This window comes from Gordionus sp. m RMFG-2023, chromosome 5 (genome assembly GCF_954871325.1).
Source record: "Gordionus sp. m RMFG-2023 chromosome 5, tfGorSpeb1-WG-v2, whole genome shotgun sequence".
NCBI classification, from domain to species: Eukaryota; Metazoa; Nematomorpha; class Gordioida; order Chordodea; family Parachordodidae; genus Gordionus; species Gordionus sp. m RMFG-2023.
Window position 1 is genome coordinate 13,645,373 of NC_088779.1, and position 144,179 is coordinate 13,789,551.

General features: G+C 26.9%; 3 protein-coding genes and 2 long non-coding RNA genes across 5 annotated transcripts; 4 read left to right on the top strand and 1 right to left on the bottom strand.

Annotated features, from left to right (window-relative positions):
• Positions 1-47,751: 47,751 nt before the first annotated feature.
• Positions 47,752-48,664, top strand: LOC135929360 (uncharacterized). The gene is made up of 3 exons (XR_010572571.1): positions 47,752-48,225; positions 48,369-48,525; positions 48,575-48,664. It is a non-coding gene; the product is annotated as an uncharacterized LOC135929360 (long non-coding RNA).
• Positions 48,665-53,654: 4,990 nt separating this feature from the next.
• Positions 53,655-76,502, bottom strand: LOC135930188 (uncharacterized). The gene is made up of 14 exons (XM_065466968.1): positions 76,401-76,502; positions 76,259-76,358; positions 75,936-76,203; positions 75,451-75,639; positions 74,777-74,881; positions 71,375-71,473; positions 71,233-71,287; positions 70,720-70,984; positions 70,527-70,664; positions 69,094-69,195; positions 68,476-68,551; positions 66,248-66,494; positions 65,375-65,795; positions 53,655-54,983 (listed from the first exon to the last, which is right to left on the bottom strand). The coding sequence occupies exons 1-14, from the start codon at positions 76,463-76,465 to the stop codon at positions 53,655-53,657; spliced, it is 3,459 nt and encodes a 1,152-aa protein (XP_065323040.1). The 5' UTR covers positions 76,466-76,502.
• A 699-nt stretch (positions 76,503-77,201) lies between these two features.
• On the top strand, positions 77,202-98,585 carry LOC135930189 (fibroblast growth factor receptor homolog 1-like). Its single transcript, XM_065466969.1, has 10 exons — positions 77,202-77,621; positions 92,272-92,445; positions 93,613-93,712; positions 95,976-96,092; positions 96,140-96,387; positions 96,517-96,651; positions 96,854-96,974; positions 97,023-97,119; positions 97,268-97,448; positions 98,434-98,585. The coding sequence occupies exons 2-10, from the start codon at positions 92,443-92,445 to the stop codon at positions 98,557-98,559; spliced, it is 1,128 nt and encodes a 375-aa protein (XP_065323041.1). The 5' UTR covers positions 77,202-77,621; positions 92,272-92,442; the 3' UTR covers positions 98,560-98,585.
• Positions 98,586-118,383: 19,798 nt separating this feature from the next.
• Positions 118,384-119,215, top strand: LOC135929732 (uncharacterized). Its single transcript, XR_010572635.1, has 3 exons — positions 118,384-118,543; positions 119,073-119,094; positions 119,137-119,215. It is a non-coding gene; the product is annotated as an uncharacterized LOC135929732 (long non-coding RNA).
• A 4,379-nt stretch (positions 119,216-123,594) lies between these two features.
• On the top strand, positions 123,595-132,326 carry LOC135930190 (beclin-1-like protein A). Its single transcript, XM_065466971.1, has 4 exons — positions 123,595-123,608; positions 125,211-128,193; positions 129,644-129,838; positions 132,094-132,326. Exons 2-4 carry the CDS (start codon positions 125,238-125,240, stop codon positions 132,324-132,326), a joined length of 3,384 nt encoding a protein of 1,127 aa, XP_065323043.1. The 5' UTR covers positions 123,595-123,608; positions 125,211-125,237.
• Positions 132,327-144,179: the final 11,853 nt, after the last annotated feature.

Consider the following 144,179-nt stretch of genomic DNA (forward strand, 5'->3'; position numbering starts at 1 on the left):
AGTGCTCTTATTTTGCCGACTATATTTTTAAAAAAATTTAAATTTCCATTTGATATGTATCCAAAAAAAGAGATAACGATTGGTAAAAAAACCATAATTTGTTAATTTTGAATATTTAATTTTTTTATATAGAATTGAGCGCCTTTTTATTTTTATTATATTATAGCTTATGACTGGAATATATATATTATGAATTATCAATGTCAATTAAAAGAAAATTTAAGTGGTTAAAAAAACTTGATAAGATAGTAATTTCTTCAAAATATTTTTCATATTTAATTTTTTATTAAAATTGTTTTCGTTCTTCTAGATTCTCAGTACTATCTTAAATTTTGATATGAATTTTAGTAATTTTCTTATTTTAAATAACTTTTTATATACAAGTTTACCAAATGGATTGAAGCTTAAACTGATATGCATATTATTTAAGCACTATACATATTGGCCAGAATTTGGTTTAAAAAATTCAAACTTCTTGCTTGGGACTGCGTCTTAGTATTATTAGTCATATTCATATCAAATTTTTGAAAATATCGATTCAAAATATTAAGATTTAAATATTTTACTTATATAACATAAGTGAGTAATAAAATATAAAATTCAAAGTGAGATGAGATGAGATGGAAGGGAGTGGGGGTATGTGTAGAAGTTCCTGTTTCTAATGTATATTTAAATTTTGTTTTTGTTTTGACGTATATAGTTTAGGATTGGATGCCAACAACTACCTTTTCAAAAAAATAGCTATTATTTTAAATGTAGCGTTGCTACTTAAGTACTACTTTAAAAAAATATTCATAAACGCTAATAAATAAAATATTGTAGCCCAAAATATATCTTTTTTTTAAATAATCGTAAATGAAATTTCAAGATAAGGAAATTTCATAATAAAATATTGGATATACAATTTAAATAAATCAATTTTAGCAAAGAACATCACCCCAAAAACTTTGCTAAACTATAGTCTCGCAACAGGAGAGCAAGATAGGATAGAGGCATTATATTTTATTGGAGGCATTAAAAGTGGTAACTCTTATGATGTCATTAATGATCTCAAAAAATGTATACACAGCTTATTAGCAATTTTTTATATGTTTGTTGATTGATTATAAATTTAAATTTGAATAGTTAATTTTAGTTTTATTTGAATATTGTTTATTTTTAAAATATATTAAAGTTGATTGTTTAATATGTTCAATTAACTTTTTATATATATATATACTATGTTTTTAGATATAAAGATAATAATAAAATTTGATTTAAAAAAAGAAGTAATTTAAATAGTTTCGTATATAAAAAACACTTTCTTTTATGGTGCCCCGGTTACGGTGGTACGTTTTTCGTTTTTCTTTCTCTTTTTTTAGAAAAAAAATAAAATAAAGTTAAATAATAAAAGTTTTAAAAAAATATATCCTTACCTTGAATTCTTTTGTAAAAAATAAAAAAAACGAATTACTTATCAAATTCGTCGTTCGATATGGGAGATGATAAAGGACAAATAAAATTTTTTGACTTTTCTTTTCGATAGTCAAAATTTTATCCAAATTTACAAAATTATAAAAAGGGTAAAGAAAATTTTCCCTATATTTTGTTATTAAATATAAATTTACGCAATGTTTAACCTATAGAATATCAATAAAATTTTTTTTTTAAAAAACTTAGTCACGAATTAGTATTAAATTTTTCACAGACAAATTATATTGAAACTTAGTGGATTAAATCCTCTTTACGAATTCGAATTAGAATTTTTATAGACAAACTATTAAACCATATTCTCTTGATTAAAATTAAAATTTTTAGACAACTTAAATTTGATTTTAATGAACTACAATGTTTTGCTTTTACGATTTTAAATATTGAAAGTTTACTTTACTCAAATAAAATTATATCATGGACGAAAAATTAACTCTTACACACACTCAATATGTTCCTAAATTTCCCAAGTTATCAGGAAAATTATCTGAGACTTATCTTAACTTAATAGAAACATACTTTGAAGGACATATTGAGTCAGACTCATCTAAAGTTAGGACACTAATATGTAGCTTACCAATTGAGATTGTAGACCAAGTTACATCGATATGTTCTAAAGCACAGTTAAAAGACTTTAATATTGTTTTTGGTAAATTGAAACTGTTAATTCCAAGTGAGGACATTAATGTAAATATAAAGAACTTTAATTTAGCGGTACAAGGTGCCGAGGAGTCCTTCCATACTTTTTATTTTAGAATTTCAAAACTTCATAAAAAATGCGATTTTGATAACGATACAAGAATGATTGAGAAATTAATAACTTGTTCTTTAAATGATAATATTAGAAGGAAGTTAAATAAACATAAGCACGAAGGTTTAGATAAGATGATGAAATTAGGAGTGGAGTTAGATGGCAGCAATATTAAACCAGACGTTAGCGATACAAATTATGTAGACAATGATAAAAAATTGGATAAAAATAAAAAGTTTTACAATTTAAACATGGATAAAATACCATGCAAAAGTACTTTTAGTAATAATGAGAATAATTCTAATGATTATAAACGTAATAATTTTAAAGAAAATAATTTTAATTATAATGGACGTAACACTCATAAGGAAAATTTTGATTTTAAGAAGAGGAATTATAATGATTTTAGGCCTAATTATAGTGCTAGCCGAAACTATCAAAACAATATTTTTCGAGACAGTGAGGGTAACTCTAGAAATTTTCGTAATAACCAATCTTCGAATAACAATTCAAACTATTACGGAAGAAACTCCATGTGGCATAACAATAATTATAATAGAAACAATGCCTGGCAATACAATAACAATTCAAACAATTATGGTAGAGGTACTTGGCAAAACAATAATTATAATGGGAGAAACAATTCCTGGTCTTACAACAATCAAAGAAATCAGAGTCAATATAATAATCGATATGGTTATCAATATCAATCCTATAATAACAACAATAATGGAGAAAATAATACGTGGAAAAATTATAATCAAAATATTAATCAAAGAAAACCATTACAATATAATGACATGAATCAAAGTAACATCAATTGTAACATGAACATTGAAGAGATTGTTGAAGAAAAATATAACCCTACACAAAATAATAATGGTAGTGATTTTAATATCAACAATTTAACTGAGTTTAAACTTAATGATAATGCGTTCATGACTACTTTAAAAGTAAATGATGCTGTTGTTACTATGCAGGTTGATACGGGATCCAAGTTTACAATTATACCTCATGATATGGCTAAACAAATAGGTATTAAAGATCTTAAAAAGTCCACTCTACAACTCACAGCTTATGATGGAAACTTAATCAAAATTATTGGCGTCACTCAAGTTAAAGTAACCTACGAAGGTATCACCAAACACTTGCAAGCCGTGATCGTTAAATCTAATAAAAATGCGTTATTGGGACGTATGTGGATTAATGCCTTTAGTAATATTTTGAACAAATTTATAGCAAACATTGATACCAACTATGAAGATGAAATAAAGAAATTAATAAAAGATTGCGAATCTAAACTGACTAAAAAACCGATCAATAAAGGGAATGTCAAGATATATCTACGTAACGACGCCAAACCGAAAATCATACCACCTAGACGGTTACCTTATTCAAAGATAGACGCTGTTACTAGAGAACTTATGAGATGGATAGGAGATGGAGTAATTGAGCCTGTAACAGATGTCCGATGGGCAAGTCCGATAACCGCTGTCTACAAGGATAATGGGAGCGTTAGGGTTTGCGCAGACTTCAAAGACACTGTCAACCCAGCCCTTGAGGACTTCAGATACCCACTTCCAAGAATAAATGTTCTTATCGCTAAGCTCAAGGAAGGGAAGTTCACCAAGATAGATTTCAAGGATGCGTTCCTACAAATTCCCATCGATGAAACCTGCAGAGACATATTAACTATATCTACACACAGGGGGTACTACCGGTTTACTAGACTTCCTTTTGGGTTAAAGACTTCATCTGCGATTTTTCAACAAATTATGGATCAAATTTTCAGTGACATGAAAGATGTCATATTTTATATTGATGATCTACTAATTACGGGAAGTAGTGACGAAGTTCATTTCAACAACATAAAGAAGGTTTTTGAAAGAATACTATCTCATGGTTTAGTGCCTAATTTTGCAAAAAGCTTATTTTTCAAAAAAAGTCTAAGGTTCTTAGGACACGACATCGACGCCAAGGGGATCCACGCCAACCATGACAAGATCGAGGCGATCGTTAAAATGCCGGAACCAAAATAAGCCGCGGAATTGTCAACGTTTCTAGGTATGGCCGGGTACTACAGAAAATTTTTGAACAACTTCGCTGAAATAGCTGATCCTTTATACAAGATTGTTAACAAAGAAAAATGGGAGTGGAATTTAGAACACTCCAAAAGTTTTGATGATCTAAAGACATTGATTAGTCTTCCTCCAGCTTTGACGTACTTTAATCCTGAACTACCTATCGGAATTGCGACTGATGCATCTAAAAGAGGATTAGGAACTGTTTTGTTTCACACTGAAAAAGATGGCAAAGAAAAACCGATAGCTTTTGCATCAAGAACTTTAGCAAAATCCGAAACAAACTATACCAATATTGAGCGTGAAGCTTTGGCCATTATGTTTGCTATCAAGAGATTTCAAGAATACTTGATAGGGACTAAGTTCACTATTATAACGGATCATAAGCCGCTAATCCATATTTTCACCAAAGGGCTCAAAGATAATAGCACCATGTCATTAAGGTTACAGAAGTGGAGTATAATTTTGGGGGGTTACGACTTTAACATCAGATATAAAGCTGGTAAATACAATGTTGTTCCCGATTGCCTCTCAAGACTACCACAAGTAATTGATGATGACGTTATTGATGATATCGCGATTATAAATGACTTTGGCGATATACCTCTTAGTTTTGACCGAATACGTGATGAAACATCCAAAGATTTTGAATTATCTCAAGTTATGTATGATATAAGAAATAATGTGCCTATCCAAAATAAAATTTATGAAAATATTGAACAAGAACTAAGTATCATTAAAGATTGTCTGTACAAAAGCGACAAAATAATAATTCCGTCAAGTCTGAGAAAGAACATACTGAAGGCGTTACACGAAGGTCATTTGGGAGCAGGTAAAATTAAATCCTTAGCCAAAGATCGTATGTGGTGGTCTGGTATGGTCAACGACATTGATTTGGAAGTCAAAAGTTGCGATGATTGTAATATTTATCATGACAATCCAAAGAAAATACAAAATCCATGGGTAGCAGCAACTAAACCATTTGAAAGGATACACATAGATTATGCGGGTCCGTTTTTTACAAAGAATTGGTTGATAATCGTTGATGCTTACAGTAAATTTCCGGTTATAGTTCCGGTAAAGAGTATTACGACTGAATTCACGTTAAAGGAAATTTATAAAACTATTTCACTATTTGGTATACCTGAAACCATTGTTACAGATAATGGTACCAATTTCACGAGCAAAGATTTTGAAAAATTTTGTAGCAATTATGGTATAAAACATGTACTAACGTCGGCCTATCATCAGCAATCTAATGGACAAGCTGAACGTATGGTGAGAACATTTAAAGCTCATATGAAAATAAACACAAAGATTGACTTAGAAACTGCGCTGGACAGATTTTTGTTCAACTATAGAAACACGCCGAATGACACTACGGGAGTTACACCGTCCAAAAGAATGTTTAACCGCGACATTAGAATAAAGTGGGATTTATTAAAACCTTTGGAGGATAAAGTTGGTGAAGTCTTCATGTCGTTACCACGAAATCGAACTTTTAATAGAGGAGACTATGTTTGGTATAAGAAACAGGGTGATGATACGTGGTGCAAAGGCAGCATCAAGCTTAAAGAGAGTAACACCATGTTTCAAGTTTATACTGATAAAGGGATAGTAAGTAGGCATCTTGATCAGTTAAGGAAAAGAGAATGTTACAACAGTTTAAAATATTATGAAATTGACCCTAAAAATTCCTCTAAGGGGGGAAGTGTGGACACAAAGAATGAGATTAAGATACCAATTACTAGACCAATAAGAATTAAAAATAAACCTGATTACTTAAAAGATTACGTGCTTAAAATTTAAATATAAAACGCAAAAAATATAAACGCTAAAAATATAAAACGCTAAAAATATAAAACGCTAAAAATATAAAACGCATAAAACGCTAAAAGTATAAAACGCTATGATTAACTTAACACCTAAAAAATAATATAATAATCATTATGATTTATCATTCCTTATTTTGGATTTTATTCCTTATTCCATAAATTATCATTCCTTATTACATATTGTTCCGAAATTCAAAATTTTATTCGTGCATATTATTCATATATTTGATTTGATCAACTATTCCAAATTACATATTCCGATTTATTCCAAATTCCAATATTCAACTGGATTAATGATAATAACAATTTTGAGAAATGTGAACAACATACGATAAGGATATCAAACCAACGATAACGTTCAACGATTTTATCAAACCTACGCGATTGATTCAAGCCTACTAAAAACGTACAAACTCACGCAACTCTAATAAACGATTTTATCAAACCTACGTGATAGAATCAAGCCTACGAGAACATTAGAGACTTATGCGCTAACCAAGATGAAACCGAGTACAATCGAAACAGGAAAAACTTCTAGGACAACAAGCTTTCGATTACTGCTGAGAAGAAGATTAGTTCTTTGTAGAAGAGGGGGAATGTTGATTGATTATAAATTTAAATTTGAATAGTTAATTTTAGTTTTATTTGAATATTGTTTATTTTTAAAATATATTAAAGTTGATTGTTTAATATGTTCAATTAACTTTTTATATATATATATACTATGTTTTTAGATATAAAGATAATAATAAAATTTGATTTAAAAAAAGAAGTAATTTAAATAGTTTCGTAAATAAAAAACACTTTCTTTTAATGTTATTTTCCGATTTCAAGTTCTGAATGAATGAATAAGAAAAAGATTAATATATTAACGCCATAGGTAGCGGGGGGCAAGGGGAAACCCACCTTCCATGATTGGCTGTTGTCGTAAATATCATTTTAAGTTAATAACAAATTCCCATATCCCCTTCCCCCCTCCAATCGCCTCTCCCCCAAAAATATATCATTATTATAAAGAAGAATTTGAAATAAAAATTAGTAAAAGTTAATAACTTTTTCAAAATTTTTAGAAAAAAATATTTTTACAAAAAAAAGTAAGTGAAAACATAAAATTATTTTTATAAAAATCTAATACAACCAGCCTTCAATAAGTGGACCTAAAGACCTCCAATATTATGAGGAAAGCCCGCCAATAGAATTAAACCTTTCTCGGTAGGTCGAATTACAGTGTCAATTTCTATATGTATTTTATTTTCTCATCTTTTGCAATATAATAATATATAATATAAATCTTTTTTTAAAAGATTTTATTCTAATAATATAATTGCTAATTTTTATTTTAAAATAAAGGTTCTAAACAAGCATAGAATAATTATTCTTCGATTTCTCCAAGTCTTATGATTTTTTTTTAGAAGTTTACTTGAAACTCCTGCTTTTTAAAATTAAAATAGCCTAGTATATATGGGAAATATTTTGGTATCTCCCTATTTGAGGCATCTATTATAAAGAAAATGGAATAATTTCCTTCAAATCCTCTAAAGGGTGTCTCCAAGTCGTAGGACCTATAATATTCAAAACTATTTTTGAGGCTTGTATTCTACATTTTATGTTCTTGGCTATTTCTGAATCAGGAAAGAGAATGGCTATAAGTTTGCAATGCAATATCACTTATAATATTGTAAATATTGTTTGATTTTTTGTGATTTTAAATTGGATATATGTTTTTATCTTGTTAAATACTTTTTAACTCATGGATAACTCCATGGTTGATATTAAATTTTATACTGTATATTTCACAAATTCAAGAATTATTTTGTTTACCTTCTCTAATCCCTTTTTAAATGTATAATTGAATAAAAAAAAAATGGAAATGTAAGTTACTGGTTAGACTAGCACTTTATATTTTAAAATTTTATAAAAAATCTCAAGAAAGCCTACATATAGGAAAAAAACATTTTAATAAGCCCGCATATTTTTGCATAAACAAGAGTAAAAAATCGAGATTCGAACAAACAAATTGAGTATCCTAAAAATTACAATAATTATAAGAAAATATTTGTAATTCCCAAATTAAGAATTAAGTTTTTCCTTTAGGAAAAGAAAATGTTCCCTCAGACTTTATTAATATTTTTGGCCTAATTGATTGATTCGAATTTTAGGTATTGGGGAACGGTAATCCTCAAAACACTCAAAATTAGAGGACTAAAAATGCAGGAACCTATAGATATGAAGTCAAGGTCAGAGTTAATTATAAGGGAATGAGATGAAGCAGGACACATCATAAACAACCCATTTATCGCCATGTCAGATGCTAAAGACATGCCACCAGGACCTTTACCATCAGTCTAATGGCTCAACTATCGTAGAAACCGGCTAAAAATTTGCCTATAAACCCATTATGATTATCATGATGCTGCAAAAAACGGCAGCTGATTCAGGAGGAACAGTGCCTACCAAATGGATCTACCTGCTTATTACAGGCAGCAGTGTCCACTGAAGAAATATGAGAATCTATCAAATGATCAATGATGATTTGGATCTTATGAAATTTTAGGGGGTATTTTAAATAAATATTTTCTGGTATTAAATCCATGTATTTTATAATTATTTGTTCATAAATATAAACCTGTGAACAAATCTGGCCAAAGACCAGAGAAAAGCGGCAAAAGGGGTATATAGGAAATAAACTAGAACCTTTTTGCACGCCGTTTTGAAATATTAATTTGATACTATTTTATAAAAGTAGCGTTGCTAACAACTGCAACTCAAAAAATCTATTATTTACAGTGTAGTGAAGGTCACGTCTGAACCGGATCTATATAAAGGGATTGGATAGAACCACGGTCCTCAGAAAAAGACCTATCCAGATGATGATCTCAAATAAAAAGACAGGTTCAAGACCGGTCTTGTTAAATTTTTATTTTTTAAAAATGCTTAGGTTATTACCTAATTTAATGCTTGTTTTATCATTTTAATAGTATTTTATGATAACAATATCAAATCAAATATGAAAAAAAAAATAATACAAATATTTAAAATAAATGAGAATATATTTGTTTGCAGGTACTGGAAGGAAATAGAAAAGGGGACTTTATAGTGGTCAATCTATTCCATTATGTCCCCTATAAACCATAATATTATTTGGCTCATATGTTCAGTTTGATATTTATCTAATAGCATCGAAGAAAATCCATTTATGCACTTAGATGAGATATTAGAATTAAAAGTAGATTAGATTTTTAAGGTATTTGCATCTATTTTATCATGAAAGATAAAAATTTGGGTTTAATCAGATATCTACTTATAACCTAGTAATTTTTATTTAGAATAGTAATAAATTACTGTGGCTAACGATCAGGAGGTCACTAGCCTTTACAATCTCAGGGGGCGTAAAAATTTTCAAAATTACTTTCTATTTTTTAGCTAACATTTTCAAAATTTCCTTCCTTTTTTTGGTATAAAAATCAAATTTTTGAGGGGGATCTTCAATTTTTTTAGGGGGCTCGAGCCCCTGCGCTACCCCCCCAATGCTATTTTTTAGCCAGAAAGATATTAACTAAGCCTCGAAATTTCGCTAACAGACGTCTCCTTTGTGCCATTTATGAGCAAAATCTTCAGATTTGAGTAATATTTTCCTGGTTAAAATATTGAGTTATCCTTTTTTCAAAATCGGCTCAATTGAGTTATTAATTACAAAATAGAAATGAACTAAAAAAAATCACAAAAACTAAAGTTACATAGAAAAGTAATATAAAATCAAATATATACAAAAATTATATGAATCAAATAGTAAAGCAAACTTAAATATTAATAAAACCCCTCCGGAAAATATTAAGACATCCGGTCCAGTTCTTGAAAAAAAGACCAGTCCATCAATCGTCCGATCTAAGACCGAATGGTTGGCCTACATTATTACAGCGGCTACTACAATAGCATTGATTATGATTATGAATGATTAGTGCTTTTTATTTGTTTAATATTTTCCCAAAATAAAATTTTATACCAAACCATAATTTAAAATATTTTTTAAATAAAATTCATAATGAATGCGAGTCTATAAAATTTTATTGTTAAAAAAAAATTGTTTGTTTATTTTTTTTATATAAAATATATTTTACGAAGAAAAATGATCAATTTTGGCTAGCAATTTTCGGCTAGACACATACACATTATTTTTTTTATTTTTGTGTATTATTTAACGCGGATAAAAATGCCAAATTTTAAATTATTATTTTTTTTTCGTATAATTTTTTGTAACAACTTCTTACTATTTGAGCGATTAGATTTATATTAAATTTATATAAAATTTTTTTAACGTTAATTATCACTAATTTATTCTAAAAATTATGCATTAAAAAATATCAACCTGAATATAGAAAATGGTAGTTGGAAGAAAGATGAACTAATTCTTATTCAAAAAATATGCAAAGGTAAAAATCAATGTTATGTATTGCATATGATTATATGCCTTTGGAAATTTGCTGTTGTCGCAAATAGCAGGTGCCCAGTTCGGCGCCCATTTTAAATTTTTGCACAAATTGCTCGGCCAATAGGTTAAAATTATACGTAAAGTTGGCCCCGGTCAGTTTAATTATTTTGTAAGATTTTGCCATTACATTTTTAAGGCAATTTTTTCTCATATCTATATATGGCGATCTATTTCTTTCTACAATAACCGTTTTATAAATTAATTGTATTTGATATTTTAATAATATATAACTGGTTTAATTTTTTGTGAATTTACTATATAAAAAAAGTGAAATACCAAAATGAATCCTTAAAAAATGCAACAGCATAGACCTGCAAATATGTGGACATAAAAACATTCAATAATACTCATGGGGAAAAACTGACTTAATAGTGCTCCCCTAGAAAATCCTCGCCACGTTATTAATATAATATATAATAAATTAACTAGACATCGTAAATGGCCTCACACTTAAAATTTTATTTAAATTTGCTGACTTCCCAGATTAAATTTAATGGGCTAGTTAAACATGCTTTTTCTCTTTAGTGTTGTTAAAAAGCTCGATTTTGCCAATTTTAAATTAAAATTTTGGTTAAAATAATATTGCGCAAGTCTCGAAGTTTCGTTAATAGGTGTTCAAACCTTTCTTCCATTCCATCTATGGGCAAAATCTTTAGTCTTGCATAATATTTGTGGCCAAATATTGGGTTGCTGTTTCTAAGAATCAAGCCGTTAACAATATTTCTTTTCCCCAATATTGGATAATTTGTTAGATTTGTTTTCCTAATTCAACTATATTTTTGATTTATTTGTTATCTTAAATTTTATATAAACAAAAATCGTAATTTTTTAAAATAAATATTTTTGCAATTTTTCATTTAATTTTGAATTTATTTTTAATATATCATTGTATTCTATTAGAGGCCGGCATGGGATGGCTCGTGGAAATTTATAAAAATGTTTTCTTTGCTCCTGCCTGACTCGTAAAAAAATATTGTAAAGTTGAGCCCCTCTTGTATATGAAAGAAATCGACATAGATTTGCCTGATTGAAAACTTTTTAAAATATCACAAGTATTTTCAGTCCATAATTTTATTGATTTTTAACAAATGAAAATCGGTTACTTTTTAATAGAACTAGTGCCTAGAATTCTATAAATAATAGAACTGAATAGTTGAAAATAGGGTAAGCAGGGTTTTGTATCCAAATTTAGGTTCAGAAATTTAAAACTGTTTGATTTAACATTTTAAGACCATAGACCAAACAGAGAAGAACGATTTAGAGAAAACCCATTGAACCCGAGGTAATATGGACCCGGGGCAGGTTCAGACCTCTTTCAGAAAAGTGGTTTTGATTAAATTCTCCTTATTAAAGTTTCCGCTTAATAGAGTTATAAATTTCTGAACCGTAATCGGGTTCACAACTTTAACCAAGAAAATAAGTTGTTATACCGAGTTTTTTCGGTATGGCTACATTTAAAATAAAGATACGACCTAGATAATGCATTTAGATAAAATCAATATTTAGATATTTTTTCAAATTTTGAATTAATATTCTTTATGAAAATGTAAACATATGGAAGACATACGCTAAATAGACCGAATCTTGACTAAGGTTCATAAAACTTAGAATTTGCACCAAAAAATTGGGGCACGTTGGAATAAACCAGGATAGGTTAGGATATAAACCATCAGGGCATTACAGAACACCAAAATTTTTAATTAATATATTTAAAACAGAAATGATAAATTTACACTAATTTTATTGATAAAAAATATTTTAAACAAATTTGATTTTAACTAATAAAATTGTAAATTATTTTTGAAAATATATATAATATATAAAGCTTCACATAACACTAATCTCGACAAATTTTAATTCATAATCTATTATTATTAAGATAGTATAGTAGAATATAATTAAGTTGAAGGCAATAATGTTACCAAAATTTAAACTAGAAAAATCCTTGATGCAACATAATAATGTAGACTATAGATTACTTTTTTTAGTGAAACCCCATAATATAATTTGATTGATTTCAAGATTTAATTAATTAATATCTTTTCTTCATAAATTTTTTCTCTACTGCTATAAACGATAGAAGTAGAAATATTTTTGGATATAGTACTAGAAATACCGCCAGGGAGGTCTTGATATGTTTTCTCAACGCCCACATTTATGTGGGGGGTCTCGCTTTATACTCCCTATTCTCAGATCTCTTTTGAAGGTGAATTCTTGAATATCTTTCACAATAAATTTCTTATATTTTTGATGAAACTTGACGAAAACGATTGGTTAAAATTTGCAATTATTAATAAAATGAAAAGGACTAGAATATAGATTAAACATTTTATTTTAAGATATTATTATTCTAAGTTTTTTATAAATATAGTATTATCCAAAAAAATTGTAAATTTATATAAGTGTCATAGATACGGAATCATGTGGGATTCGGAATCCCAACGTCCATGTTAAACTATTAAATAATATTTTTATTTCTAATAATTATACACTCATTTGTCAGGAGAGAATATATTTTTATCTAAACTATGATGGGGAATATATATTTCCTAAAAAAATAACGGGCTGGAAGTCTGCCCTCTCCAGGTCTACTTAGATTTATAAAAGAAACTTCGCATTATTTATATTTCTTCTAAAAAATCTGAAAATCTTCTTCAATTTGAAAATTTTGACCTTTTACATGCTCAAAAAACGTGAAAAGCGTAAAGTTGTTAGATATCTGATTTTTGCTTATATTTTTTAACATTTCTTTTTATAATAAAATAACTGATATAAATTATAAAAAAGGATATAAAAGATAATTTAAAAAAAGTAAATAATATAAAATTAAAGCATATAATGAATAAAAAGTGATAAGGTTAAGATGAGGGATTCGAACCCGAACCCGAAGAAGAAAACCCAGGTTTTTGGAAAAAAATCTAAACCCGAATCGAACCTGCCCGTTTATAAAATTTTCAAAATCTCGAACCGAACCAGGGAATTTTATTTGAACCCGGGTTCAACCGCAGCGTATTGCTTAAAATCATATAAGATATTTGTATAATTGTAAATACAAATTATAATAATTTAATTGTTATTTTATAATATTTTCAAATTTCGAATAAGTCAAGATAAATTTTAAACAACTTAATTTTTTTTACGCCATTTTTAAATTCATTATATTCACAAAGATTCCTATTGGAGTGTTAATAAAATTTTAACAATTAAATTCATTTACGCCATTTATTTTTACCTTTAACTTATTCTCAAAGATTATTAATTAGTGAACAAGTCTATATTGGATATAGGGTTGTTAAACTGCTCGTTTTGAGCCGATTTTTAAAAACGGCTAACTCAATATTTCATCCAGAATAATATTACGCAAGCCGAGGATTTTGCTTGTAGAAGGAACAAAGGTTTGGACATTCCAAATCTATGTCTAGTTTTTCAATTATGATTTAAATATAGATTTTTTTTTATCAATTCAAAATATTTTAAACCCGAGCTCGGTTCAAAAATATTTCCCTGAATCGAACCCGAACCTACCTATTTTCTTTTAACCTTAAACCAAGCCCGAACCGAACCCTGATAAAAATTTTGCCGGGTTTGTACCCCTAGAAGACATTTTTGATTTTGTAAATTTATATAAAATAATAAATATTTTCACATGAATATATATTTTAAAAAAATCCGAATTTAAAAAAAAAATATTTATTGTAACAATTCTTCAATGCTATGACATTTCGAAAAATTTAAGGTTGTTCTTGAAACATTCTCACTTTTATTCACGCAACCCATTTTGCATTTGCATAACGATGTTTTCCCATAGTTTGTGACATTCCGGTATGCTCCTAAATATTTTTAGCAGTTTAAATAATAAATTAATATATTATATATATATAAATTAATTTGAGGAGTATATGTGGTTACTGTAAAAATAGCTTAAATTACCTATGATTAGACATGTGAGCTGACAGCATTTTCGGCGGCGGCGTTTCTTTTTTTAAAATGATCGGCTGGCGGCGGCGAATCAATTTAGACCCCGCCACAAAAATCGGCGGCGGCGCGGCGGCGTCTAATATTTTTCTAACTTAAATTTTTTAAATTATATTTATAAATTCATTGGAAACACTTTTAAAATAAAATTTATACTTTATTATGTTTATAACTATAATTTAATGATTATAATTATCATGAATAAATTTTATTAAGATTTAAAGGACATAATAATGATCTTTTAGAGTTCAGAGTGAGCCCAGCAAATACACGCTCGCTGGGTGTGCTCGTAGCTGGAATGCACAGCACCTTTCTACCTAATATTGAGTTTAGGAAGATCCAATGCTCTTATCTTTCAAAAATCGAAGACATCTTTTATCTCCAAATTATAAGGCGAAAATAATGAATAACACTCTTTTTCTAAACTAGTTAAATAGTGTTGTTGTTCCAGATTATTGTTTTGAATAAATGAATGTTTCGTAGCCAATGACTTAAGATAATCGAGTTTTGAAGCAACTTCCGTCGTTTCATATTCGTTTAATTCGTCCGTGTAAGGCCGTAGAGAGGTAGCGTGTTGACATAAAAATTCAACCGGAGTAATATTTTTTTCCTTTAAATATTCATTTACTATGTTTATTGATTGAAAACGAGGATCCAAAAGTGCTCCTAACACCTAGTAAATTAATAAAAGAAAGAGAAATAATATATAAAAATAATTTATGTATTTTAAAATAGTATCTGAAGATCGGTTATTGGAAATCTATGATCAAATTTAGTAAGCACTATTTTGTTTAAGGGATGCTATGGGAGGACTATCATATTAATTTCACTACGAAATAATAAGGCAAAATTTATAGTTACTCCTTTTTAGACAGATAAAAATTCAACAGTTTTTTTGGAGGTTTTAAGAAAATTTAAAAGTTCATGCACCAACTATACCAACGGGCACATTTAATTTTAATGTTTTTTGTTTTTTCTCATATGATTTTTGATTTACACTATCATCACAAAACCCAAACGATCTTCATAAAAAGAATCATTATCATCCAAATCTAAAATATCCGATATATATGATATCGATTCAAAACATTTTCTATTTTCTATATCGTTTATTTATTCAAAATCCACTGTTTTGAATCTTAAGGCAACTATAACTTCTCTCACTTTTTAATGAGATTTTCTATTTTATTAACTTTTTTTTATTCCATTGACTGTCACTAGATTATGTAATCCATGCCCCAAACATAAATGATGGTCATATTCTCCTAGACGAACACTTTTCTTTATATTGAGTCCTGCATCCGTAACCATTTGAATTTTCTTGGACCCTAAATCAAATTAATTTTCAACTTTTTCTATTTCGGAAAGAATAGTTTCAGCGGTATATTTTTGAGTGACATGATGTGTCGCCAATGTATAAAATACAATATTAAAATTATTATCTATTTCGTGAAATGTAAAGGTGATATAATTTCGCCGTCTATATTTGTCGGTCCACATATCAAAAGTTATAGCACAAAATTTAGGACCTGTATTATGTTGGCATATGCATGCTTTCATTTATAAATACACATCATCTAATCCACTCCGGCTAAGAGTAGTTCTATATGATAATTCTTTGGCATCTGAAATAATGCTATATTTCCATATAATAAAAAGTTAATAATAAAAATATTATGTCGTAAAAAATTCTAAATGTGGGATGTTATAAAATAATTAAATATATTAATAGTTATAATAAAAATTAAGATTGCTCTTGCCCTATAAAAAATTATAATGATTTTACAAATAACCTTTAGAAAATCTTGCATTCCAATATTATTTATAGAAGAGAATGGCATTAAATCCTTGCAACACATGAGAACATAATTTTTTACCAGAATCCATTTTAGGATCAGTTGTATCTTATGGGTTTGAAAAATAACTTTAAATTTTGTTTAGGTATTTCTTCTTTACATGATAAATCATGTTTGTCAAGTAAATGTTTTATTATATTTGATGTGCTGATATTTTTTGTAAAAGATTTGATTGGATAACTAATTAAAAAAATTACAAATATTTTTAAAATAATCAAAAAATTTACTCTATAATTATTTTCATCCTCACCATCTTTATCAAGTGCTATTTGCAAGCATATATTACAAAAGACTTTATCTGTAGTAACACTGGTACTCTTATTATTTGTGTCAATTTTTAATATTAAGGATCCAAAATGTTTCCAAGCAAAAGAAGGCTTTGCTTGCAAGGATATACTATATTTTGTTACAAAGTATTGCAATGCTGCATCCATTATAATTGTTTTAGTCCTGGTTTTTTTATATATGTTATAATGGCAACCAAATAAAAATCATTATTAAAATTTCCTATTATGATAGAAAATAAATTTTATATAACGAGTTGTAAATTATTTGAAGCATCAAAAATTAAAAGAATAAAATATAGAATTACCTTTTTAAATTTAATGTCCTAATCTTATTTTATCTAGCAAGTTGGTCACAAACCTGCCCAAAGTGAGCGAATATGGAAATCTATAGCAAATAATATTTATTAATTAAAATCGCATTTTTAAATAATTCAAAAAATAATTAATATTTTTCTTCTAATTACAATTCATAAATAACATATAAAATAAATTAATAATGAAAAATATGTATCACGCCGCCACGCCGCCATATTTTTACATCGGCGGCGGCGTGTTGAGCGCCGACACTTTTTTGGCGTGCGGCGTCGGCGTGGTCAGAATCACCGGCGGCGGCGCATTTGACCGGCGGCGCACATGTCTACCTATGATTGATATATCTTTGTTGGGAACTTCAAATTATTTAATTTTATAGTTTTATATAGACTAGAGGCAATAAATGGTGTTAAAATTCTTCCAGCACACGTTCTACCCATATTTTATTTTGTTCAATTATTAATACTTTCCCTTCTAAATTTTTAGGACAGATATTAGTTATCTGTCCTGTGGATAAGTAATAACACATGACTACCTAAGATAAAGAAATTTTGTCCAATTTGAGAATAAATTATGTTTTGACGCCCACGATCATTAAATATGAAATAAAAGAAGGGGCCCTTTTTAAAATATTAGAAATACTAAATATAATTGGTAGCAGCAACTATTTTTCCATGTAATTTTATGGCCAACATTTTTTGAAGAAGGACTAAGTAATATTATGGAAAATTTGAAAGCGCGAATCTTTCTTTGAAACCTTCGCGATTTTAGTAGCAATGTTCAAAGCGTTCACATAATTTTCCTCATTGGTAAACAATAAAAAAAGTAATGGCTCTGAATATATAAATAAATATTTTCATTTATTTACCCTCTTTCCCTAATCGTTAAAAATATTATCTACATTTCCTTAATATTAGTGCTGTAAACATTTCTTAAAAAATCGAACGCGTTCAAGTTCACCTTAAAAAAAGGAACTCGTTCACGTTCATGAACCGTTCAAAATTTAATGATAAATTTTTTTTAAAATTTAATTTAATATAAATAAACTTATATTTTTTAATACAATGCCATGTTAAAATATAATATAGCGAATAAAAAGATTTTAATTTATAAAAAAATTTTCTTATTAAATTTTAATAACAATCGTTTTCAAAATATTTATCTGATAGACAGGAACACTTGGCAGTTAATACGGCATTAGCTATATTAAAAACGCGCTTTACAGGAGCAGATTAGGGTATGCCGTATTATACGGGAGAATTAATTAAAAAAATTTATTGTTTTGTTATTTGCTTCAAAAAATTGAGATAAGTTACCCTCCTCAAATCCATTCTCTACTTCCTCGACAAAAAAAGGATATCTCGAAATTAACAGCTCTCTAGGGTTTTCAAAGCATTTTTTTTTCAATAACGACGCTATAAGTTTATTTTTAATAGGTTCGTTCTGTGGAAGTTTTATCCATGGCCATTGAAGTTTCAATGCTGGATGTATAATTGCAGAAAGAACATATTGATCTTTATATATATGTTCAAATCTTTAAAAAAATAAAATATATGTAATTAATTGAGAGTGATAGGTTTAATACCTTTTATTAATCCCATTTAATACGGTGTCTATCAATGGTTGACCATATTTGAGGCCACTTTTTTTTAATTTTAAAATAACTCGTTATTGTTGGGGTCAAGTATCCCAAATGCATTATTTCTTCAAATTTAATGATTTTACTTAGTTATATTATATAAAATAAAATAATTAATATTACAATCAAATGTCGTTTTAAATTGGAACCTTAAGATTTTGACAATATAATCCTTTTTGGCCACATTTTACACTTGGTAAGCATTGAATTAGTTCCTTCAATATAGGATGTTACTGTAAAATATTTATCATATTTAGCCATGGTAATGATTCATCTGATTTAGGATTTTCAGAATCAGATGATGAGGATTAAATAATAATTAATATCCATGCTTATGCTAATCTATTAAAATATAATATAAACAATAATATTCAAATTAATAAACTATGTGTTAGAAAAATTGAAATGTGAAAAGGAAATACATAGCCGATTAAAAAATATAAATAATACTTTTTTAAAAAAATTGGGAAATATTAAATTTTTCAAATAAATAAAAAGAAAATATTTTTAAAATTGAACGAACGTTAAATTCGAACGCGTTTGTCATAAAAAAAGGAACGCGTTCACGTTCAAAGTTTGTCAAAAGTAAAAGGAACGCCGATCATCATTTTTTCAAAAAAACAAACTTTGTTCACGAACGCGTTCACGTTTACAATACTACTTAATATCATATATCTTTTAATGATTTTTTTAAATAAAAAAAGATCGCCCTCGGCTCAGCCTAATTTTTAGAAGACCTTACTTTTAATGACCCAGTATAAATTTGTTATTTTTACTATATTATGGCATACTTTGGATTTTTGTTTAATAGGAATTTATTGGTAAATAAAAAGTTTTAATATTTTAAATTTTATCACTTTACAGCCCTAGACAGGACTAGTATAATGTAATAGAATACAATATTTTTAATATCTAATAATTATATGATATAAATATCATTTTTAATCTTACCTATTTCATATTCTTCAATTTGAGGCAAAAGAGCAAAAAGGCTCAATAATTGTTAAATCGAATGATTTTTCCAAGGACGATTAAAAATTAAAATCTTATTTGAAATGTATTCTAGCAAGTGAGTATTTACCCATTAAATTTCAGCTAATTTCCATCAGACATTAATTTATTTAAAAATTAATATAAATTAGGTAGGAGAATACTTTTAAAGTTCATGCAAAATTGTTTGAAATTTATAGTTTGGGTTCTCTACTCAAGCTGAGATACATTCATTCAAATCAGATTTTTAAAATTTATAAATCGCTCTTAGTAAATGGTTCAAAATAGAGAGATTCCGAATCCCTATTTATTCCATACCAATAAGATATAAATATTCTATTGTTAAATATTACTTTCTGTGATTTTTCTTGGACCTTATTCTGGCAAATGAATTATTTCTTTTCATAATTTTTCACTATGGGTGGGAATGTTAATTTTAGGAATTAAAGTTGTTAAATTATTTTGATGATATTTATACATTTTTTAGAAAATAGATTCTTACTAAGAAAAAATATTTTTATTAATAAATACTCAATATTAGGTGGGCGCGGGCTTACCCGGGACACCATGGGTCACGGCGTGAGTGAATAATTTTAAATTATTGACGTGACGGGTCTTCCCAAAATTTTTGCAAAGCATGATTGGGCGTTCATAAATTTCTCGTGAATCACGAAAATTTTAATTTTTTAAATTGTTTTTTATGAATATAAATTTGCAATGTTAAAAATTTACTTCTTTTTAAAAAAGAATAATTTTTGAAAACAAAAAAAAATCCGTATTTTAAACAACATTTTTTCCCCCGTCTTATAAAATTTCAATTGAATGAAAAATAATAAATTCTAAACTCACGTTGAGCAATAGAAATTTGGCAATAGATAAATTTATTAAATATGTTTATTTTCATTTATCTTTACTAAAAAATTTATCAATATTCAAAGAATGATCGGATAATCTGAGCGCAGGTTTTTTTACCACAATAAATGAAGTATATATATGAACAAAATTCGGTAAATTTTTGTTAACATTCTGAAAGTGTTACAATAATAATCAAAACCTAAAACAATAGGATCTATTTTTTAAAGAAAGGAAGATTTATTATGCAGCCAGTTAACCTTAATTCTATTACCGAATTTTAAAAGTCATAAATAGACGAAGAAAGGGAAGATATATATAAAACAACCTTAAAAATTGCGAAATGATATAAAATTAGATGATATGCATAGCTCAATACCATCTATCATTTATAATTAATTCATCCTGCACAAATAAAAAACCGTATATTCTAAATGAAACATTTAGAGAATTTCTCGAAGTTAAGCTTAATTCTATTACCGAATTTTAAAAGTAAAATAGACGAAGAAGGAAGATATATATAAAAAAACCTTAAAAATTGCGAAATGATATAAAATTAGATGATAAGCATAGCTCAATACCAACTATCATTTATAATTAATTCATCCTGCACAAATAAAAAACCGTATATTCTAAATGAAACATTTAGAGAATTTCTCGATGATTCTGATGAAGAACATCTACCGTTAAAATTTGTGAGAATGAACTTAAAAGATTAAAAGCTCTTAAAACAACAAAAGGCGTAAAGTATAGTAGTAAAGTTTTGAAAAATTTAAAAACACCGTAAATTTATGGGCGTGATCAAAATATCGTTAAAAAATTAGGACCGCGCCCACCTCTACTCCATAGTAAAAACATGTTTTCTTAGATTATTTTAGATAGTTATTTATATTTTTTAAGCTTATATATATTTACTGTTTACTACGTTTATTGCATTTAACATTAAATTAATAATTATCAAAAAATTATATTAACAATTCGTTTTTTAAAACCTAATTAACTTTTTTTAAAAAAGGGCTATGATTAAGATTGGTCTGCAGTGAGCGAGCTATCGCCCAATATTTAAAAAATTTTTTTACCCACCCAACCCACCTATGGAAAAATATACCCACCCGTCCTTTAGTCTAAAATTTTTTACCCGCTTAATCTATTTTTTTTCCCGCCCGCCCATTGGTCTAAAATTTTTATATGCCGCCCATTATTAAAAAAAATTTTACCCGCCCAACTCACCCGTCTTTTAGTCTTTTTAACCCGCTTAATCTAATTTTTTGCCCGCCCACCCATCAGTTTTAAATTTTTTACACGCCCACCCATTATTTTTAAAAAAAATTTTACCCACGCCAACCATATGAAATTTAAATAAGCTCACATTCTTTATATTTTTTAAAGCATTAATAAATAAAACAGCGCTAAATCCCTACAAAAAAGTTTAATAATTTAGGAAATTTATATATTAAGTGTAAAAAATATTCAATTTGAATTACGGATGAGGAATTTATTTGATCTGATAAAATATTTATGTAATAACATAAAATTAATATTTATTCATACTAAAAAAAACCTTTCAGCAAAGCTAATTTCTCATTCAGAAGAAGTACTGATTGCTGGAATTGTTAATATTTTGCAGCTTTGATAAAAAATTTTCTTGTCGTTTCCATCAAAGTAGGATATGTGTTTGAAGTATATCCTCTACTCAAGTGAGATTTTTAAATAAAAAGTAATTTTAATTAATTGTTTTAAATTGTAAACTTAAACTAAACTAAGTAGCCTGAAATCTTGCTAAATTAAAAAAAATTAGTTATTTTAAGATTTAAATATTTTGTTATGTCATTGGATAATAATGCTCTCCTCTGCAACAGCCACATCTTCCCATCTTTTGTAATTTAATTTTGACGTGGATGCTATCTATTTCATACATTGCATTCATAATTTAATAATCTTTAAGTGAAATCTCTTTGCTTTTGGGGAAAGGATAAAGTCAGAACTTCATCCACGTTACCTCCATGTTAATGTTATTTTATGCAAATTAAATTCAACATGTTTTTGTTACATTTTTTTACCAAAAATTTTGAAATTTCAGGAAGCATATTTTTTTAAAATAAGATTATAAATAGCAAATAATAGTTGTAAATTTTTTAACCAGCTCGCCTGGCCACTCATAATTTAAAAACTTTCTTACGGCCGGCCTAAGAACCCGCATAATGCAGACTCTAATTAAGATTATAAAAAAACTGCTTAATCGGTTTAAATATGAAGTGGTGTGTAAGTAAATGTTTGTTAGCGAATTTCATGGTTTAGATATTTATGATTTGTCAAATATTTTATACTCTTTCGAGTTCGACATTGACATTAATCAAACTTTATTTAACGAACTTTATACAATATCCATTCATTAGCATGGTTTTAACATTTTTCTAATATTTTGTAACTTATTAATTTGCCTTTACTTAAATACAATTTGTTGATAATTTTGGCTGTTTTAATTACAAAATATTATGCTCCCAAGGAGAGAATTTTCTATGACATTTGCCAGCACAAATATGAACACCATTTTATTAATTACAGAAATATTATACATTTCTTCTTCCAACTTAGATCCGATTTCAGGTTATTCGTAGTTAGTTAAAAAAAGTTTGTAATTTTTAAAAAATTATATCGCAGCGTGTTTTAAAATTAATTCTATTATTATTTTAAACATCTTATATATTTGCAACCCGAATTCGCCAACTCCTTATAATCCTCTATAATTTTCACAACCTCCAAATACTCCGTATTCAAATTTTTCCATTTTCCCCTCCTGCACCCATCTATCATCAAACTTCCACCCTTGTCAAGGTGTAATTAGCTATATGTATTTTTCCAGCACATCTATACATTTAAGAGAATTCGTGTTTTGGCGACAAGTTCTAATATCATATAGGATAGACTTGTAAATTTTTGGCCACTTTATTTGCTTTAAAATTTGAACATATTTTTTTTCTTATTTGAAGAGTAGGAATAAATATAATTTAAATGTCATTTAAGCTCTGCCAATTTGGCTGATCATTCACTGAATGATAATTATTTTTCAAATAAATGTAATCTGTTTTTCGTAAAAGATGATCATCAATTTTCATCGTTAGCAATTATATTTTTTATGATTTTATATATCATTCCAAAGTTCATTTCACTTTACAACATTAATTATATTTTTTCACAAGCCATCACACAATTTTTATTAATTTTTAATCCTGGCTCAAAATTTTAGCCCCGATCCCAGATCGATCCAAAACGGCTTTTAAAAATTAAAAACAAAGTCTCAGGCCGTGTCCTAGACAGGGTTGCCAGATATTCTTCACATGAAAAAGTGAGTTTTTCTTTTATAATAATTAATGGGGGACTTCGCCCCTCATACCCCCCAATTCGGGGTAATTGATGTAGCATACTCATCTAAGTTAATATATTATATTTAATATAACAAGATTAATTCTTTATTGATTAACTAATAACAATTAAGATATATAATTTTCTCATGTTTATAAATATAGCATAATATTAATTATTATTTTATGGATGATTTTAAAAGGGGCAATAAAGATTTTCCATCGGCACTGTGGAAATAGGCCAAAAACTCTTTGCATGAATAGTTATATTTTGTTTAACCATAAGTTCAGCTTCCAAAGATGACGTTCTTTTCGCCAAGCTATAGTCATTAGACTGAATATTCTCTCTGATGAAGCATTTGAATGTGAATAAAAAATATAAAATTGCATATTTTCTTTATCAATGGTGAGTTTTTATTAAAAAGAAAATCCATCCATTTTTTTGGGTATTCATGTGATAGTTTTTTGATAATTTTTCTTCATAATAGTAATAAAATTGTGAATATTCCTCAAAGAGAATTTCTGTATCTATGTTTGGTATTTTATAATTACTATTAATTTTTTGTAATTGTTCAAATTCTGGACATTATTTTAATGTCATAGGGCTAAGATATTTCCATATATTATCTATAATATCATAACGTTTTTCTACATATTCTATAATATTTTTTATAAATATCTTTGATTCATTTTTGAAACTTATTGCCTTTTCTACATCATTATTATATTGTAAAATATTTTTAGAAATGCTCCCATAAAAATTTTGTTGAATTTTTAAATTTAATGAATTCTTTAGTTTTAGGATAAGATCATGTATATATATTGCTAATAAATCTTCAGATTGCAATTGTAAATTTGTTATTGACTAAAGTGCCAACGTTAAGGACAACACCTAAATATACCTCTGCGAAATCATCTTCAAAAATTATTTTTAAAATTGATGGGGTTGCTGATAATGATAAAAAATATTCTTTATAAGGGGTTGAAAATACTTAAGCATCCGCTTGATCGCTGGGATTAATGTAAAGCAGCGTGTTGGAACATGGCGAAGTAATTCTGACCATTCTAAATTGCACCATTCTACCAATTCTTTTAAAATTGTAACTCTTTTTGTCGAGTTGCTAAATTCATTATAGCATTTAATTACTATACTCTCAATATCATATTTGAGAAAAATCATGGCCTTTTTAAACGAATTTTGAAGAATGTGGCATATACAACCAATTGATATAATATTATTAATATCGCTTTTCAATTCTGTCCAAATACTTTAATTTTTCCTAAAGTTTACAGATGCGTTATCTACACAATAAGCCGACATTAGCAATATCAAGTTCAGCGAATTTTAAATTTTCTAGCAAGTATCTAGATATGTCTTTAGGGGTTTCACTGTCAGACGAAAATTTTTTAAGTAATTAAACATTTATTCCATTCTCTTTGTTAAAGTATCTAAGTAATAAGGGAAATGTTTTTATATTACCTTTATTCTATGCACCCGTTAATATTGAAAACGGATGATTGTTTTTTAGATCTTTTATAATATTTGCCCTTAATTATTTTACGAGTTTTAATATAAGATTTATAAAATCCATAAAAGAAATGTATAGTTATTTAAATTCATATTATAATTGATAAACTTTCTAAAAATTGAATTTCTGTTGTGGGTAATTGATCAATGAATGATTGGTTAGTTGGACTATTAACAAATACTACAATTTTTTAAAAAATTTTATATTGTGAGAAAAAGTGAGACTAAGTGTGATTATTTTAATTTACTCGAAAAGCGTGAAGTGTGAGAAAATGTGGGCAAGTAAAAAATTAGGTATGAAATCGTGAGAATCATGGCTAAATCGTGACATCTGGCAACCCTGGTCCTAGGTCGGCTTAATACTTAATAGCCGTTAGCCATCTTTTAAGAATCAGCTATATAGCCAAAAAAAAGCAAAAGAAAAATTTAAAATAAACAAAAACGAGAATACAATATTAAAAATAGCAATGCCACCAAATTTTTAACCAAATATGATGTGCTCGATCAAATTCTTATTAGCCTATACTAAAAAGCAATTAAATATCCAAATTAAGCCGATCTAGGATACGACCTCAATTTTAAAATTCTATAAATATGTCATATCCTAAATTTATACAAAGGTTTATATTTATAAGATATATAATATAGCCCTAAAGAATAATTATACATAATCGTTCCATATTTATATTAATGATGTTCAGAATTTAATTTTTACATATATATTTTAGTCTTAATACAAATAAGTAGGGCTGTGCCGATATTAAATATCGGATCGAATCGGCGATATTTAGCGTTTTCCAAAAATATCGGATAGGGCCGATACCTGTATAAACCGATCATCCGATCTTTTTACTTTTCTTTTTTTTGTTATTTTATGTGTATTTATTTTACATTCATAATATTTTCTAAATAATTTTTTTTTAAACAATGCAAATGCACAACATATACCCCTTAAATTTTATTAATTTTTTTAAATAGATTTATAATATTTTAAAAGTTTTTTTATAAAAATAGAAAGGAACACCCAAAGTTTTATTTATTTTAAATTTTTTTAAATAAAGCCTAGTAAAGCTTGTTACAGCATTTTGATCTAAAAGAGCCTGATATGTTGGTTTAGGAAACGCATTTAAATGCCACATATTTAACAAATAAAATTCTAGTGTGCGTTTGCCTATTCTAGCATTATTTATGCATAATTGTAGCAGGCCTTGGTCTAAATTTAAATCTTATAAATTATAACCAAGTCTAAATAAAAATTTTTCTATTTATTGAAGAGTCTTCTCAGGCTAACAATCGAACTTAATTTTAAAATAAAATATTATATATTAATTTTTTAATGTTCCCAAAACATTGAGAAGTGTGAATATTTGGTAAAATTCATATGAGAATATAAGTGAATCAAAACATTAATTACAAATTCCTTATATAATTTGTATATATCACACCATTTTGAAGAACCTTGCCATAATATGATGAATCAGGTCTATAGTTTATTCATCCTATTATACCAATTAATTACTATCTTAGTATCTATAGACTGCAGGGGTTAGGAGGCAATTTTATTTAGATTCCCTTTTTTTATTACTTAATTGTGATAGGGAATAGGAGAGTTTTATCATCGGCTTTGTGGTTGAAGACCCTATAGGTCTAAAGAAGATAGAAAGATTAAAAATTTGAAAGTGTGAAATGCTAACACTATTTTTTTTGCTTCAAAAATAGGCATGCTGATAAAATATTCCACAATGGTATTAAAAATCTTAATAAACTGGTTTAAGAAAATGGCTAATTCAGCTCAATCTAGGTTTAAAGTTGAGGCGTTTTAATTTATATTAGTTTCTTTCAAATTTGAGCGGCTATATTTTTAAGAAAAACTACCAAGTAAATGATATTTTTCGCCAGCTAAAAATATCCGATTATATTAAGAACAATTTTGAAAAATAGCGCCCCCTGAGGCAAAAATTTGGAAGTCGGGCCAATTTCTGCCTTAGAGGGCTATTTTTAAAAATCGTTCTTAAATAGTTCTAGTCTTTCCCATTACCTCAATCATTATATGAGGCTAGGTTCAATACAATGAAGTCAATATTATACCCTCTCATTGTCATAGTTCTCAGAATCACTTTAATGAGTATTTATGTAAATAATTGTTGCTTTGCTTTTTATCACCAGTCTAAAAAAAATTTACAAAAATTAGTAGGGCCTAAATTTTTTGAAATAATTTGGTCCAGGTCTAGGTATAAAATTATAATAAAATGAAAATTATATCTGTAGAAAACAAAACAATTAATAATTTTTATTTTATTTACACCCAGAAAAATAATTTATATTTTAAATTAGATATTTCGGGATATGGGCATAAAATTAAAATAAATTAGGAGGTTCTACCGGTGTACCTTTATGAAATTAACTGAACGGATATGTAGTGGAATTTAAAAAATAACCCTGTTAGTAGCGAAGTTACTTTCCAGCACTATATAATAATAATTCTGTGTCTACAACATAATTCATTTTATTGTGAAATAATCATGCTCAAATTTGTGTTTTAAATAATACTCTATAAAACTGCAATAAACTAAATAAAATGAATCATTATTGCTTTGCCCTAATCCTTGAGAAACTTTAATTGCCATTTTATTTTAATAAAAAGAAGTTAACCTCATTTTCTCTATTTGATTTTTTAGAATGTTTTTTAAACCCAGCCTGTTAAATTCCTTTAAACTTTTTAGGGCCCGATTTATGGCCGGCTTTTGGCAGAGATTTTTAATCATGATATGTCGTATTTGAATTAATATACAAAAAAAGTTTATTATCCAAATGGTAATTATCATAAGTGTCCTGGAAATAAGGACCCATAATGCACTACCGCTAAAACGGTCAATTTTTTTTATAAAAAAAACCTTCATATAATGATATTATGGGGTGTTATTTATAGTCTGAGATCAGCGGTTAAGTTCCCTAGACCACCCATTTTTCTGAGCCAACAAACACGCGCAGTTGGCTAAGGGTTGGATAGCTAGGGATACGGAAATGGGAACTATCACCGTATAAGTATTTATATCCCAGGTGGACCCCTTTTTGCTCTAACTAGCCAGTACGTAAATGAGGGTATGTTAAATATTATGTTAAAAATGGTTCAATAAAATTTTAAATAAATGTTATATTTTTTTATGAATATTCTAAAGCATCATTTAATAAGTAAGAGACTAGATTATTGCATTCAAACTAACGTGTTTATACGTTTGATTTCTGACATACCCTTTTCGGAAGCTACCAGCACGAGCAGATAACTAAAGGTTAGAATAATAAAAATTGGTTTAAATTTTTTTTAGTTATAGTTAGATTTGAAGATATAGAAAATTTTATACTAGATTATCATAAATTTATCATTTCAAATATTCTATCTATTTTTTTACCCCCACTAATTTAAAAAAAAAAATTCTTTCTTAATTCCTTTTTCTAAGCATAAAATTTATTAAATTTGGGGCAATCCATATATTCTTGTCCAGAACATTTATGTCAAAATTCTACCCAAATATATAATTAAAGTTTTCTCGTACCCTCAACAATATTTAATATAAATTGTGAGAACAATAAAAAAGGTAAAACGTATATCCGTTGTTAATTTAAAAGGGAAAGTGAGGGAGAACCGATTAACAGCTTGGACAGCTAGAAAGAATATCGGGAAAAGATAAAAATTGTTGGTTGTTATTAGCGTAGCTATGATCCTTCGGATGAAAGCCCCCCCCCCCCCCACCCATCCTTCCTCTTTAATTTGAATGACGATCTTACGTCAGGCCCCCTCTTCTATGGAAGTTACGCTCATATACTTAAAATCAGAGTTGTTGGGGCTACATTTTTTCAAAAAACAATCAAAAGCGGGAGCTAGCTCTTAAATTTGATGTATAAATTAAATTATTAATAAATCTATAAAATTCAATAAAAATTTATTTTAATTAAATTTATGCAATATTAAATGTTGAGCCGAGTTTTATATTGGTTTTTCATCCAATCAGTTATAAACATCAATTTTTCTTTCTTTTTATATTGGAAATTTCTTGGAAAATCTAGTAAGTCATATTAATATTTATATGATGAAAAATAGTTTTAGATATATGGATCCAGACATCATAGAGAAATCGAAATAAAAAATGAATTATCTATTTAAACTTTATTGCAGATTTTCAAATGTTTATAATGATGAAAATCATTAAGGCATTATCCATCCTGATTCAAATTGAATTGGGAATGGATAAAAAAATGCACAAAATATAGAACTAAAACACAAATTAATTAGTTTTTTAAGAAAACAAATTCCTGAGGCATAAATAGCTACTAGTTTCAGGGAAACCCTGAAATGATTTGCAAAAATTTTTTGGATTCCATGAAATTGATCATCAGGTATAATATATTGGACAAATCTTTTTAAAATATTGATATCAAAATTACTATTTTTGATAAATTTCCTTAAGTAAAAAATATTTCATAAAATACAATACTCCGCTTCCCTCTAGTGCTCCTCTTGAGCGCCTGTTTAGTATTGCTAAACAGGTTTTAGGGGAGAAGCTTGGATGTTTATTAGATTCAAATTTAGAAAATTAATTACTTTTAAGAGCTAATAAAAGATTATAAATATTTTGATGTATCATTTAATAAAAATAAAACTTTTTTGATATAAAAATTGATTTTATTTCGTTGAAAAAATAAAATCAAAGGAGCAGCTATGGAGTGGTACTCCATTACTCGGAACGGGAGCTAGCTCCTTTTGAGAAGTTAGGAGCGGGAGCTACGAGGAGCGTTAACAAATCTGCTTCAAATGATGTTATTATGTTTACCTTTTAAAAAAAATAAATAACCTTTTTTAATAGGGACCCGAACCTTTATTTATAACGGTTCATTTTGTACGGTTCAGTATGTAAAAAATTATTAAGGAAGAATTTATAAAGTTTCGGTTCCGCTAATTATAAAGATTCAATATAAAAAATTTTTTAAATTATTTTTATTGAAGCAAACACTATCGTATAATTATTTTAATTCTGAAATTATTTATTAAAATTTTGCCATCACTTAAGTTAATATATTGTTTGTTTATAAAATATATAAAATTAATTTATTTTTATTATAAGTATTTATGAATAAAATATAAAAAATATATAAGAATTATAACTTTTTTTTTATATATTATTTGAAAGTATAAATAATATATTTTCTAATATAAGTGGATTCATATTTCTTGTGATGATAACACAAATTTTAGCCCCGAAAAGGCCATTTACAGAAACTTGTGTTGAGGCCACAAGTACTATAAGAGCAATTTTATATAATTCTGGATATTAAATTTTTTTTCATTCCCAATTTAAAAACTGATGCCTTTTAAAATTAATTAAATAAATGCAACAAACTCAAAAATTGGTTATTTAGATATTTTGCATATTAAAATATAGGAAATATGAATGCTCTAATACTATATAAAGCAGTTAAAAGATTGTAGATAAATTTAAGTCATGGTGAAAAAATTAATACATACTTCTTATGGATATTAAACAAATATTTTCATCAATTATAAATAATAGTGCACGAGCCTTTCAAACGCTACGTTGCAAGCGCAAAATGCGTTTAAAATGGCCTTGTGCAAATTGGTAAAATTACCTTTTGGCGTTAGCAACCATCGTAGGTTTGCTTTTTCATTACTTTTTTTAATTGTTCGCTTTGTAATATTATATAAAATGTAATATAAATGACTACTTATATCCTAATAAGGAATATTTAAAAATTAAAGAAATAAGAAAGCAGACGAAATATAATTTTCAAAGATATTTTAGAACTTATTTAAAATTTTGAATCGATGATACTAATAAAAAGGCAACATCAATTATGTGGGCGTTACGTTTTTTTTAAAAAAATTACAACAAACTTATACGCTAATTTGTGTGCACTATAATGACGCAGATGTAGCACACCACAAGTGAAAAATGAAAATTATTTTATTTTAGCTGATACCGATTTGACGTTTTTTTTATTATATCGGTTCGGCTTCGGCTACGATTTAGATATTTATAATGGTTTAGTGGCATTCCGTTTCACTTCGGGTTCCTGCTCTTAAATATGAAAATTTAAGAAATTTTATAACAGACTTTTATATCAAAATTGAGTTTTATTTTAATTCGTAATATTTCTTTGGTCTTTAATAATATTATATTTTTCTGTTATAAAGCATTACATTTTTATGTTAGAGATATTTATTGGAAGAATTTTTCAAATTAATAAAAACAATTTTACGAGAGGAGCTTATAATATTTTTTTTAAATAATAAAAATCGATAAATATGATACGCGTATCGATTTGTAGGATTAACAAATAATTTTGGCAATTTTTTTTGAAGCTTTTTAGTGGTAGGACTTTATCTTATCGACCGCTAATTTAGTATATTGTTCAATGAAACATTTAATATATCAAAGATCTAATGCGGAACAAGTGATTTCAGCAAATACTAAATATCCTCAATACTACACTATTAACCAATAGCTCTAGAGCTAATATGCTCTAAATTTAATTTGACTGCACTATCTATAAGAGCAAAATGCTTATTTGAATCATATAAGCAAGCTACATAAATGGATGATAAAGGAATGGTTCCTTTTCCCAATTTGAAAATAATAGTAATAATAATAAGTTGTAAATTCTTAACAGGTTTAGAGGTGTCATTGGCTTTTTTATCTAGAGAATATTTTAGTTTTAAATCCAGTTAATTTTTTTAAAAGAATGTTTATTTCTAGTTTTAAAAAAAATAAATTAAATTTTTTAGCACATAATTACTAACTAGTAAGGAAAAATTTAAATTCGCAATGTGCCATTTTTCTGATATAATCATTTAAATTACGATTATATACAAATCATTATCTTAATATAATATACATTTCAATTGCATAATTATAAGAAGACTTCTTCCTCAGACAGAGGCTGGTCATCGCCATCCATAAAGCAAATTATATAAGCTTCAATTGCAGTTCGACAGAACTTAGCTAGACTTACTCTTCCTTTCTCATTCTTCCAATTTTATACGCTATATTTCATCTTTTATTGGATTTATTATTTATTTATAAATAAATGTTTATCTTTTTTTAAATATTGTATATTTTGAATATTTATAATCAAAATTTATCTTATTGTCATATTTATTGAAATATAGTACTAGTATATATGAAATATTTATTTATTTTTAAATAAATGATATGCCATAGAGAACTGCAAAGTAATTTTTTCGCAACCCGAGCCCGACCCGAGCCCGAATTTAAAATTTTTTTTGTCCGAGCACGAGCACACATTTTTTATTCCAACCCGACCCGACCCGAATAAAATTTTGCAATGTAAGTTTTAATATTATAATAACCAAAAAAAAATTTATGTGTATTTATTCAGTTCAGCCACCTTAAATAAAAGTTTATTTGACGGCCATAATCTATTCAAGATATATATTAAGTTGCATTTTATTAAATTTGTAAAAAATATTATAAAACTATTAATATACAAGCGAATTTAAAAATTATAACGATTATATAATACAATAAGCATCATATATGCGAATATAGAATGATATAAAAGTTAATAAATATATAAAAAATATAATGAACATATATTATATTGACCTCATCAATATCATTATCACAAAGTGAATAATTATGATATATAAATAAAGAGGCGTCCAGTTTATCTGGCTTTAAACGAGTCCTTCTCTCCTCAAAGGCCCTACCAGCAGCTGAAAACGCCCTTTCACTGCTAGCCGACGAAGCAGGGATAGCCAGGAATTTAAGAGCTAAAATACTTAAATTTGGAAACTCATAATGGTTTGTTTTCCACCATTTTAAAATATTATCGTCATCAATACATAATTTAGGATCTTTTTTTAGCTCGTCAACTTCGGCGCTAGCATCAGAATACGCATTGTCAGCCTCCTATAGAGAGAAGTCCAAAAACGTATCTACCACCTCTGTAGTTTCTTAAGAAAAAAATATTCATTAATAATATTAAGATATATATTTACTTTATTATTTTTTAATAAATAATTTTATTATTAATTTAATAAACCTTTATTTACTACTCTATCGGTTGAGCACGAGTTAGATGGTGAGTTGTTTAAAGACTTTTGCTCAATCACATCTCTGTTGATTTTCTCTGCATTAATCAACGTGTTGATATGTTGACACAAATCTTTATAATGTTCCCGGGATAACATTTTCATATCCCGAAATTTTGGGCACAAAAACGTCGAAATTTGGTGGAATAAATCTATTTTAAATTTATCCACCAATATTTCCCGGCATCTTAATGGAAGCTAGTTTAGCTGATAGTTTAAGCTAGGATTAGCTAAAAAACTCAATATTTTATGATAACATAAAATAACTTTGTGAATAGTAGGTTTTAAATCACTCTCAAATTCATCACTCGCAATTTTAAAAGGCGTCAGAAACTTGATCAGATCCCTCATCATTTCAAAATCAATATTTTCAAGTCTAATCGACTCTCCTCTGGAATTGAGGATTTCCAATATGTCATTAAATTGATTAAAGATCGATTCAATCATATTCAACCTAGTCTCAACACACATGTGGAGAGTTTTATCGAGGCCATTAACTAATCTAAAATGTAATGATATATTTTAATAAAAAGTTAATTTAACATACCCACTCTGTTTCATATACGTTACTAAACTTTTACAGTCATTAAAACATTGATTTATCTCTGAACAAGATTCAATATTTTTGATATCAAAAGTATTTCTCAATACTGTATTTAATAGATGAGAAGCACAATTTAAACGCTTATGATTTTCAAAAGCTTTAATCATATTAGCTCCTTGGTCGGTAATAATTGGAATTTCCGATAAATAGGCCCTGCTGTATCCTGATACAAAGAATACATGGATTTTTATAAATATTTTTAATGAAATCAATACCTAACAAGGTGACATTTATAATAATTTCCTTTTTGATATTTCCCCTGTCTTTTTTTCCTCTTCAAATTTGCATGTAAACAATACAATTTTATTTAGTTTCCAGGAATCATTTATAAAATGAATTGTTAGAGTTACATATGATATTTTTTTATAATCATCAGTCCAAAGGTCTGTGGTGGCTATAAAAAATTATTAATAATTTAACCATATTTTCATAAATTTGTTACCAGCACATCGACCCTTTTTCATATATGAGTTTAATATAGGAAATAATTTATTGCGGATACCATCAGCAGTATCTACTAAATTTCTAGAAATTGTCGTAGAATTTGGAATGATGCTTTTAACATCAATATTTCCATATATTGAACCAATTTTGGCAAAATATTGGCAACAATCAACAAAGCCTTCCCCATGAATTGTATCAAATGATCTCAAATCACGTCCACAAAACATAGTAAGCACCTTTGTGCACTCTTTTTTCAATTTTGTACAACTTGAGTTTTTTCGGATCAGTACCAAAAAGACTATCAATTGTTAATTGTGTCTTTTTACTCTCTGCTGTTGTACTTGTATTTGTATATACACATTTATGTCTTTTAAGTTGATTTGTGCCTAAAATAATTTAATAAGATCATATTTTATATATAAATATCTAACCTGTTGTTATTGAATTATATACATAAATAAATTTGCATATAATACAAATGACATAATTAAGCTTTTCTTTATTTTCATCATATATAAATGAAAATTTCTTCCATACATTGGATTTTCCATTAAGATTCTCCTTTACTTCATACTCTTTTGTCTTAATCTTTTCACCAATTCTTTTTAATTTTGCATCCATTGAGATAATTTTTTAATATGGCTGTGTCTAAAATCTTAAAAAAATATTTAAAATGACTTTAATCAATTAGATTGAAATAAACAGAGTTGGGCAGTACTACGAATACTTGTATCTAAGATACATGATACAAGATCCCTTTATATCTTGTACTCAGTATATTTTGACATTTTTAATAAGATACTAATATCTGTATCTAAGATCCTTAATTCTGAAAAGAATCTTGTATCTTTTTCATTTTCTTGACAAAAGATACAGATACAGATTCTTTTTAATATTCATGTTTTAAAACATATCACAGTATACATCTTATTTTCTTTGAGAATCTTGTATTAATTTCCTAATTTTTTTTCTGCCATATTTTAAAATATTGACAACCAAAATTAGCTGGAAAATTTACAACTCATATTAAGGTAGATAGATAAAAAAATAATAATACCAAAACGAAATAAGTAAAGATTATATTTTATATATAAATGTAACTTAGAATATCATTTACCAATTTTATATAATATTTTTTAATTTCTAGGATGATTAACATTTATGGTAGTGAAATTTAAATAAGAGAAATAAGTTCCCCTGAATCAAATCCCAATCTTAAATTTTATATGGAAATTTTTTAAAACAAATGTTAAAAAAGACAATGTATAGGCTAGATAAATAATGAATAAAACTTATCTTTAGTACATAAAATATGTCTTATCTTGTAATTCACGGGAAACACACAATTTAGTGATAAAATAGTAAAATAGTTTGGTATCCGGTTGTTAGGTTTATAAAATAATAATTAATAATGACATGACATGTTAATATGATTGACATTTTAATCCTAAAATATGATAAATATTAAATAATATGATTTTATAATTAATATTATAAATTATACTGACTATTTAAGATATTAATATTATTATTTATTGTCGGATCGGGTCGGGCTATGCCATTTAAAATACCATGTAAATTTATAAAATATAGAATTCACATTGATATAAACAAAATAATACCAAATTAATATAAGATATTTTTATAATTGTAAATACAAATATTAATAATTTACTTGACATTTTATAATATTTTCAAATTTCCATTAAGTGAAGTTTTAATAAATTTTAAGCAACTTAATTCATTTACTCCATTTTTAAATTTATTATCACAGATTCCTATTAATTTGTTAATAAATTTTAAACAATTAAATTCATTTACACCATTAATTTTTAACTTATTCTCAAAGATTATTAATTAGAGGAAAATGAAAGTGAACAAGTTAAAGTAAAAATTATTATATATATTGGATATTTTTAAATCTAAACATGACTATGCTTTGTATTTTTAACTATATTTTGCCTATAAATAAAATAAAAAATTAATTTTTTATACCAAATTTATGTTTAGTTTTTTAATTATGATTTAAATATAGAAATTTTTTTTTATCAATTCAAAAATTCTTAAACCCGGAACCAAATCTGGATTCAAAAATATTTCCTTGAACTGAACCCGATCCGAACTAACCTATTATTTTTTAACCTTAAACCGAACCTGGGCAAAAATTTTGTCGGGTTCGCATCCCTCCTTGTAACCTTCAAGGCCAATCCCAAAATTTATTCAAAACTAATTTCAGAATAAAAAATTTTCTAAAGCTGGGATCGAACAGCATAATACCGAGTCTTAATTAATATATAACCTCTGCCATTTCAAAACAATAATTTTTTGTTTGTCTATAATTTAGAATTATATTTATTTAAAGAGTTTCGGAAACAATAAAAATCATCTATTCATCTTACCTTTTTTACAATAATTTATCTGTTTTATAAAATCTTACTTTATATTTAACTTCTACATGTAGCTATTACTTTATTAAATCGTCTAGATTTTTATTTATTTATATTAATATTACTTTATTATTGAATATATTTAAAATTTTATAACTTGTTTATATATAAGAAAAGGAATCTCATATCAATTAATAGAGTATATAAAAACATTTTCCCTTAAGTAATAACGGATTAGTCAAACCCGTTTCAATTTTTATTCCATAAAAGATCATATTCTATTAAATTGCAGATGAGAATGACTCAGAATTGTGACTTAAATTCTTTGATATACAAAAATACGTTTAAAATTCTAATATAATAAATATAGAAATGTTTATTTTATTTTGGAATTGAAAAAAATAAAATTTTTATATGAATAAAAACCGTTTCTGAAAATATTGATTTTTTAAAAAATATTATTGATTGATAACACTATTGAATCTTCCATAAATATCAGATTGTAGTAAAATTAGGAGAATGAGCTAAAGCTTGATAAATCCCTAGTTTTTCTTATGAAATGCGTAATAAGTTATCAGTTTTTACTATAAAATTGTTACGTTAGGCTATGTAAATAATATAGTTTAGATTTACCTAGAGTTATACGCGCTGGACGTTGACCGGCCGTCGATCTTCAAATGGTCGGTGCAAATTTTTTTTTCAAAATAATTTCCATATTTATGCATTTTTATTCTAAAAATTGGCCAACATTACTGTTGTATGACAATCATGATTTTGATGAATAATATTTTATATCCATTTTAACCATAATTTTCTTGATATTATTTTAGAATTCAACAATTAAAAATCTAAAATTCCGTTATCATAATTTTACATATTTTTAAAATAGAGACCCAATGTTATAAAAGATTTGATTAGGTGAAGAACAACACTTATGCTCGCGTTTCAGTTTACCATACATTCAACAAGTTCAAATTATGATTCCACTTTAAGTGATTTAGAACAAGAATTTTATATTTTTTTCTGTAAATGCTAATCACAAGATATGGATGTTCTAAATTTCTGGAAAGAGAAGAGAATCGAACTTCTTAATACGACAACTAGCATACTTAGTAAAAAAGTTTTCTCTACCACTGAGTCAATGTTTAATTCAAGGAGATCATCATTATGCTCGGAAAATTTGAATAAAAATATTTTTATATATGATATTTATAAAATTACAAAGTCGATTTTGAATTTAATATGAGTTGTCTCTTAATACAGATCAAAAAATATGCTGATATATCTATTTGTGAAGTCTATTTTAATTTAATTTTTCTTAAAAAAATTACTTAGCAATCAAAAAAATGTTAAAAAAATTGTAACGGTGCACCGATATACACCGACTATGTTGACGGCGGCAAAATCGGCGCTGACCGCCTCGCGCCGCCGCCGATTTCGTCTATAGTAAAAATTTTGAATATTTTATTATTCATATTTTCGAATCGAATAATTCTATTGGTACGAACTATAAAACTATCTTATTTAATTCGTCGAATATTCAATTCAAAATTAAAAATTTTTCAAAAATGAAAAAATCGGTTATTTGAATTTTACAAAGTGATTAACAAATGTGGAAAAAAGTTAAAAAATAATAAAGTTTTAGAGGGAACATGTTAAATACCTAAATAATTTAAAATGAACTTTTTAATCATTTAAATTTTTTTAAAAATAATTTGGTACTGTTATCCTGGTTTTTTTTTCCAGGATATATGCAGAGATTTCAAATATTTATAAATAGTTTAGTTCGTATTAAAATTAAATCGAATAATAGATGAAAAAAATTATTCGACAGATAATTATTTGCTATTTGTATGTATAATACGAATCGATAACCAAATATCTAATATTTCGTTTTTGGTATAAGTTTTTAAACCTGATATTTTCTTACCTTTAAAGAAATGAATAATTATTATTCTTACTTTGAAAACTATATATTGGGTAGGCTGTTAAAATATTTAAACATTTTGTGTTAAATTGCCTCATAGTAAAATATATATGGGATCAGAATAGGTGCAACGATAATTTTTTAAACTTCTTGCAAAATTACATGTCAAATCTTATACTATGCAGTCACAACATGCAATATAAGATCAATGAGTAATTTTTATACTAATTGCTGCGAAGAAAAATTTTTATCATCCTAATTTTTGCTCTTAGAGCAAACTATTTTAATATTATAAAAACTAACTGCCTTCAACAGATTAATTGATAATTTTAAATTTTTTATCAGAAAAAAGTGTGAAAAATCAACAAAGATTTAGGAAAAGAAATGATATGCCTAACTCATACTCGTATTTCATTCCTTAAAAAGAACATTTTAATTTTGTATCCCCTGTATGTATCTATATGTACTCTGTAGTAGATAAATTGCAGGATGCGTTCAACGGCAACCAAATTTTAATTGGCTTATAAAAAATAAAAACAATTGCATCCTTTTCAGCAAAGATAACAAAAATATTTATTTTAAAATTAACAATAAATAATAATATGTTTTTTTTATGAATAACTCATAGTAATAGCTGGATAAAAGAATTTCCATCTGTCCTAAAATTTATATCACAGTCGAAGATATCAAACAAAGTAAGCAAAGTCTAAAAAAGAAAACTATTATGAATCAATTCCTGAATAGATCATATGAATTATCAGATTATTTCAAAATCAATAACTTAAAATAAAATAATTTTCTTTTTACCCATTTTAGTCAACAAAATAATTCACACACGAATGTCACTAATAATTCTTTGGATTCTAATTATCACGATGAATCATTTGATAAAAAGAATCAATTGTTATAATATAACATTTGTAAAAAAAATTGGAAAGACCAGAAATAACAAAATAGTATCTTGCATGTTGAGTATTCTTTCCTCTCAAGCTCTTCTGGTAAATCGGCTTTTTGATGTGAATAACATAAAATATAATTTGAAGTTCAGAATAAAAAAAATTAAACAATTAAAAGCAATGTAAAATAAATCTTGTTGATATCTACAAAATATATATAAAATATCTGAGAACTAGAAAAAAGCCAGTTTACATGAATAAGAAGTAAAATAAATTAAATAACCCGAAAACACATTATTCTATTTCTTACATGTGGTCCTAATTTACTCTGGGGCTTAGACTTTAAAATTTACTCTTTCTCCACAAGGATCTAGACATGACTTATTTATGTTCTTTCTCCAGCAATTAAAGAATGTCAAATATAAAATATAATTCGATATATAATATGGAGATCTGTAATGGGTTTTTACCCAGCAAGTTCGCCGGTCCAATATTTTAAAAAATTTAACCAACCCATAGTTTTTATAAAAATATACCCGCTCCCCCCGCACATGAGTCTAAAATGCTCACCCATTAGTCTAAAAATTTTTCCCCGTCCACCCATTATATAAAAAAATTTGAACCCATGCCGCTCATAAAATTTAAATAAGCTCATTTATTTTTTTTTATTTCTCTTTTAATAGAATATAGATCATTATAATTTTAATATTATTTTTACAAACAGTCTATTATTAGATTAAGGGGAATGTTATTATTAATTCCTTCAATTTTTTTAAAATCTAATTTAAAAAATGATTTAGTTTCAGCGCTACACCCCTACAAAAAGTTTTATAATTTAGGAAATTGCTATATTATGCAAAAAAACTAATATTCAATTACGGATAAGGAATTTATTTGATTTAATAAAATATTTATGTAAAAAATATAAAATTAATATTTATTGAAATTATTTCTAATTATATGCAAAAATAATAATGAGTCCACATTTTCTGAATTCACGCATGTTTTGTTCTATGATAAACTTTCAAGCAATGTTAATTCCTCCTTCAGAAGAAGCACGGGTTAATCTTGATAGCTTCGATAAATCTTTTTCTGTCGTTTGTATCCTCTACTTAAGTGGATATTTAAATAAAAAATGAATTAATAATAAATAAAATAAATCTTACGAAATTATTCAAAACCTCGCTACTTTAAGATTTTAATATTTTGTTATGTCACTAGGTAAGGTGCTCTCCTCTGTAACAACCATATCTTCCCATCTGTTGTTTAATTTTGACATGGATACTATCTATTTCAAACATTGCATTTATAATTTAATACCTTTAATTGAATTCTCTTTGCTTTTGGAGAAACGGGTAAAATCAGATTTTCATCCACGTTGATGTTATATTCTTCCATTCAAATACATGTTTTCGATATCAACACATCCTCAGATATCGATTGGTATTAAAAATGTTGAAATTTCATGGAGCATTTTTTTTAATATTTACATAAATGATTTAAATTGCGAGCGGGCTAAAAACCCGCCTAAGGCTGACCTCTAATATAATATGCATGAATATGTTGATTATTGAAAATTCATTATTCTGATGTTTAAATAAAATTCACTTAAATTAGCATGCCCACATTTGATCAGTCCTGGTCTCGCATTTAGTGATTAAATATTATAATTTAGGTGCAGGTTATGGTAATCAAATATATTATTATAAAATTTTAAAGTTAAAAAGCCCATTCGGGCGATTTTAAAAAATGGTTCAAGTTTATAACCAAAATTTTATAATGTAAGCTTTGAGATTTTGCTCATAGGTGGCAGAAAGGTTTGGACATCTATTTGCCAAATCTCGAGGCTTACATAATATTATTTTGGTTTTAAATCGACCCAAATCGGGCTTTTTATCATCATTACTCACGGCCGTAACCAGGGATTTTGATTTATCATTAAAATATATCAATTTTAGTATATCAATAAATTTTGAATTATATTACGAATTAAATAATTTTAAAAAATCATGATAAGATGATTAAAATTTATTTATATTTGCTCATCTTTTTAAAATACAATTTAGTTTTGTTTAAATTGTAAAAAAGAAATTTAAAAAATTTTGCTTGATAGGGCGGAGTAGAAATTTATGGGTAGATCTAAATATGCCCCCTTCACTGGTTACAAACCGAATGATATAAACAGGCGCATACCCAGCTGGGGAAGGGACAGAGAGACAAATCCCCCCCCCCCCCCCCCCCCCCAAGCCAAAAAATGCAGATGCCGGTTTATATCTTTCAAAAATATTATTGTTAATATTAATTTATATTTGTTAATATTCTCAAATATATATTTAATTATATTTATTTAATACATTCATCTAATAAGTTATTTTATCAATTAATTTCGATTTGAAGTTTTCCTTGGCGTAATTTACCTATTAATTTCAAATTTTAGTATTATTAATGCTATTACTAAAATATCACAATGGCTTGAAAGAAATATTTCCTCAGAAGCAAGAAAATTATTGGATTCAATACTTATTCCAATTTTTTTTTCTCATTAGAATGTATTATTTAATTATACAACTTTTTTAAGTAATACTTAAAAACATGACATTGACTTGATTAAGAAGATGAGAATAGTGGAGAGCATTTTATTGGAACTCAAAGAAATTAGAGCTAATGTTGATGAAATTTCATATTTTATATGTTATTGTTGAGTCAAAGCAGAGCTATACGTGTTTAATATTTCTCCCGCTCGACTTGCAACAAGCTCATCGTCAAAACATTAATATAGGATCAGTAGAAGAGTATTATAAAACAAATGTCCCCTCTCTTAGATAATAACCCAAATAAATGAATGGATTTTAATTCATCATGCAGCACTTACAAATCCGCAGATATTACTTCCACAAAAGTCTTTCCAACCTTTATCAGATGGTGATAGAAAAAAAAATATATGTTAGATTTTTATCATGGAGATGTTAAAATATCTTATGATGCCTTATTAACTATGATTAAAAGATAAACTATGGTTGATACAGTCCCAAAAAATGCTATGGATGCGTTGCATTATTTCAAACACATTTTAGATTATATTCCCAATGTATTAAAATGGTTATTTTTCCAAAAAGCTGATTAGGGAGTTTAGCGTAAAATAAATTTGGAACGGCAGTAAAAAAAATAATTTGACAGAAGTGTCGTGAATAATCATCAGACAAAAATACTAATCAAAATTTTGTAAAATTAATAAACGATTAAAAGAGGGTGCAAAGAATGTAAATATATTTTTGTTTAGGTCAGCCTAAAATAGGTATAAATAATATGCTAATGTGGAGGTCTATAATGGGTAAGTTAACCAACAATTTTGCATTCTATTAAAACCCACCCTCATGTGTTTAAAAATGTTAGTATATTCATACTTCTCGGACCTCCGAACCCAGTTTTGAAACTCTTTTGCCAGAACCTAGAAGAAACGAAAATATTTAGGTTTATCTAATCGAATCCATTTTTCCCGAGTCCAGGCTGAGTTCATGAATTTTAGTCAAAAGGGAAAAATATTAGCATTTTCCAAATATTTTACCAGTAAAATTTTTGATGTTAAAAATAATGGCTACTGAAAAAACTTATTAACAAAATAAATTCTATTTGGTCGATAGTTTGGGTTTCTTACGAATAATTTATATACTGGAATTTGTTAAACCAATCCCGTCCTAGCTTTAGTCTTTAAAAATTTCACCTAGATTCTTACCTAACCCCATTTACAAAAGAAGCATATTTTATTTTAAAACATTTTTTAAATTTTTAGCCCGCCTACCCAAGGCGAGCTAGCAAAAACCTGCTAGTGACCTCTAGGCTCAGACTTGGTTTGGACTGTACAGTTATAAACTATGAATTAAATTTAGTTTACATTTTTTATATCATTCTTTTAATTATTTAATTCAGAGGAGATTTTAAACCCTTTTTAATTTGGATAATTCATCTTCTATTTTTGATTCTTATAAATGTTTCATAGTTTTTGTTTCGACTTAAGGATGTGTCTGACTCATGCGGATAGCTTAATTAATTAGATAATCTTAATTTTTCTTTGATCATAGTAATTCCTCCTACCAATATAGACCATTTTATAACCTTTTCATTATATCTTTTTATTCTAGTCTTAGCTTATTAAACTAGCTTTCTTTTGATAATGTTTTTAAATTGGATAATTAGGCAAATTTATATCGTTTTCCTTCATAAATTATTATGAGCTATGAACAATTATATATTTACCGGGTCAGGTAGAAAACCCTGATAGAAATTTTTACCGAACTCTAGCTGGCATATATTATTCTAAAAGAAATGTTTTAAAAAAATGCCCTAAAAATTAACCCATGCTTCACAGATTATTTAGCCCATTACCAACAATCATAGTCTATTTAGGAGGATTAGATACCAATAACTATTAAATAGAAATAATTTTTTTAGTAATTAGGGTTTTTAATACTTTGTAAAAAATAATAATTTATAAACAGGGACCCGGAACAAATGCATTTTTTGCTTTTCAATCTATTTCCCGCTAAATAATGTCCGATAAGATATCTTATCTTCTTAAAATGTGACGTACTTTTATCATTATAATTTAGAGAGTAACTACTAATAGAAATAAAGATGGTTCTGAAATTTTTATAGATCACGTTACCTTTTTTTTATACTAAAACACAAAATCAATTTCCATGCTAAAATTTTTGTTATGGAAGAAAGATGACTTACCTTTTAATAAAATACTTCATCTAGTAGGAGGCAACTGAGTATTAAATTATCTATGTGACTAATATATCTTCTTAAATTAATCCATTCTTGATGAAAGTTGAAAAAACTAAATGCGGTTATTTAAAATAATTTAAATACATGTCTACACTTTTTGGTGTCACCAATATATAAAATTTATATTTCAATCATAGAAAATAAAATAATTTCAATTTAAAAAAATTATAAATTAACAATATTTTATATCAATATAAATGGTGATGTGTCTAGACGTCTATCTCCCAATTTTGATGAACTATTTTTTCACCCAACAAGATTTTAAAACATTTATCTTTTTAATCTAAATCTATACTATATAAAGCATACATTCATTCCTCCAATTAAATTCCCTGCGTCAAACCCAAACTTTTTGAGAAAAACATCTTGTATCACCTGATTTGATATTAACAAAAAAATATATTATCCATATTTGTTATTTTAAAATAAATAAAATTCTGATTCACCACAACAATGTCTTTCTTTTTGTATTCTTCCCCAAATCTTAATTCTTCTATTTTATCAGTACCTTATGTTTTATATAATAATTTTTTATGAAATATTTATTGAGCCAAAATCTTGAAACCTTTGCAATTTTCCTCTTATTTTTGCGGTACAATCATCCAACTCCAAATGATGAAGAAATATAATAAATATTTTAGCTTTTGCATGTATTGTATTTTGTATATTACAATAAATTTTTATAATTAAATTTGAAAAAAAACAATCTTTTTTTAGAGGTTCATAAGTTCTATGACTTTATATCGTCTGGGTCAATATGTACTTTATAGATTTTTTTTGTTTCTCCTTTAATTTCAATTTTCAAATAATAAATAATATAAAGTATTAAAAAAAACGAAAATATAATATTTTATGTTGTTTTTTTCTCCCTCCAAAAAATTACCAAAAATAAAGAATTATTTATTATCGATATATATAAATTTTCATCTTTTTATTTAAACTAAAATAAGGTTCCTAAAAATTATAAATAAAAATGGATGTATTGTCTTTAAAGAAAAGTTTTTTAGGATATTTGGGCAATAACAGTATCTTTTTAAAATTTGTTTCGTATATTTTATTGGTTAAGATTTGTAAGAAATTAAATTTATAATATTTTTTTATTTATTAATAATTAAATTAAGGCGTCAATTGTTGATTGGTTGCTTTTAATGTCAATCTTAATTTATTTTTTTTAATTTTATATTTAAATAAAAAAACATAATAATGGAAAAAATAAATAAATTTTGATGTTTTTTAAAATATACAAAAAAAAATTTAATTTGTTAAAATTATAATTAATCAGTTATAGATATGATCATATAAATTCTACCATATATCCTCAAAGTTAAATGTATATTAGCAATTTTTCTTTTTGATTTCAGTAGCGTAAATATAAAAAAATATTTTTGGAAAATTCTGGATCAATTCGGTTTTTAGTATTTCGTTCTAATCACTCATTCACATTATTCAATTATGCTTGGTCCAAAAGTATGTAAAGAATTAGCCATTATGTATATAAGGAATCATTAATACTACTCCGTCACATTTTAAAGCACTTACCCGTAGATCTGAACTTTTGTAAGACAAAAATATTTCAGTGGTTCGGATCCAAGGGTGAGCGCGAAATGCCAAACGAAATATTTGTTATTAACTGTTATTTATAATTACAAGGTGAGGTAGTGAGTTGTATAGTTATGAGTTACATCAATTATAGGAGAAACTTTACAGCTTGCTAGCTTACCTTGTGTTTATAAAATCTTCATCCTGTTGATTTATGATCGGAGATATTATCACTTCTGCTATTTATATTTTTCCCAAAAAAAATTTCTCAAAAAGGGTTTATTTTATATAATGTATTTTGTAAATACATAATATTTATATAATATTATTTTAGTTTAGATAAGCAACCATTTTTGAATAAATCATTTTTTAATAATTTTTTATTTTAATGATGAGGTAAACGTACCCAAATTTTGTATCTTATTATAATCGTTTGTTTTATAACCCCGAGTAACACAAGTTAGTAATATTAACATTGCCGTCTAGACTTTTTCAAGATTGTATGATGTAGATGTTCAAATAAAAAAAATTGATGGTTTTTTTATCAATTAAATAGTCATTGAGCCTAATTCCCTGAGACCCTAACTTGTGATGGATAAGAAATTTTCACAAGATCTAGCGCCTCAGGAAATTAGTTTCAAAATAAATTGGTCATTTTAAAAATGAAGTCATTTATATGAATATTAATAAAATTATTGCTCATTTATTAGAATGGTTTATTAATGTATTTAAGAATAACCATGGATCGATAATACAATGGTATGATAAAGGTTATATATTAAAAATGATAAATAGATTCGTAGATTTTCAATATTTAATAATTGACGCATAAATTCGAGGAATCATAAGTTGTTGTCTGGCATTATAAATTTCACAATTGTTACCTAGAGATTTTATTAATTTATATTTTAATTATATATCACGCAAGTCACTGTCACTATGTTTGTTTACTAATCTATTAAAAATGAATATTCAAAAATGATTTCAATTTAAAAATTTGGCATATTGTCAAATAATCTTATAAAGCATAATAAATATATACTATGAATTTTTTTTAATTTTTATAACTCGTGACTATATTTGGGGTAATTACTGTTTTTTAATCATTTAAGCCAATTTTTAGCCAGCGAAATTGGTTAAACCGAGTTTTTAGCAGAAAACTATTACTTTGGGGTTTTTCTTACAAATATAGCAGTTCAAATTTGAAAGAAACTAATATAAAATTAAAACGTCTTAAAATTAACGGGTTTACTTCAGGACGCGTCTGTAGATTTAGCCATTGCCCAACTATACTCATGATAAAGAGTAATAGGTCAAAAGTGTCCTGGACAAAAATATATTTAAAAAAAATCTAAATGCTTAGTAGGGGAAAATTTGAAAATGTATCAAGTATAATAACACTAGACCTGTGCGCCGGCCGCTGATATTTTTGATTACGCCCCGCCGTGGTTAAATTTTTTTAAAATAATTTTTATATTTTATACATTTTTACTTTAATGATTGGTTAACATCACTGTTGGAATTGTATGCCATCAGGAAAATGTTAAATTAAATAAATAGATCTAACATCGAATATTCTATATCGTGATATCACTGATCTATACCCTGAGTTTTTCTTATTCCATGAGTTCATTCAAATGTAAAGATTATAAATGCCTCAATCAGATAGCATAGTATATTATTTATGCTCGAAAGCATGTCTGGAGCTATAATCTAATAAATAATGTTTTGAAAAGCATTATTTTCAAACTATGAATTGGTGTTATTAGAGGAATATTAATTCTTCCTTCCAAATTTAAATAATCAGTTGAATTTCTATCTTTACAAAAAAAGCCTATACTATATTAAATTTTGCATTATTTCAGAAGTGAAATAGAAACGCATTTAATAGTAAATGATAAGTAGCTCAAAAATTATTTCAGTTAACTCGTTAGAATTAAGATATAAACTTTTTTAAATTTATTTTTCTTTATTAATACATTAGTATAAACATTTATATATCAAAATTTCAAAAAAATAATTCACTAGGGGAGACCAGGGCTAGTCGGCGCAAGGGGCTTATACATCCGATTTTATTTAAAACCAGTAACAATTATAAATTAAAATTTTGTTGTAAATAGAATTCTATATTTATATTTGGGGAGAAAATAATTTATATTATTTAGCTATAAAGTTTAAACATAACAAAATGGACAATATGTGAGTTTAAAAACTATTTTAATATTTAGGAAAGTTTCAGATTGATATGTAAGACGTAAATATATGTTAAAATCATATTAGTAATACTACTACCATTGGTATATCGTGGCTTGTCGGCGAAATCAATCAATTTTTATAATTTTCAGAGATTTGACAGGCCGGGCTGTACAAATAGTACCTCTGTAGGTATCTGATAATTTTATTATGGTATTCAAATGTAAAAAATTCTAAATAGGGAAATTTTTACCATAAAGGATTATGAAGAAACAATAAAATTGTATGAAAATGATATGTCATCAAGAAAAGTAACATTTATTACAGGTTAAAGTGATATTTTATAAATTTAATATATAAATGATAATTATATAAATTTATCAATGTGATTTTTTGTTCGTGAACGCAGTTCGTTTTTTTGAAAAAAGGTGATGAACGGCGTTCCTTTTTTTTTGACGAACTTTGAACGTGAACGCGTTCCTTTTCTTTGATGAACGCGTTCAATTTTACGTTCGTTCAATTTTAAAAACACTTTTTATTTTTATTTATTTGAAAAATTAATATTAATCCGCATTTTTTAACAAAAAAGTCTTATATTTTTATTTATTTGAAAAATTAATATTTAATCCAATTTTTTAACAAAAAAGTCTTATATTTTTTAATCAGCTGTTTTTCCTTTTTCATATTGCAACTAACGTACCATAGTGCTACTGCTAGAGAAGATAAGATTAAAGTTTATTAATTTGAATATTTTATATTTTAATTTAATAGATTAGCATTTGCATGGATATAAATATTTCATCATCAGATTCTGAAAATCAAAATTCAATATTAGATGAATTAGAATTACCATGGCCCAAATATCAAAAATATTTCACTGTTTTAAAATCAATTCCGAGATACCCTTTTTTTTTGACGAGGAAGAAGAGGGCAGATTGGGGGATGATAACATAGCTCAATTTTTTGAAACAATGGATAAAACATTAAATGTTTTTAATAAATTCCCCCTTTTAAAAGAATTGTTTATCAAGTATAACACCGCAATCCCTTCATCTGCCCTTGTTGAGCGAGTTTTTAGTATAGCTAACGCTGTATTAACTGACAAGCGTTCATGCATATCAGATGAAAATTTTGAAAAGCAATTATTATTAAAAATTAATAAGAAAATTTTTTTAGAAATTTATTTTTTTATCGCTCTATTATATTGTATTTATAATTATATTATCAAAATAAAACTATTATTTTTTATCATGGCTAATATATTTTGTTGAAAAATATAAGGCATTTATTTATATTAAATTAAATTTAAAAAAAAATTTATCATAAAATTTTGAACGCGTTCCTTTTTTTGAATTTGAATGTGAACGTGAACGCGTTCGATTTTTGTCAATGAACGTTGAACGCGAACGCGTTCGATTTTTTTAAAAATGTTTACAGCACTAGATTTTTTATAATACTTTTTATAAATAGAATAATTGCGAACTCCATATATTACATAAATATATATATATAATCATTATAACCATATCTAATTAACGAATAAAATAATTCATAATGTATAAATAATATATTACAATAGATTTATACATTACTACATTTCCCCTTCATTAATTGAAAGGAAACCTACATCTAGAGCCATTCGACTTAAAGTTTCCTAAATAATCTTTGTCTTTGATTTCCATTTATCTTTACCGTGTAGCAGCGTCTACATGTCAGTATTTTCACTGGATGCAAACCCACTTCAAAAACTTGGCCTACCCCCTAAAAGATTCTCGCCACCTTGGGCGGCGGTGTCTCCCCATTATTATTTTCACCTTTTTAATTATATTATTTTCACCTTTTTAATTATATTATTTTCACCTTTTTAATTATATTGATACTCTTTTTAGAGAATTTATAAAGGATAACTTAAATTAATCTATCTCTACTACCAACTATCGATATTTTGTGTATATAAAGAATTTATTTTTTAGATAATAAATTCAATTAAACCTTCATTATTTACAATGAATTAATTATTATGGCATTATGAGCTTGCTGAAATATTTAAACCTTTTAAATTACATTTAAAAGGATAGCAGAAAGTTTTATTTGGAAAACAATGTGTATGATTGTTTGCATTATATAGATTTGGCCGATGAATTGTATTATAATAATTCTATAATAAAAGTATTAGTTTTTACAGCAATAAATTTTGTCCTATTTCATCTCAAAATTTAATAGATAAACCCCCCAAAATTTATCCTACCCCCATTAAAACAGCCTACCCCACTCAAAAAATACTACCCCTCCCGCTCATGTAGACGCTGGCGTGTGGTGTTACCTTTTTTAACAACTACTCTTCTTCCCCCAATTAAAATTTTGATCTCAAAAGAGTATCAATATTAGCTGCCTTGGTATGATTGATCTCGCCTAGAATATTAATATTGTTTCCCTTGTTTATTGATCTCACCTAGAGTATAAATATCGTTTCCCTTGTTGATTGTTCTCCCAATGGAATATCAGTATCGCCAGATATCCCACTGAAATATTCTTATTGGTTCCATTGTATGCTTGATTTCCCACAGGAGTATCGTTATCGAGGCCATTGCATGCTTGATCTCCCACCATAGTATCTTTATCAAGGCCATTGTATGCTTGATCTCCCACAGAGTATCGTTATCGAATCCATTGTAGATTGGTCGACGTACCATCATCATAGAGCTGGCCAAGAGATCGCTATTATCCTTGTATGGCACATGAGGTCACTAGAGCTGGCCAAGAGATCGCGATTATCCTTGTATGGCCCATGAGGTCACTATTACCTTAGAACTGGCCAAGAAATCGCTATCATCCATAGATGGCCCATGGGACAAATCCCTATGCACAAGAAGTCATCATTAGTCTTTTAACCCAAATCTGGCTCAGGGAAGCCCCGTTAGTTTGTTTATAGGTCACTTGATTTGAGAGCCCAACGTTCTTATATCTTTAGTTTAAATTAGCCAGGTCTTTATTAGTATCCATTTTCCATATGCCCGATTAGAAAGGTTCTTTTATCAGAACCTTTTTCCCATTGTCCAAATTAGCCAGGTTTTTCTATCTGTTACCTTTTTCCTAAAGTCATATAAATGTCACTATATTATTAGTATTTATGTTTTCACAATATTATTTCCCATAATGTTTCAATTTTACTGAGTCATTAATTTTCCAAAATTAATTTCATATCACAAATATTCATAACATAAAATTATTACCCTGAATTTAAATAAATCATAATTTTATAATTTCCAATAATTTAATATTTATATTGTTAATATATCATTCTTCTGCAACATTCAATATAATCAGTGTGAACATCATGACTATTTCCAATCATTCTCTATTATTTCATAAAACATCCAATAGATTCATATTACAGGTTATTTACATCCATGACTGCACCAATTTTATAAATAGAATTATTGCAAACACAATATTTATACCCATATAATACCTAGAAAATAAAGGCAGGATATAAAATATATTAATCCAGATATCACATTATAAAAGATGATATAAGTGTTAAGTTAGTAAACCTCACCCATTATTATATTAAATCATAAATATATATAATAAATTGGATAATGATTGCAAACACAATGTTTATTCATCCATATAACACATATCAATATATATTAATCCTGATATCACATAATAGATGATATAGGTGTTTGGTAGTTAACCTCCCTCATTATATTTAAATATAACCATATCTAATTGACGAATATAATAATTCATAATGTATAAATAGTTTATTACATACATTTCTACATTACTACACATTTCAATTTTAGTATAATATCAGACCTAAATATATGTCCTATAAATTAAAATTTTCATATATGTTGTATTCCATATTAAATCAACCAAAAAAGTCGATTCTCAACCCTACCCCCTTCGATTTTTTAAAAAATTTGTATGTTGGTAGTATATACACTAACTAATAAAAATGTAAAATTTTACTTTTCAAATCGGCTTACTTCATGAGATATGGCCATCTTTAGAAACGCGAAAATTCCAAAATACAGTATATTTAATTTTAAATATCTCAAAAAGTAATTAAGCTGAAGAAGGCATGATTTAAATTTTATTAAATAGCTCTAGAATAGCCCTTTAATATGATATAAAAATTATTTTATTAATAAAAAGTATATTACCAAAAACCGGAAATAGAAAACCGGAAAAATTGCTTTTTTTTTCTTTCAAATTTTTTTTACAAATAGACATTATACCTCTTAATATTTGTACAAAATTTTAGATTGGGACCATTACTGGGCCAATAGTTATTACGCTTTAAATATAAATAGTATGGCTTAAATCCTAAATTATACCAAATCTATAGTAATTTACGAAACAAATAAAAAGAAAATTTCTTTATGATCGGGCCGATTATATTTTTTTTATAAATGTTTCGGGCTGTGAGCCCACTAGTAGACATTATGTCATATTTAACATATAAGTTTAGCGATTTTATTTTAGAGAGAAAATAATTGTAAAAATATTTATAACTTTATTTAGCTAAGTATTTATATTACATGAATATCAAATGGGAAATTAATATTGTTATAAACATATTAAATTAAATAATATCATACATTAAATTATCTAATGAATTGGAATAACGTTTGACTTTCATTTTTCCTTCCATTGGAATAAATGAATGATATTTTTGTGTCCCGGGAATTAGTTTGGCCGTTAAAAATCTATTTTCGAGATTGGTTTCCATTCTTAAATATTCAACGTTGCTGACAAATGTGTAATTAATACCCGGGATATTAATTCTCGCATAATTATATAAATCCATAGGAGTTAATATATGATTTTCATAAGGACGTTGCAGGCTTGCTCTAGCAGCCAACCTCTTTGTAATTCCCCCTAAACTATCGCAAGGAGTTTTGCCATGTGCAGTTGCAAAAAAATGCCATTCTGCCTTGATCCCAAAATCATTATAATGGTTGTAGAGGTTTACAAAGTTTTTTTTGTTCTTATACTGGGTAACGGCTCCATCAGAAAAATAATAAATTATTGAAATCTTATCAAATCTTGCTTTCAAGAATTGAATTAAATTTGTTTGAAATAAATAAAAGGAACAAGTATTGTGTTTAAGACAATCTGATATAACTACGTAACTTATATGTTTGATGGTACCGCTTTCGCAGTAATAAATCATAAATGGATGAAGTGTTGCCTGATTATTAGTCCAATGGAAGCCTTGAGCGTGATCTTGAACTACAAAAGCGTAGTTCTCTGCAAAATCGGATATTATTAGATATTCCCCATCCTTCATATTCGATTTTAATGACTTAAAAAATGAAGATTGTTCCGATAAATGCATGAGGAATTAAAATATTTAATTTTTCAATCAAATACTCCATAAATTCGCTGGCGGACTTAGTTAACGTTTCGAGGGTGGTATGGTCTGCCGCCAACCATTGTTTAAATGTTATATAATCTATGGCATTATCAAACAATAAATGTAATCTTTCTTTAAGTTCCAAAGTGCCGGGACACATTTGGCATTTCTTTAAGTAACAGCAAGGTTGGGCTGGATTGCATAGACTTTGTGCAATGTAATGTTTATAATCTTTTAAGGGAGGAAATGGATAGTTATGCTGGTTTGCAGTTAACTGATTTAATTTACCCCCAATTATAATTAATTTAAAATTTTGATGAATTGTACAGATGCACATTGTATGCGTTCCAGACCTGCCTGCTAAAATACAGTTATTTGGTCTCATGATAGCAAACTTGCTGAAACCTATCTTTATATTACTGTTTATTTCTTTAAAATTGGTAAATAATTCTTTTATATTACACAAAACTAATCTCTTTTGTACTTGGTTCCTTTTTCCATTAACTTTCATTGATATAAAATTATTCATACCTGGCATAAGTCTGCTGTTTTCGTCAGAATTATAAAATTCTATTACTTTATTTGCAATGTCATCCGAAATTATTCTACTTGGTTTTATGATATTTGGGTTTGACAAAACATCCTTTTCTTCAACTAATTGTTTAGCTGTCCGGGCCATAAAATTTGTGGTTGAAAATTCCTTTTCAATTTTATCAAGAGTCCAAGATTTTGGTAAAACTGTTAAAATTTGTATTTTTTCATTGCGAGAACTTGTAGCAAATTTTTCTTTCAGTTGATTTATGATTTCGGCTTCATCTTTTTTTGCTTGATCCTCTAGATTTATTTTAAAAACTTTTTTGATTTTTCCCTGAATTTTCAAAAATTTATTTACAGGATATTTTTTTTCATTTAACCTTTTCTTTTTAATAGGTGTCTCCCCTAAAAATGGCAAAGTTTTATTTAAAGTTGAAATTGAAGTATTAAAATCTGTATAAGAGTCGGGATTATTGCATGGTTGATCATGTTCAAAATCGCTAAATGTTTCATTAATAGTTGAGGTAGAAGGTAAGTTAGAAATAGAAGGTAATGTGATCGGGATCGTAGAAGTAAAAGGTGAGATCAGATTTGTTGAATATTTTTTTAATTTTTTCCGGCAAGAGCTACAAATTTTTTGATTAATTGGTAAGCTAGAATTCACTTCTATCATCCATTGTAAAACATTTCTAAGATTGTAACGTACTGTCGATGATGATATGGAATCCGTGGGGATTCGGGATCTCTTGATTTAAATCCTTTAGGGCGATTTTTAGATTGTGAAAATCTGATTTTACAGAATTGTATTTCGGCATGTGCAGACTACCCAAACTGTAAATTTCAAACAATTTTGCAATGAACTTTAAAACTACTAGTAATTTATATTAATTTTTCATATATATATGTCGTATGGGGATTCGGAATCCGTGCGGAAATGTATTCTAGCATGTGTAGAGTATTTTTTAATTTATATGAAAAATTAATATAAATTATAATTAGTTCTTTCATGGCAAAATTGGCTGAAATTTATAGGGTAAATACTCTACACGTGCTAGAATATTACGGTTAAATCGTATTTTAATTTTTTAAATCGCCCTCTGTAAAGGATTTAAAATCAAGAGATTCCGAATCCCCATGGATTCCGAATTTTAAATTATAATTATATTTAATCAATCAGGTATGAACATATACCATATATAAATATTCGCCTGATAATAAGATCAATTATTTAAAATTAATTATATCTAGCAAACAAATATTTATATATATGTTTGTATTGGGATTCGAAATCTCTTGATTTTAAATCCTTTACCGAGAGTGATTTAAAAAATTTTAAAGTTCGATTTAACTGGAAATGTAATCTATCATGGGTAGAGTACCCAAACTGTAAATTTCAAACAATTTTGCCATGAACTTTTGAACTACTTCTAATTTATATTAATTTTATGGATTTTTCATATAAATTAAAAAATACTAATATGCCTATCGCTGAAATATATAGAGTAAATACTCTACACATGCTGGAATACAATTCCTGTAAAATCAGATTTTTAAAATCCAAAAATCGCCCTTAGTAAATGATTTAAAATTGAGAGATTCCGAATCCCAACGGATTCCGAAACCCCATACGATATATATATCTATTGTAATTGACTAAATAGATGTGAACATTTTTTAGGATATTTATTTTAGCCTGATAAAAAGATCCAAGTATTGTTATATATTAAAATATAGAATTAGATAAATTTTGAGTGAATTTATTTTATTAGGTATACCTACTATAAATTTTTTAAGACATTATAAAAAATATAAAATAGCTGGCACTAAGATAGGTCAAGATAATAAACAAAATATTTGATGATGAGGAGGAAAATAAAATTTGAAAATCTAATTTCATGAAGTAAAACATTTTATGGTTTATCTGTTAAAAGGTTTTAAAAAAATTTGAGACTGAGATTTTTACCTCACCACAAGAAGCAATTTTTATTAAAACAGCAGAATAAAAAATACATTGTTAAAATATTTATATGAAAACAGGACTATAAAATTTGAAAATCGGGTTCAATGCAGAGTATGTAAAGATTGCTCATGGGTCCTATGCCAAAAAAGATTGCTATTTTATTTGTTATAATTGTAAATAATATTATATAAATAAAGCTTATATAAAATTCTAAAGAAAATTTATTTTGTCTCATAGAATGTCTATAAACCACTTGATTCGATTACCCCCCCCCCCCTTCCTCATGATACGACTAACCAAGGGTTTAGGACTACTAGGTTCAAAAACACTTTTACTAAACCTTTTTTGGAGAAAAAATGATTAAAATTTAAGAAATATAATATTTATAGGGTTTAATGTATCAATTGGCATTTTGCAAGATCTTATACGATCATTATCTTCGGAGCTATGATGGTTTTGACATAAGTTGTGCCGACTAGCCAAGGTCTCCCCAATATGATATTTTGAATGTTCCAAAAATCAAACATTGGAAGGTAATGAATTCATTTTTTGGTGAATTAATTTTAACATTTTATATGTAAAAATGAGTACATCGTAACATATATCAAACTTCTATGAGTTTATTTTGCAACTACCTTGAAGATTGACTTACTTTTCTCTACTTCTCGAATTGAATCAATTGGCAATCTTGATTGTCCAGGGCGGTATTGCTCTTCAGGTGCATTTCCAATCATAGATGGTACAAATATTCTGAATAAGAGAAAAATTTAGAAAGTAGGCACCACCATCATTTTTTGTTGCATAGTGGAGGACGATAATCACTTAGAAATAATCAATTCATCTCATATTTAATGAAGTAATCATATTTGGTTCCTTGATACATGCTCAACACTGCTAATGGATCCAGATTTTACTGACTTTCCTCGCATATAAATATTTATGGAATGGTTTACTTAATAAGATAATTTGTTCATCCAGACTTAAATTTTCTTTGAATATCTTAAATTGTTACGTATTAGATCAATAGTATCTAAAAATGATCTAACCTTCGCCAATATAGAAATCGTTTTATTTATTTGAAAACGATTTAAAGATCTTTTTGGAGATAAAATAAACCTACATCCTCATCTTAATTAATAATTTGTCTAAAGATGTTTTTTTTAATTAGAGAATTTTATACTGGCCATAAAAATTTAAATATCATTTACCAATGTTTGAAAAATTGAACATAAAGATATTTTGCATTATAACTTTGGGAAATGAACCTCTAAGGCGAATATATTTTAGTATAGTTTCGCATATGAGTAATTAGATTATATATTTTTTGATTTAAAATTTTATCTAAATCCTGTTTCGATCCAAATAATATTATAACCATATTAATTTATTTAATTTAAATTTTATTTTAAGAATTATCTGGATGTTATTTTAAAAACAAAAATTATGTAAAAATATATAATGAGCAATTGCTTATTATGAATTCATTAAATATCTTAAACCTATAAACCATTATATTAGATTAGTAATTATTATGATTGAAAACCAAGAAGAAATATCAAATACAATTTATTTAACAAGATAAGCAAATAGATATTCTACACCAAACACAAATTATGATTCCAGTTTAAATGACTTTCCTTAATCTTCTTGGAAAACGTCATTCACAGGATGTGGATGATATAAATTTTTGGAGAAAATTCCGAATTTTTTATGCTGCTAAAAATATTCTTTGCTTTCCGGGCAAAAAATAAAATTATTTTTATATAGTGACAACTATAAGATTACAAAATTATATAATTCGCCTTTCGATAAGGACTTATTTTTCTTAAAAAAATTAAATTAGCAATTTAAAAATTATTACTATAAAAAATTTATCTCCTTGCCCCGATTTATGCTATCTATGTGAAAGAATCTAATAAGCGGCATGCCGCCAGTCGCCTATTATTTTAAAACTCACACCGGCCGCCGATAGTTTTATCAGCGCACAGGTCTACACATATCTATATTATTGGAAGCTATACACTATTTTACAATTTTTATAAAAAAACAGTCCACATTTGTTAAATAATGGTGTAATATTAGTTGAAGTTTGAGAGTATCAAAAAAACTTATTTGTCGGGAACTAAATGAAAATTATTTTATCGAAACTAATTGAAAATTATTTGTCGCTTGGTAAATAATTTATAAATATATACAAAAATAATTTATAATGACAATTAGTGGGTCAGTGGACTGAGAGATATCAAGCGAAGTGGAGATGAAGACTCCCTGCGCGCTATCTAGGATCAAGTAAAAGTAGCGCTTGATTTACCAATGACCCTGGGTAAGATGGTAGATATTGAATTTGGCCCATAAAGCTTATTTATTCATTCAATTAGTATATCATATCGAATCCTTCGTATTTTTACTAAATAGCAATATTATCCCCCTTCCCCGACAAACGAAAAGTTTATATTTTGCCTTTCTCATAAATATTTTAGCAAAAAGAAATATATATTATAGGTTTATAATGGGCAGGTCTTAGCCAGAACTCCCGATCTGTATAAAATTTTGTTCAACCCATCTGCCCATCCGATGTTTAAGAATTATTTATATCATGTCACCCAATGGTTTCTTCTCTAGAACGATATTACAAATATAATCGGTATATAAATAGCAAGTCCCATTTTACTCCAGGCAGTTATAGCCCCATGGGTAGGAAGTTAACCTAAATAGCTCTATAAAATTTTATAGATAAGTTAGACTAGGCATCGAGGTATATTTCCTCTGAAATTCATATTAAAACTTATTCTTCATTTTTTTATTATTATCTTTTCAGGGTTGGGCAGTATCGCGGATATTTGTATCTAATCTTGTATCTTTTTTTAAATTTTGGAAAGTATCTTGTATCCAGTATCTAAGATACATATTATTTAAAAGTATTTGTATCTTAACCAACTTTGTATTCAAAAAGATACAGATACTTTAAAAAAAATTTATATTAGTTAATTTAAATAGTATTAAATTTAAAATGATATTGTTTTAAAATTTAAATGAAAAATTTAATCAGAATTTAGATATTTTATGATATATGACGTTGGTCATCATTTAGCAATGTGCTAACAATTAGAACTACCATATTTTATTTGAATCGTTTTATATCTGTCTATTTTAAAATAATGGAAGAAGAAAATAGAATAATATGTTTATACTCATCTTCAGATGATTCTTCAAAATATAACTATAAATTGCAGAATTTAAAGAATGCCACAAATCTATAAATGGTTCTGCAGACTCGTCATCAAATTTTGTCAAGCATCTAAAAGTATAATATATAATAAATCAAATTTATAATCATATTCATTATCATTTCATATTCCCATATTCGTTGTCTGTGACATACCATAAGTCTTATTGCCACAACAGATGTCGAGAAAGCTATTAAGGATTCTCCTAACATTTCTAAAATTCATCATCCAGCAATAGCCAAATGTACTAAGCTTAAGAATGCTAGTAATAGGCCTAAAACTACTGAACTTATCAAAGCAGTTTTAGGAAAACAATTGCTGCACAAGATGAAATAGTATGTTTAATAGTCTTAGTAGTTTATTAAAATTTAAAGGCGAACTTCCTAAATTATGTCAAAAATTATAATTTCCAAAATTTAGAGATATTGAAATTCAATATTTAAAAGAATATTGCAATATAATGTCCTCATTGGCTATAGCGATTGACAAAATACAAAGTGAAATCAACTGCTAAAAGATTTAATATATATGATTTTGATAATAACTTTAAAAGCGCATTTTTGACAACTATTTCTCATCCCTATTTTTAAAATTGTTGGATTTGGTGAAAAAGAAAAAAATACCTTCAGGATTTGTTAATACATGAAGCTTTAATTATTTTTAAAAATAATATTGAAATTAATACGTCAACAAAATCTTCAATTGGTGAAGATGATGATTATTTTTGTTTTAAAAGTACCACATCCAATTCTAATAATTCAATAAATGATATTGAATTTGAGGTCCTAAATTATATGAAAGATGACAGGCGCAGTATAAATATGTTAAATAGTAATAAATATATAAAAGAAATATTTATTAAATATAACACAATATTACCATCCTCTGCCCCCGTTGAACGATTATTTAGCTTTGCTAATATGGTTAATAGACCAAATCGTCAAAGATTGAACGATAAATTATTTGAAAAATTAATAATATTAAAAAATAATGTTGATTTATGATGCTGATTTATTATTATTTACTAATTATACAATTATTTAAAAAAATATCGAATTATCTTATATAATAAATTTGTTATTTTCTACAATTTATTTTAAATTTTTTTTATAAATTTATATTATAGATAAGAAAATAAAGCTTTATACATTTTGATTTTGACTATTTAAAGTTTTTTAAAAAAGTATCTTGTATCTTAGATACTTTTTTTATAAAAAGATACAAGTATCTTGTATCTTATAGAAATTTTTCTAAAGTATTTTGTATCTTAAATATAAAATTTTATAAAGTATCTGTATCCGAATACAATTTTCTGAAAATTTGCCCAACCCTGTATCTTTTAATGAGGAATCTCGTTAATAAATCAACATATGGTAGATGATAGAATGGTGAAAAGTACTTTTAAAATGTAACTAGATACATTGTCTACGAGTAAATCTCAGATATATTCTTACAAATGTATCGAGACAAAAATACAATTTTCCCAAGAAACCTTTTTATTATAAATATATATGATGTAAATAATGCCCAATTTAAGATTCTATTGTAAAAAATGAAATTTTGAAGTGAGCTAAAAAAATTCCAAAATCTTATCGCAAATATAATTAATAGATTATAATAATTGTTAGATTTTAATAATGGATATTTCTCAAAATCGTCAACATTAAGACTTTACCATTTCTGTCATTTTTAGCCACACTAAAGTTATTCTATCATTGCAGTTTGCCACAGAGTAGTGTGATATTGAATAACAATTTTATATTGGAATAATAATTAAATATACTAAAATCCCGACACTCATTCAAAAATAAATCACTCAAAATTTGATGAGCAAGATTTATATCATTTATATCCTCTAAGGGGTGTATGAATTAAATTATATTTTTTAGAGATTATCTGTTTACAATAAATTGGAAGCTTTAATAGTTCACTTACCATGTTCTCGTCATCCATTGCTTAAAACAAAATTGTCTGTTTATTTTTTATATTGAAATAAACTTGAACATAATATTAATGAATTGAATTTAGATATCTTTAATACAAGAAAAATTTAAATAAAATGATATCAAAATATTTCTAAACAGGATATCTCTAAATATATATCAAGATGCAAATTTGTGGTATGGGTGGGTTTTTAGCTCAAAAGCCTCCCCATCCATAGTTTTAAAAAAATAACCGAAGGTCTATTAGTCTAAAAAAATTTACCCTCCCGCCCGTCCATATAAAATTTTAATATGCCCATTCATTCAATTTTATTAACTAAAAAAAAAATGATTCTGTTTCAGACAAAAATGTTTTATAATTAAGAAAATTTATATATTAAGGATAAAAAATATACAATTTAAATTACCCATAAGGAATTTATTTGATCAAATAAAATATTTATGTAAATAATAAATATTAATATTAACTGACATCATTTGTAATGCAAAGTAATAATGAATCCACATTTTCTGGATTATAACAGTATTTTCTTTGTTCGAAAAATCTTTCAGTAATACTAAACCCTCGTTCAGAAGAAGCACTAGTTGCTAGAATATTTAATATTTTTCTAGCTAATCTTGATATCTTTTTATTGTCGTTTCCACCAAAGTGGAATATCCGTTGGAAGTATATTCTCTTCCTTAAGTGAGATATTTATATAAAAAGTGAACTAATTATAATAAATTTTTCAAAATAAGTAAATTTAAATTAATAGTAAGCTAAACTAAGCAATAAATCATGCTAAATTATATAAATCAAACTTGTTACTGTTGTAATATTGCTTATAACTTATATTTTTTTATTATATGCAAAATTGCTTACTGAATTATGAAAATTGGTTATGCACAGACAATATATTTTAGATAATTTTATTATGTAAATTAGATGAAAACGCGAGATAATTGTAGAATATACGGTTTAACAATTGTTCCTGTTATTCACCTTTTTATTTTTACACTTGATATTTCTTATAATTTTTATTACTTATATTTTTAATTTTTATGTCTTATTTTATAATTAGGTTGGATCATGTAATAAAGTGATATTAAAATTATTTATTCATATATTTATATATCAATGTTGATTATTATTTTTAGCAACATTATATTTATAAGTTACAGGGTCTTTCAAACCCTAATATTAGAGTTTTTTACTGCTTGAGTCTTATACGATCTTCTATTTCAATCTATTCTCCAATCGTTACCTCTGCTTTTTACAGTTATACTTTAAGATTTAAATATTTTGTTATATCATTATGTACGGTGCTTTACTCTGTAACAACATTACCATCCCATCTGTTTCAAAAATCGCATTTATAATTTAATATCTTATAACTCTTTGCTTTAGGGGAAATTGGTAAAATCAGATTTCCACGTCTATGATGTTATATTCTTTCATGCAAATTAAATCCAAAATAACTTTGATATCTTTTTTGCACTTCATAATCTCTTCCGACTATAACATCTTCCAGTTGTTAGAACATTAGTATTAAAAATTTTGAAATTTTAGGGCATTTTTTTTAATGTTTATTTAAATGATTTTATATAACAAATAAAAGATTATAAATTTAACTCAACCGCCTTTTAGAAATTTTTTAACCTGTCCACTCATAGTTCTAATTTTTTTTAACCCGCCCGCCTATTCTTTAAAAAATTTCGCCCGCCCGCTTTGACGGGTGGGTGCGGTAACCTTTAGATAATATTAAAAGTATCTAGATATAGGAAACACATTTTTTATGTAAAAAATTATAATGGTTTCATTTTGGTTATGGTTCTTAAGAAAAAAATTATAAAGGTTCGGTTCGGCTAATTATAAAGGCGGTTAAAAAAAATTTTTTAATTGAAGCAACAATCGTCTAATTTATTTTTAATGAATTATATATAAAAAAATATATAAGATTCAAAATAACTCATTTTTAAATATATTATTTGAACGCATAAGTAATATATTTTCTAATAAAAATGGATTCCCTTTTGTTCGCTGTGACGATAACACAAATTTTAGCCTCGAAAAGGCCCTTTCTACAGAATTTTGTTTTGCAGGAACCGCCAGTACTAAAAGAGCAAGTTTATATAATTCTGGATATTTAAATTATTTCCATTTCTAAAATATAAAAACTGAACCGGTTTAACGGTTCTTTTTTACTCCTTCAAAAAATAATTATATCGGTTAAGGTTCAGATTAAGATAACGGTTTATAATGGTTAAACGGTTCGTTACGGTTCATTTCGGGTCCCTGCATTAAATACACACCCGTGAAGTTTTGAAATAGAGGGAGTCTTTAGGTGTATATTAGAGATCTTCAATGGGCTAGTTTTAGTCAACAAGCCCTCCCACTCGTTGTTTTAAAATTTTTAACTTGCCGACCTGATATTAAATTATTATAATGGCTAGTTTGGCTCTTTATTTATTTTAATGTATATTTAATTAAATATATATAATCTGCAATATTATGAAATTAAACTATTATTTTTAATAAACAGAAGTCTGTTTTTTCGCCATAAAAATATTAAAAATTCACCCAACCAGTACCTAAAATATTTTTAACCACGCGTCCAATGTTTAAAATACTTTAGAAGGACCCGCCCATTGTCGAACTCTAGTGTATGTAAATATAATCATAAAATATTTAAAAAGCTAATTTTTTTAATTACCAATTTTGACTAAAATAATATTTATAAATATCACTTACGCCACCTAGAAAAAAATTTAAAATTACATGTGAGAATGAAAAATATAATTTTGGCATTTTGCACCCCACTATATTCCTGCAAATATTTTATTTATATGTTAAAATAATCATTAACACATTATTCAAGTAAATAAAAAAAACATAATTAATTACCTTTTAGCAACAAATCATATTGGCCATTTTAACTAGAAATCCCTATTAAAATAATACTCTAACAACTTATTTTAAATTTTGGTGACCCCATATCAGGATCTTACATATATCTTTACTAAAAAAATAGATGTCTTTTGAAAAAGGCAGAGTTGTCCTATTTGCCCAGCTTGGACATGCACCTAATTTTATTCTGTGCAATTTATTTTGAATTTATATATCTTCGATTGTCCCATTACAGAGTATGGACGAAAATAATTCCCCGGAAAAAAAATCCCCGGAAATAAATTCCCTGGAAAAAAAATTCCCCGGAAGATTACTCCCCGGAAAAAAAATCTGGAAAAAAATTCCCCAGAAATAAATTCTCCGGAAAAAAAATCCCCGTAAAAAATTCCCTTGGAAAATAGTTCTCCGGAAAAAAATTGCCATAGAAAATCGGAAAAAATTTCCTCGGAAAAAAATTCCCCATTTTTTAAATCGTATAAAATATTAAATTATTTTTATAAAATTAACAATATATGAAAAAATCCCTAAAATATTTTTTGAGAAAATCGTCAAAAATTCCTGTAAAATTTTTCCAAATAAAAATTTTCAAAATAAAATAGTATTTGTGATTAATATTAAACCTAACAGAAACTTAAATTATTAATTAATACTAATAAATATAATGTTATGGACTTATTCCGAACCCAGGTTTAGTAAAAATTAAAAGCAATATTTATAAAATATACGAATTGGATACCTAGTCTCTCTGATATTATGCAAAATATTATGGCCAGCTCAGATTTTTTATTTTGACCCGGATTTATAAATTCAAAAATTACCTAGTCTCTGTAATATTAAGCTAAATATTATTATAAGTTAAGTAATGATAATGGCCAGCTCTGATAATTATTTTGTTATGAATTTTTTTTAGAAAAGAAATAATTATAAATTTATTAAATGATTTATGGAATAATAAATTATATTATTCAAATGAAACAATTCTAGAACCTATATGTTATCCAATTGAAGAGAGAAAATCAGGCAAGTCCCTTCTCTCTTCTAAAAAATCAATATATAAATTTTTTTAAATATTTTGTTTCGTTGCACTACGATTTTTTTTGGGAGTGTATGTCCCAATACTCCATTGACCGATTTTGCCCATGTCGACGTTTCCATCCTCATTTTTTCGATTAGTTCCCATATCTTAGGTTTTTTGTGGCCTATAATATGCTGAAATCGATTATTCCATCCTTCACATACATTGTTTGTTCGATTTTCCCCAGCAATAGTAACGTTGAACACATTCCATGTTTCAGGTGGGAACAATGGCTCTACTTGCCTTTGAGAGTTTCTCCCATATCTCAACTCTCCATTCACATAATTTTTATCAAAATAAATCAATAATTCTTTGTTTTTATCCGATAAAATGGTTTTTAAATACTCCATACCTCGTTTGACATCGTGTATAGGTAAGAATGCTAATCCATTGATCATAGCTGCAAATAAACATAACGTTGGATCATTCCGATATGATGATTCTAACCCCAATTCTTGAATCTTCCTATGAGTGGATTATGTTAGATGATAAAAACATCCTTGGATGATATCTCTAACTAAAAGTTGAAAAAATATAGATTAAAATTATTGTATAGGTTTTATTTAATATTTATGTCTTTATCAATTTTCATTAATTACTAGTGGTGCCTTCATCCTGCACATAAAAAAACAGTTTAAAATATTCCTAAAAACAACAGAATAGGGAAAATAAAAGTAAAAAAAATTTCAAGGTCCACGGTCAAAAATACATTTTAAAATCAAGGTCCTAACATATCTCGATAGTATATAGATGTATTTAAATCGTAAAAAGAAACCTAGAGTATTTTCGACGGCATTGATTGAGGCCTTTTCAAAATCCATATAAATTGTTATCGAATCTATGACTAAATTCCGTTCTTGGGCTTTTTCGAGTAAAATCTTAAAAATTTCTCCAATGTGGCCGGAATAATTAGAAACCTTTTTATTTTGTGATTTCTAAGTGTCCTCTTAATACTATCTTCATTCGGAAGTCTTTTTCTGGATTCGGGAGATAATTTAGACATTTCTTCTGCGTATATTTGGCAAGTATTTTGATTTGTTTCATAGGCTTTTCTTTTCATCGAGCTTATAGCATTTTCAATTTGATATTCATGTGGGTTTATAGGATGAATATGAGGCGTATTTTCCAATGTATAGTCATTTTCATTGTAATATTTCAAAATAACTGGGAATTTTTCAGCATTATATAATGTACATTTGAATCTTTTAAAATTTTTCGTAGTTTTATGATCATTGTAGGAATAGCCCTCATGAAAAATTTTAGCATGCTTATTTAACGGAAGAATAAATATAAAAAATTTATTAAAATTATCAAAAATGTTTAAAATAGTAAAAGAAAATTTTATAAAAAGTAATAAAAAAAACTATGAAAATCGTTTGTTTCAAAATTACAAGGAATATACCACCCAAATATATAAATTTATTTATTCTTGAGCATAACTTTCCTTTCAACGTTATTAATAATAATAATATCAGGGAACTAACTGGGATTATGTAATAACATTTCCGGAGTTGGAAACTTTCAAAAAAAAATTTTTTCTATTTTAAGATTATAGTCCCTCTGTGTTTTCTTTGATGAATTAAATAAAAGTATATTTTTTGGTAGCATTCAATTACTTGAGATAGTCTTTGAATTAAATAAGCTTTTGTAATCAGTGATTAGGATCATTACTTTTTTTGAAAATTTATAATCAGATACAATTTTTAAAATTAATAGTATTAAACATAAAAAATTTCCATTATGTTATTTTTGTCCGAGATTTACACTGATATAAACGAACGGAACAGAATAGTGTCATAATATTCATTTTAATGTTATATATATTTTAACCTTAATGGCGTGTTAGAAATCTCCCCCCTCCCCTTCATGGTAAATATAATGTGGTTTAATTACCTGTTTTCATAATATATATTCAAGTCTAGATGAAAAGTGGATTATGGAAATAACTTTTCTCTTTCTTGGGAAAAATTTGCTTTCACATTTTTCTTTTCAATTTTAAATTTTTCAGAATTTTCATATATTTCTATAAAAATCTTTCGTCACAAATCTATACTTTTTATGCTATCTACTAAATTATAAAATATAAAAGTTACCAACGATTTATCAATTCTCATTTAAAAATTGCCCTTTTGAAATTAAATAAGAAATACTCTCAACGTTCAGAAAATACTAATATAATTTTTTAGAAATATTTTCGTTTTTTAGAGGCGGGATTATTTTTTGATAATTAAAAAAAATTCTTCGGGGATTTTTTTTCGGTTTTTTTACCGGAGATTAATTTTCCCCCATATTTAATTTAAAATCTAAAAAATTGGGAATTTATTTCCGGGTAATTATTTTCCGCTTACCTAACAATATATGCATACATTTAGTCTTTCTTGAATAAATGGCTGCCATCATGCTGATATAGAATTCGTTAATAAAATTCATTCAGTTCGCAAGAGCAATTAAAGGAATATTAAAGAAAAATTGAAATCTTTCAAATGTTAGAATCAGTCAAATAATTTCACAATTTTCCTAATATAAAATAGCGTATAATTTGTTATTACTTAGTCAAAATCTTTTTATATTACCAAATAAAAACTAGTCGACATACTTGTTATTTTAATTAAATCTTAATGGACAAAAAGAATTCCGAATATATAAAAAAATTTTGAAACATTTTTATCTTATTAAGAATTTTTTCTCTCTTATCTTGTTAATTTTCTCTAAATTATAAATATTTTTTGGGATGATCTAAAAAATGGCGAAGGTATTGTGAAATGTCAATAAAATTATTGCTTATTAAAGTTAATGTAAGATTTTAAAATGATTAATATTTAGGCATTAGTAATAATTAAACTAGAAGAGATGCCCGATCATAGAACTTTTGAAAATTTTGCCCGTCACAAAGGAAAATTCTAGATATACTACTATTCCGTATTCTAATATAAATAAGTGAATACCTTATTTTCACATAAAATATACATTTAAAATAATATTTTTAAAAAGAGTATTCCAATATCATCTTTTAATTATTAGAATAAATAAGTCATTAACTGTTTTTTATAAATCAATTAAAATAAATAAAAGTTTATACGTATTTTTATTATCGTGATAATTACAATTCTATTACAAAATAATAAATTCAATTAAAATTATTGACAAGGTGGATTCATGATTATATGAGATAATTTTGATTTCAATTTCATAAAACTCTTCTTAAATTCTAAACCGTCACCCTAAATAAATATTAAAAAATATATTAATTAATAGTTTATTGATTTCGTAGCCTAGATGAAATAATGTTATAAAACAAAGTTTAAAAAAATAAAAGCATATTAAGATTATTAAATTTATTCTTCAATAAAAATTTTGTTTAAATGGTGAATATTTTTTAAAACTGGCCCAGGATTTTGATTTTGGTTCGGTTCGCTTTTTTGTAAGGTAAGACCTATCTCTTTTAAAATTTGCTCATTTAATGGGCTAGCCCGAGTTTCAAAATCGACATTATGTATAATTTTAACTTTATAGTAGAAACTTTTTAACGTTTTCCCAAAATTTATGTTCCCTTGAAAGCGTTAATTAAAAGTTTTACTATAGTCTGTTTTCAAAATGAAATCGAGACATGAGACCATGTGATTTTTCAACTGGTTAATTGATTTGATATAACGCGCTTATATTTTATTTTAAGGTCCAGTCCGGTTTTGAACATATTATCAATTTACAGTCCAGGTACCCGGATTTTGACCTGAGTCTACAAGGTCTCTGAAAAAGAATTTACTCGGCTAAGTCTGAAATCGACTAAAATATTATCCTTCATGGGAACAAATGTCGCGATGAATATCAGTTGTGATTTGCGTTTATCGATGGTGGATACCACGAGCTTTATGTTTGAAATACGAAATTTCCATCATAATTATATTTAAATTCTTATTATAAAATTTATATTAAATAATACTTCCCAACGTCATTAATATTCGGTCACTCATATTTTATTTCATGCTTAAATTATCAAAATACAAAAAAATGTATTTATATATCAATAATTTTTTATATTTTTTTATAGCCCAATATAAGATATTGTTACTTATAATATATAAATGCAAAATTTTAAAAATATGGAAAGTAAATTGTTGACATTTAAAAAAAATGTATCACGCTTCAACAATGCTCATCACGCTGCTTGCATCAAAAATCTTCGGCCACAATTTTGTCAAGTTTTTATAAATTATATCATATTATCGCCTGCCTTTTTATTTCAGCCATATTAAAATATAAACTACCTTAGCCATAATAAAAATTACGATTCTAATGGAAAGCTATATCTGATGAAATTCGGTCTCTTATGATTCAATATAATGTGGAAGATAAATTTCTCAAATCTAAATATTCATTGTTCAATATCAGATACATATAGAAATATATAACTATGCTAATAAAAAAGCAATTAAAAATTCTGAATGTCCAACACCCACAATGAGAGAAAATAGAATGTTAAAAGAAAGCATATTGAATAATCGTCCCAATTTAATAAAATTTCATTTAAAATGAAATTCAATGCTAATTTTGTATTTTTGTTAGTAAACGTTCACATGTAATTCATTCGATCAACTATTCTTTCTATAAATAAAATAATCTGATTTAAATTTTTTAATATTTTATAATTATCAGGAGAAATATAAGCTGTAAATTCGAAATAAATCAGTTGCTTTCCATCTTCATCGTCATCAGGTCTACGAAATTTCCATAGTGTGATAGTGGAGCTGTATAAGAGGAAAAGGTGCAGGAATGTTAGACTTTGTAGATGAGAACTATTTTAAATACCATGAAATATCAATCTATATTATGTCAAGCGTCGATTCAACCTCCTTACTTGACAGAAATTTTGTATTTAAGCAGGATAGAGCCTCATGTTAACATTCAAAATGGTTATTAGATAATGGAATTACGGCTTTAGAAATGACCAGCGGCAAGTCCTGACAGTAGCTTATTATGAATTTTTAGTGCTAGATAATTTAATATCAATTACGATCAAATCTATATAAATATACTATAATATATTATTATATTAATTATTCTTAAATAACCGATTTTTTTTTAAATTTGAAAATAGTTAAAGGTAAAAAAATTAAGGTGGCAGAGCATTAATAAAGTTGGGTTGTATGATAGAAACTAAAATAAATATTTCGATGAATATAATTCAAATAAAGAAACCTCTCCAAGGGAATTAATTTTGTAAGTGAGATCCATGTCTTGTAAAATTTTGCTTATTTCTTTTATGGTATTTTTCAAATCTAATTTTGTAACAAAACGAGTCATACGTTTAACAAAACGATGCAATGGGTTGTGCTGCTATAGAATTTTTAGTTGTATTAATAAATTAACCCAAACATTTCTAATAATATACCTGAGTATTGACAGAGGTTTGAGAATAACAAACTTGACTACTCAGCAACATTTGTTCCATTTTATTGGGCTGTGAAAAACAATATACATTCGCGAAATCATTCTCCTGGGAAATCAAGATAGAATTATCATCTTCTTCTATTATCGTTGAATTATAAGAATCAACCTCATCTTCTTGATTATGTTGTTTAAATCGCTTATTGTAGTTGCCAAAATTTGCGTGATTTGTGTTAAAGTTGGGTTGAGAAAAATTGAGATTGCTTGAACTTTGTTTTATAAGTTTTTATTTGATTTTTTTTAACATAATATGATAATAAAATAACATTATGTAAAGAATATTATATACAAAAGGGTAATGTTAAAAGTTTATTAATAAATAAGATTAATTGAAGATCCTAACTAATTATAAATACTAGTATATGGAATAAATATTTAAAAATTGAATTCTTTAAAAAAGTTAATGAAGAGATATCGTTATTTTTTTTATGAAAATTTTTTAAATTAACTTGCAAACCTGTAATAGGGCATATTTAATGAGTCCGTGAACGATTTTTGTCTTGATTTTTTACCTGAAAAAGTTTCAGTTTCAATTTTTTTAATAATTATTGGGGAAAAAATAACAATTAAATTTAAATAATTGTATAAAAAATACTTACCTCGGAAGGATACAGTCACCCTAAACCACCTATGTTTTCTGATGTCCTTTATTTTGTATCGGAGTTCTGGATCTTCTAATAACATTTGCTTTAATAAAGCTATTAAAAAATTTTCTTATTTAAAATAACACATAAACTGGCATAGATTATCTAAATGTTGTAGCTTAAAAAACAGTCAAAACATTTTGTATAAAAATTTTACCACTCTCTATTTTATATTTCTTATCTTATTTCTTAAGCTAAAAATGATAGTAAACGAAACTCATTAAACTCCATAATAATAAGCACATTATCGTCTTCAGCTTCATTTTTGTAAGTAAAATAAAGTCTAATGATCAATTTAATTTTAAAAAATAAATGATATAAAATAAAATATCGATGGCCACACTTAGGGCTGGGAACCAATAGTAAAAACCCAATATTAACAAAATATTGTATTGGTATTGGGTCTAAAATATTGGTATTGGTTTAAACAATATTTTCTATTTCTTGTATTGGTATTGGTTTATATTTGGTAACTATTGGTTTATATTGGTATTGGTTTAAATTCAAATTACTAATTAAAAGAATAGAAATAGTGATTATAAAACCCTTAATTTCTAATTTTAAATAAACATGGGAAAAAAAATCATGATACCATAAAATCAGGGCTAAGAACCAACTCAAAATTTTACTGAATTCAAATTCTTTTTTTAAACTAGGAATTTATTGGTGATGTGAATATAAAAAATTTTGATTTAATCATGTATTTTTTGTATCAACAATAATAAACGTATTGATTTTGAACCATTTTATTTATCACAAAAACATAGCAAAATAAGTAAACTAAAAATGTAACATAACTTTTTATTTATACAAAATATAATGCAAAAGAATGATATAATTTTAATATAAGAGGAAATAATTTTATGTAGAAGAATCTTGCATGCGCATCCAACTTTTTAGGCACAGGCAAGCTTGTATAGTATGCTCATCTAGTGAACAACGTTGGTCTGTTATAACATACCGTCCTTCTGAAAAAGCCCTTTCAAAGCTTGATGAGGTGGCCGGAATTGCTAGATAATCTCTGGCAATTTTTGATAATACTGGATATCTATTTTTATTTAATTTCCACCAATATAATGGATTTGTACCATTGGAAATTGTGGCTTCATCTACGTATTTACTTATTTCTAAGTTGTTATTATTATGAGGTTTCACCTGATAAATTTTGTCATAAAAGGACAATTTTTTGTTATTTTGTGCTTCATTTGTAAGTTCCGCTGAATTGTTATTATTTATTTTATAAATATTGTATTCATTAGTAAGATATCCAATAAGAGTTTCCATATTATTATGCTGTAATAAATGACTTGATAGTTTAAATCTTGGGTCAATCATTGTTGAAATAATAAAGAGGTGTTTATTATAATTATAGTATTTATTAAGTTTTGTTAAGGCAGCTAAAGAAGCTGTTTTTAAAATCGCATTAGGATTATTATTATAACTCTCCACATGCTCAAAAATACTGGAATATAAAGGAATAATTGTTGGAGTATTAGCACATGAGGCTATCTCTGTAGCAAAATTAAATGGTTCCAGAAATTCTCGGTATATTTCTATATTATTCCAGGCTAAAGCACTAATATAATTTTCTTGATTGGTATTTTGTAAATGATTGGTATATGTTGTCAAATAGGGTTTGAGCAATATTGCTCTTTCAAGCATTTAGTATGTTGAATTCCAACGTGTTGGTATATCCAAAATTGGGTGAGGAAATTTTAAGTGTGGATTTTTTTCAAGATATATTTTTTCGAGTTTATTAAATTTAGATATAGAAAGTTTAAAAATTTCTTATTTTTTTTAAAGTTGTATTTAAGGGTTCCAATGCAGCCATAACAGCCAAATGTATAATATGGCAAAAGCATTTGCACACATTATCAAAATTATCTTTTAGTTTAAATTTTTAGAAATGCTAAATTATTACTTGCATTGTCTAATGTAATGCAAAAAAAAATCAATTTCAAATTTTACTTTTAATACAGAATTAAAAATATTAATAGAATTATGTGCTGATTTAAAAGGAATAAAATCTAATAAATGATTATTTAATTTAAAATCATTATCAATATAATAAATTGTTATGCACATAAAGGGTATTTTATTTGGAGAGGACCAAATGTCCATTGTTAAGGAAAATTTAGATGTAATGTTAGAAAGTACAGATTTTAAATTGATAAAAGAACTATGATAATGTTTCATAATTTCTATTTTTAGTGTTTTTCTAGAAACTAATGTTAGTGAAGGGTTACAATATCCTATTAAATTTTAAAAAGTGATATCATTAGCTTTATTATTTATATTATTAAGTAAAAATAATTTTATTGTCTTAATTTTTTTACTGCCAATATTTATTAGCTCACATTTCTTATATAATGTTGGGTGAATGGATTTAAGATGTGTCTATAATCCTGAGGTTTCAAAATTGGGAAATGATATTTTTTTTTACATTTATTACAAATTGCCTTTTTTTTTATTATCACAAGTAGTATAAAATTCCCAGATTTTTGCTGAATTTCGTCTTTTATTAGATATTGATAATTCTTCTTGTTCCTTATCGCTATTATTATTAGTACCAACAGCATCTATATTTATTAACTCTATTTGGTCTTCATTTATTATAATATCCTAAATAAATTGATAAAATTGATAGATATCATGTAAAAAATTTACTTCCATAATAAAAATAAACTATAATTATAAATAACAGAAATATTGATATCACAGTAGTATTTGGAAGAAATAACAGATGTAATCAGTTTTTGCAATGAAAGTAAAAAAAATACCACGATATAATTATCCACGATAAACCCAAATAATTATGTTATTTTTAATATTGGTATTGGTTAAAATTGTATTTAAACAATATATCAAAACCAATGTATTTAGGTAATTGGTATTGGTTGTAAAAGCAATACCAATATTTAAATATATATTGGTATTGGTATTGTAAGCCAATATTATATTGGTATTGGTCCCACCCCTAGCCACACTGCATACCATTGTAACGTGTAAGTGAGATTTCAAAAACCTTTTTATAGAAATATGTATATTTAAAGTCCCTTTATCTACTTGAATCTTAATTATTAGAAACATGTTATTTTGATCATTAGGGTTCATAGGACAACCTCCAAAAATGTAATCAAATAGATTTTATAAAAATAGATTATGTGGCATATATAAAGATTCTTTCTTTCTTTTAATAACAATAATTAGGAACATCAATTTTATATAATTAATTTTAATAATGGCATTTACTAGGTGTTGCAGTGTAGTCAAAATATATTTGTCATTTAACAATATACTACATCAGATTAGTTAAGTTAATTTTTAAATATTTCAATCCATGTGACAGAAGCTTACATAATGGTAAATTATCAACTTTATTCCAGGGTGATTTCACATAATCATTTTTACACCAATCCTTGTATTCTGAGTATTCATAAGATGCTTGGTCCCAAGGTAATTCTAAATATATTTAAAACAAGTTACTTTTAAAAATATTCAAAACTTTAAATTTTGAATCAAAATATAATTAAAGGTTAAAATATACTTTCTTTCTAGCATAAAAATTAATTATTAAATTGAAGATTTTATCAAGGTGGGGTCAGCAAAACTTATAAAAGTTATTAAGTTCACTGCAAAGATATTCATAAGATCACCAATAAGATGTATTAATTGGAATATAATATATTTAAAGATTATATAATTTTTTATTATAGAGGACAATTTTTTATTAAAAAAATTTAATAGCAATAAAATAATTTATATGGAGGGTATCTAATCCATCTTACAAAATAAACTAACTTTGCTCCTTCTAAAAGTATAATCTCAAAAAAAAGCTTTGCCTTTATGGCAATGGTTAATTTTTTTCTGTTTAATATTTGAGGCTAAACTATTTATTTTGCTTAAATCTCTAAGTTAAAAACTTAAAAACAGTTTAAATAAATCATTTTGAATAGACTCAAAATGATATATGTAAAAGTGATCATTGAACTATTTATCTTATATAAAATTATAGATCTAAAATTTTAAACCTCCACTGAGAAGAGCAACAAGTATAATTCCACATGACCACAAATCAGCTGGTTGAGCTTTATATTTATTTTTAGTCATTACCTCAGGTGCAACATATGGCAATGTCCCACATTTTTTATCTAATAATCTTTCAGTATCTTTATAACAAAAAAGTGTTGCTAAACCAAAATCAGCTATCTTTATGTGATCTTAAAAAAAATATTTTAAATAAATTTTTTATTATAATAATTCTAAATAATAAAATTATTGAATTAATTTCTTAAATTTTATTTATCAGAGATCTGCTACAGGCTATAAAATTATAATTTTACCTAGACTAGGTCATAAAATAATCAAATTTAAAAATTGTCAAGGGGCTGTATCTAAAAATAAATTTTTTTAAAAAAAGGATGACCCAAATTTAAAATTAGATCCAGACTATTTATAAAAATTTAAAGTTATATTTTTTTTATATTTATGCAATTCATTAATAAATTTCATAAACCATTTAAATCTAGGAGTATATTTTCAGGTTTAAGATCTCGATGAGCAACACCTATTGAATGGAGATATTCAACCCCGAGAATTATTTGCCTGAAATATTTTTGAGCCAGCATGTGCTCTGTGCCAACATCAGGTTCAATTCTATCAAAAAGTTCCCCTCCTCCTGCATATTCCAAGAATATATAATGAGTCCTTAAATTTTCTTCATATCGATGGCCATAAAATTGAATAACTGATTCATGTTCCTTTAGCATTCGATGTATGCATATCTTATTAAAAAGAAAATAATATTTTAAATGATCTCACATATAAAAAGGAAACTACTTCTTTTCGAATATCCTCACCTGCCTTTTTCATCTTATCAACGTTGATAATTTTAACAGCAGCAGCTTCATTACCTTCTTTTTTAATGATTAACTTAACTCTTTATTATAAAATGATTATAAATAATAATTATAATTTTTACTCTCCAAAAGAGCCTTCCCCAAGTGTCTGTACATATTCCCAACCCTTTATACCTAATTCAGGCATAAAAAATTTTTTAAAATTTTTTAAAAAATAGGCAAAATTGAAACTCTTATAAAATAAATAGCGCAAAATCTTAACCTGTCATTTACTGCCAGACGGATGACTTTTATATATTGAAGCCTACGATGCAAATTCTAAGATACAAATGGCTGAATTTGTTTAATATTGCTAAATTATCAAGACATTTGTGTAAATAATTTATTAATAAATTTACAAATACTTCTATATTAAAGAGGCTATACATATTATATAAAATATTTTCAATTTACTTCCAATATTAATATAAAATATTTTTATGTGATCTTAACAATAAAACATTTTCAAATTTTTTATTAAGACGCCATCTCCTCCTTGGAGTCTTAATAAAAGTTCAACTGGTACAATAGATTGAATAGTAGTTTTATGTTTTATTTAATAAATATTTGCAGTGGCCCATATAACAGAGGGGATGCGAAGCAACTGCCTAATAAAATTTGAAAGTGTATACTGTCTTTTGAGTTTTTTTTAAAGAAAATATTGTACCCCAATGACTTTTTTATAAATTTTATCTTTAAATATTTTTAACAATTTTTTACAAGATCTTCTCAAACTATATCAAAAATTTATTTTAAAAAAGGGATATATAATAAAATGGAATAAAATAGAAACTAAAATCCAATCTTTAACGTATTATAACAAAAAATATTGGAAATATGGCTATAAAAAATTCAAAAAGATTGATTAGGTGTTTTCGATTATAGTTGATGGTATAAATGAGGTTTTGAAGTCAGAAGCAATAACATTGAAAATGGAGAAACGCCTAAGGCCACTTCCAAACACCACGTTTTTTCAAAACGTTTTCCGAGGCACGTTTTTCGCAATATTTTTTACTTCCAAACAGCAACGATTTATATTTTACAGCTGATTTTTTAAAAATGAATCTTATAATATTTTATTATGAGACATTATAAAAAAAACGAAAAGTAAGTATAATTTATAAATAAAGAGATCTGTATATGATCTATATCAATTTAAATGATTCGCAATTCTTTCACTATCTTGGATTATCTATGAATGTTTTCTATTATATACTTAACAAAATTGAAACTAAAATTATACACAAACAAACTAATGCAAAAACAACAATATCTCCTGAAAAGAGATTATTTGTTACTTTAAGGTAATATATTTAGTTATTTATATATATACAAACCATTTAAGATACTTAAGAATGGGCCTTAATTATTCACAACTATCTTATAGTAGCAGAATAAGCAAAAGTTGCATTGCTACAGGATTATTTAAAGACTATTTTAATTCTTAAATATATGTTTAATTTAACATATCATTATATATTAAATAAATAAATTACTTTTGTATGTGTATATAAATTAATAAATTACTTTTTTATGTGTATATAATACATAACTATTTAAACATCAACATTTTCTACTATAATATTATTTATATAATTATAAATAAGAGTTGCACATTAATTTTCATGGCGTCCTTAACTTCATTTGGCACCTTCTTTACATTATCAACCAAAGACAGGCACCAAAATCTATCTGGGTCATTATCAATTTCTAACATTTTGTCAAAATATCTTTCCATTGGGTCTTTTGTTACTCTAGCCCTTTTTACAGGTCTTATATTCTCTATATTATCTGTGATATTATTTAGTGTCTTTCTTGGTGTGGTGGAATTAGTAAGAAATGATAGTGAATCATATCATTTCCATGGAGTGCTAGCTTTTGCAGCATCCCCTGAATGCACTTCTTCTCTCTTTCTCTTTTCCTTTAAATAAGAATCCCTCAAATTCTTCCATTTTAATTTACAGACATTTGGGGATGAATCAAGCCTGGTAAATAATAAAGGATAAAAAATAATTTTATTTAAATAAAGATATAAATTATTAAAATTCATATTCCATGCTTACTAATAAATAGTATCTAATTAAAAAGTCTGTTAATTAAAAATTATTATTATAAAATAGTCAATATTTTCAATATAAAGTCTTGTTCTATTTTTTAGCACATAAAGTCCATAGTTCATCCACTAATAATCTATTAGAATAATTATCATTAGATTGGTTCCATAAATCGTCATGATCTTCTACAAAATTTATCAATTCAGATACAAAATTTCCTCTAAAATCATTTCATTTATTGAATATTAACGTTAAAAAAAATTATTTATTCATTTCAATTGTATCAGACGCCATTTAATCGTTAAAAAAAATCAAGCTAGTTTGTTATTAAAATAATGGCAAAATCGTATGCATGAAGCACACATCTATTAAGCTTAATTTGTTATTTATCGCTTTGAAAAAACGTCGTGTTTGGAAAATAGATATATATTGTTGGGTAACATTACTGGGCCTGATATATTAAAAAATATAATATGCAAAATATTGATGCTGGTATCCTGTAGATGTAGTGTAGAGGAAAGTATGTCTTAGGCTTCTATGACTTCTGAGAGTCTTTTTAGGAATTATTAGCTTTTTCAACCCCTATGATATAGATTTCCCCGGAATATTATATTTATTAAATTGAAAGGTATATACCTAGCGGATATTTTAATTTTAAATAATTGAAAATTTTTTTATAATTTGTTTGTAGTAATATCATCATAAATGGCGAATCAGTGTGCAACATTTTATAAAGAATATTTATTTTGTGAGAAATTAATTTTGCCATAAATTATAAATTGTGGTTTGTTAGGTTGCAGGATGAATAATATGAATATCACTTTTAAGATTGGAAACAAATTTTGTAGCGGACGTAGTTTCCCAAAATAAATGAAAATAGTCTGGGCCGGGACTTCAGAGGATGCGCTGGACTCAGGCCAAATTATCAACAGCGCTTAAGCCGAAAAAAATGGATTTTTATGGCTCTAATTTACAATCTATTAATGAATAATTAATAATTTAAATGTATAATCTAACAAAATTTATGCTTTTTTTAGTTCCTTTATCAATTATAAATTTTTCTCGGCAGTAGTTCTTTAAATTGGTTAAAATTAATCGTTCAAAATAATGTAATATAAATAAGAACTAAACGATTCTATTATTTGTTTTATCATGAAAACTCATAAACAATATATGCTTCTAACAGGATGTCTTCTTCTATTTACAGCGTTATTTTTTAAAATATTTTCGATATATCATAAATTGCATAAAAGATTTACTACCTATAGATACGTTGAACAAAAATTAAAAACTTTTCACCCATATATGATCAACATTGTTATATCCACACTGAGCATCACAGGATTGATTTTGTTAATAATGGGCACGTGTTTCGTTAAAGATGAATTTCATCGTAAAATATTGAACGCTAAAAAAAAGGTAAAATTTTTATTTGTTTTAAATTTAAAATTTTAACTATATACCCAAATATATACTCAAATAGCCATGATAATTAAGTCCCCCATCGTATCCGTGAATGCTTATACCATTTTCCTATATTTTAAATTTGTTTTTCAGGACTATTATACAAGTCTAACTTGCAAAACTTCTTTAAAAAAAATCAGATTTTGGAGCGGTTTAAATCGGTCTAACCTTCAATATTCGGGAATTACAATCTATTTTTTGGTCGTTATTCTGTTTTAATTTGTTAGGCCATTTAAAATTTATTTTGATTATAAATAATTCGTATATCCATTTTTTAAGAGAATATTAAATAAGGCCTTGCTTATAGTAACTAAGCACGCATTACTGGATATTTTAAGCAAATGTTTAAAATCTATAATCTACAGCGATGCAATTCAATTCATCACATCGCGCAGTTATTATAAATATTACCAATCATTTGCCTGCTTTAAAAAAATAAGCGAACAAGAAATCTCTTAGTATAAACGAGGTCTAAGAGTCATTTACATAATATTTTGGCTAAAAAGAAATGGCAATTAGTGTTAATTTTTAAAATTTGTGAGGCTTTTAGAAATTTTATTTTTAAGCTAATTTTTTTGATGATAAAAAATAATAATTTGTATCTTTCTGGAATTTTTTAAAATCTTGTATCTAAGATACAACTATATCTATATTATGTGAAAAAGTCTAAGTTTTCTCCTTCAGGAAGAGAAAGTATATATGAGCGACGAATTGAACAAATTTTGGAAGAAAAGTCACCGGAAAAAAATCCCGAAAAATATCTTAAGAAAAAAGCTTTCAGAAAAAATTAATATCGGAAAGGTATCCTGTCCTGGGACCAGGGTTGCCATGTCTCCCCCTAACATCGGGAGACTCCCGCAATTTTTTAGTTTACACGCAGACATCTCTCTCCCTCAAAACTACCGCAATTGAAAATCTACCGCAATTTTTTAATTTCTCCCGCAATTTTTTTTTTTAGTATTTTAACGTTTTTAATATATAAATAATTTTTTTATTTTTATAATAAATTTTAAATATTTATTTGAAAATGTCCAGTTTGTAAATTTCTTTCTATCCTGTTTTATTTTTATCCAATAATAAATCAACATCCTTTCATTCATATAAGTCAATACATGAGAGTATATCAACATCGATTGCAATACAAAAATATTCTCCAAAAATAATAAATATTACAGATGCAACTACAGTGGAAATTGTATAAAACTATTATGTAGTTAAAAATTCACAGAGCTATATCATCAGAATGTGGGTCGAATCTTTCCCATGATATTTAACGACTCCAATATAAGTGCAAATTTTACTTGTGGTAGAACAAAAAATGAGCAAGGCTATCACAAGTGTTTTAGTACCTGAATCCTAGAAGTCAATTCTAGACGATTTGAAAGATGGGCATCTATATGCAATTCTAACAGATGTATCTAATAAGGGAAGTATTAAAACATTTCCCTTGATCCTTCACTATTTCAACGAATAAGAACATTTCAATATAACTTTTTAAAATTTTTTCCTCGATAGTGACAAATCCATGTAGCTAACCACATAAGGTAAATATAGCTGATTCAGGGTTATCGATGATTTGTATGTCAGCTTTCTGCACTGATAATGCCTCTGTAAATTTTGGCAAAAACCAAAGTGTATTTACCGAATTGAATAATGAATTAATACCAATTGGCGGTATATGCCATATACTACATATTTCTTGCAAGAAGGCAATGAATGTACTATCTGTAGATGTCGAAATAATTGTGATGAAATGTTTTAACGAATTTAGTTCATCAACTATAAGAGTTAATGAATTAAAAGAGTTGGTGGAGTGGTCTGAGGTGTGAGTTGTTGCGATATGTACCTATCAGGTGGTTATCATTAATACCTACTGTGGTAGGCACGCTTATTTTAATGTATATGTATTGTTTTTCTTTATTATTACTCATATTCTTTTAATCGATATTATTTGTTTTTTTTTATCAATATTATAATTTTGTCAATATTTTTTTTTATCGATATTGTTTGTTTTTTTTATCAATATTTTTTTTTATTATTATTTATGTGGGTTATAAAAACCCTGAAAAAGAAGAATTAAAACATTATATTTTTATTCTGTTTATTATTTGGAAATAAAAGTAAATTATATAGAAATAGGAAATTGATACATTAATATATTAATATCTGAGATAAAAATTATAAGGAAATCGAAATATATAGAAATAAGAAATATATAGAAATAAGAAACCTGCCATCGATAGAATTTTAAAATTTTACAAACCTTAAAAAAATACTTCTTAAATAAAGATTTTAAAAGCTGTCCAAAAATTATTAAAAATTTTTTAGAGTATGAAATGGCAGAAGCATATTTGGGATTAGTTTCACATGTAGGAAATCTACTTCATGAAGTTAATATTCAGTTGCATCAGAATATCTTTATTAATAAAGATTCACAAAATCAGGCTACAGCTCTGTTCATCTCTACAGTTAAAGATTGATAAAAAATTTTATGGCGCTATTGCTAAAAATATTTTATTAAAATGTTCAAATAATACTCTAATTAATACATTTTTAAATGAAGCAGATAATTTTATTAAGACAATTTTAGAATATTTACAATCAAAATTTGATTTTAAAAACTCTATTTACTAATGTATGAATATTATGATCTTGGAACAGAAACCATCAATTGATGGTTTTTGTAATTTAATAAATATATTAAAAATACCGAAAGACATTGATGTCTTGTTTGAGGAGATTGTAATTCTCTATTTTTTATGATTCGCCAGAATACTTAAAGTTAGATGGTTTAAAAACAGAGGAGAAATGGGTAGAATTTTTTCGTAATAACGATAAATCCCCATGCTTGGGAAAAATATGCGAGTATGTCGTCTCCTTGCCTCATTCTAATGCCTCATCCGAGCGCATTTTTAGCCTGATGAGGACTGCCTGCAAAAAGGAGAGAAATCGGATTGCTTTAACAACATTAGAGGCCGAGCTAATGGTTAAATAAATTTATAATATGTCATGCCAGGAATTTTTTAAATATCTCAATAACGACGGTAAACGTTTAGTTCCATTATTTAAATCTCAAATAAAATATAATTAACATAACTATTTAATTTTCCATATTTTTTTTATATTTTATAAAATCTTATTTATACATTCGCATAAAATAAATATATTTTTACATTGTAAATCAAAAATAAAGAGCATTACAATATCCTCAAACAAGACATCAATGTCTATCGGTATTTTTAAAATATTTGAACATTTTAATATAGTTTTAGCAAAGGTGCCATAAAATTTATTGTCATTTTTTAACTGTAAAGATTAACACATCTGCAGCATAATTTTGTGAGTCTTTGTTAGGATTCTTCTGATCGCAACTGCACATTAATAGTATGTAGTAAATTTCCTACATGTGAAATCATTCCTAAATATACCTCTGCCATATATTACTGAAAAAATTTTTCAAAATGTTAGGACAGCTTTTCTAAACTATATTTAAGAAATATATTTTTAAAGGTTTATAAAATTTTATAATTCTATCGATGGCGGGTATTAGGAACAAATCCAACTAACATTGTGCTGACTTAATTCTATAAATACACTCTGGTTTTTTCCAAATTCACTGAGGCATTATCAGATCAGAAATCTGATACGTAATTTATTGATAATCCCCAGTCTGCTATATTTACCATTATATGGTTAGATATGTCTTTGGATTCTTCTAAATATTTCCCTGTTAGAATTGCATATGTTGCCCATCTTTCAAATCGTCAAGAATTGACCTTCTGGATTCAGGTTCTAAAACATTGAATCCTTGCTCATTTTTGTTCTACAAAAAGTTTTCATTTATCTTGGAGTCGTTAAATATTATGGGGATAGATTCTACCTACATTGTAATGATAAGTAGCTCTGTGAATGTTGTAATACAAGATAAGTGATTACAATTGCCGTAACTGTAGTTGCATCATTATTTCTTATTTATGGAGAATATTTTTGTTTTACACCCCTGCACTGATTATAATAATGTGATTGAACTATAATAAATAAAATAATTATCATTGAAATGAGTACAATATTATTTTATTATGAATTTAAACGATTTAAACTTGATACGTGATAATTAAGCGCCTATCCCTATAATATTATACACATACACATGGTAGATTTCTAATGGCGGTCTTGCGGGATATTCGCATAAATATTGGAAAATTAAAATCGTTTGTTTTTTTATAAAATTTTATTTTGTTTACATTCTTTTATATTTAAAAAAAAGATCGTTGGTTTTTTTTTATAAATTAATATATTGTAATAAATCAAGATGTTATTTTATTTTGAAAAATATTTACCGACTTTGCTTTTATATAAACTCATTATAAAAAATAATAGGCGGAAAATTAAGTCAATTGGCCCGCAAAATTTTTTTTTAGCAATTTTTATATTTCTATCGCAATTTTCATATTTCTCCCGCAAAATACTAAATTTCTTCCTCAATTTGAAAATTTTAACCTGGCAACCCTGCCTGGGACTCGAACCGTAATGGTTACGTTTTGGTTACGGTTCTTAAGAAGAAATTTATAAAGGTTCAGTTCGGTTTAGCTAATTATAAAGGTTTATAAAGGTTCATTACGGTTAGAAATTTTTTTTTTTATTGAAGCAACACCATCTTCTAATTTATTTTTATTATAAGCATCTATAAATTATATATAAAAAAATTATATAAGATTCAAAATAACTCATTTTTAAATATATTATTTGAACGTATAAGTAATATATTTCCTAATATAAATGGATTCCTTTTTGTTGTTTAGACGGTAACACAAATTTTACCGCCGAAAAAGCCCTTTCTACAGAAACTTGTTTTTTGGGAACCGCCAGTACTATAAGAGTAAGTTTATATAATTCTGGATATTCAAATTATTTCCATTTCTAAAATATAAAAACTGAACCGGTTTAACCGTTTTTTATAAAGGTTCTTTATACTCCTTCAAAAATTAATTATATCGGTTCGGTTATGATTATGGTTCAGATATTTATAACGGTTTATAATGGTTTAACGGTTTGTTACGGTTCACTCCGGGTCCCTGATCCTGTCAACATGGATAAAACTTAGAATTATGCACCCGATTCAAATTAAATTTTTATAAATTAAAAATCAAACAATAAGTATTAAATATTATTTTGCAATTTTAGTTGCCAATTGCTTGATATTAGTCCCATCTATTTTTTAACAATAATTTTTAAAAAAAAGAAATACATCTTAGGCCTTAATATAATTTATGAAAAAAGGAATCCCAAAAAAGAAACCTCTGTGGAAAAACCCTTAGAAAAACTCACAGAAGAAAAGCCATAAAAAAAATTTAATAATGTAATCCGTTTCCAGTGTCTACATAAACATATAAATGCGAGGCCCCCTAGCGCAAAAGCGCCAGAGGACCCCGTGACCACGCCGGGTCATCTTTTATTTTATTATTTAATAAAATATACCATGTATAAACCAAGACGTAATGTTACAATAATAAATTGATTATATGTATACATGGGCAATAAAAATAACAAACAATATGGCGAGCCTTCCAACCAAGATGGATGGCTTGTATATATTATATAACATCGCGATAAGGTTTAACAGCCCTGTTGATATATTAATCTATAGGGGGTTATTATTATTGTGGCCAGGTTAAGGATAGTTGGGTAGCTGATAACTGTTAACAAAGGGGCAGTATACCAAGATACATTTAGCCTCTCTCTGTCTAATGACTTTTGCCTATCGGCAGGTTGATCTTTCTAGATACAACCTCGGGTAAGGATATATGGGAAAAATTTCTGCGACGGTATGGTTATAGTACACAATAGAAAATAATAAATAAATTTCAAAAGATAATTTGTTTCTATTGTGTACACCTATATATGGGCAAAGGGCTTTCTTTCTGAACAGAACGTGAGCAGAAAATTTTTCCCCCTTAATCCCGGGACTTAGAGACAGACTTATATTACAAACATATGTATTTAAATGTGTTATTGAGGTTATTATAAAATATATAAGTAATATAATATAATTATATATGATATCAAATTAGTTAAGATATAAGAAACACGGGGTCATAAGGACCGGGGTTGTATTAGTATATAAACAAAAGATATGGGGCCGAGATTATTTTGCATGTTCTACGGATTCTTCGTCCATGTAACCTTCTGTGGTTTCTTGGCCGGGCTACTCTTGTTCTGACAGTTCGAGGGTCCTATCGAATATCGTCGGATCGAACTGCTGTTCCATTTGTTCGATTCCTTCTGTTATTATGCCCTCCACTTCATCAATGTGATGAACGGGGGTTGAAGCTCGGATCCATGGAATAGCGTCTTCGATTTTTGGTAGTCCATGTAGGAGATTATGAGCCGCCTCGCTTCCTATCCATAATCGACTGGGAGCGTCGGCTAGGTTGTCTTCCGAAGGCAGCGATGTAATGTTCCTTGCCAGATGTACAAAGTCGTGGAATCCAATAGCTAGCATTATCCTGGTAACTAAGTGTTCACAGGCCGGGGAACGGGAGCCTTCTTTTTTTGATAATCGGGAAGGCTACCTGGCTGTCCGTGACGATGGATGGTATTGACTTGTATTTGTTGATACCATATCTACAACCTGCACATATCGCCAGGATTTCTTTCTGGTTAATGTGCGGTGGCTAATTCAGGGATCCCTAGGTCATGTTTTATTTCGTCAAACGTAAACGAGTATCTTTCTTGAGTAGCTTCGGCTTTGCCAATGTGAGTTAGCTATGCGTCTACGTGAATGATGGGATTGACTGGGAAGATGAAAGAAAAGGGACCCATTAAGGCGTGATTGCTACCACTGCTTTGGGATATGCCTTGAGGTAATCGATGGGCGGGGTTTCCTCGTCACATAACCTTGTCACATAGTAGGGGGCGAATACCCTTGATAGTCCCGTGATAGAATAAGTGTAGTGATTGAAAATTCCTAACACTTCCAGGGCTATATTCCTTTCTATGGACATTGATTGTAATGTATGTTTGTATAGAATAAGTTGGCAGAACCTTAATTTAGCTTTGTTCTCTTTGTCGACCTCTGCAGTTTTGGCTGTGAAGTCAATGTCGATTCTCAAATATGTTAATTTATCAGTGGGAATGACTATGGATTTCGTGTCGTTTACTACTAATCCCCATGCCGTCGCCATGTTGAGGAACGCTATCGTGTCTTGAAACACTAGGTTGCTCGTGGTTATGGAATATAATAATATCATCCAGATATACAGAGTAGTTTGCTCGCTTAACGGATTTTGCACACAAGTCTAGAATGATATTTTGTAAGGCATAGGGCGAAAAGGCGGCGCTCATTGGTAACGTTTTGTACCTAAATTTTGCTGAGGCGGTGGCAAACCCAAAATTTTCTTCGGCTCTGAGCTAGAGGAATAGAATAAAATGCCGATTTAAGGTCAATTTTCGTGGCTTTTGTTGACGTTGCCAATAACGGGGCTATCATTGGGTTCTAAGTTTAAACGGATATCGGATAAAATTGCGCGAGACGTTCGAGAAATCAGAGATAACCCTGGGTGTCCCATCTTGTTTTGGAATGAGGAATAGTGGTGAACAAAAGGTCGTATCTGTCCTTTCGATCACTCCTCCATCGACCAGCTGATTGATGATTGGGAGATATTTTGCCGCTAGTCTGACGAATCTATTTTGGACCCCCCCCCCCCCATTGTCACTAATAGCCTGATTATCGAATTTGGGGCAGAAACCGCTCAGAGCCACTCTCTTGGTGAATGGTGACTGATCTGGGTAAGACTTCAACGTAGAGGCTGAGAGGCCCAGGGTTGCTCCTAGATCGAGTTGTACGTGGTCCGCGGTGTCGACGCCCAATAGTCTAAGTAACCTATGGAATTGTCCGATGGAGTTACTATCCACCGTCGGCACTGACGGTGGCAGGATAGCAGCTGCGTATGGAGTGATCCGATCTGCGAAGATATTCCCCATTATGATCGGTTCACCATTATGATCGAACTGCTCCGTGGTTGGGAGATCGTGGATAGTATCTTCGCTAGAGGTAGATACAGCGTCTTCTTATTCCTCCGTTTCTTCCTAGTGGCCTGCGACTCCAGTAGGTGAGAATTTTTGGCGCCTCACATCTTTAACCCATTGCCGGATCTCCGCTCGGCCTAGGTCATTGATGCAATTGTCAGCCCACGGAGCCAGGGCTTCGGCGATTCCCAGGTCTATCGGCGACGGTGGAATGGACTGAATGAACTCACGGATGGTTTGAAGATTTCTTCTTTCTGTTAGGGAATCCATGTTAAGCTGGTCCGTAACTAGTGGTGGGTTGGCTAGAGTCATCGTTTCCAACAGGAGATCTATTGCGGGCGCTTGATGTCCCTGTCTTCTTTCCCGCGAAGGAGGCAGGGGGGGGGTTCGAAAGGGCTGGTCTTGAGGCATGGGTGGAGGCCCTTTTACGAACTATCGTTTGGTGCCATTCCCATCGAATCTGATCCCAACCCCATGCAATCGACTTGGCGTATACTTGAGCCTTGGCTGCAACGTCTCTTAGGAACTCTAGCAAATTGTCTTCCTTCATTTCTTTTACTGCGATTTTCAAGGAGATGAATTCATGGATGTCTCTTCCCTTAAACTGGAAGCCTTGGGATTTCTCTCCTAGACAGATTGCGTTAGTGAAGTGTTTTGCTATCCTTATTAACTTAGTCTTGTAGGTCTCCGCAGGGATGTTTAACGATCGTAATTCATCATCTGAGATTAGGAATTCCATTGAATCAATGGTTAGATCTACTAGCGGTGGGGCTAACGCTGTGTGTTCTGTCTTGGTGAAAATCTTGAGAAGAATGGGCTCTGTGGCGGCTTTGTTTTCGACTTTGATGTTGTCCATCCTGGCGAAGAATTCCGTCATCTTGCCTATCATGTTGTCTACCTTATGGTTGAGATTAGTGAATTTGTCATCAGTGGCTCTTTGGTTGTTAACCGATGTAGCTCTTATATTCTCAAGGTTTTGAGTTGAGCGCTCTTCTCAGACTTGGAGTGAGATCTAGTGTTATATGGCCTTTTAGGCAAATTTATATTATCAATTTTCTTGTCCTATCGGGGTGTAATAACTTACCTCGGGTATTTCTGCGTCGGTATGGTTATAGTACACAATAGAAAATAATAAATAAATTTTGAGATCAAACAGGACAAAATTTATTGCTGTAAAAATTAATACTTTTATTATAGACCTATTATAATACAATTCATCAACCAAATTTATATATTGCAAAATCATAGACATTATTTTTCAAATAAAACTATCTGCTATCCTTTCAAATATAATTTAAAAGGTTTCGACATTTTCAGCTAGCTCATAATGCTATAATAATGAATTCATCATTGTATATGTTGGGGGTTTTAATTAAATTTATTATCTAAAAAATAATTAATTTATATTCACAAAATGTCGATAGTTGGCAGTAGAGATAAAATAATTTAAGTTTTTATTTTTAAATTTTCTGAAACAGTATCATTATAATTAAAGGCGGGAATTTTTAAGGGGGGGGGGGTAGACATAGGTTTTTGAAGGGGGGTTTGCATCCAGTGAAAATCCTGTCATGTAGACGCTGTCCGTTTCTAGCACGAAGAAACAATGTGCAGACTCTTTAGAAATAAATCACCAAATTTAAGCAGTGGGTATAAAATTAGCCCAAAACTTATAGTCACACAAGTCATTAAAAGGACTCTTAGGAATCGTAAGGCAAAAAAGATCCTTCAAATTTTGGGAATATACAAGTCCTAGTTATTGAATCTATTAGTTTAGATCAGGGACGTAGCCACGAGGGAGGGAAGAAAAATTTTTTGGCCTTATTTAAATAAAAATACAACTAAATTTTTAGAAAATTATTACACCTTTAATTTGTACAAATAAATAAACAAGTTGTGAAAACTTGAACATAATTATTTATTATATTTTTTATGGAAAAATCTAAGAAAATTTATTATTAAACATTAATTTACAAAGTTTTCTGCTGATTGCTAAATATATTTTCTAGCAACTTAATGAATTAAATATTAATTCATTCAATATAATAAGCCAGTTATGATAGCGCAAACATTATGTCCTGAGCAAAAATCATCAAGGGTATCTAAAACGCCTACAAATCTTTAAGATTTTTTAGTCGATACTAAATTTCAATTTGATAGTGAAAGACTTTAAATTGTGTTCTTTAAACAAGAATTATTATAAAATTATTGATTACTTTGTAGATCGCTTTTAGATAGATTTACACAATATGATAATAATCTTCTATAACGTTTTAATACATTGTCCTCCTTTGACCCTGATTATTTTATATCGGATAAAATGGCCCAATTAGAATCATTATTAAACTTAAATATGGAAACGTTACATCATGAAATGAAAATAGCAAAAGGATTATTAGCTGCAGAAGTTAAAGTTCATAGAGTTCTATCCAGCACTAGATAATTGAGAAAGATCGATGTAAACAAAATTTAGTATTAATTGCTTATAGAGAAAAAGGTTTCCAAATTTTTAATGAAAATAGCAAATAATTTATATGAGTGCCTAACTATTAATATTTTAAAAAAATATTGGCTCACCTAAGTAGACAGTTGCCCCCTCCAGCTGGAAATTCCTGGCTCCGGCCCTGGTATAGATATAATTATATTTTCATAAAAATTTATATATTATAGATGATTGTGTAAATTGTACTCCCCAGATGTCAGGAAAGAGATTTATTTCCTTATATATTTACAGGATATATTTATTTTAAATTAGGAGATAACATAGTAATCAGATGGTGCTTACCATTTTGTCAAATAAACATAAACAAATTCATAAACAAATTCATAAACAAATAGAAAACCTATATAGGACAGAAGAGACTCTGAGCTTCTTTTATGACATAATGGACGGTTTAGCATTTGTTTATGTGATATGGCCAACGCAATGACATTTCTAAGAACGGTAACTATGATTAATGGTAAGGATATTCTCAATTAATTCGATAAAAATGATGTCAATAGAGTATCATATAAAGATGCAAGAAGCAATTTTCTGTTCACGTCAAATTGAGCCTCTATTTTCACTGAAAACCTAAAACATGAATCAGAGTTCGCTATCTGGCAAAGAACACACAAACAATCAATGTGAATGAAATCATCGTTTTTCTAATCTGTTTGGAAAAAAAGCCCAATAATTTGGGTGTTGATTTAAAAGAATTGCGAGGTGGGCACCGATGAAACCAAATTCGAACTATGGCATGTGGTAAAATGAATACTGAATACAAAATAATAGAGCTATAATATCCAGGTTCGTTTAAAGAAACTGCCATGAATACTGTGATGGGGTATGCACTATGAAGCCTTCCATAAAAATATCTTATTACAAAATTTAATCAAGTTTAGTTTACTTAATAGGGTATTTGTGGATGGACAATTAAATTTAAAGGCCAGAAAAAATAATTATAGGAAATAATTTTTACAAAATAAAAATAAGGGGGATTTTTTCTGTCTTTTTTTCTATTTTACAAGGGTTTTCTCAAGGGATTCTTCTATGAGGTTTTTTCGGGTTTTTTCCCCAGTACCGAAAAAAGATACCAGGCTATATATTCATGGGGAAAAAATTCATTTTGGCTATATATTATTTACAAATTTTTATTTAAAAATTTATAAAACTCCAAATTCAGAATGCAATATCGTAAGATATTTAAAAGATGCAACATGGAAAAAATATAAAAATAATCTAACAAAAATATATTTTTATAAGAAGATCCATTTAACCATTGCCCTAGATAAGTTTTTTTTTTAAAATTCTAAAAGTATTTTATTAAATATATGACATATTATAAAATAAATTTAAGAAAAAACAATTAAATATGATTTATGAAATAAATGAAAAGGGAAAGAGGGGAAAAAAGTTACTTGTCATTCCTTATCCCATGCCTAGTTTCTATGAAATTAAACAAAACTATAAATTAAGCTATGCTTTTGGAGCAAGATTAAGTAAAATCAAAAGGTATATGTTTTTTCAATTTTATGGTTGTTTCATTTCTAGTTTTTATTATTCCCGAGATATCGTTGGTGGTTTTTTTTGTGTATTTCATCTGGGTGGTTTTATTCCCTTATGATAATTTTTCATAGTAATTTTTTTCCGATAGTTTTATTTCCATTCTAATAATTTTTCCTATTATTCAAAGAAATTTTAAAAAGTTTTTCTCAGTGTTTCAATCTTCTTTTCTTTTTTAATGGATAAAAGGTGAAACTCTAGAACCGTTTGACAACCATCATTTGATATATAATTTAAAATAAAATTTCATTTTGCGGGAAATCGCTTTTGGAATAAGTTTGATGAAACAATTAGGACGAATTTATGTATAAATTTTTTGAATTTTACTTATAATAATTAAAGCTATATATTATTTTTAAAATATAGAAAAAGAATACTAAAAAAGGTGCAGACACGCAAAAGTATCAAAAATATCTGAAAAAATTAAACAAATCCAAAATTCTTCATGACAAGCCTCCAAAGCAGCAGAAGGAATTGACTAATAAAACATTGCCTATAGAGCGAAAAATTAATTGGAGCTACCTAAATATCACGAAAATGGTTTTTTTTATTTCATATAATTCTATTAAATTTACTTTTGAAATATAAAAATATATTACTTTTTTCCCCATTTTTTAAATTAATATAGAAGACAAAATTTTCGAATGTATCTACAGATAGATAGCTTAAACTGGCATCTAGATATAGATACACTTTCAAAAATGTATAGATATCATTGTTTTTTGATACATTTATGGCAGATTTTTTTATTATAATAATGTCAAAATTGTGAATCTACACAAATTTAAATGTCAACAAAACATTTTTATTTAGTTTGATATTTTAGTTATATATAAATTATAAAATAATCTTTAAATTTTAATAATAACAAATTCTTAAAGTTTTAATCAGTTAAGAATCTTAGTTTATTCTTAAACTTTTTGGCTACACTAAAACTATAAATATTTTATAAGAATTTTTTTGAAAAAACATAGATTTTTGATTAAATTTTACCTAAAAATGGCAAAATCATTTTTAAAAAATCTTTTATAATTTTTATTTTATACAAATCTTTCAAGAAATCAAAAAAAATCAAGCTCTGCTTTTATATTAGGATAATCTTATAATGTATTATCCTGAGCCTGACACATTTTTTAAAAAAAATCATTCAAAATTTATTGGGTGTCAAATTTATAATCCTATTTATTATCTATAAGATTTTTAAAAAATTCTAGTATTAAATTTTCAGATTTATTGGTTATTGGCAAATTTATCTTGTTTTAATTGTAAAGAAATAAAATCGAGATACTTAATAAATTTTTTAGAAAAAATAGGGTTAAATATTTTGAATATAGTAAAAATGCAAAACAAAATTGCATCAAAAAATAAATAGAGATAAAGCTGAAAATGTATCTAGATAATATTCAGATACTGCATTTATTATCTAGTATAGATACATTGACAATCCTGTTAAGACATTAAAATAAAAGAAACAAAATTTGTCGGCCAGTTTGCACGGGCCATTTTCATGAATACAAGAACTAATTCATTATCACTATAAGCTTCTTTTTTTAAAAATTAAGTTTAAAGGAATTGTTTGTTTATTACCGGAAAATTTGCTATTTTCTAAGAAATGAAAATTAAAAATATAAAGAAGCAGTCTTTATTTTACTGTATATTTTGTATAATGAGCATTATTAAATAAATAATTTATTACATTTTAAACAGCTAATGAGCAAGAACATGTACCAACAAATATTTCGCGGAATTTATTATGATACATGGAATAATAGTTATAGAAAAGTTTGGATCAAGAGTGCTATAGAAGGTAAGTAAGATGCTTCTATATTTTTTTTTACTTGTGTTTAACCAAAAAACCAATCAAATAAATACATGCTGTAATCTAAAGGAAATATAAATATTAAAATATAGTGTTAAAATCTTACGTAATATATTTACTAATGATTCGAATATTTATAAATTATTTTGAATAGTTTAATTTGATATTTTTCAGTCTCTTTCTATATTTTTCCTAATTTTTTTGATATCCCCAATTTTTTTTGCCCTAGAATCTTTAAAATATAAATGAAAGTGTTGCATAAAATATTTATAGATTCTATGCTGCCATTGTATAAAGTATTTAAATTTAGATTGCTTTTTTATAGTGCTGATAACGTTACTTAAAAAAGAACAGGTTACTCGTTACGCTTTACGTTTAAAAAAAAGGAATGCTTTACTCGTTATTTAAAAGAAGTAACGCGTCCCCATATATAATGAAAATAATATAAGATAAGTTGTTTTTGTAATAATTTTTATTTATTTTTAACAACAGATATATAAAAACGCTTGAGCTCATCGTAGCTTTTGATAGAACTCTCTTATTCTCTGCACCAGTCAAACGTGTGTTTTGCACAGCGTCTGGAATTGAAGTGCTCCACTTCAAAAATTGTTTAAAATGGAGAAAATGATTTTAAAGTTTACATTCAAATATAAGAAAAACTTATTGATTAATTTAAGTAAAAATTTGAGGTGTAATTTATAATACTATTTCCAAATGAACCTAAAAAATTTACTCAAATTTTTGTTTGTGGGATTTTATTTGATAAAATCAAAAGGCAAGTGGAGCAAAATAAACACTTTATGAATTTTTTTATGATAATTTATCAAATAAAAGATAAATAAACAGGGATAAATAGAATACTATAAATAATCAAATTATATAATATAAACATACAATATTTATTTAATTCTAATTTATCATAGAAATAATCAATTAAAATTCACTCTAACTCAAAAATGTCAAGTGGAGTAGAGCACTCCAATTCTAGACTGGCGATACCTTATTGATTCAATATTAATTTGATTAACAATACTGTATAAAATTCAACTGCATAAATGTAATAAAAGAAAAATCAATAATTTTGGTGGTTGATCTGAATAAAAACAGGTTCAAATTATTTATAAAACTTTGAAAAAAACATAATATATATAATAAGAAAAATATTTTTTACCATAGTTTATAAGAAATAATAAAGTAACGTTTTGCGTGTTACCATCACTCAAAAAAATCAGCGTTACTCGTTACCAAGGATTTTTATAATTATGTAGACCCTATTAATACATAAGGAGTATTTTATTTTATAAACCTTTTTTCCAGGCAAGTCATATAAAAAAATGATATTTATTTTTAATATACCATGCTAATCTGCTGACTTAAATCTTTATTGAAAAGATCTCAATGATCATTGACGAAGAAAATTTTATGGATAAACCACTTCAAGCTTTTGTCTATTTCTGATATATTAGTAATAGAGCTCCGCTAAAAATTGATTTGAATTCACATCCAACCTGACTTTGCACGAGTTCCAATCCGAATGCTGATCAAACCGAACTCAGATTAATTGGGCCGGTCTCTCAAAATCGGTCGGATAACCATATTTTAACATTTTAATTTTTACAGGATATAAATATTCTTCCCAAGAATACACTAAAATTTTATATTTTCCTTGAGCGCTTATAATTTTTTCACCTTCATTAAAATAAGAATTCACAGTTTAAAAAAAATTGAATTAGATCGGAGTCGACCCTCTTTCTAAAACTTTGAATCTGAATGGACGATTCTTTAACGGGAATTAGTTTGGTCGGACAAAAAAATAATTTTTTTCTCGAATAGGGAGGGGGGTACCACCTGAGGAAATAGGTCTGATGAAAAGATCTAATTGATCCCACTAGCATAATAAATATATGCAAAGATAAATTCAAATCTTGACTGAGATTTGAAACCGGGTCAAAAACTCACATGTATTGATAACTCTTACAATTTAAAAATCAGTTATTACTAAAGCGAGATACATCACTATGCAATCATTTTATTACAAATAGAGTAAAACTATGAAAGGGAAATCTCGGAGGAAATAAAACACATCTACAGATAGAATAATAAAAAACTTTATTTTATTTGTTACTGTAAGTTATGTAACCCCCTTGTCTGCGCCACTGGTAAAGGAGAGAAAATAAAAGAAAAGAAAGGCAAAGGAAACGAAACTCTACTTTGTATTCTCATAATTTATTATACCTTATACATATTTTAGATTCGAATATAATAGCCATGAAAGTTATTAGAGAGGTCATGAACGAAATACAAGTGATGAAAAAAATCGAGAGACATGAAAACATTAGTACGTTTTACGGTTGGTGCGAATATCAGAGTATATATTTATTTTTTATACAGATGATCTATACATTTTTTTACAAGGCACTTTGTACATAATAATCCAAGAGCCAAAATATGGCGATCTGAGGTCCTATCTTTTAAAACGTCGCTTAAATCCCATTACTCAATCGGTCCCTAAGATGCAGAAAGAGAATGTAAATAAAGATTTTAATAACGCAATCATTAACAATGAGAATAATGATAATGAATATACAACTTTTAACACTGCTTTAATGATAAGAATAGCGCATGATATTGCTAGCGGTATGGAATATGTTAATGAATTAAAGGTAATTTTTATATCAAAATCAAACTTAGCTACTTAAATTGTTTAATAGCCTTTATTATTTTAAGAATTGAGTTGAAATAAATTCTAATTTATTATAATTCTACTAACTTAATATATATAAATCTAATAGATAATCCATCGTAACTTATGTTGTAGATCTATTCATTTAGGAGAAGATCAATACAATTTGACTATTGTTGCGAAAATATCCGACTTTTCATTGGCATGTCATTCAGATATAACTTTAACTAGTGACGTTATTCAAGTTATTAATTTATATATAACACAAATAATACCTTTGATGAAATATTAAATATAAGTCTGAAAAAAAATATTCTACATTAATTCCTTATAATAATCAAACTATATTTCCATTGAATTTAAAAGGCATGGGTTTCCATGACTCTGTAAAAATAAGATTCAGATATTCAGTTTATAAATTTTACATATTAATGTTTAACTCTTAGACATCTTTAGATATTCCAACTAGATGGATGGCGTTAGAATCATTGAAATATAAGGAATTTAGTCAAAAATCGGATGTATGGTCATTCGGTATTTTATTATGGGAAATAGCATCATACGGAAGTATATATTATATATTTGGTGTTAAACTAACTTTAAATATGAGAATAGCTATTCCATACTCAGAGATAATTAATGATGATCAAATGATTATGTTGTTGAACAAAGGTTACCGCCTTTCACAACCAGAAAATTGCAACCAAGAATTGTAATACAATGTTATAAACCTTTTGATTATATAATATTTTCTAAATTAGTTATACACATACTAAAAATAATTTTAACAATATATTATTCACGAATATCTTACATCACATAAATATTAATGTATTATATTATACATTTAAATTGTTTAGTTATGATACGATGGAGTGGTGTTGGAATTACGATCCCCGTGTTAGGCCCACGTTTAATGAACTCAAAAAATCATTAAAATATTTACTAAGAAACCAATTACAATTACGATTTACAACTCAAAATGATGATTTCGTTAAGGAAAACAAATTTTCCATTAAGCCTTTATTAACATTTAAACAGGTTATATCTTATTACTTATTGAATTATATAAAATATTTGGCATACTTAAAATTTTATAAATATAAAAATAAATAGTGAAGGTTAACCAAAACTGACATAAATGGTTCAACAATCAGATAACTTTTTTATAAAAAGTGGTTGGTTGCATATGATAGAGTTTAGAAACCTAATGGTCTAATTATTTTATCTGTTAAAATTATCGAAAAGACCATATAGATCTCTAACAAATTAACTATCCATTTAGTATCCGAATAGAGTCACACACTTCTGTTGAAATTTTATTTTAAATTGAGCAGCGTTCTGAGTGGGTCTGGTTACTTTCACTATTTGGAAATTTTATCGCCCTATTCGCTGGCCTCTTTTTACAGCTTAATCAGACGGAATATTTTAACCATTTTACCCATAACAAATTTACCCCAGGATGATATATATTGTATAAATAGTTATTGGCGACTTCTATTTGAGCTATAAACTTCCTCTATTTTGTTCTATAGCAATAGTTTTTAGGGACATATATATACAAATTCTAAATTCAACCTTAATATGTTTTATTTTACTATGCATATAAAAGCATAATAGACTAAATGGTGATTTTTATAATTATAGGGTAAAAAAGGGTCTTTTGGAAATACATGTCAAACCAGAAAGTTTTTAAAAAGAAAATTTAGTTAAGAAATTTAATATAAAAATAAGAGCTAAAAGGTTATTCGCGTTAACATTGTTACCCCGTCAATCGCTTTTAGAGACCACAGGAGTACCATTTGCAAGACTCGGCCCGAAAATTTTAATATTTATTTTTGATGTTTATAGATAATAATGGCAATATAAAATATTAGGTTTCAAAATATTCGGCCGGATCGGGTATATTTAAAAAAATACGCTCCGGCCCGTCAGGTTCTGATTGCTTTGCCCCGGTCTCCCCTATATTTTTTTAAACAAAGAAATGTTTAATGTTTATAAATAGGCTATTGATTTTTTTTATAAGGTTAAAGGAAAACTTCCCTCAAACTTACAAGAAAGACAATCATACCCAAATTATGTTCAGAAAATGCATACTGATAAATTTATTGAAGACGATATATCCGAATCCTCAGAGGAATCATTTTGTTAAACTTAAATTATGTATTATAGTTAAAATATTTGGTGCTTAAATCAAGTCTTATAAAGAAAGTTATAACAAATTTTACAAAATAAAGAATAATTGATGAATTAGAAATGCATATTTTACTAATTCTCATCAATTTTAATCATATGAATAAAATACCTGAGTATTCAAAATTCAGTTGAGGATATAAAAGAATGAAATATTTTTATGGTTAATAAAAATATTATAGTAACAAAAATTAATTGAGATTATGTGGATTAAAAAATATAAGATTATACGAGTTTATAATTTCAAAACCTCTTCATTCTACAAAAATTTAATCCAATCAACAACTATTTAATTAATACATTCGTATCACAAATAATAGGACTAAATTAATCTTTATATTTAACTAAAATCTGATATCAATTCTGTTATTTAATTTTATATACAATTAGTAGCTAACCCGTCAAGAATGACCGACTAACCAGATATTTCTGCTTCGTTTGGTAATGGATAAATCAAAATGCCTAAAATTCACCTCTTTATTTGTATGTTAGGTGAGAGTTTTTCATACCCTATTTTGAATTGCAAAACTTGTTAACGATTTATAATAACCCTTACACAATTCTATGTTTATATTGAAGTTACTAATTATGAAAATAAGAGAAAATATAAATCACTTCTCATCAAAATATAGGTTCATTTATTATTCATATCTCATAAAATAAAGGGGATCTAATCAGGGCCGTGCGGAGACTTTTGCCGGCCCAGGGCGACGATGCCCCAATTTCTTAACCTTTAAATAAATAATTTAAAAACGAACTAAGTCTATTTCAAAATGAAATTAGTAAAATATGGAGGGGCTAGTCGGCTCAAATTTTGTCAAAATCATCATAGCTCCGAAAATAATGATCTTATAAAATCTGGTAAAATATCAATCGATACCTAACACGTACCTATAAATATATACTATTTATTTTTTAAATATCTAATAATTTTTTCAAAAATGTTTTAGTAAAAGCGATTTTTTGAACCTAGCAAACCCGTGGTTAGTCGGATCATGGATGAGGCTAAGTCGAATAAAGTGATTTATTAGGCTTCAGATACAAAAAAAATTTCTTCAGATTTTCATGTATGTTTTATTTATATAATATTCTATTTACAATTATAACAAATAAAATAGCAATTTTTTTTCTCACGATCCATATGCCCAACCTTTACATAACTCTGCATTCAAACCAATCTTAAAAATTATGAAAATTTTATAGTCCTGTTTACATATAAAACAAACATTTTTTATTATTTTTAATTGATAAACCATAAAAATGAAATTAGATATTTAACCATTTTATTTTCCTCCTCATCAAATATTTTTTTGGTTATTATATTGACCTATCTTGGGCATAGTGCCAGCCATTTTATATTTTTTGTAATGTCTTAAATTTGTAGTATAGGTATACCTAATAAAAAAAATAATAAATTATCGTGAAAATTATTTAATTCTATATTTAAATATATTAACAATAATTGGAAGTTATTATCACAGGCCAAAATAAATATCCTGATAACTAAAATGTCCATATCTATTTTAAATGTAATAATTTGAATGATATTATATTGTAAATTACAATAGATATATATTAGAGATCTGCATATGTAGACCCAGCCCATCGGGTTCGGGCTGAGTCGAGCCCAATATTTTTTAAAAAAATTCTGGCCGGGTAGAGCCTTGGAAATTTTTTTAAATATATCTAATCAATTTTCAGTTAAATTTTTTAAGTAAAATAAAAATATTTGATTTTATTTATAAAAACTAGACGCCATATAACATATATCTTTTATTTTGAGTATATAAAAATGAATTTCTATAGTTTAAATTCGAGCCGGTAAATATTTTTTAAAAAAATTTCGGGTTCGGGCCTAGCTTGAAAATTAGGCCCGATGCAGATCACTAATATATATATATACTAGATTATAACCCATCAAAAATAACGGGGAATCAGAATTTTCTTCTTAACTCAATTATTTTTTTTTGGAAAAACCCTCAGATGGCAGATTTAAGAATTGCTGTCATAAGGTAATTTGACGATTATTATAATAGATAGATTGAGCACATAAATATAATTTTTACATATTTATGATAGCGCGTCAAGAATGACGGGGAATAAGAATTTTCTTCTTTATTCAATGATGGATGAATAATATACTTTACCTTTATTTGATGATGAATGAATATTTTCTTATCAGAATATATTTTTTATATTATAAATTACTACAAATGAATAAAAATTTAGTTTAAAAGATTTTTTATTGTGTACATAAATTAAAATTGCTTACAATATATTTCATAAAAATATTTTATAAAAAATAATGGAAAATTAGAATAACCTCTCATCCAGGGATGCGAACCCGGCAAATTTTTTTCCGGGGTTCGGTTTAAGGTTTATAAAATAGGTGGGTTCGGTTCGAGTTCGGTTCAGGGAAATATTTTTGAACTCGGGTTTGGTTCCGGGTTCAGCTTGGGTTTAAGAATTTTTGAATTGATAAAAAAAAAATTCTATATTTAAATCATAATAAAAAAACTAGACATAAATTTGTTATAAAAAATAAAATTTTTATTTTATTTATAGGGAAAATATAGTTAAAAATACAAAGGATAGTCATGTATAAATTTTAAAAATTTTATTTAGACGGATTTCTTTAAATTAACAATATATAATATAATAATTTTTACTTTGACTTGAATTTTCCTCTAATTAATAATCTTTGAGAATAAGTTAAAAATTAAAAATAAATGGCGTAAATGAATTTAATTGTTTAAAATTTATTAACAATCCAATTAGAATCTTTGAGAATAAATTTTAAAATATTTAAAAATGGAGTAAATGAATTAAGTTGTTTAAAATTTATTAACACTTCACTTATTTAAAAATATTATTAAATATCAAGTTGATATTTGTATTTAAAATTATACAAATATCTTATATTAATTTAAACAATACACTGAACACGGTTGAACCCGGGCTCAAATAAAATTACAGGGTTCGGATCGGGATTTTGAAAATTTTATAAACGGGGTTCAGGTTTGGTTCGGGCTCATATTTTTCCCCAAAAACTAGGGTTTTCTTTTCCGGGTTCGGGTTCGAACTCCTGCTCTCATTTAAATAAATATAAATTTCTGAATCACATCTCATAAGATAGGAAAATTTCTGATTCATTCATCATCAAAAAAAGGTAAAATTTATTGTTCATCGGGTTCTTTATGTAAATTTGAGGCAAGTTCACAACAAGTATTATTATTTTTTGTTATTTACTAAAAAAATGGATTAATTTTTCCTCCATATATACCCTTTAGTGGCTTTCTTTATTTCCTTGTTTCCAACAATTTCTTGAATCCAGCAATTATCAGAATTTTTTTTTGCAAATGATTTATATCTATGGTTTGCCTATTCCTTTAAGTTCAAATAAAGTTAGATGGGAAATGAAATAATTCAGTTATTGAAATTAGAGACCTTCACGGGCCTTGATTTATTTATCAGCTTCCAGCCCAGATTAGCAGTAAAAATAATTTGCAGGCCCATTCCATATTTAATAAAAAAATTCAAACCCAAGCCCATCATAAGTTTTAAAAATTTTGCCCAAGCCCATATCCAAAAATTTAATTTATTGTTTTGTAATAAGTCAATCATTCAATACTGAAATTTATTATCATTAAAAGAAAAAAATTGTAATATGTTTTTAAGTTAGTAACAGTTTAATAGGCTAAATTTAAATGAAAACATTTTAGGCTTTTTATCAAGAACCCATAAAATGTATTTGTGATCTCATCAAAAATAAAATAATTGAAGTTTAACTTTGAAGCCAACTTTCCTTGATTCAGTCCAGATGTCATAGATTCTAATGAAAGTTTCCACATCAGAAATAGAATAATTGAAGAATTCTGAAAAAATATAAATTAGTTTCTTCACCAAATATGGATATAATAGATTTCTAATTTAGAACATAATTTTAATTTATAACCGGGTTTTAAAATAAAATCAGCTGAACTGACAAGTCCCTTGTGACTAGCCCTGGTCCCTCTATTTGATCGTCGTTTATTGGTAAATATTAAGTATGTTCGCGTTCAACGTTCATTTATAAAAAAAGGAACACGTTCAAAACCGTAAACGCCTACATTTAAATAAATAAATAATATATTTTTTTAAGAATGTATTTAATATAAATAAATGCCAAACGAAATAACAAAATTAGCCCAATTATTGTGGAATCCTTATCCAAGACAATTCGCGTTTAATACTGGTCCTAGGTTTTTCTACCGATTTCTTAAATTTTATATAAGCTTCTTTATATCACTTCGTTTTGAAGCTTTATACATTATTTGAGTTTAATAATACGGATGTTTATATGTCGTAATTTTTATGGGATCAGAACAAACCGGGATCTTCACGGGTTTTAAACGGATCCCTTTAAGAATTTAATTTTGATAAAGAATTATGTATTATCAGGTTTGAACCATGATATAGAAGAATCTTAATTTAAAACGCGTTTAACGAGCTTTTTGCTTTATTTTTTTAAAATAATTGTTATTATTTATTTTCTATGTTGTTTTTTTAGCCTTATGAAATAAGATATGTCTAATATAGGGTATCAATCGATAGCTAATCAAAAGATCTATTCAACTGGAGGTCAATCTCTCCCCCATAATGAACGGGTCCAGGTCTTGGGGGGTCAGAAATATTTTTTATCAACACAAAATATCGATATGGGTATCAAATAAAAGCTAATTTTAATATGGCTTGACTGAAAGTCTTCATTCTTGGTCTTGATGGGTAAGACTTGGTCTGGGAGGGGGTGGGGTGGATAGAGGGGGGAGGGTTGAATAGAGGGAGGGTGGGTGTAAAAAATATTTTTTTTGATATGGGTATCAAATAAAAGGTAATTAAAAAAATTTTTTATTGTAATAATAATAATCGCTCATAGAGGGCGGGTCTAGGTCTTGGAGGGTTAGGAATATTTTTATCAACACTAAATATCGATATGGGTGTCAAATATAATTTAATTTAAATATCTTTTGACTGAAAGTCTTCATTCTTGGTCTTGATGGGTAAGACTTGGTCTGGGGGGGGGGGGGTGGAGGAAGGTGTAAAAAATAATTTTTTTTAATATGGGTATCAAATAAAAGGTAATTAAAATATTTTTTTATTGTAATAATAATAGTCGCTCATAGAGGGCGGGTCTAGGTCTTGGGGGGTCAGGAACATTTTTATCAACACAAAATATGAAAGTTTTTATTCTTTGTCTTGATGGGTAAGACTTGGTCTGGGGGGTGGGGGGAGTAAGTGAAGGTGTCCGAACGGGCTTTGGGTCGGGCCTAATAGTTTTTAAAGATATTTTTGGGCCTTAGAATTTTTTATAAAATATATTTAAATTTATTATTTTTATGTTTAATTTTTTATTTAAATTTAAAATATTCGATTTTATTTTTAGAAACTAGATGCCATATAACATATATCTTTTATTATAAGTATTAATGATAATAATATATTATCGTTTGAATATTCATGCTATGTTTATTCTAGCAGTAGTTCAAAATTCATAGAATATTAAGTAATATTATTTAATCAAATTTGTTTAAATTAATATTAATATGAACGAATCGAATCGAACAAGTACTAAGAATTAGTTAATAAATATTATGCGAATAAAAAAATACGGTTCGTAAAATTGCACTAGTATTTTTTTTCCCCAAAAATTTAGGAGTGAACACAACTATCAAATCGTTTGAAACAATATATGCAACTAGTGTTGTTAAACGGCTCGTTTTGAGACGATTTTTAAAAAAGCTAACTCAATATTTTAGCGACAAAAATATTGTCTAAGCCTCGAGATTTTGCTATTAGATGTTTATACCTATGGGTCATCTATGATAAAAATCTTCAGTCTTGCGTAATATTTATCTGTATAAAATATTGAGTTAGCCGTTTTTGGAAATGGGCTCAAATGGAGCCGTTTAACAACACTATATGCAACTATTCCAGTGAATAAGCTCAAAGATTATATAAAAACTGTGAGGTATGCTCATTGAAGACGACGTTGCCGAAGGCTCCAACTGGTAAAGCCTTAAAGTCAACGGCAGTATGGGGTCGAGTTATAATGGATCTTATTGATTTTAGTAGCACTCCTGATAGAGAATTTAAACACATAATTCATTTTAAGGACCATTTTTTTAAATTTACATGCGCAAAGCTTCTTATATCAAAATAAGGGAAAAAACAATAAAAGTTATACGAAAATTGTTTTTTACTTTTGGCCCTCCAAAAATTTTACAAAGTGATAATGGACGAGAATTTAAAGTAAATTAAATTATTGATTTGACTAAAAAAAAATTTGTAGATAAAATAGTTGAATCTATGTTAAAGGATGATTTTCCAAAGGTAATATTTGCACATTCGCGACCACGCCACCCAGAAACAAATGGTTTAATTGAGCGAGCAAATAGAACGTTAGAGTCAAGAATAAGCGGATACATGCTGGAGACAACAAAAACATGATTAGGCCACTGCGTTCTCAAAAATTTTATTTAATATCAATCTAGGATATTCTAGAACAATTAAAAACACCCCATTTAATGTTTTTTTTCGCTAGAACACCTTATTTGGTTAGAGAACCGGAAGTGACACAAGATATAGTTAATGGGGATTCTGATCATGAAGAAATGATTAAAAAATCCATAATATTTAAGAGGGCTCAGTTTAAAAAATAATCTAAATTTATAAAAAAATTAATAATTTTCGGAAAATTTGAACCTCCGCATCGCCACCAATAAAAAATGATTAATATATATTTAAATATATTTACCCCCCAATTCTATAAAGGTTTGGTTCATACTCTTCCTAGACTAACATCAAGCGAAAATTCATTGATAGAATATGATCCTAATGAAATCAGTAATAATAAAATATGCTAAATTAAAATATAATTTTAACTCCTAAATTTTTTAAAGGTTTAATTCATAATGTTACACCGAGCTCACCGTTCAATGATGACTTATTGATCGATTCTAATCTTGATAAAATGAGTAAAAAATAAATGATAATAAATATTTTAAACTTAAAATTAAAAGGTTTAATTCAAAATTCTATACCAAGCTCATCATACAATGGCAATGTTGAGAAATTATTCCTTTTATGATGAAAGTAATAAAATTAATGAATATTTGACTAACTCTAGCCTACAATTTAACTCTTCGTTTATATATTTTTATTTTAAACCAGATTTCACCACAGTTTCTAATCCTATTTGCAATAATTTATATCTTCTTTATAACAATAATAGTACTGATAAACCTGAGGGTATAGTTATTAAAAATAAAAAGGGGAATTTCTACGAATCATTTTACAATATTGAATATGTTCTTCGGAGAGAACGAAATATAAAATTGGCAACACAATATTATGGAAAGATAAAAATACTAACTCAATAGGAAATAGAATCGAAAATGTTTTAGCTAGGCTGCCACCGTTTATTGCATATTTAATAGATAGAAATAAGCAAGATAATGTTTACAAAAATAAAATTAAAAAAATAATTTCCCATTGGGGACCACGTACTGATCCCAATAAATAAAAATGATAGATCAAATCTATGCCCCAAAAATTTTTGAAGCTGAAATTATCCAAATGGAGGGCGAGAAATTATGAGTAGGAACTAATTTGGGAAAGATTGATTCCCCATTTTTTAAAAACGAACGTTCATAAATCAATAAAATTTACCAATTTGACCATTTTTAATAAAACCATCTCCATAATAACAGCATCAAAAAGTGCATCTTCTTATGGTAATTGTAAATCAATTTGCAATTGCCAAAAAAGTTGCAACAATAAGAGATGCCAATGTTTTAAAAATGGCATTAATTGTTCCACAAAATGTCACTTAAATATTATTTGTGTAAATAATAAATAATTGTTCAAAATATATATTTTAATTTTCAATTATCAAAATCAATAAAATATGTGTTGATTATATGGCTTGAAGAAAAATATAATAATAAAGATGATTTGCTTATAAAAAGAAGTGTAATAATTTATAACTGCAATAAGAAAAATTTATAATGTCATTTTAAAATTTGTGAATCGATGGTTTCAAATATAGCTGAAATTTTGAGATTTAAAAATATTACAAATTAGATTAAGTTGCTAGCAAATAATTTTATCATTAGGCTACAATGAGTTTTTAAAAAGTAATGACTATATTTAACCCCTGCTTATAATGATATTTAATATCGAAGTCTAAATATTTTGTATTTAACTTTTATTTAATACCCATTTTATGTTTTGCGTTAATAATAATATTCATTACATATTAAGATGCCTGCTTAGCCTGATAAAATTAATATAATCAAAAGATTTTTTAAATACTATTTATTTGATACCCATATAAATGTTAATTTTTAACCTCCCCCCCCCCTTTCCCAGATCAGGTCCATCCCTTTAAGATAATAAATACTTTCAGTCGAAAGATATTTAAGATACCTTTTATTTGATTACTATATCAATAATTTGTGTTTATAAAAATATTCCTGACCACCTAAGATCTCCCGCCTACTTAGAGTATAATTATTACAAACAAGAGATATTAAAATTAGCTAATATTCGATACCCATATCGACATTTTATTTTGTAAAAAATATTCCTGACCCCCAAGACCATTTCCCGCCCTCTATGAGCGATTATTAATAATACAATAAAAAAATATTTTAATTACCTTTTATTTGATACCCATATCAAAAAAAGATAATTAAAATATTTTTTACACCCCCCTCTTCCATCACCCCCCCCCTCCATCACCCCCCTTTCCACCCCCCCCCCCCAGATCAAGTTTTACCCATCAGGACCAAGAATGTAGACTTTCAGTCAAAAGATGTTAAAATTATTAGCTATTATTTGATACCCATATCGATATTTTGTGTTAATAAAAATATTTCTGACCCCCTAAGACCTAGAAGCGCCCATTAAGGGAGAGAGATTTACCTTTAGTTGAATAGATCTTTTGATTAGCTATCGATTTATACCCTAATTAGAGCTCCGTGAAGTTGGCCGAACGATTGGAAGCACTAACGATGAATCATATGTCATTTTTTAGTGCTTCGTTAGTGCTTGTTAGTGCTTCAATCCGTATAGTAGCCGAATTTAAGGAAAAAAAGTTATAGGCAAAAATAAAAATTTGTGCCAACTTCACGCTTAAAAGTCGATTGGAAGCACTAACGATGAAATTTATATCATTCTTTAGTGCTTCGTTAGTAGAGGTTAGTGCTTCAATTAATTTTGTAGCCGAATTTATGAATAAAATGTTATTGGCAAAATAAACAAAAATAAACAAATATTGGCGACGTGCCAAAACAAAAACTATAGGAGTACTAAACATCCGGTTTTCGCCATTATTTAGTGCTTAATTAGTGTATTTAAATTCCGTTATTAATTAACTTAACCGCATTATAAAAAAAAGTTATAAGCTAAATAAAAACGATGACGTCACGATTTAGGCGTGAAGTTGGCCGAACTTTTGGAAGCACTAACGATGAAACTTAAATCATTCTTTAGTGCTTCGTTAGTAGAGGTTAGTGCTTCAATCAGTTCCGTAGCCGAATTTAAGAATAAAAATTTATTTACGAAAAAAACAAAAATAAACAAATAATGGCGAAACAAAAACTATAAGAGTAATAAACATCCGGTTTTTGCCATTATTTAGTGCTTAATTAGTGTATTTAAATTCCGTTATTAATTTATTTAACCGCCTTATAAAAAAATGTTATAAGCTAAATAAAAACTATGACGTCACGATTTAGGCGTGAAGTTGGCCGAACTTTTGGAAGCACTAACGATGAAACTTATATCATTCTTTAGTGCTTCGTTAGTAGAGGTTAGTGCTATAATCAGTTTTGTAGCCGAATTTAAGAATAAAAAGTTATTAGCAAAAAAAAACAAAAATAAACAAATAATGGCGAAACAAAAACTACAGGAGTACTAAACATCCGGTTTTTGCCATTATTTAGTGCTTAATTAGTGTATTTAAATTTTGTTATTAATTTATTTAACCGCCTTATAAAAAAATGTTATAAGCTAAATAAAAACTATGACGTCCACGATTTAGGCGTGAAGTTGGCCGAACTTTTGGAAGCACTAACGATGAAACTTATATCATTCTTTAGTGCTTCGTTAGTAGAGGTTAGTGCTTCAATCAGTTCCGTAGCCGAATTTAAGAATAAAAAGTTATTCACGAAAAAAACAAAAATAAACAAATAATGGCGACGTGCCAAAACAAAAACTATAGGAGTACTATACATCCGGTTTTCACCATTATTTAGTGCTTAATTAGTGTATTTAAATTACGTTATTAATTTACTTAACCGTCATATGAAAAGATTGTAAAATGCTGAAGAAATTTTTAGAGGTCAAATTTTGGCTAGAAAATTATGAAAGCACTAACGATGAAACATATATTTAGATCTCATTATTATCAATATAATTATGCAGGAATTCTGATAGTTACCCTGATTCAATATAGCATATCAATAATTCAAATTTTCTGACACCTCTTTAGAATCTTAAGAAAAGAATCTATCAAATTGATTATGTTTCTATAGATAGATATGAATAATTGTATTCAAACTCTTCTCTAGAAATTATCAAAACAACTAAAGAAGTTAATAAAAATGCAAGTCCAACTCCACTTAGTGGTCGAAAATATAATTCTCAAGCGTTATATCTTTTTATTTTAAAACTGTTACTCGATAATATAAATAGATTGTAGAATAAGAGTGTTATATTTTTATTCGAATATTATAACTACATATTGATGGAAGAATAAAGAAGGAAAAAATTATAAAAAATGTATGATATAATTTTCAACGAATAAAACAGCAATTAGCGAAAATAAGCATATAATCAATAAAACATTCTATATAACAAATATAAACAAATACGAATATAATGGAAATATAGTTTAAAAAACCTTTATGGCATAGTTATAAATAATATTTAATTTTTTAATACATATAATGCAATATAATTTTATTTGAATTGTATAGGATAATTTTCAATTCACAATTTCTGTTGTCACAAATGCCATAATTTATTTAGGGGTCGTGTATAATCATTTGATTTGATAAGCTCCTCCCAAGATAAAAACATTCTTCAATCCTAAAATCATATATATTATTCATTTGATATTTTAAAATATACCTTATTCTATAGGATTAGGAAACTTCAGCAAATACCATATAATATATAAGATCGGAGAAAATATCATATATTTTCTAATTTAATAATTCCAGTACTATATTGAACTTTTACGACAAATTTAATTCTTTCTCTAGCATAATATGGATTTAATTTAAATATATTTTTGCATAGGAAGTGTCAAGGGCTTAATTGTAGAAGCTATGTAACGAAATGTTGAACAATATTAATGGTCAAACTTTATTTTTATTTGTATTATGATAACTAATTATAACAGTACTACAGTCAAGAAAGACGGGCGCATTTAATTTTTGCCTACAATTTTTTACCTTTTTATTTATAATTTAAAGCCAAATTAAGTTATTATTGTTAGATGAATACCTATCTTATTTACCCCATTAACTAATCACATTCACTTCCCACCCCGTGAAGGTGGGAGTTGGAATTTAAGGGAGCAAAGAGGGAGATTGACTAAAAAAAGGAAGAAATAAAAAAAAGAGACAAAGATATTTATAGCATTTTTATAATTTAAAGAAGAGATGCTGATACTTTCATATTTAATACCTCTGAACAATACCAAAAAAAATAGGTAGTATATAAATTACAAACTATAATATAATATACAATTTCACTTTATATATTTTTTAAAAAATAATTTTTATTACACTTTTGATTTTGAATATAGATAGCATTTTCACAAATATTCTTGAATATAATTTAAATGGCATATTTTATTATACTAAAATAATTAACCACACATGTGATTAATTAATCTAATCTATTATAAATTTTATAATTTTTTTTACTGCCATTAAAATAATTTAAAAAAAATTTTACAATCTAGAAAGAAAAATAATTATACCAAATCTTAGTATAGCTCCTATTCTCATTGCTTGTGCGAGTTCTTTAATTCATTATTCTTCAAGTTAATTTAAAAACTTTTGTGTTTAAAATTATTATTATATAATTATTTCATTCATTTAATGACCATCAAGCCAATTGGCATTTAATAAAGAAATGATTTTAAATAATTTTCCGTAATTTTTATATATTTAGGATGGTAGGGAAGGTAACCTCTTGCAAATAACGGGGATAAATAAATGGTAGGGAATCAGGGATAGCAATATCTCTAAAAATGATTAGGAAAAAAAATACAAGGTTTACCCCGAGAAATAATTTAGTTGGAGAAATTTTAAATTTTAATATGTAGCTTAATAATAGTTCTTTAATATGACATACAAAGTAAAAATCAAAATCAAAATCCCCGCAAATTCTTATATTTTATCAAATAAATATGATATAAATTGAGAACTGCTTATTGATATTGGACAAGCTTTGATCACATATTCCTTTAATTTTCGATTTTTTTTTTAATTAAAATTTTTAATTTATAATAATCGACAATTACAAAAATATTTATAATATACTAATAATAACAAGGTTTAAAAAAAATTATAATCTACATCTAATCCTTTCCCAAAGGACGATCGGAATTTTTATTTTCATCGTCACTTTGCCCTAGCATCAGCTCTTCCATTCTTTGGACTTCCGATGATGTCCTTGAATGCGCCTATGTCCTATCCCACTTGTCGAGGCTTTATGAACTTTTTCCGACAATGGAATCCTGAATGAGTTATCCACCGATTCTTTTGGCAATCCAGCGAGGGCAAAGTCGGTTCTCCTAGATCTTGTTCTTGGCAAAGATCCATAATTTTCCCGACAGTTGAATATTTTATGCCCCAAACGCCCACACAAGAAGCACTTTGGAAGAGTACGTTCTGGCTGCCTCAATACCGCATATCGCTCCAAATGATTTCGTCCGGTGCGAAAAAACGGGGCACTGTAGTTCCTGAGTCGGGGCACATAAGGTACATTTCGACTATTGATACTCGGTTGAACAATAAGTATGTTTGGAATTTCTTGCTGAGACATCCACATTTCTAACCAGGAGTCTGCTAGTGGGTTACCTAGATTAGACTGGTTTACTTACATCGAGGCATATAATATTACTATAAAAATGTTTCCCGCTATTATAACTTTTTTCAGGATTCCCCCCCCCCCCTTAAAAAATCTAAATCTACTTTTAATAAAGTAGATTTATCCATCTTTCCTTTTATACAAAAAAAATTAATTCTTTTCACACAAATTACTCTTAAACAAATTCTACTAGTACATAAAAAAAATTAAATTAAACCTCATTTTCTTTTTATAAAAAAAAACTAATTTCTTTTCACAACAATTTTTTTAATAAAAAAAAATTTTTTTTACCTGAATCATAGAAAAGGGAGTCTTTATATAGTATGTTGTCATCATTTTAGTTTAATAATTTTTTAAAATAAAATATTTAACTTAGAATAAAATTTTATAGAAAAATTAAATTAAATAAAAATTAACTTTAACCCTTTAGGTTCCCTCATAAAATTAATATGTTGCAACACGATATTTAGTAATTTTTTTATTGATTCTAGTATAATATAATATAAAACACACAAAAAAAGTTTTTTAAATTCAAAATGGCGGCTCTCCCTGGTGGTTTCAAATTCATATCATTGACACCTTATGGAAACTTTCGAAACAGTTTCTATTTTTATTTAGACATAGTGGTACGTTGCATGATTTGCACGACCACCTTGTTCTTCTGGGATTTAACTTTGTACTACAGAAGGTACACCTTCGTGAGGTTCCTGCCTGAGGTTGATGAGCTGAGTTTTTTAGTCTAATTTCTGGAAGGATATAAGCTTTATTATTTTTTCTTTGCATTGATATATAATTATTATCATTATGAATATTATCATCCCTATTAACATTTTTACAGTATGCCAATTCGCTAGCAATTATTTGTCTTCGGAATTCTTTCGATGAGAGTTTATTATCTGTAAGAATATTGTATATTATGAATGAATTGATAATCGCCGCATCTATCAGCCAAAAAAATATTGGTAGTCACCATTTTCGCCACTTTCGCGAAATTTCATATAAAGACTTGAAATGGTCAACAGACCCCATATATTTATTATACATCTTTATCATTATTGGACATTTTACGTCAAATACTTCCCCTTTTTTATTTTTTCTCTTCACAGTATCCACTGATCTCGGATCAATATAATTGGGCATTATAAATACGTCACGATTATCTCGCCATTTAATTATACTTATATTATTTTTGTCACTTCTCCAGTCAAACTCACCTCTTTTTAATTTTGTTTCCATATTCTTTATGGGCAAGTATCTCCTATTTTTGTTTAGTGTTCCGGTAGCATATATACCTTTCTTTTTTAAATCGATCAATTTCAATTTGATAAGGTGTATCCGATTCATAATCATCACTATCAATTTGGTAACGTGTATCCGATTCATAATCATCTTCGGAATCAGTGGATGAGTTGTCTAACGAAGAACCTTCAGATGGAATGTCCAGATAATCATCCATATATATAACAAGCTAAAATTATTGCGAAATGAGTTGGCAAAATTTATCAATTATTTAAAAAAATAAATATTAAAAATATTGTTGTTAAGTGGCAGTGGTTAGTTTAATATACCACATTAAAGAGATCAAAATAATATATAAATATTATTTATTTGAGCAAAAATAAATATTAGAAAGATAGATAAAATAGTGAGGAATATATACATTTAAAAATATTTGATAAATATACTTACTTATAATTAAAATTGGAATTTTAAGAAAAATCATCGTAAAAAACGTATTTTGAAATAAAGGCGCGAAAAAAAAAATTAAAAAATAACTCCTCCACAAACATATGAAAAAGAATATCTTTTAATATATATTCGTGGTGGTTTCATTTTATATGATTAACTCCTTTAGAAGATATAAAGGTTAAAAGGTGGTTTTATATTTGCCCTACCGCGACCGAAAGGGTTAAACGTACAAATTTTATTCTAAAGTCTAATTATTTTAAATACAAATCTTATAACATAACCAAAAATGCTACGCACACACCACATTCAATTCAATTTTCTTTAAAATTTACAACTTAACCTATTTATCTTTTTTCTTTGAGTTTGGTAAAATTTTATTCATTCAAATTATTTATTGCTTATAACTTAAGATCAAAAAAATTCCCTCTTTTAATTTTTCCCAATTTCTAACCTATTTTATCTTTTTCTAAAAACAAACCTTATTAATCAAGAATTAATCACCATTTTTTTAAATTCCAATTTCTTTAATTTTTCCCTTTATATTTTTTATATCATTTTCCCAATATTTACTATACAAAATTTTAATTTTTTTTCTACGTTTTTATACCCTTGCTAACAGATCTCTATGGCTAGTAACCTCGCTATTATTCTCTAATCGTATCATAATATTAAAGAACAATTATTAAGCTACATAATAATATTTAAATTAACTGGCCAGTCCTCCCTTGTCAGCATTAAAATAAATAAATCCATGTTTTAAATAATATTTTATTTTATTTTTTCAAAATTTATCCCTAAATTCAACTTACTAAATTATTACATATTATGAATAAACTTTAAAGCCTGTAATCAAAATATTTAAAAAAAAATTATATTTAGACCCTCTTTTATTAGGTGTATCGACTATCACCTATTGTTGGTCAGCGTGCCCTTAGTACGTTAACGTTGGGCTAAAAAAAAATTAAAATTATGTTTTCTAAATAATTATCTCCATAAAATATATAATAACTATTTAAAATAGCCTATACTTTGAGGGGCAGAATCGCGTTAGGTATTTGACCGATCAAATACATTAGTCAATTTACCTTATTTGACCGGTTTGCCAACCTTGTTTCAGAATATGTTTTATTAATTTTATTAGTTTAATATTATTGAATTTATTCAAGTTATAACGAAAGGTGTTTAAACATTTCCTGGTCCCCTATCAGTTTTTAAATTTAATAAGACAATATCTTGGTTATCATCTTCGGTCTTCAAAATTATTTTATATAATTTTTAATGCAACAAATTTGTCTCATTTTGTATATATGTACTTATAATTAGTAAATCAAACATAACTACGATGCCTAGACAAGCAACTGTACCACTTCAACTTATAAATATGACCCTTCTATCTTTTAAAAATGATATTCTAAAGGATATTAATAGAACTTCAGCGGATACATGGATTAAGATAAGTGACGCATTTGCGAAATTAATGTCACCGAAGTCGATATATACATATATCCGTACTAATAAAAACAGTTGCTGGGATATTCTAGATATCAATGAATATATGATAACGGTAAGGAAAATTTTGATCAATTCTATTCTAATTTCGCAGAGAAAAGTTTAAAATGAATTTAATGATAACTTGTTGGAAGAGGAAGATATATTTGAAGATGAAAAAATAGGGAAAGAACAATTTGAACTTGTAATTTTAATCGATGAATGGAATCAAATGTATCCATGCGACGATAATTTCGCAAAGTTAAGATCTGGCTGGACTCATATCATTGAGAAAATCATCACCAGTCAGATGAAACTTCCCTGTACCTGGATGTTTAAAAATTATTATTTCCCCTCTAATTCCATTTATTTTTTAAAAATTAGAGCGCATTGTAAACAATGCCAGGCTATATTAAGGTTGAATTTAATTAGTTCAATACAAGATAAATTTGTAAAAAATTAATTTGCGATATATTTAATTATAAATCACATATGCATACTCTTGTTTTAAAGAGACCATTAAGTGGTTTGAAAAGAAAGGAAATAGGCAATGAATTAGAAAAAGACTTTGCCTTTAATTGGCGAAAAGGCCAACCAATCTATGGAATTTGGCGAGGTAGAACCATCTACACTTTATTCTTTAAATGTTTTAAGAAAGTGTAAGCAAACTTTTAAAAATAATAATGATTTTGATCTTAAAATGGATAATGGTGTTAATACACTATATATTTTAAAATATACCGAACCCTATATTTCAACCATTATTAATATAGGATCTGATAAATTTTATATGCATTATTGGTTGCCAGATCAAATGTGTATATATAATAAATATTGTCAGGATACAGATGTATCGATACTTCAAATTGATGCTACAGGCTCCCTGGTTACAAAAATCAATAGGCCGTATAATAAAAAATCAGGCCATATTTTTTTATATGCGGGAGTAATCGGAATAAAATTAAAATGTGGTCAAATACCTGTTGTGCAAATGCTCTCTGAGGCCCACGATATTAATCACATTTCACTTTGGTTAAATGTATGGATACAAAGTGGTGCAAAAATCCCCAAAATAGTTGTAACCGATCATTCTTTAGCTTTTTAGGCGGCGTAGCTAGATCTTTAGCAAATTTTATAGATCTGAAGGCTTATATTGAATATTCATTTAATATAGTAATGGGACAAAAATTAAACATGCCCAAGATTTATATTAGAGTTGATTATGCCCACTGTATTAAATTAATAAGCAGATGGCAGGGTTTATATAAAAAACCCCGTTTGTTTAGAGAGTTTTATATTCGCACAATGGCTAAGTTAATTAAATGTGGGTCCTTGCATGCAACAGGCAGAAATGATAATTGAGTCTTTAATAATCACATGTACTAGCGAATTTAGTGGGACTGAAATATGTCCCGATAATTGTTGAAATGCTAAAAAATACCTAAAACTTATTATATCTGGACTTGAAAAAATGGAAACTGATATTTATGATGAAGTCGATGATATTGAGATAATTAATTTAAATATAACCAGTAATCTCTATCATTGGATAGAAAATTTGAAAAATAGGGCCAAATCTAATAGTGCAATATTTGTAAAAGAAGAAAACTATTTTTATTGCCCAGATATTATGATACATTTATGCAATTTTTTGAGGACATATCCCTTATGGTCTAACATTATGCAAGCACATTATAAATATGGGCAACCTACTGCCTCTACGACTAATGTTGAAAGTTATTTCAACAACTTAAAAAATAGAACCTTAAAATCTGAAACATTACCATTACGTTTGGATAAGTTTTTTTGCAAGCATTTCAAAGAAATAAAAGGTATGATTACACTAGCGGAAGCTGCAAGAATTACAAATTTAATTAAAGAAGAAAATAGTGATTTAGATATCGTACAACAATCAGAATTTAAAATTAATGAGTTAATTAAGGGGGAAAAGATTGAAAAAATAGATATCAAATCACAAGAGACCTCTGATTTGAAAATGCAGAAATTTAAAATTAATGAAGTTTCGATTGACGATGAAGATTCAATTAATGAAAATCTAATACTTGAAAACTGGAAAGGGTTGGCGGATAAACCTATAGCAAGAAAAAAACGTTCATATTATGGGGCTCACTGTCCTGAAATTTTGCACTTAATAGAAGGCAAAAAAATTAAATTGGGATTATTAAGAAATGGAAATCTTTTTACAATGGCACATCCTTTAAAAATAGGGACAAAACAGTTTTTAATAGGTAATACATGTGCTATTGATGCATTTTCCCAAGGGGTGGCGGTGGCCTGCTGCGATAGCAAATTATATTTCTCATATTTTGATAAAATAATAAATAACGTTTTTCAGCATTTTATTAAATATTTAATATCACATGGAATTAATAAAACAACATATATAATGAGAGCTGAATTAGCGATGACAATGTTCCCCAAGATTTTAGTTACTAATACTAATGATTTATATCGTTTGTCATGTGAGGCAACTATTTTTTATGTGATCGACAAATGTTTTAAAAATATATATAGTATGAGGGATAAATTTAAATGCACTAATAATGAGTGCTATTAGACGGAGAATATAAGAAATGGCTTATATATACCAATTAATATAAACATTATAAATACAACAGGTATCCAAAACTTGGCAGCTGCAATTGAAGACACCTTGCCTGCCCAATCCTTTTGTAAATCGTGCAAGAATTTGAACCTTGTGCATGAGTACGAATTTCATGAACAAATCATTATTGAAACAACAGGATGTGAAATGTTTAAATTAAAGGATTTCCCGATATTTATAAATCTAGATGTTAAAACATATTTTTTAAGAGCAGCAATTATTTTTATACCACCTGCTGTGTCCACAGGGATAGGACATTATATATGTTATTCAAAACGAATAGATGGAACTTGGGAAGTTTATATTGACCTTTTAAAATCCATGGTATGCAAAAGAAATGACATCCAAGAAGATGTGATATGTCATGCCTTGTTATATACAATATAAGGAAAGAAAATTTTCGAAAAAGGATTAAAATATATGATGAGTGAATCAGACATGCATTTTTATATTGATTAGCTATGGTTCATCAATTTAATATAAATTGATGAATGTATCGGAAATGTATTTTTACATTGATTCGCTATGAATTCTCAATTTAATTAAAAATTTGATGAGTGATTCTGAAATGTACCTTAATTTTGATACGATATGATTACTGAAAATTTAATAAAATTTGATTAATGTGTCAGAAATGTTCTTATTTTTGATACGATATGATTACTGAAAATTTAATAAAATTTGATGAATGTATCGGAAATGTATTTTTACATTGATTCGCTATGAATCCTCAATTTAATTAAAAATTTTGATGAATGATTCTGAAATGTACCTTTTTTTTGATACGATATGATTACTGAAAATTTAATATAATTTGATGAATGTGTCGGAAATTTATTTTTACATTGATTCGCTATGATTCCTCTTATAAATTTGATGTGTGAATCTGCAATTTATTGCGCTTCTAAGTAATTTGACAATTATAAACTCTAGGAGACCCAATGTGCATACAAATGTGAGTTGCTTGAAAGTATAACCATCAATTCGTAAAGTATAAAATATTAATTTTTTTTAAAGTTCTCTTTTCATATCTTTGTCTCTTTTTTTTTATTTCTTCCTTTTTTTAGTCAATCTTATTTTTCCCTCTTTGCTCCCTTAAATTCCAACTCCCACCTTCACGGGGTGGGAAGTGAATGTGATTAGTTAATGGGGTAAATAAGATAGGTATTCATCTAACAATAATAACTTAATTTGGCTTTAAATTATAAATAAAAAGGTAAAAAATTGTAGGCAAAAATTAAATGCGCCCGTCTTTCTTGACTGTAGTACTGTTATAATTAGTTATCATAATACAAATAAAAATAAAGTTTGACCATTAATATTGTTCAACATTTCGTTACATAGCTTCTACAATTAAGCCCTTGACACTTCCTATGCAAAAATATATTTAAATTAAATCCATATTATGCTAGAGAAAGAATTAAATTTGTCGTAAAAGTTCAATATAGTACTGGAATTATTAAATTAGAAAATATATGATATTTTCTCCGATCTTATATATTATATGGTATTTGCTGAAGTTTCCTAATCCTATAGAATAAGGTATATTTTAAAATATCAAATGAATAATATATATGATTTTAGGATTGAAGAATGTTTTTATCTTGGGAGGAGCTTATCAAATCAAATGATTATACACGACCCCTAAATAAATTATGGCATTTGTGACAACAGAAATTGTGAATTGAAAATTATCCTATACAATTCAAATAAAATTATATTGCATTATATGTATTAAAAAATTAAATATTATTTATAACTATGCCATAAAGGTTTTTTAAACTATATTTCCATTATATTCGTATTTGTTTATATTTGTTATATAGAATGTTTTATTGATTATATGCTTATTTTCGCTAATTGCTGTTTTATTCGTTGAAAATTATATCATACATTTTTTATAATTTTTTCCTTCTTTATTCTTCCATCAATATGTAGTTATAATATTCGAATAAAAATATAACACTCATATTCTACAATCTATTTATATTATCGAGTAACAGTTTTAAAATAAAAAGATATAACGCTTGAGGATTATATTTTCGACCACTAAGTGGAGTTGGACTTGCATTTTTATTAACTTCTTTAGTTGTTTTGATAATTTCTAGAGAAGAGTTTGAATACAATTATTCATATCTATCTATAGAAACATAATCAATTTGATAGATTCTTTTCTTAAGATTCTAAAGAGGTGTCAGAAAATTTGAATTATTGATATGCTATATTGAATCAGGGTAACTATCAGAATTCCTGCATAATTATATTGATAATAATGAGATCTAAATATATGTTTCATCGTTAGTGCTTTCATAATTTTCTAGCCAAAATTTGACCTCTAAAAATTTCTTCAGCATTTTACAATCTTTTCATATGACGGTTAAGTAAATTAATAACGTAATTTAAATACACTAATTAAGCACTAAATAATGGTGAAAACCGGATGTATAGTACTCCTATAGTTTTTGTTTTGGCACGTCGCCATTATTTGTTTATTTTTGTTTTTTTCGTGAATAACTTTTTATTCTTAAATTCGGCTACGGAACTGATTGAAGCACTAACCTCTACTAACGAAGCACTAAAGAATGATATAAGTTTCATCGTTAGTGCTTCCAAAAGTTCGGCCAACTTCACGCCTAAATCGTGGACGTCATAGTTTTTATTTAGCTTATAACATTTTTTTATAAGGCGGTTAAATAAATTAATAACAAAATTTAAATACACTAATTAAGCACTAAATAATGGCAAAAACCGGATGTTTAGTACTCCTATAGTTTTTGTTTCGCCATTATTTGTTTATTTTTGTTTTTTTTTGCTAATAACTTTTTATTCTTAAATTCGGCTACAAAACTGGATTGATAGCACTAACCTCTACTAACGAAGCACTAAAGAATGATATAAATTTCATCGTTAGTGCTTCCAATCGACTTTTAAGCGTGAAGTTGGCACAAATTTTTATTTTTGCCTATAACTTTTTTTCCTTAAATTCGGCTACTATACGGATTGAAGCACTAACAAGCACTAACGAAGCACAAAAAATGACATATGATTCATCGTTAGTGCTTCCAATCGTTCGGCCAACTTCACGGAGCTCTATATTAGACATTCTTATTTCATAAGGCCAAAAAGAACATTAAAAATTAATAAATAAATAAAATTAAAAGAGGAAACGAAACGCGCATAAAACGCTTTTTAAAATAATATTCCTATTTATCACGATTAAAACGTGATAATACCGTATTATCATTCTTTAACTTAAAATAAAACCCTAATTTTTTAGTTATCCCTTTAAAACCCCTGAAGATCCCGGATAGTTCTGATCCCTTTAAAAATTACGACATGTATATATTTAAAAATTTTTAAATAAAGATTTCAAATTAGAGTAGAAATAGACACTCAAAAAATGAAAGTGTGCTGGAAAATATCTGACAGCTGCTGACAGATTATTGAAATTTTTTAATAAAATGTTTCTTAATTTTTTTTATAAAAATGATATAAAATATTAAACTGATGGGATTTTGAGTTTGTTCTTAAGCAAAATTTAAAAAAAGGGATCCAATTAAATTGAAAGAAAATTAACCCAATTAAAAAAAATTACCACATATAACGTAAGCGGATATATCATTGGGCAAAAAATAATCCAATAATATTGGAAGAAAAGTAAACCAATAAAAAATTACATTTGTTTCATATGTATTAAATATATTGCTGTTATTAATGATGGTGCATAGGTCTTGTCTCCAACCAGTAACCAAGGTAAATTAGGAAGAAGGTGCAGTGATATATCTTATGGGGGTTTATCATTCTTAATTTGACGTATCCGGATCAAGGAATCGCTTATTTAATAATATGATACAGGTGAGAGACCAGCAGACTGGACAGCCAGGCAAAAATTATATAAAATCCAAGCTGGTCTTAAAAATTTTAAAAAAATTAAAAATTCGGCCAATGAACCGGCTTTTAAAAAATAAATTTAAATTATTTTAATTAATCCGTTAGAAGATCTTAGAAAATTATATAATAGTTAGTTTAATATTCATTTACTGCTCATATCCTCATCATTTAACTTATGAAACAATTTCAAATTATAGACAAAATTATTTAAAATAATGAAAGTTTGAAAATTCCAGCCTAAAAATCCGGGGCGAGCCAGAAAAAATATTCTAGAAAGATTTCGGGCAGGGCTTGAAGAAATAAAATATCAAGGGTAAATATTAGGTAAAGAGGGGGGAAAATTATAGCTAATAAAGGTTAGTTGCAAATTTTTTGGGCGAGGTGAGGGTGGGGGGGGGGCATAGGAACTGAAGTTCAGGTAAAAGGGAGGGTACGAGATTAGAAGTAGGTAAAAATAAAGAGATAGGTCTAATTGTTTTAATCTAATCAGGCCTCGGCCCCAAAAAATTATGTAATTTATATTATCAATTCCGCATCAAATGCCACATCTAATTATATATTATCAATTCCGCATTCAAAGGCCTTTGACAAATTTGTAATTTATGATTAGAAATTTAAATTAAGATTGATGCAATTGTAATTTGACAAAAATCACACATATTTGTTTTATAAAATGTGAGAATTCCTTAATTGTCTAGAATATGGAGACACTTTATCAGCTAAAGCCATTTAAAAAAAATCATAAGATTTATAGAAATTATTAAAGCTTTAGGATTAGTGTTGTTAAACAGCCCGATTCGTGTCGATTTTTAGAAACGACCTGATTAAGGTTTTAACCAAAATATTATTATGTAAACCTCGAGATTTAGTAAATAGAGGTCCAAATCTATCTAGTGGTTTTTTTTTATCCATACACACTAATATACGTAAGGACAACATAGGGATGGGGATGTGATCTGCATCGGGCCTAATTTTTCAAGCCCGGCCTGGCCCGAAATTTTTTTTAAAGTTTTGCCGGCCCGGCCCGAATCCGAAATTTATTTTAAAAAAATTTACCAGCCCGGCCAGGCCTGAATTTATATAAATATAGAAATTAATTTTTATAATTACTTAAAATAAAAGACATATGTTATATAGCGTTTAGTCAATAAATTAAATCAAAATTTTTTATTTTACATAAAAAATTCAATATAAAATTGATAAATTTAGATATATTTAATAAAATTTACAAGGTCCGACCCGACCCGAATTTTTTTTAAAAATATTAGGTCCGGCCCGGCCCGAATATCTTAAATAGAGGCCCGGCCTAACTTTGCAGATCTCTAATGGGGATCACCTCTAAGTCTTAACCTTTAGAATTCTAATAATACATAATGGTTTGAATAACAAATGTATATATGATAAGGGCATTCACACAATATATTTTTTAAATTCCATTCATTTTAAATCTAATAAAAACCCTATATTTTTGTGGCATCCGGGATTAAAATTTTAAACGCACCATTGTAATATTTTTTTTAATATTCTTTATAAATCGCAAAGTTTTATTAACATATTTATTTTAAACAAGCATATGGTTTTGTGGTTTTATTCGTATTTTAGAATTTATTTATTTTTTTAAATAAAATAAGAATTTTGGTTAAATTATGGTATTTCGTTCATCTACTTCTCCCTATCTTTTTAAATCTTATTTCTAATGCGTCATGGCAAGCCCACCAAACTAATCAACTATTTTTCTATCTTTTAAGTTATATTCATAATATAAATTGAATCCAATAAAATATAACATAAAATTAAAAAACTCTATTATTAGAAGTTGAAAGAATAACAATTTTATTAGACGCTTTTTGTGACATTAAATACTTATTTTATTATTTATTATTTTATTTTTTTTAAAATAAAAATCGATAAATTTTAAATAACGGTCATCGAATTGATATTATTTATTTATTTAATTATATTTACTACCCACTCAACCTTATAAATTATTTAATTTGTATAACCTTATAAAAATAACAAAATCAACTTGACATTTTATTTGATTTGCGTTTTTATATTATGTATAAATGAATCAGTTGTTCAAATAATTTAATTACATTATCTGATAACATATCTAGCCATATTGTTATTTCTTTTAAGATGTTACCTGAAATATTCCGTAAAAAGTATTATATTGCTGCAAATTAAATATATTATCTATCCTATATTTAAAATTACTAACATTTACAAGAAATTTTTAATAATTTGAAAAAAAGATTCAGAACTAAAAATATTTGAATTTTAAGAAAATATTTAGTTAACTAAAAGAGATTTTAATTTTCTGAATTTCTATATTTGAGGTAACATAATTTAAGATAAATAGATCAGATTGGAGTATACTTGTTCGAGGTCTCTTTGTGGGCGTCTTTTCGTCTGATTGATAAATATATTGAAGTATTTACCTTTTAGTCTTATAAAATATTTTTATTGGGTATATAATTATCACTTAAATTTAAAAAAAAATAATTAAAATGATTTATTTTTGTAATTTAATATTCGTCAGAACATTGGTTCAGATTCTTATCTTCATGACTCCATGTAGCCTATTAGATCTTTTGTTTATGTATACATTTAATTTTTTTTGTTTTAACTTATATTTAATGAATATATAGTTAAGTCCATAAAATTTAAATATATTATTTAACTAATTCAAACGCTATTTAACTTTTTAGAACTTACAAAAATCTTCATTGAAATTTAAGTAACGTTTTTTTTTATATTAGCAAATTGAAATAGTAATAATGTATGTGGTTAATCTTAAGACAATTTCACTTTATATAGTAAATTCTTTTAATAGTTTATGGTAAAATTTCCTGAAATTCAAATCAAGGGTAAGTGCTCTATATGCTGGGATTCATTTCCGAAAATTCGATATTTCAGATTAAAATTCACGCTCAGTAAATGATATAAAATTGAAAGATTCTAAATCCTCAGGGGAGGTCCATAAGTCATTATTCTAAAAAGACTTGGCATAAGATATAAATTTAAAAAAAATCAAATAATCAATTTGATAAATTGTTTAATAAAATATTTTTCATATTTATCAAGAGAGTCTGTTTGATTTGAACACAAGAATGAAAGTTTGGTTTTAATTTAGCATATTATTCACTTTTTTTTTATGCGAATAAGGTAATTCATATTTTTGAAAATAATTATTTAAAATATTTAATTTCCCAGCTGCTTTCAATCCTGGTTTATCATTCACAATAGAAGTATAATCTTACAATTTTATATTTTTTAAAGAACTTTGTAATACTTAAAAAATTTTCCAACTATTCCCATATAATTATATATATGTATTAAAGATCCATTGCGGCATTCTAAAGAAGTTATCTTTTTTTTAGTATGTCTATGTTATTATAAATCGATAATATTTTTGTTAATAGATTATAAAGTAACTCCAGAGATAATCTTGTTTTTACATGAGCAAAATAAAGTTTAGTTAATCATATTTATGTATGGCTAATGTAATCATTTTCTATTTTTAAAAAAATTTCTATGATAATCTATTGCATATTATATTTAAAAGAATTTTAAACGTTAAAATTTGAATATTGTTAAAAATTATGTTTGTTATGCAAATTAAAAGATTTTAATTTGAATTATTTAAATATTCATAAACAAAATATATAAATTATCTAAAAATTATTCCTCATTTTAAAAAAACCAAATACCTCACGTGGTAAATTCGTTATTTTTATCGTTTGCTCTACGTCGTTAAATCTTAGGTAAAAAAAAGTAGCTGTACATCAATTATGAAAAGCAATTACAATGATAATCACCGCTTACTACAATCCAAATTATATTCGAATCATAATCATCTAGTAAATAATAAAGTTAAAGAATATTCTAAAAAGAGTCAGAGTTTAGCTGAAGAACCATTGCTATCTCTACCATGTAAAAATTATGGTAAGGAAAGTAAAAATTCAAACAAAACAACCAACCATACAAGAAATACAGATTTTAGAGAAAACAATGGTTCGATTATATTGTCCCCCGTTGATAATGAATACCCTCGTTTTAACAAAGCCAAGTCAAAACCTTCGAGATCAAAATGTTCTAATGAAAATGATAATAATACCAATAAATTTAACATAGATCATCATTATAATAAGTATGGATCAGATATATATATTATAGATAATGATAATAGTAATGATAAGGATAAGAATAATAGGGATTACCAAGAACGACGTGCTATAATATTAAACCATAAAAATAATCTTTCCAAAGACTATTTATCAGAGAATTATGTGCACATTAATAAGAATAAGAAAATTAGCGAAGAAAGAAATCATATAATTGTGGATGAGGTTAATCAAAGCCCGCGCAACAGTCTGATAAAGTCGAATCTTATAAAAGATCTAAATGGCTTTGGTAAAAAATATAATAATAATGACAATAGCTATAACCCTGAATATTCTTACAAATCACAATGGGTGGATAACAACACGTGTATCACAGCCAACACCAGTTATTGTAACTTGGAGAATTGGTACGGTGAAGAGGAGACAAATGTTGCGGATAATATTTCAAAATGGCGATCCAAGACAGCGCATAAAATTTTTCCCAACAATGAAATCGGAAAAAGTAACTGCAAGGAAAAGTGGATTTTTGAATACTTGGATACGTGGCCGGTATCGACGCAACATAATTTTAAAGAAATCGATAGAACGCCTATTTTCCTTAAATTTTTGTTTTACATGAAAATAATATCCCTCAAAATTTGCTGCCTAATTATAATCGTGTTTTCCTTGATATCGCCCATAATGTTTATTGCCGTACCGTCTACGTTATCTTACATAAGAATTAATAATATGATTGGTGTTTCAAATGTTACAATATCATCCGACGCCCTAAATTGGACTAATTTATTGAATGAAACAAAATTTAAGACAAGTAGGGCATCCAATTCTAATCAAACAATTAGTAAAAATGATAATAAATTGGATGATAAGTCTTCTAATACCAGTCTCCGAAGGATTGAAAAATTGAGGAAAAATATTGATACCTATATTCGAAAAAATTATAGAAATAAATATATGCGGAGAAAATTCCACAATAAAATTAATAATAAACGTAGGCACATGGAATACGTTACAAATCACGAAAATAATGATGGTATAAATACTTTTTATATTGAGCCACGAGATAATCAGGAAATATTTAGCAACCAACGTCATCTACCACCGATAAATACCAAGTATTTAATTATGGATCACTATCATGTTTGTTCGTATTCAAAATTTAAACTCTGGAAATCGCGGATGTGTGCATCTCTCTTTAGTCAATGTAATGTATCATGCCAAGGCGAATTAACCTTTTTACTGGTTAAAATTATAATAATCGTTTTTTTGACATGGAAGATTAATTCAAAATATTCGTGCCTTAAAAACTCACAATTAAACGCAAAAAATACTGTGGACAATCATGACAAACCAAATTTACTAAATAAATTTATTTATATATTCCACTTTGCTCCTTCTCAAAATGCAAACAATAGGTTTATTTTACCGTATAGGTCATCATTAAGTTACATTAGATTAAGTTTATTATTGGTTTTGGTATGTTACATAACTTTTTACTGGGTATTCTTTGCCACCAAAATATTGCTACCAATTCTATCAGAATATCCAAGCATCATAGACCATCAACATCAAATAAATAACATCACGGAGGAATACGATAACGATGCATATTATAAATTTGACGATATAGTTAAATATTCGGATTCTTTTACGAATTGTTTAATTTTGATATACGTTCTCTTTTCAATACTCATAATCTTTAATAGCGAAACTTGGGACCATGATAATATAATGTTCTCCGCTAAATGCACCCGCGCCTTTGATGGAATATCAAAAATTTATCATTTACCATCGTGTAGTATACAAAAGGCCGCTATGTTATTACTCGATTTTTATCACAAAGATTACCCCTATCATGATCCTTACCGATATTCCGACAATACCAAATTAATGACCAATAAAATAAATGAGGAAATAAAGAACGTCACTCTAGAAAACCAGAATAATATTAGGAAAATAAATATTGACTTGCGAAAGGACCTCATAAGAAATAATGACAATAAAAAAGTTCATGAAAAATATATTTCTAAAAGTTACCTAAATAGTAAAGGTTCAGCTTCAGAAATTTTACCATCAGAAATCAAACATCATCAAAAATATTTTGACTTTGAAACCTTAAATAGCCGTAACAAATGTTTGAATCCTATAATCGATAGTCATTCTAAAGATGCCATAAAATGTGACCTCTATGAAAATAATAATCCCCAATCAGTTTATAATCTAAATAGTCGGATTAATTGTCATGATATCAACAATTCCAGACAATATATTCATAATGTAAATCACTGCACAGTTAAAAATAATAATAAAAATTTAGGTAAATCACGTTTAAATGATGATAAATTATGTGAACAAACTACTTCGAAAGAAAAGATATTGTTCAAAAGGGATAAAAAAATTTCATCCCCCATATGCCATAATAAACGATTTTACGACGAAGAAGATTATGAATTAAAGGTGAAAAGGAGACGGGCTCGTTTGATAACCTCTGCGGAAGAAGCATTTAATAACTTTGATCGTGTAAGCAAAGAATCTCTTAATTCTTTATCCAACAGACAATCGATGGTCATCAATGTATCATCTTCCAACACACATGCTCAAAAAAAATTGCTAGGAGTCGAAGGTTAGTTTTTTTTAAAAATATTTATTAGAAGAATATAAAATACTTTAACTCTTTAAAGTCCAACTTTTTTTAATAAGGAAAGAAAATTTTTTTTTAAAATAAATTCATTATTTATACACCCATTTAATGGAAAATTTATGTTTAAATTTTATATTTTAAAAAAATTAATGATTCTATATGGCATCTATGGGCGCCAAAAAACAAAAATTATGTTTTTTAGAATAAAAATGCTAGCATTAATAAATATTGTCAGATTATAAGTACAATCAACAGGTAATAGCAGGTATATCATAAAAACTAAAAGAAATAGAACCTTTGAGGATATAGTAAAACATATTAAAATACAAGCATAGCCTATTTTAGCCTGAGAATTAATAAAATACGATTGAAATTATTATATAATTATATTGTAATGTCAAATTAATCATTAAGCTTTCGGTTATAAAATAACATCTTAGTTGATGATGTCAAATCAGCTCACAGGACTTTAAAGACGTTTTTCCTATAAAACACTTTTTTAATAAATTATATTACTCTATGGTCTCGTTTATAGTATATATAGTAAGGGAGACCGGGGCTCTCCGGTGGGTGGGATAAAAGGGCAAACGGCAATAATTTTTTATCTTTAGGGTTAATAGTTTCAAATTTGATTCTTTTTTTAAATAATATTTATCAAAAAACAATTTTTTAGCCTTTTCACCAATTTTTCTTTTAAGTATTTTTTGCATTGAGGAAAATATACTTCTTATATGCCATATTGCCTATAGACTATGGATTAAACATGATCGACTAAGGTTTCTAATTTATTTAGAAAGGTTTCTAATTTATTTAGAAAGGTTTCTATAGTCATTTAAAATCTAACTCACTACCACAGTGGTTAAACTTCAGAGGGGAAAAGGCAAGTAAAGGAGCATTAAATTAAATTGCATAAGAAAAATTTATTAAAATCGAAAAACGATTAATTAAAAAATTAACGAAAAATTGGAAATAGTGCGGAAAAAGTCATAACCATAGTAATGGATGAAGCGTACCAAATGTCCTAAATTACCCATATTGTGAAGATTAATTTTTTAAAAATATTTATAATTTTTAATAATGTGAATTAAATTTGATATTTCCCATCTTACCCTGAAGGACTTGCCATCTTACCTAGGGTCATTAATAAATAGTAAAAAAAACACTGCTATCCAATGATACAATTAGTTTTAAAAGAGAAAAATGCAGTATAACCCCGCCCCCCCCCTTAGCCGTGATTCAAGTGATGCTTCATTTATTGCTAAACGATAGCATAGGTATTTTTTAAATTACGCATCACTTGAATGACATCGCGATTATTATTAACGAGACTTAAGTTTAAGATTTAAAGTGATAAAGTAACAAGATATGGAAAGAGTTAAAATTAAATTGAAAATTCCTTTTCCAACATTGTTACTATTTTCAAATTTATTAGAAAATAAAATGATAATGAAAGTTGAAGAAATAGCCCAAGCTATATTCCCATCGCTCGTCAAGAATATGCACAAATTCATCAGATTAACAAAACAACAATCATTTTACAATATCAATATGATATTGGAGCATTTAGCCAAATTCATTAAATACGATATGGGTCCATATTCATTTGTGGATCAATATATTAACCCAGGTTTAGCCTTAAATTCTGAGCATTCTCTTTTATATTAGAAATTATATATTATAAGTAATATGAGTGATCAAATAATCCTTAAACATGTATTTGTCTGACTAATATTTCAGTCAATCCGTGTAATTTAAGTTTAATTTTAATAAATAAACTAAATTTTACTCAAAAGTTCATGATTAAATTGCCTGAAATTCGCAGGATAAGTGTTCTACACACAATGAAATACATTTTTGCAAAATTGGATCTGCATATTAAAAAGTGCATTTAACAATTTACTTTACTATTTTATTTAAAATATTTATTTAGCCCGTTTAAATTTAAAAAATCTGACTCTGTCAGAAATGTATTCCAGTGTGTATAAAATATCTACCCTATAGATTTGAGACAATTTAATAAAATATTAACATAACTTGATTTCGTATATTGTAGGAAGACATTTTATCTTTATATAACTATGTTAGGAAATATTGTTAGAATAATATGGGTAAAAAAACAGTATTCTATTTAAATATAGTAAAACGTGTTTAATTTGGGCTCTTGATAATTCGGGAAATTCCCTAGTTTGACCATTGTTAGTCTAAATTAAATTCCTATTAACTACTATTAGAAAGTAAAGAACTTGATAAATTTGGTATCTGTCTAAGTTCAGCTAAAATCTTGGTGGCATGGCCCAAATTAGATATATTTTACTCAATTTTTAAAATTGAAACTATATTTTTTAAAAGATGGGATTGGGTATTTATAGTCCTTCATAAGCTATAATCCTTCTAATTTTTAAATCTCTCTATGAATCATTTTAGAGGAGGGAACAATTAAATTTCGGCATTCTCGCAAAAATTACTCATTTAATAAATATAAGCCTTCCCCTATCAATAATTATTGGCATATTTATGAATATTTTAGCAAAATGTCTTATATAACTTATTTTAAGAATGGATAAATGTTTTTATAATGATAGTTAAAATTTATTGAAGGACTAGCCTTTTTAGCCTTCGCCATTTTTTTACTCCTATTTTGACCTCTTGGAATTTGACCTCATTAGGAAATTTATAAATATTCTATCTAATAGCGATAGTAAGGTATTCAAAATTATATTTAAAAAAAAAATTGGTACACTAGCAATAGCTAGTTATCCAATTATCGTGATGGAAATTTTTTTTATTAGCGTTGAATGCAAATTTTTAAAATTGATCAAAATCAATTCATGTTTTTAAATTTCATAAATATATCTTGGATAGTAAATATAAATAAATTTTGATTTTTTTTATATAAAAATATTTTTATTTAAAAAATTCCTTATTTTTAAATTTAAAGTCGAAAACGCGTTTTTTAACATATATTTTTATTATTTTTCATTAAAAAAACTTTAAATTTTAATAATAAAATTAATTTACCCCTGTTCATACAGTACAACTAATGGGTCAAAAATTTATAGAAAAACAAAAACTATTCCAAGAATAATTCTAATGTTTAATTATTCTTATATACAAAATTCAAAATTTGGATTTCTGTGAATATAATTATTCAAAAAAAATTTCAAATTAATTTATTCTTAAAAATACCTAAATTCATCACAGTTATTTTATTAGATTTTTAATTTATTTTTTTCGATGAACTTAATTAGTTTTAAAATCTCTTAATATGTCTTAATTAGTAAGAATATTTTATTTCATTTAATTTTAAAATCGGTACATTAATCAATCAATCACTGGATTATTATTAAATCTTGGTCATACATTACATTAGAATGTTAAAATTATTAAGCGTGCTTGATATTATTATTTTATCTTATTCATTTAATGTGTACTAAATATTCTTATTTTTTCTTCTAAATTTACCAAACATTCTCTTTATTATTTAAAATCTATGTATTGATTCTTGTGGAGATTGTTATATATTAGTTAGAACTTAAAAAAAAGATTTACATCGTATTAAATTTAAAATGCACACTTAAATTATTCATGGATATTTTTTAAAATAAATAGTTAGTCCAAAAACCATTTTTTTATAGTAGAATTTTCACCGAGCACTATAATGGGTCTTAATTTGATAAGGTTAACTTTTATTACAGTTTTTTTTAATTTATCGTAAAATTGATTTTTATTGTCTCATTTGCCTCGAATTAGAAACCTGTTTTTAAACTTATGATAAGGGTTGACGGTATAGTTGCTATTAAGTGTAAAACTCATAATTAAAGGTCTTAAAATGATGTATTTTTGTTTATTTGTCGTTATATAATTATAATATTGTCTTTTTAGTCAATACCATTCATAATGAAAGATTGAATCAAGCTTTGCAGGATTGGATAGTAATCTGTGAACAACCACTCACATCAACTTTAAAAGATTCAACCATATTTCAATTAAGAAAAGATTCGATGAAACTTTTTATTGAAGTTAAATGTATGCCGAAATATATATTACACGAACATATTTTAAATCCAAATCTCGATAACTTTTATTATACCATCGATTCAAAAATTATAGTATGACAAATATATTTTTTACAAATAATTTTTATAAAAAATACTTTATAGTATTATTGGAAGTCTAGAATTTAACCGATTTCTAAAAAGGCGAAATTAAGATTTTAGAGTAAAAATATATTACATAAGTCACGAGGTTTGGTCAAAAGACCTTTAATTTGGCTAAATCGAGGTTTCGATAACACTGAAAACGCTAATACAAATGAATACAAGTTGTTTTATATATTATTAATTACATAAAATAAAAACTGAAAATAATATTTTTTATTAAATTTAGCTGGTTGCTACATATTAGTTATTTTTATTTTGATTTAAGAGATCATGTTCTTTTGTAAATAATGTATTTATGATAATAAATGTCTTGGGAAGGCTAGCTCTGAAAATACTTACTAAAATAAAAAACTAATTATTATGCATAAAATCATGTTAATATTCAAAAAGTAAAATGATTTCGAATAAAGAAGCAATGGTATTTATTTTTCATATATACACTTGTAGTTAATTAAAATACTATTTTATTCTAATCGATATTAAAGTCTGGAATGAGATTATATAAATTTAAGGTATGAAAAAAATCTTTCCAAACCATAAAAAGAAATGTGAAAACATTTTTCTACCTTAATTTATAAATTATTATAAATAATATGAACTGAAGAATTTATCATTGATGAAAATTGTATATTGAAAATCAGAAATATTAATTTATGAGTAAATTTAATGATACAATTTTAATTTTTGTATTTACATCTAATGAGATTGAGAGAGTAAAATAAAATTCACGAGGAAAATAGAATGGAATTGCAATACTTCTTTATATTGTGGTAATTAAATTTTTTCTATTAATTTTATTAATTGCTTTTAAAATTTTTCGATAAGCAAGAACGCTTTGTACACTAAAAGTGCATTTCACTGGAGGATGGTATTGTAGTGTTGAATCTGATAAATAAGGTCTTAGTTCTGAAATTTATTGAAAATATTTAATGTTTTATCGTTTGTTTGAAAATAAGGCTGTGTCCAAAATCTAAAAAATATAAATAAATAAATTTTGAAGAAAAAAATAACATAAGCTATTTTTAATTTAAAAATAAAATAGTGTTCTAAATCATTTTCCGTCATTTACAAAAATTTATATTTTTTAAAAACATAATAGAAATTAATAAATTTATTCAAAATTTATTTATTTAAGTAATTTTTATGAAAAATCTAGTATGTTTTTCGTATTTTTTTGTTATTTTTGATTTTTTTTAGTTATGTTTTCTTTATTACTTTTTTTGTTTTTTTATAAAAAAAATAATGGAAGATTTTGGACATGTTTCATAATTTTATTAATTTGCCAAAATTTATAAATTTTGAGGTTTTTTTCAAAACATTTTAAACACAGCCTAAACAATCATCGTCCGGATTTTCTATAATTTTTCATCAAAAAAAAAGATTATATTAAAGACTCTCTGTTCTGAAGCTTCTATATTTTTAAAATTTCTACGAGTTTCTTAAATTATGATACAAATCTATTTTTAATCATTTTATTCTGTGAGAGCATTATCCAATAATTATTTCATGTGGCCCAAAATATTGTGGAGAAAATACCGATCTTACATATGCTTAAATCTAAAAGGATCAAAATATAAATATAATAAATTTGACGATAATAAGTAAAATCATGTTAAACATTATATTTTTTAATTTGAGTATTATCGTTATTGTAGGTTTCAAATAATCCATGCATGTTATCCTCATTTTCTAAAATGAAAAATGTGATGGCTATTGGTTTGGCTCTATGATCTATTAAAATATCTTTATATTATTTATTTTGATATTTTATTAAAGAATTAAAATTGAAATACGAATTGTAATTAGTTCATGGCAAAAATTTGTCACCTGAGCTCGAACTATCAGATATATACATCTAGAAAATAATATATAAACTTAATCAATAAAAAAAGAAGTCATATTTGAGCTGAATGCTAAAAAATCTTTATAGGGAACAGCTGAGCTGTGTGAAATTGAAATCTCTTACTTAAAAAAAAATTAATTTGTTTTTAATTTTAAAAAATTGTAATTTTTTTCAAATGGAATTTAAATTTTTTAATTGAATAAATATTGAAAATTAAATCTTTTTTAACTTTTTAAATTTCATGTAAAAAACGAACGCCTTCATCAAAATAAAAGAATGTGCGCACGTTCAAGATTTGTCTAAAATAAAAGGAGTTCACCATGTTTTTTCAAAAAAACGAATTCAACGGTAATTTAATTTAAATGCTACATGTATTTATTCTGTAGAAATTAATTTTAGATAAAAATCTTATATTTTTTAATATAAAAGTTTAAAAAAATGAAAATTTGGAAATATGAACAATACTTCGTGGTACTTTTTAGCCTTTCGCAACTCATATGTAATTTGAAAATACATTTTTCAAATATTAAATGCATCATATTTAAATTTATCTATATTATATATATCACGCCACGCGGAAGAAGTTTTATTTACAACTGTCAAATAATTTACTAAAACAAGTCAGCCATATAATATTGTCATTCGTGATCCTAGACCAACTCATGGTTTCTGCGTTCTTAATATATAAATTGGTTAATACACATTAAAGGTCTGCAATAGGAGGTTTTTTAGCCATTTTTAAGAAAATTTAACTCTCCAGCCCAATCCGCCCACAGTTAAAAAAATATACCCTCCCGCCCATAAGTTTAAAATTTTTTGTCCGCCAGCCCATTAGCCTAAAATTTTTTACCCGTCCGCCCATTATATAAAAAAAATTTAACCCATGCCTCCTTTAAAATTTAAATAAGTTCATTCTTTCAATTTTTTTTAAAATCTAATTTTAAAAAATGATTGAGTTTCAGCGCTATACACCCCTACAAAAAAGTTTTATAATTTAGGAAATTGCTATATTAAGCAAAAAAAATATTCAATTTAAATTACGTGTAAGGAATTTATTTGATTTAATAAAATATTTAAAAATATAAATATAAAATTAATATTTATTGATATTATTCCTAATTATACAAAAATAATAAATAATCCACGTTTTCTGGTTTCACGCACGTTCTTTTTTTGTTCTATAAACCTTCCAGCAATGTTAATTCCTCGTACAGAGGAAGGACTGGTTAATCTTGATAGCTTGGAAAAAATTTTTCTTGTCATTTCCACCAGTAGGATATCCGTTTGAAATATATCCTCTACTTAAGTGGATATTTAAATAAAAGTGAAACCATTAATAATAAATAAAAAAAATATTTAAATTAATTGTTTATAAATGATAAACTTAAATTAAATAAGTGGGCTAAAATCTCGCTAAATTATACAAAACCTCGCTACTTTAAGATTTTAATATTTTGTTATGTCATTAGGTAAGTTGCTCTCCTCTGTAACAGCTACACCTTCCCATCTGTTGTTTAATTTTGACGTGGATACTATCTATTTCAAACATTGCATTTATAATTTAATACCTTTAATTGAATTATCTTTGCTTTTGGAGAAGCGGGTAAAATCAGATTTTCATCCAGATATCAAATAACAAATAAAAGTTGTAAATTTTTTAACCCACCAACCCATAGTTTAAATATTTTTCTTAACCCGCCCAACACTTCTTTAAAAAATATAACCCCATCGCCCGCCCACTTAAATAGGCTGGCTGGTTAAGAACCCGCGCAGTGCAAACCTCTAATACATACCCCGTCAAAACCCACCCCAGATTTTCACATTTAATTTCAGTATATCAAATTTATGATAAAATTAAGATTATTATTTTTTATTTAAAACTGATATTGAGTTTGAGTTTGAGTAATTTTATAAAATATTCTATTAGGTGGCGTTAAAATTAAAATTTGCATTTAAAAATTTCCATAAGCATTGTTTCTTAAAAACATTTAAGCGTCGTATTAAGATACATTTATAGTTTTTCAAATCTTAAGGCATATTCTTTTTATTCTTTTATAAATATTTGATAAGGAAATACCTGCCCCGGAATCAAATTATCCCGGTCTCTCTTAGATACAAAAAATAATAACAGACTTGACTATAGAAACTATTATATATTTTAGAAATTGATATTAAAATCGTATATTTAGTAGGTAGGGCTTTAAATTTTCAAGGCAATCGAGTATTTTTAAAATCTATAAATTTTAGACAATTCTGGGTTATAGTTTTTAATTTATTTAAAAATCTATACACCAAAATAATATAAATTAAGAGTAGGAGAGCCCGGAGATCTTATGAGCCCGAGCTTCTTGTGAGCCTTGAAGTTTTCCCCTAGAGTTTTCAACCCTAATGATTAATTTTTTAACCAAATGGCTATAATTTTTTTAATATCGGATCACATATAAAATTTTTATAGCACAATATATGATTTATACCCTCAAAAGTAACTTTTTAAATTCTGCAATTTATCAAATAGAAATAATAAACGTTTTAATTATCCAAAAACTATCTTATATAAAAGATTAAACTCTATTCTATATAAAATTATTCTTATTTGAATAAAAAATATGTTTAAACTACCATAAAATTAGGTCTTTAAAGATAGGGTCTGGGGCTATTTTTTTTTGCTTATTGAAATGAAATTTGAATATGGTAAGAAAATCATATTAGAAAGAAGAAACAACTAATAAATGATGAGATTATTCATAAATTTAATAAAAACCTTTCCTTGCTAGTATGGGGAAAACAAACTTAGGTTACGCAACAAAGATATAAATCAAAATTAATGAAACAACAAGATTTCATATTATAAGACAGATATTCAAAAAAGTGAAAGAAACTATATTTATATTACATTATCCAATTAATATCTAAAATGTTTATTGGTCTTTGTCCCATCTAAATGGGCATTTTTGGCATGGATCTATTGCAATTTTAATCAATTCTTTATTTTTTTAAATTGTCATTAAATTTCACTAATTTTTTTAATAATTATTTTTCATTATAGCTTATTTTTTCAATAAAGTAGTTATAATAATATAAATATCATTTTTATATTTAAAAATAATTGATATTAGAAGCTTAAAAACGCGTCGTGGGAAAGTTCCTTCCCCGGGTGTAGCTCATCCTTTCCCAAATCTTTTTCAGAAAATTAGTATTGTTAAAAAAGGTATAATTTTTTAAAAATTATTTTTATGTATAGCATAAAAGTAAGTAAATGAAATAAAATGAGATATTATTTATTCAATATTATCAAGGAGGGCCGAAAAAAAGAAAATTTTTTCAAAGAAAGGGCGGGCTACCCTCTGCAGATCTCTTTTATATATTGTCAAAATATAAATAAATTTTTCCGTCGTTTTTTATAGGTTGTATTTTTCTCTGAAAAGATTTAAATCTCCCGCATTTCCCACATTGATACATGGATTTGGAATCCATTCTGATATCTAAGGTTCATCAATATTTATGAACATTAAATTTGATAAATTATTTACTCTTATACGCTCGTTTATCCACCATGATCAAAATCATAAGGTGAAAGCTCCTTTCGTACTCGGAAGTCCTGCAAAATAAAGTATTCACAGTGTTAATAATTTTTTTAAATTTATCATTAGGAAATATCATCGATACTAGGTTCATAGGCTAATTTTCTTTTAGAATTAAAAAAATATCGGATAGGATTTCTAAAATAAAAAAAATAATTTGTTTCAAATTCATTCAAATATTTTATACTCGTTTTGAAAGCTATCCATTTAACGGAATTGCATATATTTTCTAAGAGTATTATAAATTGGTCTATTATTTATCTCAGAGACCTTCAGAAATACCATTTGCACGGCCCGGCCCGGATTTTTTTTCAAAAATTTCTATGGCCCGGCCATTAAAAAAAAAATTTTTTGGACCCAGCCCCACCCAGATTAAAAAAAAAATTTTTTTTAAGTCCGGCACGGAGTATTTTAAAATTATATTCGACCTGGTATATACAAGAGACCTGCAGGCCCGGCACGTCCCGACCCGGGTACCAGGGCCAGGCCGTATTTAAATTTTTAAAATATACCCGGGCCAGGCCGTAAAATTTTTTTAAAAAATTTATACAACATGAATTATTATATTCGTCAATTAGATATGGTAATAATGATTATATATAGATATGATTTATATAATGTTGGGTGAAAGTTAACACTAGCTAACACTCATAGTATCTATTACTACATAATATAAATTTTCCTGCCATGGAATAAATACGCAAAGGATAATAGGTAATAAATACATTATAATATAATATATGTTATTTTTTAATAATTAAAATATAAGTTTTATTTTTTTTATAAATACAATTAACATAGTATATTCTCAAAATATTATTTACACAAATTTTTTATAGTATCAATTTATAATATACTAAATATCTGTTTAGAATAAAAAATAAATTAATATGTAAAGCTCAGATTTGCAAATTATTTTAAAACATAATATTTATAATTATTGGTTTAATAATTTTAATTATAATTTATAAATTAATTTTGGCAGCATACATAATAATTTGACTTGAATTTAGAATTCAAGCCGTACGGCTCAAGTTCAATACTCTAGTTTTGACTTGAGTTTAAGACTCAAATTCAGACCTCGAGTCGTAAAAATGAGTCGAGTTATTGCGATCGACTTGAAAGTTCGACTAATTAATAAAACTAATCACCAACTAATGTTTATTTGTTATTCCTAATAATATTCGCGATTCTTATAACTTCAGCCAAATCGATATATTTTTTTGAAAAATATTGCATAAAATTGTTGTATAATAAATAATTTATTAATTCATTTCAATGAAAAGTATTGAATTTACCTCGTATTTCTCCAAGGGAATTCGAAAAAGGCTCTTCTGGATAAAATGCATAACAGCTTGAAATTGATATCAAAGGCTTAATCGTGTCGGGCAGGCTTTTGCAGTTTCTTTCTTCTTGTAGTAACTCAGAAATAATTATAAACAAGTTCTGTCTATTTGGTTATCTGAATATTTCATATACAAATGGAAGGGGTAAAATTAAATATTGATAAATCTAAAATTTAATTCTTATTTTCATAATATTAAAATATGTAAAATTTAAGTTAATTAATTAAATTTTTTAAATGATATAAATTTATATAATATTTTTGTTTTTCTTAAAATTATATATATTTATATAATATTTTGTTTTTCTTAAAATTATATATATTTATATTATCATTGTTTATGGTTCCACGTCTTTATAGAGAAACCATCATAGAGAATGTATTTTATAGAGAAACATTTATAGAGAAAACAATTACAGAGAATGCATTTATAGAGAATTGTTTTTTAAAGAATGTAGTTTATAGAGAATGTTTTATAGAGAATGTTTTATAGAGAATGTTTTATAGAGAATGTTTTATATAGAGAATAATTTTTATAGAGAATTAATTTATAGAGAATGATTTTATAGAGAATGATTTTATAGAGAATGATTTTATAGAGAATGCCGTTTATAGAGAATGGTTTTATAGAGAATGTCGATTATAGAGAATGATTTTAAAGAGAATTATTATATAGAGAAAGTCCTTAATAGAGAATGACTTCAAAGAGAATGATTTTATAGAGAATGTTGTTTATAGAGAATGATTTTAAAGAGAATTACTTTTATAGAGAATTATTTTGTAGAGAATTACATTGTAGAGAATTATTTTGTAGAGAATTACATTGTAGAGAATTATTTTATAGAAAATTATTTTCTAGATCTTGAGAGAATATTATATAGGGGACAATTATAGAGTTCAAAAAATTTATGCGGGATTTGAAAAATATATCAAAATTAACATTTTAATAATACAATTCAGTTTATTTGTTGTATTTTTTCGATGACTTTAGTTTGTTTCAACAATGGTTTTTTGTAAAATCTTTTTAGATCATATCAAGGTTTATGATTATTAACTCAGCTAAACCAAACCTGAAACGATTTGTTAAATATGTATTAACCGTTATTAAAGAGAATCTAAACTGAACCAACCATTTTTAAAATTTTTATATATTGCATTATATGTCAGCTACCTAAATTAGCCTATAGAAGGGTTCTTAACTCTAATATAATATGACGGACGAGAATCTTGATTTTAATTTTAATTAAGAAAAGGTTTTAACCAGTTGTTTGGGTAAAAAATATGTCAAATTCCCGTTCGTTTTGCGTTTCGGAACACGTTTCTAAATATAATTTTCTTTCTATTTTATTATACAAATTTTATTCATAAATCTTTTTAATATAGATAACTAAGAATTCATTAATCTCTAACATTTAGATGTATGCGATGGCTTTAATATTTTGAGTGTCAAAAAGTGCCGATCTTTATTTGGGGTTCCACATATTTATAGAGAAACCAATATTTTTGATTTAATAGAAGCACCATAATTTTGTCCTTCCTAAAAAACCAAAACCGTAAATTGAAGGTTTCTATATAAGATATTATAGCGAATGCATTACCGCAAATTCATTATCGCGAATGTATTATAGCGAACGCATTATCGCGAATGCATTATAGCGAGTATAATACAGCGAAAATATTATAGCGAATGCATTATCGCGAATGTTTTAGCGCAAATGCATTATCGCAATGCATTATCGCGAATGCATTATCTCAAATGAATTACATCAGTTGCGATATCGGGAATGGAGTTTGATGAAAACTACAATTTTATATTTATCGGCCTTTAGACAGACTTAGTTGAACGTGGAAATTAAGTTAAAGTCGGGCTTGTGTCTAAAAATTTTTTTTTTAAAATAGGGTTAAGGCTTTTGATTTTTATGACTCAAAAAATATAAAAGATTCTAAGCAATAAAATAGATTTCTCTAAAGATTAGGGTAAAGGAATTAAATTTTTATATTAATTGATTGTTTAATATGCGTTTAGATATATTTTTCAATTAAATTTGGGACAGGACAGGCTCAGGCCTAAAATTTAAAATTATGGCTAGGCTCCTAAAAATAAAGATTTTGGATGGAGCTTTGGCCGAAATAAATAAAATTTGCAAGGCACTAAGAAAAATTTTTTTATTTAAAACGAGCCAAACAGATAATTAGACCTCGGATTTATATTATTCTTTGACAAAGCATGCTTTAATTAGTGAGGGATTTAGTATGGACTTGATAAGCATTTTTTGATAATAAATTTATATAAAGTTCTCTTATTGTTTAATCAAAAAGACAAGGTCAAAGCTTATCACAACAAGACATAAAACAATGTTCGGCATCATGTGTAGATTGTCGAATTGAATTGCTATCCATCTCAGTACTTAATTCGTGTAATCTTTGATGATGAAATTGCCACTATTGTGACTTAGGAATTGGGGAAAAATAGATTATTGATTTCCTTAATTGATTCTTGCTAAGTTCTTGCTTCCTGACGAGTCTTTTTTCTAATTATGTGATCAAAGACAAAATTATATAAAATGGATTATAAATATTATAAATATAAGTAGAGCTAAAATTGAATGAATTGAACATGCCTCATATATTAAAAAAATAACTTAGCTATTTTTAACACAAATTATAGTATATTTCCATTTCAGTTCAGTTGCTATATTTTATTAATCTGATGATGTCATAAATTTTATTAGAGTGGCGATAATAGTGATTGGACGTTACTATCATCGCTGAAGATGAGAAAATTTAATGGAATAAAATATTTTTTGTGAGTTGTACTTCAAGGAGTAGATACAACCCTAAAAAATCGAAAGGTGAAAAATATCTCTTTTTTACATTTTCTATGCCTTTATATTTTTTTAAATGTGTATTCTTCAAGACTAAAAGAGGTTTAGAAATATTTAAAATAAAAGTTTTAAAAGCAAGCATTGACGGATATTAAAATTAATTAAACAAGCTGTAGCGAACTTATCATTTTTGATTCCACTTTTTACAGTAGAAAGCAAGGCCCTATAAAAAATATTACCTGTATCAGGCAGGAAGCGTAGATAATGAAAATCCTTATGTTATGCTGGAAAATAAAAATATTGCTTTAATCAGGAAATTTTTTTATTAAGAAACACCCCCCCCCCCTCCCAACAGAAAAGTTTGAATAAATAATTAGCCATAATGATACGAAAAAATTTAAATATTAATGATAATTATATTTGCTTATAACCAGATCCATAGACCGACTACCAATAATAAAAAGACGCTTAACCATTCAAACAATGTTAAACAGGACCTTTTACCACAGGGGAAGGGGGTTATAACTCATGATTGGCATTGAAATTAAAATGGGTAGTTTGTATTTGGAATTCCGTTGTTCTAATTTTGATGTGGTATAGGAAATGAGGAGAGTGGGGGAAGAAGGGGGTAGTATTATAATATATGATGAAAAATCTTTTGATAATTAGGTATTTGAAATAACTTCTAAGTGTAAAAGAGTTAGTAAAATATTGTGCAATCTGCTGCAAATATCAAACTTCGATATTTTCTAAAGAAAGACATTACAATGCGATGGAAATCAGTGTATATCATGATACAAAGCTTCTTATAATCATATGATGAAATACAAGCTTGTCTGTGTACCAACCATATTTAAACAAATTGGTATCAATAAATATAATCCCTATATGTAAATAAAAAATTTCTTATAAATATTAAAAGTCTGATCTTCGGAATGTTTAACAAGTTCAAAAAACCTATAAAAAACATTTTAAACTTTTTGATTCACCTTTCTCTACACTCCTAAGGAGTTTAGGCTTGTAATAAGAAATTTTTATTTTACTAAAATCAATTTAGAGAAAAAAGTGTATTATTTTAAATTTTGTCGATGTATAATTTTTAGGTAAGGGTTTGAACTATCATTTTGTATTTTGTAAATTCAGATACAATTATTTTCGGGCCTATGACGATTTTGACAGAAATTGATCCAACCACCCCCTGGTCTTCCCTGCCTACCCTGTGAATATTAGACAGTGCTCTAGTGATCTTTTAACTAAATTTAATATTGGTAAGGCGATAGTTTGATGGGTATTGTTTTATTTTTTGTTATTATTTGCATTTAAAATCATTAACTGAGTGCGTTTTATTAAATTTAAAAATCTGATTTTGCCAGAAATGCACCTGAATAAGTGTAGAATACTCACCCTAAATATTGCGCAATCGGTTAATTTTAGGCAATTCTAAAACGGTTAGCCAAGTTTTTGGGTTAAAAAATCGGCTAAGCATAATTAGGCTTAGCATAAAAATAGGCGAAAACTAATTATTCAAAAATTAGGCATCGGCTAAGGAGCTCGATTAATCGCCCGTCATATATCGTTACATAATAAATATATAAAATAATTTTAATAAAGGCTAGGCTTAGTGTTGCGTAACGCTGACGGGCGATTAGCCTAGCTCCCAGTCCCTACATTTTGTCTAATTAGTTTTAGGCAATTTTTTAAGCCAAATTATGTTTAGCTGATTTTAAGGCTACTAACACTACTTATAAATTTCAGATTAATGTAAATTAAAATTTCTTTAGAGGTTCAATATAAGATCTTCTGAAATTTATAGGGTGGCTATTCTACACATATTCTAATGCATTTTCGGCAAAATCAGATTTAAAATTTAATAAAACGCGCTCAATTTATGATTTAAAATGAAAAAATAGAACAAAATAAAATTATTAAATACAAAAATATTTTGGCGCAATCGTATGAAATTCCCAGGGTAGATTCTCTTCGGAATTGGTAAAATCAGATTTATTAGGGAAATTATAAAAGCGCACTATAATCAGAAACCTACAGGCCCGACCTTAAACTCGGGCCGTATTTTAATTTTTTTAAATACACATGCCGGGTCAAAAAAAGCTTTTTTTTAAAAACTCGAGCCGGGCCATTTATTTTAAAACCAAACATTTTAAATCACCATTATTATCTAGGCAAATTAAAAATAGATAATATATTTTTAAAAAA

Bases quoted from the DNA above. Each gene is read 5' to 3' on its own strand.
- LOC135930188 (XM_065466968.1), bottom strand. From the start codon at position 76,465: ATGCCTGAATTAGGTATAAAGGGTTGGGAATATGTACAGACACTTGGG. The intron at 69,196-70,526 runs GTTTCTTTATTT...TCAAACATAAAG, and splicing joins AAATTAATTCCCTTGGAGAG to CTCGTGGTATCCACCATCGA. The intron at 66,495-68,475 runs GTCAATAATTTT...AAAAATTCCCAG, and splicing joins TATAATCATGAATCCACCTT to TTATTTTGAAATATTACAAT.
- LOC135930189 (XM_065466969.1), top strand. The intron at 96,975-97,022 runs GTATATATTATA...ATATGAGAATAG, and splicing joins GGAAATAGCATCATACGGAA to CTATTCCATACTCAGAGATA. The intron at 97,449-98,433 runs GTTATATCTTAT...TTTTTTTATAAG, and splicing joins CTTTATTAACATTTAAACAG to GTTAAAGGAAAACTTCCCTC.
- LOC135930190 (XM_065466971.1), top strand. From the start codon at position 125,238: ATGAAAAGCAATTACAATGATAATCACCGCTTACTACAATCCAAATTA. The intron at 128,194-129,643 runs GTTAGTTTTTTT...CAAATTTATTAG, and splicing joins AAAATTGCTAGGAGTCGAAG to AAAATAAAATGATAATGAAA. The intron at 129,839-132,093 runs GTTTAGCCTTAA...TTGTCTTTTTAG, and splicing joins GGATCAATATATTAACCCAG to TCAATACCATTCATAATGAA.